Raw genomic sequence first — 125,576 nt, 5'->3', positions numbered from 1 at the left:
AAGTCCTCCCCCTCACACCACGGATGTGAGTGGACTGGGGGCTTCTGTGTAAATACTGTCCAGGGGGACAGTGCCAGCGCCCCGGTCAGGTGTGGGGTCTCATGTAGCACGAGGCCCAGGTGAGAGCAGGGAGAGCTGCTCGCTCAGGGCAGTGGACTAGGAAGAGAAACCATCTCCAGAGCGTGTCAGAACGTGCCCACGGTGCTCCAGGGAAAACTGCACATGGGGGCCTTGGATAGCATATTGTCGCTGTCAAGTACACTCTGGGAATACAATCAATAATTTTATCAAATTTCTTCATCTGTAATATTCAAATATTTTTCCACACAGCCACAGCTGATAACAGATAACCCTTTGACAAAAAAACACAAACAGAGAAAGCCAGGTCTTTCGTTTTGCTGCTGACATACAGGAGATTAGGAGGTATTAAAAGATATTAGGGACTCAGCCACACTCTTAAATATAACCACAGAACATGTAGTTCTCCCGTATCTTCTTTGTCTTTGGCTTTACAATGTTTTATTTGATGCAATGGTGATATGGGCTTGTTACACAGAGCAAAGTGCTTTGAGATGATTGTTTTGAAATGTGTTAGGAAGTTTATTGTCACTGGGCGTGCAGAGTTTTTGCCAGGACGTCTGCTCGCCACCCAGGGGGCGCTGCAGGCACGCGATGTGGAAAGGAAAAAAAAGAGACAGAGAAAGCAGGTGGCGTGAAATTGAGATCTCAAGTCTTGGGACGAGTGAAGAACATCCTCATTAATAGTCTCTGCTGGGATGGGAATCCCTTTAATTTCTCCGAGACAGAAAGAAGAACATGATGATTTTGAAGTATAGGAGACTGGGATTTGCCACAGCTTCTGAGATTTTGTGATTTATTTTTTGCTGGACTCTAACGTGTAATTAAGAATATACCTACTGGACAGTAATGCAATCAATAGTATCTCAGAAGCACCACTAGTATAAATGAAGTCCTGAAGACTATATGGAGAAACCACTTAGAGTTCTCAAGTGGACACAATGATCCCAGAGTGTGAAGATTAAAACTGTGACAGTGATCACAAAAACAAGAATTTATATTTTTATATACTGCTGGTTCCCTCAGCAGATCCTCATGCTCTTGAGTGGAGAATTTATATTCCACCTGAATCAAGGAACCCTAGTATGCAATCTATACCAGCACCCTAAGGAGTTTGCTTGTAACAATAGTCAGGAATGCATATCAAAGCATGGTGAAGTACACTGTGTATCATAAGAAACCTATCACTCTTAGCAAAGTTACACGTGTTGCTTTTAGAAGAAAGTACGCAGATTTCTGCTGTCTCGACTTTTTGATCATTCTTACTGGCTGGTCACAGCCTGCACTGAAGTGTTTACTGACCCAGCCTGGGCAGGAGTGTGTAGTGACCACAGCCTGCATTGGAGTTTGTAGTGACCACAGCCTGCGCAGGAGTGTGTACTGACCACAGCCTGTGACGGAGTGTGTGCTGACCACAGCCTGCACTGGAGTGTGTACTGACCACAGCCTGCACTGGAGTGTGAACTAACCACAGCCTGTGATGGAGTGTGTACTGACCACAGCCTGCACTGGAGTGTGTACTGACCACAGCCTGTACAGGAGTGTGTACTGACCACAGGGTTCTATTTGAAGAGAGGTTAACCTACCAGCATGGTGCTGCAATGGTCCAGCTCTGGACCTACAGCCCTCCCTCACAGTGGCCTGACCCGCAGTTTTGAGCAGCCTGATGTTTCAGAACCGGACTGAAACGTCACTCAGTGCCCAGCCTGGTCAAGCTACATGTGGGAATCGTCCATCTGTCTTGTAACAAAGCCACTCTACTTCCCCACCACAAAACCACACTGACTCACAGGTAGTGAGTTTATCCTGAGAATAATCAATATTCTTTTCCTGTTACAAAGACTGAAAGAGACGGCCATTTATGTCTGGCTGAATGTATGAGGCTACAGATTAAGAACATATTAGACAGATGAAATTATTTTTGCTCACAGCGCCATTGCAGGGTGCACAACATTTACTGTGGCATCTCTGCCTCTCTGTCTAGAAATGCTGTATCCATTTTGTGGGGTGCATATTCATGGCAGACTTGTTGCTTCTATACAGGGCTTTTAAAAACAGAACTGTGGGGACAAGGAGTTCAAACAAACTCAGTCTTGACGGTTCAGTTGCAGGGTGAGTCGCTGCAGTGGACGTTTCTCCTGGGGCTGCTGGTGCAGTCAGGCAGCAGCTCTGCTTGCACAAGCTGCAGGGACTCTGGGGTGCGGACTCCCCCTTCTTCAGGAGATGCTGAGACTGACGTTTTGCACTTGAGAACTCATCGGCATAACCATTTCCATGACAGGTTTGGCGATGAAGTATTTCGGCTCCAGCACAGACTTGCAGGCTTTTCACTGGTTTCATTCCTTGAATTATTTACTTGTCACCTGAAGCCCCTGCAGGCTGATTCCTTTCTCTCGCCGCTGCTCTTGGTGTTCTGGGAGGAGCTCCCCCTCCCTGCCCTGCCCTGCCCTCCCCTCGCCAGGACGGGATATAAGCAGCAGCTGCAGACCCTCCAGCTCCAGTCACCCTCCTCCTGCAGCAGAGCAGAGCCCAACGACAGCACCAGCCCTCAGCTTCGAGATGTCTTTCGTCAGCAGCCGCGGTTACGCGTCCTCCGGGAGCTCCTTCCGGGCCTCCTCTGGCTCGTCCCTGTCCGGGGGCGGCCGGATCAGCTCCGGCCGGGCAGCCAGCATGTATGGAGGCTCGGGAGGCTCCGGCACCCGCATCTCCAGCTCCTCGGCCTCCTTCTCCATGGCCTCCAGGGGCGGCGGCGGCGGCGGCGGCGGCGCTGGAGCAGGCGCTGGCTACGGCTGGGCCGGCCTGATGGACGGCAGTGCGGCGAGCTCCGGCGACTCGTCCACCGCGGGCCTGAACGAGAAGGCCACCATGCAGAACCTGAACGACCGCCTGGCCACCTACCTGGATAAGGTGCGCACGCTGGAGGCCGCCAACGGCGAGCTGGAGCTGAAGATCCGCCAGTTCATGGAGCAGAAGACCTCTCCCGCCGGTCGCGACTACAGCGCCTACTACGCCACCATCGAAGACCTGCAGGGCAAGGTAATGCACAGCTGGTACCACAGTCGGCACCTGCATCGGGCAGCCTGACCGCACAGCGCCAGGCTTAGAGAAAGAGAAAGACCCTTTAACATGATTTCTTGGCGTGCCTGACAGGTATCGATTTGATAAGACAACAGACAATGGTGTCGTAGTAAAAGTCTCAATATCAGTGCAGACCGGAAGCCGCCCAGATCCTGTGTGGCATCCTGGGTAACTATCCACAGGCAGCATTGAGCCCCAGATTGCCACAGGCCTCTAGGGTTGAACATGCCGAGGGTTTGGAACTGATTGTTGCAAAGAAAAAGGATTCAAAAGCACAAGAGAATTTCATTTGTAGCAGTGGTTGTCAGTAATTGCTAGGTGTGGCACTGTCCATAGTTAACAGGTCTAAGGTGTTACTGCCCTCCCTGTCCTCTCTCCCTGTCACTGACCTGCACTGAGCCACAGCAAGTGGAAGACTACACAAGGAGCAGAGAAGGTGAAATCCTAATCAGAGTAATCTGAGGCATGACACCTTACTGGGTCCATGCAAAGCACATGCCTGGTGTAGACAATGGGAAAACTACAAAACGTGTGCTACTGTAAAATTTCCAAAGGCCCGAGGCAGTCATGATCGTCTGTATCATACCACACAGCCTCCTGTGCTCGGTTTCACAGAAAGAAAAAAAGAGGCAAAGCAAATCCTTTATCTAAAGTAGTATCTAAAGATGAGTCAATGCATCTTTCTCTGAAAGAGAAATAAACCGCTCAGACCGAATGGGACTTGAGCAGAAGCAGATGTGAAATACTGTGGCCTTTGACCTGTGGTCACTGGAGATCTCCCGAGAAGGTCTTTCAGGCTGGAGGTCATTGGGCTCACCTGGACTGCAGGAGAGCGAGCTCTGGGTCAGTGTGCGACTCTCTCTTCAGTGACGGGTTGGTCCTTTATGACCCCTCCCTGCCCATGAGAATCAATGCAAGTCGTGATCGGCCTCCCCAACAGCTGGCATGGCACAATGCCAGTCCCCCAGCCCTCCTGTCTGCAAGCTGCGTTGGGTTGTGGCTCAGACTCCTGAGGTACCCCAGTATGCGCCCACGCCCTCCCAGTTGTGCCAGCTGGCGCACTGTTATCATCCTTATTTGCATGAACACAGCAGCACAGGCCGTTCCTGTTCTGTGGGCCGCAGTGGCATTGCAGCTCCCTGTCCCCTCCTGCCACCCCTTAGGGCAAACTAAACTATCCTAGAGTGAACAGCATTTCAGGGGCACAAATCTTGAGTTAGCATTGTCCCCTAAACCCCGACCAGAGACTTGCAAGACGAGACAGGCAGTCAAAGTGAACCTGATTAAAACCTGCGTGTTTTGTTAAATCATATACTTTTATTTTCACATTCTGCAGCTGTGCAATGCATACACTCACACACTGGAGCAGACCCCAGTCTGATCACTGGCTCTAGTTATGCTGCTATCACACCGACTGTATCATTCCTGCGTCAGAAGGAAGGGTTAACTGTGGTTAAAGCACAAACTCAGCAGATCTTTTAAAAAACTGTATTCAGAACCTGAGAAGAAAAATCTGTTCTGAAATGTGTCCCTGCTGCAATTTCTCCCCCCTTTGCAGATCCAGGAATCTACCCGTATCAATGGAGGCATTTACCTGAGCATCGACAACGCCAAGCTGGCAGCCGATGACTTCAAGTTGAAGTGAGTTTCACCCCTCCCTTGCCTCGCTGGGCGTTTGGGGCGCGGCGCGCTTCTCAGCACCTGTGAGAACACACGAAAAACTCAACATCAGAGGCCGGGCCTTAAAATCTGAACAAAAAGAGACAGGCAGGAAAATAGATGCCTAGGAGTTCAGTTTGTCGGGAGCTGGATTCTGCTCCAGCCTCTAATTTTCCTGTCCTCTGCATAATTCCTGGGTGTGTGTAACCTGGGGGGAACAGGGCGCGTGTCTCATCCGCCCTGACACCTCCAATTGGGAGCGTAGCCAAGCCGCCAGGCAGAGCTCGCGTTTGCAGCCGGGTTAATGGTTATCACGTTTGCTCTTAGTGAGATGACATAGTGCTTCATGAGCTAAGCAATGCTGTTTCTACACAGTATGAGCGCTTGTATGCACAGCACAGAGAGAACCATCACTGTCGGAAGGCATAACTCTTCTGTAGCAGATATTACCTGTTGATCATGCTGCATACACTAATACTAATCACACGCCAGTTAAATAACTGAGTATCTCGCTACATAAGGTGGTATTTTACAGAGGTGACACCTCTGTTAGTCACACTCAGCAATAGCCCGAAGGGTTTGGGATGCAGATCAAAACAGAACTTGAGCAAATCTTGAGTTCTTCTCCTTTGTACCAGTAGATTTACAGACAAGCTGCAGTCACTGTCCTGTGATTCATAAGCATATTGTAATGTAAACTGAGCAAGGCGGGGAGGAGAGGTGTGCACACACCCAGACAGCAGAAGAGCAATATCGTATTGTAGGAAGTATGTTTGTGTTCAAACTGATACTTCTGCTCTGCAAGAAGGAGTCCATTAGATCTGCTAGAACTGCAGGGCCAAACCCCAGTTTGCAGCCCCAGTCTGTCCTTCCTGCCCCCAAAGCTATGTCTGTGACAGTGCTGGTTTCTCCGTGTGGCCCACAGGTATGAGAACGAGCTGTCCATGCGCCAGTCCGTGGAGGCCGACATCGGCGGGCTGAGGAGAATGCTGGACGAGCTGACGCTGGCCAGAGCCGACCTGGAGCTGCAGATCGAGGGCCTGAAGGAGGAGCTGGTGTTCCTCAGGAAGAACCACGAGGAGGTGGGTCTGGGGTGTCCTGCTGATCTTAAACCAACCACACCCCGTCTGCAGCCAAGCATGGCTTTTGAAGAAAGTATCACCGTCTGTAACAGGAGTGATTACAAATGGTTTTCAAGAAGACATTAACCCCATAGCTTGAGCGTCAATGTCCTGTACTCACTGAGCATTTTAAATGATGCAGCTACTTATTGTACATCTGTACTGAAGTGCATTACTTCTGATGCAATCAGTAAGGTAAAGGCTTGGTGCTGTGTCTTGCTTCAGTTTGCCTTGGCACAGCTGCAGGAGCGCCAGTGGGCTCTGCAGAGCGTAATAATTATAATAATTGCTTACACTTATATAGCGCTTTTCTGGACACTCCACTCAAAGCGCTTTACAGGTAATGGGGACTCCCCTCCACCACCACCAATGTGCAGCATCCACCTGGATGATGCGACGGCAGCCATAGTGCGCCAGAACGCTCACCACACATCAGCTATCAGTGGGGAGGAGAGCAGAGTAATGTAGCCAATTCATAGATGGGGATTATTAGAAGGCCATGATCAGTAAGGGCCAATTGGAAATTTGGCCAGGACACCGGGGTTACACCCCTACTCTTTTCGAGAAGCGCCCTGGGATTTTTAATGACCACAGAGAGTCAGGACCTCGGTTTTACGTCTCATCCGAAGGACGGCGCCTGTTTTACAGTATAGTGTCCCCATCACTATACTGGGGCATTAGGACCCACATGGACCGCAGGGTGAGCGCCCCCCGCTGGCCCCACTAACACCTCTTCCAGCAGCAACCTTAGTTTTTCCCAGGAGGTCTCCCATCCAGGTACTGACCAGGCTCACACCTGCTTAGCTTCAGTGGGTTGCCAGTTGTGAGTTGCAGGGTGATATGACTGCTCAGCGTACACTGAGCGGAGTGCAGGAGGGGGTGAGCTCGTGGCTGATGAGGCCAGTGCACGCAGCACCAGGTGCAGGGCACTGACCGGCCCGTCCCCTGTGTTTCAGGAGCTGCAGGCCGCAAGGACGCAGATGACCGGCCAGGTGAACGTGGAGGTGGAAGCTGCGCCGCAGGAGGACCTGAACAAGGTCCTAGCTGAGATCCGGGAACAGTACGAAGGTCTGGCAGCCAAGAACCGCAGAGAGCTGGAGGCCTGGTTCCAGACCAAGGTAAGCCCAGTGGTTCTCCATCACCGCTCACCGGAAAACTTTCCTGATTACCAGCAGCTCTTCCACCTGATGTCACACAAAATCCCTGCTTTTCTTTCCACACTGGCAGGTGTGAAGATTCAGAAATACATTTGTAACAGCCAAAGCAGTGGAATCCTATTCATTTCTCAATGGCCGTGTGTTTTGCACAGAGGCGTCTCTCTCACCCCTCACTGCTGTTTCTCCCTCCTGCCCCGCAGACCGAGACGCTGACCAAGGAGGTGCAGTCGAGCACAGAGACCCTACAGACCAGCAAGTCAGAGATCTCAGAGCTGAGACGCATGCTGCAGGGGCTGGAGATCGAGCTACAGTCTCAGCTCAGTATGGTGAGTCTGCAGGACACCACACACCGCGGCTCAGCTCAGACTGAGGCCACGTCTGTGGCACGTCTATAATGCTCTGTGTAGATGTGCCAGCGTGTGTTTGTCACCACAAACTCTTACCTCCCCTCTAGCTGGAACTATGTGACAGTGTACCATAGACTGAGCATATATTTTCTCATGTTTCCACCAGATATTTATTTCTGCTTAGTTTACTCCAGTTTGTATCCTGCTCTATCATGTTTTTCCATTTCATCAGGCTTCAAGACCTAACTGTCCCTTTGTGTCCCACAGAAACAATCTCTCGAGGGCACGCTGGCAGAGACGGAGGGTCGGTACTCCGCGCAGCTCATGAGTCTACAGATGCAGGTCACCAGCTTGGAGGAACAGCTGATACAGCTGCGAGGAGACATGGAGCGCCAGGGCGGTGAATACCAGATGCTGCTGGACATCAAGACGCGGCTGGAGATGGAGATCGCGGAGTACCGGCGCCTGCTGGACGGAGAAGGGGGTGGCAGGTGAGGACCACAGGGGTGGAGGTCACAAGCAACAGGGGATGGGCCTCATCGTTCCCCCATTGTATCAGAGCATGTCAAGCCTCTGAGGAGATGACCCTCACAGTTCCGGTGTGTTGATAGAAGTAAAAAACCTCCAGTTCAGTGAGAATTCACACGTTAGACAGTGATAGGCATTCTGAATGAAGTTCGCACACACCACACCCTGAGGTACTGAGGTACTGACCGTTGGCTCGTTTGTGCTCCAGTGTCGTCCACAGCAAAGAAACCAAAAAGGTCAGCTCGTCCCAAGACAGCAGCTCGTCCACCAGCACAACGCGCAAGGTGGTGACCATCGTGGAAGAGGTGGTAGATGGGAAAGTGGTCAGCTCGTCCTCCCAGGAGGTGAAGCAGAAGCTGTGAGAGACACCCTGGAGCAGCACAGCACTGACCGCTGCCCCTCCTGGCCAGAGAACACCACCGGAAATGTCATCTGTGCGCTGAAACTACCGCAATAAAATTGTTCTTTGGGTGTTGAAAGTCGATCGGCGTGTGTTTACTCTGCTCCTTTCCTGTTCGATTTTTTGAAAGCTGGTGCCTTGTCAGGGTTTTCGCTCATGGAAAGGTACCATGGTATTCAGAGCAAACAGAGTACAAAGATCAGACTGCAGAGTACAACTGGCATGATGGGATAGCGCAGGTCCACATAATGTGTGTGGAAGAGTGCAGATCATATTTTTAGTTTGCGTTTTCAATTCAATTCAATTCAATTCAACTTTATTTGTCATTATACTTACACGGGTGCATAGTATAGTGAACAGTGTTTCTCATTAGTTACTCAGGTGCAGTATATAAATAGAACAGAAGACAAGACAATTCATTCAGATGTCCTTATATTTCCAAATTATCCCCTCTCTTTATTTTATTAAAAAAAACAGATAGATGGTACAGGCAGGTTAAAACCACAGAAAAATGCAGGAAATCCACGCAGCTCTACAAAAGTCAGCAAAGAGTGTCAGAACAGCAGCTCCACTTCAGAGCAATGACTCCTTTCTCCTCTTACAACGACATGAGCTCCTTTCTCTACAGAAGGAGAAGAAGGGGGTTTGTTCCATGTCTTTTCCCTGCTGATTTAGGGGTCCAGCTCGGCACATTGAGTATTCAGCTCAATATCAGTAGATTTATATGGAAGCTTGCAGGCCATGTTTACTAACCTATCTGCTGATACTGGTGACAGCTGGCAAGTAATATAAATGTGTTTTATACCTGTTTTGAATAAAACCTACAAACACCTCAGCTAACAGTGTTGATCTCCCAGCACCCAGCATGGGAGAAATCTATTAAAATTAACACAGTGTGCTGGCAGTGCAGCAGAATGTCATGTAAGTATATGGGCCCAGATATTTTTATTCAGATCAAATCTACTATGATTCCCATGTTAAGTAAGTGGGCTTGACAGCTACAGGCCAGTTGCTCTCACATCTCTCCCAGTGAAGAGGCTGGAAAGAACAGCGATCCCCTGCAGTTGGCACACAGAGTTGTTCAGTCTGCCCTCTCAGCAGCTTGATCAAACAAAGACATTTTTGTAAGGAGCTTACTTTGTTCTCTTTAATACAAGACAACAACCTTCGCTTGCACAGAAACTCTCAGCAAAGAACTTCAGTTTGAGCAATGACGTGACATGATTCTTAGCAAACAGGTCTCAACAGGTCAGACTGGACGAATCATTATGTGAGTAAGTATTCTCGATACTTCCACTGGGTTACTGCAGCGCTGTGTTTTGACCCCTTTCTGCACAGTTTGTACACTAACGATTGTAAGAGCGAACACACAGGGTGACCTCTCATGAAGTCTGCTGATGACTCAGACTGGTCAGCGAATGGAAGGACAGAGAAAACCATCATGGGTCATTCTAAACCATTTTATTCAATGGTACGATGAGTTCTTTTTGAAGTCAAATGCCTTGAAAACAAAGGAACCGGATATTGATTTTAGGAAAAATCCAACCTACATTAATCAACAGTCAGACTGCGGAAATTATCAATGACAGCAAGGAGGGAAGAAAAATTATGACACCGTTTACAAAAAAGGACAACTCTTTTTTCTGAAGAAACCCGGCTATTTTAGGGTTGATAGAACTATTGTAACTTTTCTGTATTTACTGGCAGCATCAGTTCTATTTATTGTAATAGGATGGGAAAATTAGTGAAAATAAATAACAAAACAGCTAGGGCAAATCAAATCATTTTAAATAAACTCTACAAACAAAGGGTTGTAAAAAAGGCCAGGGGCACTATGGAGTACGTGCCGCACCCTTCTGCTGTGAATTTATACTCCTCCCATTCTGAGTTACTTAGTCGGAATTTTGAGATAACATAGCGCGTTTTTTTTACTCCCTGGCGGAAACGGGCTTCCATAGGGAGACGATAAAGTTAGATTCAGGACATCTTTTATCCCCGGTGCAAATATCTCTCTCGAATAATGTCAAGTAATTAATTACATTGATAGTTATATTTGTCTTTGTCTTGTATTGGACTGAAACAGATATCCTCTTAGAATAAGTTTTGGTTTACAGACTTTGACTTTGTTACAGCGCCGCCGGATTTGACCTATTAATACTGCGTTAGTCCTCTAGAGGGCGGTGCAGGGCTTTGCATTTTCACGGGGTTATTAGAGCAATCGGCTCCAGCTGCCAGCGAGCTGATTTCGCTGTATAAAAGACGTTTATAAATAAGCGCGCTTTTCTATGGGTGGGTGAGGTGAGGATTAGTTTGGTAGGGAAACTATTTAAAATTAGCGGTTCAGACTTGTGTGAGACGACAGTAATGATAGACCGAGGCTGTGGCGGGAGCGGTAGTTTTGCATGTTGATTTAGTGTCCCTCGCCAAACCGGATCAGCCCGCAGGACGGGTTAATAGGGAGTATTGGGACCCAACAGAAAGGTGGGAAGGGTACGGTCCTCGCTGGGACTGTGAAAGGTTAAAAGCATCGGGGTCTGTCGGCCTCGGTTCACTTTCACGCCTCCCCGGGCTGCAGTGGGTGGGCGTGGATCTGCCACAGCACGCGACCTGGCGAGGAGATGGTGCTACTCGCCTCTCGCCGCCGACTACCGGAACGGGAAACAGGAGGCCTTTCGAGAAGACCCTGGGACGGCCCTATAGCCAAAGCATATAGCAGGCCGTTGGGCAGAAAAACGACCGTCTGGACAAACAGTGGATCTCGGGGCCAATGCAGAGTCACTATAAAGAGACTCGAGAGCCGCCACCTTCAAATATAAAGTTCTGAAGCCTTTATTACAAAACTGCATTACCATACAGAAGAGCAAGTAACAACTGAGAATTTGGCTATTGCCCTGAAAGGCATGCATCTAAAAGTAATAATCTCGATGAGGTGAGAAGCTGTATAATCTTCTGCCAGAAGGGGGCGCCCAGACGCCACTCTAGAAGCCTCAGAGCGGAAAACGCGACAGGAAGGTGGTGAGGAGGGAGGTACAGGTCTTCAGATGTGCTCGTTGTACCTCTATAGACAGACCCCCGACAGTAACTAAACATTACATGGGTAACTTAAATTGGGGAAAATGAAAATGTGCCATGAGAGACTCCACCTCAAGAGCACCAGCAGCGGTTCTGATGTTTTTCCATGTCTGTTTAGAATACACTTTAAAAAAAAAATAAAATAAAACACTATTATACTAAATCAAATGGGGGGTCCAGAGAAGGGAACTTCATGGTGATGCCCAGGTGAAAGATAGATGGGTAGTGTACTTAATCTTGTTGGGTTCTGCTCCCCCTGAAGTTATGGACCGTGCTGTTGCCCCCTGACCTTGAGTGTATATGATCAATCACTTTATTGGCCATATACAATTTCTTGCATTGGGAATTTCTTTTCACAGACCCCAGGTTGCTCTCCATGAGACACACAGACAGGGAGAGAGCTGGGGGTCAGAGCGCAAGGTCAGCCATTTGTACAGCACCCCTGGAGCAGTTGGGATTAAGGGCCTTGCTCAGGGGCCCAATGGAGTAGGATTCCTCTGCCGGCTGTAGGATTTGAACTAGTAACCTTCCAGCCACAGGTGCAGATCCTGAGCCACAGTGCCATCGCTCCGCCCCAAAGCAGCTTCCCCCTCAGTGTAGCCTAGAAAAGGGGGACCCCCTGACTGTTCAACCTCTTTGCACCACGTGCCAAGTCATGGGAGACTGTGCTCCCCCCTTTCCTCTCTGCCCGGTGAGAAAACTGCCTCTACTCTAACTCGCAGAGCAATGAGCTCTGCCTCTGTCGAACAGCAAACCTGCCTCCTGCCAGCTGTCTCTCCGCAGAGCCGGGTTTGGGTCGGCCTGCTGTGATATTTTCAGGTGTGGCAGAGGAAGCTCTGAGGTCGAGCCCGATGAACCCCCCTGCTCTGGGGCGACGTCGTTGTGCATAAGAGAGCAGAAGTGCGAGGAGATAAGATGGTGAAATCATAACATTAACAGCTCCATAATTTAAAGAGAGCTGTATGACTGTTACTTGTGGTTTAAGTGACATTTTGAGAAATCTTTTCAAACCGTTGCTCATATTCTGTGTTGACAGGCGCTGCCTCTTCTTGTTGCAGCTCACTGATTGAGACGTTTAAAGATGTTTTCCGTGATCGCAAGCATATTTCAGACTCAAGTAAATCGGTTCTAAGCTGTGGTTCAGTTTCACAGCTGTGCCCAAGGGGATAGGTGAGGTGTAGTTTTCATATCCAAATATCAAGGACTTGGAACCACCAGAAATGGCTGAACTCCTCCACAAATACACCTGTCTGTCAAATATTACCTTCTCAGTCTCTCTCTCTCTCCCTCAAATACCTTCTGCCTTTGCTGCCCTGCAAACCAAGTCAGTGGAGCTTGAGGGGCAGTCTCCCCTAGCTCCTCTGAGAGAGCGGAGACTGGAGACCTAATAAGGGAGCTGGGTGTGTGAGGTTGTATGGAGCAGAAGACTTGGAGATGGTGAATGAGTGTCTTTTAGGGAGATTGACAAAACATCGTACAAGCAAAGAAAGCCAGTCCCAGCTGTGCAGAGAGATGAGTGTCCAGCCACCAGCTTTACTCAACCACTACAAACCGATTCCCCTCCTGGCCTCTGTCTGCTGCCTTCCTGTGGGTATTGCTACATTCTGTCCTGCCAAATAGCTCAGGATTCGCTCTAACCTTAGTAGAATACAGGGCAACTTCTGTCCTTTGTTCCAGTCCACCTGCTGCTACTTTGGATTTTTATGAAGCAGACCAGTCCCTGTCCACTGCAATATTTTTGGGCAGCTGGACAATTTTGCATTCTGTTTTAAGGTTTGAATATATTTGCCCTTTCCCTAGCACAACATCCACTGTCGCAAAGGATTTTGTTCAAGCTGTGTCCAGGGTATAAAAAGCACTTTGAAATGCCTGAGTTTTACAGCTGAGGGAAGGAGAGAGCACTGGAGCTTCTCTGCTCTGCTCTCTGGATAGCCTAAGGCAATTTTCCCCTGAACTTTCATATCTGAACGTTGTACAGTTTTCTTGAATTGCTTTTAAGGTAAATGAGCAGAGACACCAGGCAGACTGAACACCAAGCAGACAGCTTGCAAAGTCTCCTCAGAGGCTTCGCAAGCACAGAAAGAACTCGATTCACTCAGCAGGGATGGGAGCAGCCAGATGTGTTTTATTAAGCAGTCCAGAAACGCGCATGTTGCCTCTCGGGGAAACAGGGGGTTCCTGACTGTGTGGCTCCTCTAGGTCACTTGGTGGGCTCAGAGACCTCCGACTCCTTCGTCACCGTCACCACCGTGGCAGTTGTGGTCACTGAAAAGAACAAGAATTGCACCCATTTTTACTTCCAATTTTTAGTGCCAGATTTATATCTTTAGAAACATACAGATTTTAAGTTGAAGATTGATTCTCAGGGAACCCCTGAATGGACACGTTTCTGACAGTGTCGCGGTTCTGATGAAGACTGTGCTGACACTTGTCCCCACAGGCTGGGAAAACACAGCAGGACTCTGACGCAGGACCATGACATGAGATTCGCCTTGTAAACCCACTCCTGCCCTGTCTTTCGAAGTGTAAGTACTGCACAGTGTGCAGTGCTCATGTCTGTATCTTCACATGCAGAGGAACCTCTAAGCTTATATCCTCATTGCTCGCCTGTAAGGCTCTGCATGGTTTGCCACCTCCATACCTGTCTAACTTATCTTTCTGCACCCCAACTCAAAGCCTTTGTTCATCTGACAGGTCTTCTCTTTGTCCCCTAGACTTGTCTACCCTATGTGGGGACAGGACGTTCTCTTGCTGCGCCCTGAAGTGCCTGAATTCTATCCCCAGGGATATCTGAGAGTCACCTTCCCTGGGCGGTGTCAAATTCAGCCTCAAAACCTTCTTCACCAGGGCTTTTATTTAGTAAGAAACCCTTGTTTTTAATTTAGTTATCTCCTCTCACCTTGTAAATTTTTCTTCTTACTGTAAAGCGCTTTGAGAAGCTACTGTTAAAGGCACTATATAAATATCCTGCATGTGACCTCAGTCACTAACTGTACTGAACTGAAAGAGAGGCTGATGCAGGCAGCGCAGTGGATGGAGACCACTTGCCTTTGGACTTGCTTGACTCCCCCCCGTCCAGCAGGTGGCGGTACTCCTCGATCTCCAGCTCCAGGCGCGTCTTGATGTCCAGCAGGCGGCGGTACTGCTCCCCGTCCTCCTCGATGTCGGACCGCAGGTGGGCGAGCTGCGCCTCCAGGGAGCTGACCACGGCCTGCAGGCTGGCGAGCTGGGCTGAGCAGCGCGCCTGTGTCTCTGCCAGGCTGGCCTCCAGCGCCTCTTTCTGTGGAGCCGAGGAAGGAGCAGCTGTCACCACCCCGATTTCCACATTTGAAATAGCCTACATGGAAGGCCTTTGTTTTTTTTAACACCTGGGGAGATGCCACACATGTGCTCTCATGGCCTTTATATGTGCATTCCTCTGAGGGCCTGCAAGAGCTTGGGGTGTCCCATGTCTAATGAGTGTGTCACAGGGGGTGCTCATGAGCGCCCCCAGTGAGCCCTTTATCTCCCTCCCCCTTTTGCAAGTCCACATCAGACCAGACTTTGCTGAAGGGTGTTACCCCAAATTCCTTGCAGAATGGTGACCTATCATAGCAAGTTGCAATGGAGAAAGAAATACTCAAGTAAATTACAGTTTTAAAACTCTCATTTAAAAACAAAAGTACATTTGACTACTTCAGATGCATATATATTCTACGGACGAAGTGTCGACCTAAAGCTATTAGCAGATTATCAATTTTCGATGAATATTTGATTACCTTATAATAATTGCTTACACTTATAGAGCGCTTTTCTGGACACTCCACTCAAAGCGCTTTACAGGGAATGGGGATCCCCTCAGACACCACCATGGATGAGTGATGTTTCCTCGGACTGTCACTACCTTTGTGCAGGGACAGGCCAAATGCCATTCAATTTCAATAAAATGTGAGCAGCGAATGGAAAAAATCTTAAAACAATTCTCTGCCGGCGTGCATTTAGCCACTGGAAAAGCAGCAGTGCGAGAGCAGCAACAACAGGAGGCTTTTTCACTGGTGAGGGTGTCCTAGTCCCCTTTTCATAACGGTACAACCTCGAATACTCACGCACCTTTAACCCACTCCTGCTTACTTCACAAACGTGTGGTCCTGGAGAAAGGGCTTAGAGCTTAGTGCTGCTTTAGGGACATGGCAAAAGTCTGCTATATCCCACCTATACATCCTAATAAAGGTGACAGCTGTCCTTGACTGCTAGGCTTGACTTTATACACGCAAGTGGAATTAGGAGCCTGTTTTGACGATTTTGCCCCATCCTCAGCGAGAAAAGGCACAATCTAATTGATTCATGGTGACTTCTTGTAGATCCCATAGCGTAGATCAGTTGTTCGGTCAAACTCTAATTCGACAGAAAAGAGGCAACATTTAAATAAAGGAGGTTTATTCGTTCCGCACCCCTTCTGAGGAGACCGACAACCTGTCTGTAAGGATGGAGATATCGGAACCCCCTATTTTCGGGAGGGACCAGCCAGCGAGCTGCCTCTAGGGCGAAGATGGTATAAAGGGAGGGGTGACAAAATGAAACGGGCAAGGAAATGAGAATAGAGTGTGATCTTCTCACGAATTCTGTTCAAATACCCCCGTGGTGTGGATTGTAAGACAGCACTGGGAGCATGTGATTGAACCACCCTTTTAAACTCTGAAGCGATACAATGTTCTGTTTTAAGAATTGTGTAACTATGACCCTGATCTTTCCCCTCTGTGCCCTTCCTTCCAGTCAGTTTAGTCTGCAGGTTGCTGTGAGGCAGACCTGGGTTATTCAGCTGAGATCTCGCCTGTTTGAATTCGCTGAAGTTCAGTCGGCTATCATTTCAACTTTGCTGGCAGCAGGATCTTTCTTTTCTTGTCTGTGTCTTTCCGCCTGGCAGGGAACTCATCTGCAGCCGAGACGTGGAAGTGAGCACAGCTCGTCCTCGTCTCGTAAGCCCTAACTTTCCTGCCGAATCCTGGTCTGTTTTCCGGCTCGCCCTGCTCCCGCCTCAGAGGGTTGTGCCTTACCATGCTCTGGCTGCTCTGCCGCTCGATCTGCAGGCTCTGGAGGGTGCTCTTCAGCTGCTTGACCTCCCCCTGGCTGATCTGCAGGCTCTCGTTCTGCTCGGTCACCTCCTGCTGCACAGTGGCCACCTGCAGGGGGAGCAGAGGGGGAGCATGGTCCTCACGTTTCAGTGGACCACAAGCATGTGGCTCTCGTAGTTACTGTAACAATCAGAACTTTTTCTTCCTTGGTGAGCACCTTCGTGAAATATGCCTTCAGTACAACACCCTTTCCCCATTAATCATCCAGCGGTTTGCCCTCATTATCTCTGAGACAGATCTTCCTTTTCTGCTTCAACACTGAGTGTTGCACTGTGGCACATGCTCCTTACCTGGCCCTGGTACCAGGCCTCCAGCTCCCTCTGGTTCTTGGCTGTCAGGGCTTCATACTGCTCTCTGATGTCGGCCATGGCACGGGCCAGGTCCATCCCAGCAGGCACGTCCACCTCCACATTGACCTGGCCACCCAGCTCGGCGCGCACCGACACCATCTCCTGGACAGATGGGAGCAGAGGTCTGGGGTTAGAGACTGCCTGGAGTTCCTCCTCTGATCTTTGCCTCCTGGCTCAGGGGCCTGGCTCTCCACCTCCTCTCAGCTCTCACCTCCTCGTGGTTCTTCTTGAGGAACACCAGCTCCTCCTTCAGGCCCTCGATCTGCAGATCCAGGTCGGCTCTGGCCAGCGTCAGCTCGTCCAGCATTCTCCTCAGCCCGGTGATGTCAGCCTCCACCACCATCCTCATGGAGGTCTCATTCTCGAACCTGTCAATGGCCACCCAGGTCAGGAACTTCGGGCTGCTCAAAATCACAGAACTAGACCTCACAGCTCATCTGAAATGTGACATTTTCAATAAAACCCATCGCTATTCCAAGCTAGAAATTAATCTTTTCAGCACTGTGCCAGTGAGAGGAGCAGGGACACAAGAGACCGAGAATTGAAGAGGCATGGGTCTGCTTTTGACTGAGGAACAGAGAGAAAGGATCCACATTTCTGCATGCTTTAAAAGAAGACAAGCAAATCAAAATAAACATTTTTCCGGGGCAGCTCTAAACTGCAAATGAACTGTTCTTTGCCACAAAGAAAAAAAAACCTACCGAGTTATCGTTAACCAATAATTCAGTCAGATGGGGATACTCACTTCATTCTGAAGTCCTCTTCTGCCAGCTTGGTGTTGTCAATATCCAGAACAGTCTTGAAATGAGCCAGGCGGGCTTCGTGGATCTGAGTGGAAAGAAGCAGTGGAAACCCAGAGATCATGAACATTTTGCATCCCAAAGAAATTAGTTTGACTTTGCCCTCCACAGCGAGGCACGTAATTTCTCTCCGGATCCATGATGTGGCCACACTCAGATGCACACCCGTACTGGAGAGGGTGAAATAGTAGTTGTATTTGATCGCTACAGCAATGAGCAATAAAATGAAGGAAAAGACTGCCAGAAGCCATATGCTTTCATATGAACAATGTTTGACAATCTGCCTGGTGTGGCTTCATTCATCTGGGAGAGGTGGAGAATACAAACTGGGCTGCTTCAGGAAGTGTTTCATCTGAGATCAATCAGCTCCTACCTTCCTGATAGCCTACATGGGCCAGTTGGTCGCTTTAATTTGGTAATCTGTGCTATGTCCCAATGAGCTGCACTGATTTAATTATTTCCTCAACTGGCCACACGTCACCATGCTCTCCCTGTTGCTGCTTAAGGGAAGGTCCATATTGATGAACACCTCTGCAGCTCCCACTACCCCAGCAGGACATGTGGCCGTCACAGGACTTTCCAGGGCAGCAGTTCCTGATCCAGCAGAGTTCAGGACACTGAGGTCCCTTCTTGGGGAGCCCCCTTGCACCGCCCCCCCCTTACCTGGTCATTCAGGTCCTTGATGGCAGCGTAGTAGGCAGAGAAGTCATGGCTGACAGCAGTGTCGCTTTCGAGCTTCTCCTTGATCTTCAGCTCCAGCTCGCCGTTGGCGGCCTCCAGCGTGCGCACCTTCTCCAGGTAGGAGGCCAGCCGGTCGTTCAGGTTCTGCATGGTGGCCTTGTCGTTGTGGCTCAGGGCCGCGTTGCCGCCGCTATCACCCAGAGACAGGCCCCCCAGTGAGGAGGACAGGGTCCGCACGCTGGCGGAGGAAACGTGGACGCCCCGGCCCCCCATTCTGCTGGAGGACAGACTGCCGCCCCCGCCACCACTGAGAAGGAGCGGGCTGGTGGCCCCCCCAGTCGAAAAGTGGGAGCTTCTGGCGGAGAAGGTGCTCATGCTGTCTGATCAGAGGCTGTGGAGGTCCAGAGGGTCAGGATGTGGCACCGGCACCTCTCTCCCCTTGCTCTCATATACGCCTCGCGCAGAGGGGTGTCATCGGGACGGGCCGTGCTCATTGGCTGGACGCCGCAACAATTTGTCCCATTTATGTGCGTTTTGTCCTTTGGCTCCAAGAATGTGCTCTGGGGGTCTAGCCCTGGAGAAACGAGCCCTTTCTGGTGATACCTGTGTGCAGGCTCTGCCCCAGGACAGTGCTCCTGTTCGTGCCATCCCTCTGAACTCGCAGATTCCGAGTGGTGACAGCTGTAGCTCAGGGTGAAACGAAACTCCCTGATCTTAATCTACAGATCTACTGCTGTTGTTTTGTTTTATTGCAAGAAAGCATGACAAAAATCAAACCCCGAGTGTCCTTCTTTCCTTTGTGCTTTCTATTCCTGTTTGTTTATTTAAACAGAGGGCCTGCCGGTTTCTCAAGATCACACATTTTCCTTTATTGCAGCTTTTCAGTGAGAGTGTGTGTAGTGAGGAGGCTCTGCGGTTTACGCTGGGGGGGGGAGGAATAAGGCAGGTTTTAATTAGGACTGAGTCACAGAGGCTGCCTCCTGTTCAGCTTAAGATAATTAGCGGTATTGGGATCCTGTGCTTGAACGTGTTTGTTCCCGCCGATGCAGAGGTGAAGGAGCTTCTCTCTAAAGCCGCGCAGGGCACACCCTGGTACCCCCACCCTCCCGTGCAGCACTGTGCCTCCCAGAGTAGTACAGCTCTGCCAGCTCCATTAATAAATCTCTCGGAGCAGTTTCTCACTCCAGTTCCTGAAGCTGTTGCCAAGAGCAGGGAAACTACAATTAGATTTACACCAAAGGGTGATCTGTGACACTTTGTTCGAAAACTTTAAAAGCTTAAAGTAAAAAGACTTCAGCTGCATAAACCTGCAGGACTACAGCAGATCACCCCTTGTTGCAAACTGAGTACTTTGAGCTACTGCTATGCCTCCAAATCTAAAGGTTCTAACCTTCTGGTCTCAATGAGTAACGAGAGGAAAGCAATATTCTGTGTTGCGGCTCAGAGGCTGTGTTGTGTTTTGTCGTTACCCAAGCAGTAATCAGGTGAGAGTGCACTCCAAGCCAGTGCGGAGTAGAGCTGGTTTCATGGCCCGAAGAAATGTAATTAGCCAAAAAAAACCTCTCCACTCAAAGAATTTGCACATTGTTGTTGTTTGGATTCTCTGGATTCTGAGGTATCAACAGCAAGCAAGACGAGGCGGGCAAAGCATCCTGGGAGTTATTAAGCAGGTGTGGTCTTGAACGGTGTGCGAGACTGCACTTCAGGTGAGACAAAAATCAATACTTTGTTCAACTTCGTTCACATAAAAAGATGGGAAAACAAAACCTGGGATCCTTAGGTGACTGGCAGGGTCATTCGGGGGCCCCGGCTGGAGAAAGAATCCCACAGAGATCAGCGGGTTGCTGCTGCGTCCGTGTGCAGAACAGGGAGTCTGCAGAATCGGCATGATCACACATGCAAAATACAGCATTGGGAACTCCAGCCGCCAAGCTGGATAGAGAATTACCAGCACTCTCTCATAAAGCAGTCCCGTCTCTCTCCTGCCACACAGGATAACTGTCTGAGCACTGCAAGATGACGAGATCACCTCAGTGTCAGCCGGCAGAAAATTCTGTCTTTATTTCATGGATCCTGGTGCTCTAAGGAGGAAAGAGTTTTGCTTACAGGCTGATATGTTCCTGTTGTTACGCAGTAGCTGTTTGCTGTTAACATAATGATCCTCCAAACACAGACTCAGCACATACATTCAGGGAGCTCGGGGAGTCTGAGCACAGTATATACTGTAATAACTAGGACGGTTTTGTCAAGGGAAGTGGATGGCACAGTTTCTCAAAAACAGTGAAAGAACAAGCATGTAGCAACAAGCATGAACAAGCATTTAAGTGAAATAACAAGCATGTAGTCTTAAATTATTCAGGTATTAATTAGTGTTTTAACATTAACATGTAGATGTATTTGGTAAGTAATGATTTGGTAAGACCAGGATTAACCCTCCATTTGAAATTCCGAAAACTATATTCACTTCAACCATATAAAGGGATCAGATCTCAGTTCTTCAACGAGTTCCTTTCTTTACTTTTAAAACGAAAGATTCATTGTTCCTTTCTGCCAGTTTCCCTTGCTAAATTCTAAATTCTAAAGTCCTGAATTCCTGTCCTCCTGTCCACACCCTAAACTAAAGTCATTTATCTTTGTCATGCAGTGAACATGCTGCTTGTTCTGATTCTGTTGAAGGACAACCTTAATTTATGACACTGTGATCACCTGTTTTTCACACACCAAACTGAGACTCCTGATGAACTGGTGGTACAGGGTTGCGAGATACTATACTGTATATTGCTGTGAAAACACTCCGGAAATGTGGCCTTCTGACACAGAATCTCAACCCCGAGTGATGAGCACAGCTGGTATAGAGTTAGAGGTATAGTCCCCAATGACAAAGTCCAGGAATCAGGACTAAGACACTGTAGGCATTGGTAAAGATATGTATTGCTAAGAAAATGCTAAGAATGTCCCCCAGGTGTGCCCATATTGTGATTGAAAATGTTACAATAGCAAAAATGCCACAGAGCCAGTCACACACACCTGTCAGGGTGTCAGGAAAGGGCTGACATTGCAAAAACGTCTCTATCAGCAGAAGGGGATGCAATCTTAAAAATATTTTCTCCATAATATTACTTTTGGACCTCAGACAAACTCTGCATGAAAGTAAATGTCTCTGTCTCAAGCCTGCTCAAGTGAATGGGTGCACTAGGTAGGGTGGACCAAGTGGCTGGTTTAATAACCCGAAAAAAGTAACTAGATTAAGGACAGCTTCCTGCTGAGTGTGGAGGCACGTCTCATTTTCCTCGATATCGCTTTTACACAAACACAGCGAGAGACAGAAATCATTCGCACAGATACAGCCGAAACTCATGATAAAACTCAATGCTTGCATTGTTTTTCAGAGCAAGAAACACAGTGTATTTTGAGATCTTGTCACATATCTGTGGAAGGGAAAGATAGTATTTTGCAGGTACAAGGTAGTTTTTCCCAAGCATTTTACCCTCCACACTGCCGTTTAACACAGCCACACCCTTCACCCCCCACAGCACAGCGGTACAAATCCCTGCAAGTCGACACGTTGTGAAGACAAAGAGATTGGCATCGGGCCGGGCCGGGGAACAGCCAGCACATGAGCGGAGCTCTTAACCGTAATCCTGTGGATCACAATTAGTGCTGGGTGCTTTGTCAGTGTTCCTCCTGCAGCTGAGGCGATTGTCTGAGATGCTGCTCATTCCTCCTAGCCTGACTCCTGACTTAAAGATGATGAGCGGTTGTAGAAGCCAACTCTGAACACAGTCATATTTGTGAAACATCAGTCACCGAGCCAGGCAGAGCTGGGCATGGGAAAGGGCTGATGACTGCAGCCTGCAAGCGAAGGCAGGACACACAGGGCTGGATGATCATGTCACACCCATCTGCCTCACGGTCTGGCCTGAGTCAGAGCCTGGCTCGAGGCCCTCCTTGCCTCCTGCTCATTTTGTCTTTTCGTTTGGCACCTGGGACCTTTGTCTTTCGGGAGTAGGAGGTGTGTGCAGGTTATTTCAGTTCAGGAGGGGAACATTGCACCTGAGAGCTAAAATCAGACTTGAAGAATTAAAAACCAACTCCCCACTCAAACCTCAGGAGGAATACAGTGTCTCACTGTGTTGTGTTCTGTGAGTTAGTCTTCCCGAGTGCAGTGTGACCTCCCTGCAGCCTGATCTGGCCAGGTTTAAGGAGCTCAGCAGGGCTGGGCCTGGCCAGCACTGGGATAGAAGACCTCCTAAGAAAACCTTGCAGCTGCAAGTACTGTTGGTGGACCAGTAGGGGGTGCTCTTTCCTCTAGAATTTCCTAGCCATTGCCTTAGTGAGGTGACAAGAGATACTGTGCTGGAAGGTCTACAATTCTTTGAATGAGACAGTTAGCAGTGGTCCGGGTTAATTGGTCATCAGAGACATCCCAAGGCACTGTTCCTGAACGCTGACATGTTAACCCCAGTGCCCTGGCTAAACTCAAACTAAACTCCCTCTTGTTTCAGCTGGTGAAATGTCTTTCACTCCTCCCCTTGATCCGCTGTGATCTGCGTCCCAGGTGGGGCAGTGGATTCTCTCCTGTGTGTAAAAGCACTGTTGTATCTTCCAGCTTGCACATTGTCCTGTCAGATACAGTATGTGCTGGTTCAGGACCCAAGGTTCTCTAGTTAATACACTTGTAGGCTATAACCAGGGTCCTGACTGCTGTACTGTATCAGGTTGGCTTCTCAGGCAAAGACCCAGTGCTGCACGTGAGGTGGGCTGGCAGCCTTTCTTTTCATTTTACACACCTGTGTACAAATGTAGGTGAATAGTATTTTATGATCCACGTTGTACATGGTCAGCACTATAAAAACCAGTAGAGTGTAGTTCGGAAATTCCTCCAAAGAACTTTGCTGCAGATAATTAGCTGCACATAGATATACTGTATTTACATTTCAAATGTTGTCAGAATAGTGTTAAACTAGTCCGTGTTTTTAGCATAGCTCACCTCACATCTCCCAGGAATGTGTGTGTTTTTATGTTACACTCTCTCTCTGCTGGGAAACAGCTCATGTTTCCATCACACAGGAGTACATTTCAGGGCGGATGCTGAGGTCACTCAGTTTGTACAGAGACACAGGGCTGATGTAGTCTCAGAAAACCGCAACCTGGATTGTGTTTCTGCTGGCTGAACAAGCACAAACACAGTCGCAGAGTTGTAGTTTAGCCCATGGGGTGGGACAAATCACAGAGGAATACTGCCGAAGCTGCATGTTGATCAAGGTTTACTTGCGCTTGTGGGGTCTTTGTAAGCTGGAGCCATGAATGAGCTCAGTTTCACGTGAATTGTTTATTTATATTAATACTATAAATAAATTTCCCATTGGCTCTTACCAATCATGGCCTCCTAATAATCCCCATCTCTGAACTGGCTTCAGTGCTCTCCTCCCCACTGAGAGCTGGTGTGTGGGGAGTGTTCTGGCGCACTATGGCTGCCGTCACATCATCCAGGTGGGGCTGCACACTGGTGGTGGTGGAGGGGATCCCCATGACCTGTAAAGCGCTTTGAGTGGAGTGTCCAGAAAAGCGCTATATAAGTGTAAGCAATTATTATAATTATAAATGACAACAGCGGGGATTTGAGTGCTTCACGATTTGTGAAAAGTTCTACGACGCTGTCAAAATCTCATGTTCTGGCGAGGAGGGCCTCCACTGCTGGTGCTCCTAAACTGCTAGTCGATCTTGACACTTCGTCGACTGCAAAACGTTTTTTGCTCTGGCCAGAGTGCTGAATGAACGTGCCGCTTACGCGACAGGAACCGGAGGTGTGCAGAAGAGTCGCAGAGTTAGGGTTGTGTCTGGGAACAGTGTCGATTTTCATGTGCTGTTTAATAATCCTAGGGGTGTCGGAGATGAGTGCCCCAGCATTGGCAAGGTGAATGGTTCTCAGGTGTTCACGTTCGCTCACTAACTCTTCTGATACATCAACGCCGTATTTCTCAACAAGTATTCTGGCCTGGCCGGGCCCCTTCAGAGACCCACGGTGTAACGGCAGCATTCTTTCTGGACTCTATGTAGACAACACAATCCGGGGATAAGTGAGGAAAACACGGGGGAAAAGGCATGCAGGAGACGGGAATGAAAACGGGGCGTGTCCATGGTGCGCTGGTGTTCGGGGGAAGGTGTGGCCGAGGCAAACAGTCCAGAGATGAGTCCAGAGAGGAGTCCAAAAGGGGAATCCAAAAGGGGGCAAAAGTCCAAAGCCGGGCAGTCCATCCAAGACAGACGAGATTAAAACAAGAACCGGGTCAGGACCGGCACGGGAATGGGAACAGGAACAGGAACCTTGACGGGACCTGGCGCTTCTAGGTCCTGGACTCGCCTGGTACGGGACCCGATGCAGAGCCCGGAACAGAGTAGGCATCTGGCTTTTAAAGGGGGCTGGAACAGGGAGCAGGTGCGGGAGATGAGTGAAAAACAAGGAAGGGCTGGAGCGCCCTTAAGAGGAGGGGTTTACGATCGTGACACAGGGGCCCCGGGTCACACACCCCCCCCTCGAATTCTGCAGCATAATCTATGTACTGGACCAGGAATCTTGTTAAATGTGAGAAATGAGGCGGAGCGGTGGCTCTGTGGCTCAGGATCTGTGCCTGTGGCTGGAAGGTTGCCGGTTCAAATCCCGCAGCTGGCAGAAGAATCCTACTCCGTTGGGCTCCTGAGCAAGGCCCTTAACCCCAGCTGCTCCAGGGTGCCGTACAATGGCTGACCCTGTGCTCTGACCCCCAGCTTCTCTCCCTGTCTGTGTGTCTCATGGAGAGCAAGCTGGGGTCTGTGAAAAGATCATTCCTAATGCAAGAAATTGTAAAGGGTTAATAAAGTGATGTTATAAACAATGAGTGGAAGAAGCAGGGACAGCTGGGCACAGTGATGTGACCTGGGCTGTGAGAGAGATGGTCAGCCCTTGAGCAGCTGACACGGGCCTGGGAAAGCTTTTATCAAGCTGTCAGCCACACGCAAGGGACCGCCACGCCTCCTGGTATTATATTTCCATGTTTCAAGGTTTCGACATCCATGACAGGTGTCACGGTTCCCTGTTTACAGAAAAAAATCTGGACTTTCTAGCTCCTGACAAAGGAGCGATTCAGAAGGAGAATTGAGACAAATTGCTCACCTGAGGAGTCTGTGTTGGGCAAGTCATGATTTGGGCTACTTCCAATTTCCAAGGCAACGCAGACAATAAATACCTCCAGCACAAGCTGAGGCAGTCCTGAGCTGGGAAAGTGCAGAAAGACGTTTCTAAACGCCCCCTAAAAGCCGACATGAATGTGAGAGCAAAGCCAGACTCTGCACTGACACAAACATCAATTACAGGATCCTTACAGCTTTGATATTCATCTACAATTTCAATTCTAGAAGGAACCTGTATAATGAATATACAGTTGCAGACTAAATTGTAATGACTGGTTGGTAACTTATATTTAAAATAAAATCAGTGGCAAATAGTCACTATAATGATCAATAGTCAAACAGTCTCTCTCCAAAGTCGATCATTCTTTCAGATAACTGAGATTGTAAAATATTTTTCCTGTTTCTTAGTTCTCTTTCTTCTTTTTTCAGGTGTTCTTGCTACAGTCTCATTTCTCCAGGTTGAGAGCATTGCTGTGTGACAGTGGGTGACTTGTTTTACTAACAGTTCTCCAAGTGAAAACTACAAATGATCAAAAACACATCCACGTTTTATAGATTATTAAAGACTCCTGGTCAGCTTTGTACTAGATCACCAAAATGCCTGAACCACCCAGCCAGTAATGTTTGGGCTTGCTTCGTTTGTCCTTGACACTGTGTACACACAGAGAAGTATGTGGAATTAGAGTTTTTAAAGCATTCAGTTCCTTCTGCATAGACATAAATACTTGGAGACCAGACTTTAGAAGCTTTGAGAAATATATGAATATGGCGAAAATGTGCTTCATGCAGAACAAAGCTTTTAGAATCAGAAGGGCAGGTTGCTTCAGTCTCAGAGGTGCTGCAGCCCAGGACAGCAAGTGCTGAGCAGGGGTGTGCCGGCTGTTCCTCAGAGGTCAGATAAGGTATGTTAGAGCCGGCTGCACCCTGCACACACCTCCCTCTGTCATCTCCCCAGGGGTCAAGGTTCAGTCCCTACAGGCAGTCAAAGCCTCCTTATCAGATGGCGTTTGATGTTTAGGATTTTGTATTTTGGGGCTGAGTAGGGGAGAAATGGGGGTTGGTGAGGAGAAACAGGAATCTGGAAATTCTGATAGATTGAAATATACAGATCGTTTTCCTGCAGCTCCCTATTCGTTTCCTGCCCTGTTCAGGAACAAGCCGGCTGGGCTCCCCTGCCCGAACAGGTCCCTGAACTTTGGGATGATGGGATTAGTAGATTAATTATCTAGTGAACAGGGCCAAGATTGCTCATTTGAAAAATTTCCGTTTCAACTACCCCATTTGGAGAAATGACTCTGCTACACTTTTGCACTACTCAGAATATTTGTTTTCTAATATTTCATTTCATTATTTGAGTTATTAAATGCACAACCACAAAAGGAAACATTTTTCTATTATTATTTTGGTAACCCGAATTGCTGGTGTGTATAATCTAACTAAAGTATACGAGTAAACAGATAAAAAGGCACAGGAAACAGAGTACATACCAAGCTGACTACACACCTGGGGAAAGACAAGCCTAGCAGCAGCAGAGATGTGCAGGTGCCCAGCAGTGAGGTATTACAGTCTAATTACAAGGCCAGTCTATGGGGGGGGGGGGGACATTTGGACACCACATGGTCAGTCACAGCGTGACTGTTTATAGATACAGTATCAGCGCAAGGGAGAAGTTCTTCCTGCGGTTTCTCACATACCTGTAGCGTGCGCATGCACTGGTCTCAACTGTTCTCCGAAGATGGACGTTGCTGGATTGGAGCACTAGGGTGGGACACGCTCCAGTGAGATGACTCGTCTCGTTAAGATGGGGCACTTCTCGAAACTTCCCAGGGCGTTTCTCGAAAAGAGTAGGGGTGTAACCCTGGTGTCCTGGCCAAATTTCCCATTGGCCCTTACCAATCATGGCCTCCTAATAATCCCCATCTATGAATTGGCTTCATTACTCTCTGCTCTCCTTCCCCCTGAGAGCTGGTGTGTGGGGAGCGTTCTGGCGCACTATGGCTGCCGTCGCATCATCCAGGTGGGGCTGCACACTGGTGGGGGTGGAGGGGATCCCCATTACCTGTAAAGTGCTTTGAGTGGAGTGTCCAGAAAAGCGCTATATAAGTGTAAGCAATTATTATTATTATTATTATTATTATTATTATTACTTCTCGTTAAGACGAGGCAGTAGAGAAAGGAATTCTGAACTTGTTTCTCTTGCTCTGTCTGTGAACAGCAGGAGAGAGCCCAGGTTAAGCCCTGTGTTGAGGTGGGGGTAGGGTGGGGTGGGGCACAGAGTCCAACACTCTCTGAGCCTCCTGTACAGTTCGCCGTGCTGCTGAATTACAAAGCTCCGAAATAATAATAATAATAATTAATAATAATTGCTTACACTTATATAGCGCTTTTCTGGACACTCCACTCAAAGCGCTTTACAGGTAATGGGGTCTCCCCTCCACCACCACCAATGTGCAGCCCCACCTGGATGATGCGATGGCAGCCATAGTGCGCCAGAACGCTCACCACACATCAGCTATTAGTGGGGAGGAGAGCAGAGAGTAATGAAGCCAATTCATAGATGGGGATTATTAGGAGGCCATGATTGGTAAGGGCCAATGGGAAATTTGGCCAGGACGCCGGGGTTACACCCCTACTCTTTTCGAGAAACGCCCTGGGATTTTTAATGACCACAGAGAGTCAGGACCTCGGTTTTACGTCTCATCCGAAGGACGGCACCTGTTTACAGTATAGTGTCCCCATCACTATACTGGGGCATTAGGACCCACATGGACCACAGGGTGAGCGCCCCCTGCTGGCCCCACTAACACCTCTTCCAGCAGCAACCTTAGTTTTTCCCAGGAGGTCTCCATCCAGGTACTGACCAGACTCACACCTGCTGAGCTTCAGTGGGTTGCCAGTTGTGAGTTGCAGGGTGACATGGCTGCTGAAATGAGGGCACAACACTTAAACTGCCCATGGTGGCCGAATCTTGGTGGTGTGCACGTGAGGGGATTGTGTTGTCTGATACAGCCCAACTGTAAATTGGAATAATTAGGTATGGCCTGTATTTAAAATGTGTTTTTCTATTGTGCATCCTGAGCAATAGCATGAACAACCTGTATCGGTCAGTACAACCAGAGACTTCCTTCCAGCCACCATGAGGTGTGGGTTGGTGGCCCCCAATGCAGAGTTTCAGAACAAATAGCAGCTCTAAACAGATGTTCATCAAAACACAAGGCTAAAGCTGAGACGGAATGGGGAAGACCACCTCCCTTTTTGGAAAAGAAATCTGTTCATGTCTGCCTGTGTCCATGTCATGTCCAGCCCCAAAAAAGGAAATCCTGTCCAGATTCTCAAATTGAAATATACAGATTGTTTTCCTGTGGCTCCCTGCTCTCTCTCTGCTCTGCCAGGGACACCTCGTTCCCAGACCGCGGTGCTCCTGGGCGTGGAGAGATTTTACAGCCTGCGGGGACGCAGCGCCGTGTTTGGATAAGGAGGGACCCACGCCCAGCGCTCGCTGGCTCGGAAGCCAGAGAGCAGGTCTTCCTGGTGTTCGCTGTTCGACAGGGTGCAATGCAGAGCAGGCGAAAAAAACAGAAGAGCTGGCAGGCAGGCACAAGCATATCTCTCCAGTTCTCTCATTGGGCAAGAAACTAATCCGGATCATTTAAGAAACATTCCAGCAGGTCGCCCCGCCTCTGCCGAGCACTCTGCAGCCCCCCCCAGGATCCGAGACGGGAGGAGGACTGTTGCCCAGCAGCCTCCCCTCCACACCCAGTGCGCACTATATCAGGGGGAGGCGGACAGGGCTGCGCTGCAGTCTCCTGAATCTCCAGGCTCAGGTGCTCCAGTAGCGGTTCAGGGATTCGGCAGCTCTTCCTCTCCTCCTCACCAGCAGCATGTCCATGTACAGAATGAGCAGTGGCCCGCGGTCCAGCACGGTGACCACCAAGCGGGTCAGCATGGTGTCCTCCGCGCCCAAGGCCCTCAGCATGTACGGAGGCCTGGGGGACAGGGCCCGCATCTCCGCCTCCTCTGCCCGCTCCGTGTCCTCGGGATTCGGAGCAGGCTACGGGAGCGCGGGAGGGGGCTTCGGTTCCGGAGGCAGCTTCGGCTTTGGAGGAGGCTTCAGTTCAGGTGGCGGCTACGGTTCTGGTGGCGGCTACGGTTCTGGTGGCGGCTACGGTTCTGGAGGCGGCTTCAGCCTGTCCAACTCCCGGGACTCCGACCCGGTGTCTCTGAACGAGAAGGCCACCATGCAGAACCTGAACGACCGCCTGGCCACCTACCTGGATAAGGTGCGCTCGCTGGAGGCCGCCAACGGCGAGCTGGAGCTGAAGATCCGGGAGTTCTACGAGAAGAAGGGACCCGCTGCCGAGCGTGACTACAGCCCCTACTGGAAGACCATCAACGACCTGAAAGACAAGGTAACTCATCTGGGCTCCCTGCCCCTCCTGGGTCGGTGCACCATCATCCCTCTGTGCTACTGCATGCTCTGATAGGTACAAGCATGCTGTGACTATGACTAACGTCTGGCTGTTGGTGTGACCTTCTTTGTGGAAGCATGGTTGTCCTGTGATGGATACATCACAGCCACACTTGTTATCATAGGATGCCCACAACTGTCTTTAGTGACCTTTAGTTCGTGGCTGACAGAGCTGTGTCGAAGGGAGGCAAGCACTGCACTGCATGGACAGGGTGAGAACAGGGACAGAGAGCAAAAGGCTCAACCTGTTTTTATTGTGAAGGAATGATATTATGCTTTAAACCAGAGTTACAATGTCATGTGTCTTACAAAACATTGCATGTTTACAAAAGGGCAAAACATTTCTATAAAAATGCCTCGGTTGAACTTAAACAAGAGAGGAAAAGCGAAGAGGAGAAAGGAAAGGTAGTAAAGTATTCTGCCTTGTGTGTATCTGAGGGATCATCAGGCTGATGCAGCAGGTGTGGCAGGTAGAGATCTCCTACTGCACCTGTCTGGTGTTTCTGATGCTCCAGGCTACAATGTTGTGGATGTGCAGTAGAGGCAGGTGTACAGTCAGGTTCTGAGTATTGACTGCTCTAGCCAGTTATCAGCACAATGTTTCTGCTTCTCTCAAGAGCATAGATTCTCACTACATGATCTTCTGAGAGCACCAGTCACTGAAACAGTCACACTTCAGATACAGCATCCGAAGAGCAAGCACCACTTCCTAAAGCAGTTTGCACAAGTAAACATCACGAGAGAAACTATTAACGTTCCTGACAGGTCTGAATAAAAGTCAAGGGCTTAATTTATTTTATAAGATATATAAACTTGCACCGCAGGCTCCTAGAACAGGAGAGGACAAAAGGAACAAACACACAGATCAGTAAATGCAGGTGTGTTTCTGTGACAGATAGGCTACGGAAAGAAAAGATCAGCCCCACCTCTGTTGACTTTGACCTGAGTGCAGGAACCTGGCCAAAACTCTGCTGGCACTGAGCTCACAGAGGCTGCAGAGCCCAGTCTGGGTGTTATCACCTGGGCGTTACCCACTGTCTGTCCTGTGTGTGCTGTCCCGAGCACCAGGAATGGGCTGTAGCTCTTCTCCATCCAACATGAAGGTTATCTTTCCTGCTTCTGTTCCAGATCGCCGATGCCACCATCGACAATGCCAAGATCCTCCTGCAGATTGACAACTCCAAGCTGGCGGCTGACGACTTCAGGACCAAGTAAGGACAGTTTGCATTTCTCTCTCGAGAGAGAGAATAAACTCATACAAGTTATTTCCCTGAAATCAATGCAAATGATTTGGATTTGTGAGAGATTTTCTTATCTGTGTGAGGCTGAAGACACCACTGGTATCCAGTTGAGCTTCCACTAGTGTTTTCTAGCAGATGTGAGTGCGAACGAGGATGAACTTCCACTAAGGGAGACAAATGTGGTGGACAACCACCTTGATTCTACATATGGTTCCATAGCTGCCTGGGTACTAGGATACAGAAGGGTTCATTTCTGTAATTATTGGAAAGTTTGAGGTAGATCTTTCCTGTTAATAATTCCGGAAGAGCAACCCATTTGGGTCCTGTAAGAGAAAGCTACTATCTACACCTTGTTGATAAAGCCAGACCAACCCAAAACCTCCTCAGATCCCCAGATTCCAGTTTCCCAACCCAGTATTGTCCCAGCATGTCCCTGCAGAATCCTAGGGCACAGATCCTATAGGTTACGCCAACCACACCACGCCCTGCCCCCCCAACCCTGTCCTCACATCTCGCCCCCCCTGTCCTGCACAGGTACGAGCACGAGCTCATGATGAGGCAGTCGGTGGAGGCTGACATCGCCAACCTGCGCCGCCTGCTGGACCAGACCACCCTCACCAAGGCTGACCTGGAGATGCAGATCGAGAGCCTGAAGGATGAGCTGGTCTACCTCAGGAAGAACCACGAGGAGGTACGCCCGGCGCCCCAACCCCACCCAGCAGTATCAAACATGCAGTAATACCAAGCTTCCACTGAGGGAGACGCCTCACCTTGACGCTGTTCAGTCTGGGAGCCTGTTTCTCCAAAGGCACAGGACTGATGCGGTTTTGCTCGTATTATTTCTTAGCTGTTTTTAAATAAGTGTGTTGTATCTGAAGGTCAGCCTCAAGAATGGACCCAGGGCTCTGTGCAAGATAAAGCAACAGGTGGCTCTGGGCTCTTGTTATCATCCTCTCTCTCTTCCCACACGCGTTTCAATGTCCCTGTGTCCCCGTGTCCCCCAGGAGCTGGCAGCGATGCGCTCTCAGCTGGGCGGCACAGTCAACGTGGAGGTGGACGCAGCGCCACAGCAGGACCTGAACAAGGTGCTGGAGGAGATCCGGGCGCAGTACGAGGGCATCGCCGAGAAGAGTCGCCGGGACGCTGAGGCCTGGTTCACCAATAAGGTACGGCTGGCCGATTTGTCTGGTTCACTGCTGCCATCCACCCCCCTGTACCAGTTAACAGAGCCGAACTGGGCTCTGAAGAAGAAGAGACTTCACGCTGGGACCTCTCTGTCTATCTCACTGTAACTGCCGGTCCAACTTTGAGCAAGAACCATGAACACTCAACAAGCTTGACGCTCTTTGTCCATCTCAGGTCCAGCCAGACTTGCACTTTGCTGCAAATGTCCTGCTTTCCTGTCTGCACCAGCCCCTGCCTTGCCTCCCCGTGTCACGCTCAACAGCAGGGGCCACCACTGACCTTCTCGTGTTTTCCATTCCAGTCGGCCGCCCTGTCCAAGGAGGTGGCGCAGAGCACAGAGGTCATCCAGACCACCAAGACAGAGATCACCGACCTGAGGCGCACTCTGCAGGGCCTGGAGGTCGAGCTGCAGTCACAGCTCAGCATGGTGAGTGAGAGAGGAGCTGCCCATGCGGTGCATGACAAAATAAGACAGTTTTGAGACAATCTTGTACTGAAACTATAAAACGTCAGTGCAATGGCTGTGTGCTTAAAGCAGTGCATAGAAAGAACAGTGGTCAGTTCATTCACAGACTTTACTTCTACAGTGACTTTGAAACACTTCTCACTTGTTATGGGACTGCTAGGAAACTTAGATGCACAACTTGGAAAACCAAGCCTGAATTTGGAGACTAGTTTTAGGTGTGGGGTCAAGTTCAAGGTTAGTGCCAGGTTTAGGGCTGGATTCCTTGACTCTCAGGGTACACACTGGTGATGACCATGACCAGTGACCCCTGCTGTCTCTCCCCCTGCAGAAACAAGCGATGGAGAACACGCTGGGAGAGACAGAGGGGCGCTACAGCAACATGCTGGCCAGCTACCAGAACACCATCAACATGCTGGAGACGGAGCTGGGGCAGGTGCGCGTGGACACCGAGCGGCAGTCCAGCGAGTACCAGCTGCTGCTGGACATCAAGTCACGGCTGGAGCAGGAGATCGCCACCTACCGCAAGCTGCTGGAGACCGAGGAGACCAGGTAAGATTAAGATAAGATCACATTATTGGCCATACAATTTCTTGCATTAGGAATTTGTCTTTTCGCAGAGCCCAACTTGCTCTCCATGAGACACACAGACAGGGAGAGAAGCTTGGGGTCAGAGCACAGGGTCAGCCATTTATTCGGCACCCCTGGAGCAGTTGGGGTTAAGGGCCTTGCTCAGGGGCCCAACAGAATAGGATTCCTCTGCTGGCTGCGGGATTTGAACCAACAGCCTTCCAGCCACAGGCACAGATCCTTAGTCACAGTGCCACTGCTCCGCCAGCAGTGCCACCCTGTGCCAACAAGCTCGACCTTCTCCTCCCTCGCTCTCCCTCCCTCTCTGTGTCTCTCTCCATCGCACTTTTCACTCTGACTCTGCAGCTTGGTGTTTTGCACCCCGACACATGACTGAATCCTACCCTGACACCTTTTTCTCCTTCTTTTTTTTTGTTTAGGACTGCTTCTGGAAAGGGTGAGTGATCTTTTCACCAATGTACTTGGTTTTTTAATTAACACAGTCAAAAAAACGTTTATGTGCATGTTCCAGCTGCTTGCCTAGATATCCCTGGAGCTGAATGCATGGCTCTGAATGTAAATTAAATCATAGAGAAGACATTCTGTGCAACTGAGCTCTTCTGGGGCTCTTCCAAAAGTCGGGGATTTATTTAAAGGTTGAAACTAAATAAATCAAGAAGTGATTTAACATTAAATCACGAGAACTGCTGCTCATGATCCACAGACTGCTGACGGGTTCCAGCATGCTTTATAAGAAATGGCACAAGGTAGCAAGATGCACAGCTGTTTGTGTGACACGAGTGTGGGGAGCAAAACGCAAAGATCTGAAAGACTTTCCTCTCCCTCCCACACAGAGGGAAGTGTAACAACAACGACTGTCACCACCCGCACCTAAAGCCTGGGACAGACGTGAGACAGATCAGCACTCAGCACTGCAGAGACAGACAGCAGCAATCCCCCAACTCTGCCCCCCTCCTTCTGCCTGACACCCATCCCTGGAAACCAACAGCGTCCCCCTCTGCTCCACGCCTGTGTCCGCACGAGAAAACACGAGTCCGGCCGGACCCTCCTCTCTCTCGGGGAGAGGTGGAGGCAAACTTCGATGACAGCTCGGGGTCGTGGTCCCGCAGTTCCAGCGCGGGGTGATCAAGACCGCGCCCCCAGTTCAGGCCACCCCGAGGCTCCCCTCCCAGCTCCTCCCTCCCTGTGTAAACTCCCTGTCTCTGAAAATAAAGTTTTGGTTGTGAAAAATAAAAAGCAGCTGCTTTGTGCTTTTTCTCTAATGTTGGGAAGGTGGTAAACTGCTGGTGAAGACCAGAGGGATAATAATAATTATAATAATTGCTTACACTTATATAGCACTTTTCTGGACACTCCACTCAAAGCGCTTTACAGGTCATGGGGATCCCCTCCACCACCCCTAGTGTGCAGACCCACCTGGATGATGCGACGGCAGCCATAGTGCGCCAGAACGCTCCCCACACACCAGCTCTCAGTGGGGAGGAGAGCAGAGTGATGAAGTCAGTTCATAGAGGGGGATTATTAGGAGGCCATGATTGGTAAGGGCCAATGGGAAATTTGGCCAGGACGCCCAACTCTTTTCTGGGATTTTTAATGACCACAGAGAGTCAGGACCTCGTTTTTACGTCTCATCCGAAGGACGGCGCCTGTTTACAGTATAGTGTCCCCGTCACTATACTGGGGCATTAGAATCCCCTGCTGGCTCCACTAACACCTCTTCCAGCAGCAACCTCAGTTTTCCCAGGAGTCTCACATCCAGGTACTGACCAGGCTCACACCTGCTGAGCTCCAGTGGGCTGCCAGCTGTGAGTTGCAGAGTGATATGGTGCAGTGGGGAGCCCTGAGAAAGCAAGAGCAATGCAGTGAACTTGCACCATGCAGGCTCACGGGCATCAGGATGCAGAGAGAACGGTCTGAGCAGGAGGTCAGCAGAGCTCAGCTGAGCCTCTCAGCTGGGAATACAGTTCCAGTTCACTTCAGTCTCTGCTTTGCCCATCCACCTTGCGTTTAGCATCCAAGAAGCTGTATCAACCCTCTGCCTCACCTTGTTTAAAGACGCTGGACTTCAGTAATAAGTCCTTGTGAGCACAGTGTTGCTCAGCGACAATATAGCTGAACCCTTTGAGCCTGGAAAGGTTTGGGCTTTGAGCCAAGACCTCACAGCACTTCTGGCTCGCTGAGTAAATATTGACAGGAGCTGAGCAAACACCTCAGCCTTTCTCTCAGTCATCCCACCTACCCACCCACTTACCCCTTTGTCCTACAGCTATCAGGCAGCTCCATTACTCTCCAAAGAACAGCAGTGAGAGTTCAGAGTTCAGGGTTCCTTGCCTGCTGGCAGGGAGCACAAAGCCACTTGTTACTACAGTAGGAGCCCACCGAGACAGCAGGGGCAGGGGGGGCAGAGCGTGGGCGTGGCCCCTGGGCTTCATCTGCACCCGTGACTCAGACAGCGGGGTCTCACCGCACCCCAGCGTGGGGGATGGGGGGTGTGCGCCGAGGTGTTGCAGCTGCACCATGTGCTGGGGTTAGAACACGTCAGAAGCAGACAGTGGCCTCGCTGTGTGGCTACTGAGGCTCCTGATGCCCCTGACGAAGAGAAAAACAACTTCTCTCTGCAAATCCAACCCCACTTTAATCATCCTGTCTCTGTCAAGGCTGCGTGTTAGGACAACAACAGCTGCCTGAATTAGCAGAACGGCCTCATATGAAAGTAGAAAAGACATTCCTGTTGGATTACTAGCACACAGAGGCCTTCTGTTGTGGGTGAGATTTTTATTCAAGCCTTCATTTACTCCAGAGCTAATGAAATCATAATTCCTGCACTAGCAAAAGCGCAAAGCCCTTTTTTGATCTCCTCTGTTGCGTTGTTAGTTTTTAAATATTACTCCATTGCAGGCTGTAGATTCTGGCTTCTAAAATTTCAGCCCTAAGCCATGTTTACCCTGTTTTGCACTGAGGTAAAAAGTGAACCAGGTGTGGTGAAGAATGAATGCACAGTCACACAGAGAGGGGCCAGCAGGGTGCTCACATGGTCCAGTCCTGGGGCTTCCTGCATGTCTCCACTGGCCTGTTCGTACAGGCGATGTCTCAGCCAGGCCCTGAGACACACACTGGGCAGGAACTGGGCAAGAACCCAGCACCTCCGTCAGAGTTTTAAGATAGAGATGAATTAAAAAGCTCACAGTGCAGCCGACAAGACCTGACTGGAACCTCCTCTTCAGAGCTGTGAGCAACACTTCCACCCCGAATTAGTTCAGTCCCAGATAGCGCAACAAGTCCTCTCTCGCGCGTGAGGTTAGGTCATGCCAAATGAGCGAACTCTTCCGATCCAGTAAAAAACCAAAAACAAGTTTGAAAAAAATCAAACTTCGCCAGGTTTGAAAATCTCAAGATTATTTCTGCTTGGAACTGATTAAATAAAAAAACAACAATATTGCTTTACAACTTCCCAGACACAGATACAGAGTTCTTGGAATCGCGGTATTGGGTGTTTCCCTGGAATCTTCTCTCACACCACAACACTGTTTACCTAACGAGGGTTTGGAAGAGATGGGTTGTTCTGCATTTCCAAACATCTGTAAGGTCAAATCACAGCATTAGTCCAAAACACAGCCAAGCCGTTAAAGCTGTAGAAATACAATGTGAATGCAGGATACAAAATAATGTAAAACCTGCAAAGGTTCAACATAATCCTGCAAATGTGGCTATTGAAACTTTATTCCAAGAGGGGAGCACATGGGCCAGCAGCCATATCACTCTGCAACTCACAACTGGCAGCCCACTGGAGCTCAGCAGGTGTGAGCCTGGTCAGTACCTGGATGGGAGACCTCCTGGGAAAAACTAAGGTTGCTGCTGGAAGAGGTGTTAGTGGGGCCAGCAGGGGGCGCTCACCCTGTGATCTATGTGGGTCCTAATGCCCCAGTATAGTGACGGGGACACTATACTGTAAACAGGCGCCGTCTTTCGGATGAGAGGTAAAACCGAGGTCCTGACTCTCTGTGCTCATTAAAAATCCCAGGGCGTTTCTCGAAAAGAGTAGGGGTGTAACCCTGGCATCCTGGCCAAATTTCCCATTGGCCCTTACCAATCATGGCCTCCTAATAATCCCCATCTCTGAACTGGCTTCATCACTCTGCTCTCCTCCCCACTAATAGCTGGTGTGTGGGGAGCGTTCTGCCGCACTATGGCTGCCGTCACATCATCCAGGTGGGGCTGCACACTGGTGGTGGTGGAGGGGAGTCCCCATGACCTATAAAGCGCTTTGAGTGGAGTGTCCAGAAAAGCGCTATATAAGTGTAAGCAATTATTATTATTATTAAGAGAGGGAGCAGAGTTGTCCAGTCTCATCAGTAGAAACAGAAACTCTTTAACTACTGGGCAGGTGAGTCGTCTCCCACCTACAGGCCCGGGGGGCTCAGTTGGCACAAGAGGGGCTGGAACAAGGATCGCCAGTGGACTAACAGAGTGGACCACACACTGTGGGCACAGACTCGTCCCAGGCACTCACTTTCACGCGGCACAGAGGGACCGGGGAGTGAAAAAGCTGCTCTCAAATAAAATTAACAGATTAGCAATAAAGGTGAACCTCAAGGCAATAAAAAAGGTGCAGCTGCCTCATTAACCTCAGCCAGGGAGCAGCTCAGAAATCCCAGCAGCCCACAGTACAAGAGCAGATAAGCAGGATGAAGCAGAATTAGCCCTGAGAAATCACTGAGAGCCATGGGCCTGGTTTCACAGGAAGGGGTGAGGCTGCTCATTCAAGGTTGAGTAGAAACAGGCTCTGGGAAGCTATCATTGGCCAGATTAAAACCCTGAGATTGAACCACGCACAGGAAGGTATTCAAAGATATTTTTTTTTCATTGGGAATAACATTTTCTGTAGATCTGGGTCTGTGTTGGTCTAGAGCTGGGGTCCCCTGTGCCGTCACTGGCACCTGTCCCCTGTGCCTGTCGTCTTCTTGTCTTGTCTGTGTAGAAACCAAGAGATTCGAGCCTGAAGTGTCCGTTCGTCAAGCCAAGCTTTATTGTATGCATACAAGGAACCACAATAAGGACCATAGTATAGTATTTATAGTAGCTCATAGGGGATATGGCTTCACACAGTTTATATATACTTTTTTCTACACCCCCCCTCCCCTCCTGTCTTTGAGGTAGCTTTCTCAAGAAACTCCAGGACTCAGAAAGCACTTAAACATTCCTCTCTTATCAGGGAGTTTAGCATAAACATTCCATCCCCATCAGGAGTTTCAGTACAGAAGATGGGGGATGGGGTTCAGTACAGGCAGGGAGAAGCATCTGTGCTCAAGCAAGCGTGAAGGTTAGAGCGTAGCATGTGAATTCAGCAGGAGTTCACAGCTCCTACCACTATATGGGTACAGAGTAACATACAGATTCTGCTAGCAGATTCCATCATCTGTAAACCAGCACTGACCTGATCGGTTGCACTGATTTAATCTCCTTAAATCCCAGCTGGACAGGGGATCTCCCTTTTGAGTTTCACTCCATACAGCTGCTGGGGTACACTTCTGCTCTCCCCTGGCCTGCGAATCTTCACTCCAGCTGCTCCTTAGGTGTTTCATGCAGAGGTCTCTACTCTACATCAGTGATAGGTCACCCTGAATGACCACATTCTAAACACGGGAGGTCAGGGTGGCACAGTGATCCACTGGTCAGCATTGCTGCCTCACAGTGCTGGGGCCCTGGCTTCAATTCCAGAGCTGGGGTGCTGTCTGGATGAAGTTTGCATGTTCTCATGGGTGTCCTCCCACAGTCCAGAGTTACCCTGGTAGGTAAATTGGCTTCTGGGAAAATTGGCACTGGTATGAGCGTGTCCATACGTGCCCTGTGATGCACTGGTGTCCTGTTCCGTCCAGGGTGTATTTTGCCTTACCATGTTAGAAAATGGAAGGATGGTGGTCAATTGAGAAAGTACAATGTTATGTGAACTATGTTGCATGAGAGATGAAGGAGTATTCAGATTATTTGTGCCAATTTGTTCTCCTAATCACGTCATGTAACAGATTGCGTCCTGATGACAAGTTGTTCCAAGTCATCTGTAATGTAATTGTTACCTTTAATGGCTACCTATAAAGCATGCAGGACTCAAGCTCTTGGACCGGAGTGCCTTTGGAGATGCCTGATTTCAGTGACTCCCAAGAGCAGAGTCAGTCTGGTCACAAGCGGCCAATTAAATGATTAAAGTTGTGGTTGGACCAAAGACCCAAAGAGCCAAGGCCGCCTGTGAAACGTTTCTAGCTTGGTCTTCAGTGTCCTCATTCTCTGCTTCAGAAAACCTCTTCAGTGCTTTGAGCTGCCTCAAAGCGAAGCTGTTGTTTCCGTGATGTTTTTGTGTGGCTGCTTTTTGGACAAGCTGCACAGAGAGAGGAGTACCATGAGCAGAAAGAGAGTAGGGGCCTCACCTGTAAAAGCTCTGTGTCTGAGGTGGGGATTAGCTTTCTGAAAGGCTGTCATCTTCTCCATTCTGCACTCAACATTCCTCAAATTCTTTTAGTTAAACGTAACATTACATATTGTCACCCATCCCACTGGAACTGTATTACATGAATCAACAGAGCAGCATCTTTCTGTTCACTTACTCTCACCCTTCAGCTTTCAGACTTGGGGTGCTCGCAACCACCCCCGAAACACACCCATTACACCCCTGAAACATGCCCAATAATCCCAAAAGAGCCCCGTCTATCTGAAAAGGTACTGCGGGCTTCTCAGCACATCTCCAGACAATTGAGGGCGTGTTGGTGAGAGAAATACTCAGATTGTTTGCTTTCAGCTCTTGAGATTCTGTTTAAACAAAACCCCTACAGCACTGGGCCCTGGAGTTTGGAAGAGTTCCAGGAAGGCGCAGCTTGGTGAAAGACAAGGGTTAATGTCGTGGGTTTTATATATATAGCTCTTTTGTTTGCTGTGGATGCGGTCCTGTCTAACAACCCTAAACTGGTGTTGTGTTCAAAAGAGCGAAAGATGCATTTCACAACACAAAGCTTGTACAGTACCTGTTCACGGCCTATTTAACACGTGAAGGACTATAAAAACACCTGAATTTCAAACAATGACTTACTCTGCAACCACCAAACCCTTCAAAACAACCGCCCGAGAAATGTCAGGAGTGCACAGTGAGTTCACTCTTCACCTTGAACTGCGAGGGTCGGTTTTGTGTTGCTTGTAAGGACCTGTCCTTGAGCCTCCCCGGGTACAGCTCGCAGCCCATTTGCTTTTAAAAGGACACGGCAACTGCCAGCAGAGGTTCAAGGCTGGGCTGGGGCAGATACAGCGCTTCACCCTGCTGAATCCCAACTCTTCCTTGTTACTAGTATCCTTCTGCAGAAACAGCACAAGCCCTGTTCCAGGAAGGCCCTGGTGAATGATCTCCCTCAGCAGTCACCCTGGCCAGGGGCAGCCACTGTAAATTAGTAAAATATTTTAGCTCACAGGTCATCTCACTCCCAGCCATACAGTTACACACCTCTCTATAATTAAGTAGTCGTCCGCCTTGCCCTGACTCTGCTTGTACCAGGCTATGTTCATGGGGATCTGGACCAAGCTGCCCAGCTGTGTCGTCGAGGGCGATATTCAGGCTCCTTTGAAGAAACAGCTGGATGAGATCCTGAGATCAATGCGCTAATAACTATGCAATCTTTGTCACATTCTTGTGTAAACTGTTATAAGGGGATTTAGCTGTTGAATGTTTATTCAGAGTCCACATTAACTCTTAATGATTTAATTGAATCAATGAATTAGTTAATTGGCCAGAATTCCCCACAGGTCTTCAACTACTGAGGATTCTAAGTTTCCACTCAATCCTGCATGACTGGGCGCTCCACCAGAAACATCACCACAGGAGACGACATGGAAACTGCAGGTGTGGGCAAACAGCGACACCAGGTGAGAGTATTCGTCTTTAAGGGAATCCGAACGTGTTTGCGGGCTTAGCCTGACCTCTAGTGGTAAAACGTAGAATTGAACAACGCCGGTGTAACGGATATCGGTTTGTGATGTGACCCAGGCGGTTGTCTACAAAACTACAAAAACAACACTCATAGAATACACATTAAAAATAAACAATAGTCCCAGACATGCAACAACATACACACACCTCACTCTGCCTGTATTGCACTACCATTTCACATAATCTGATAGTTTCCTACAGGAAACAGACACTTAACTGTGTTTAATATACTGATTGCACAGGGAACAACAGATTTCTTGTAGACATTTTTCTTGGCCTCAGGTTTTCTAAACCACCTCCAAGGTAGCAGTTGGAAATGAGAAAGAAGAGGGTGGGAGGGGTTGTCAAAGATCAGCTGAGCTTTCTTTTGAACTGCGGTATAGTACAGCTCTTTAGTCCAAGTTCGTTTATTGTCATTATACTCATATACAGGTAAGCTTTAAGCTGTTTTTGTGGTCAACCAATTATTTTACTGGCAATATAAACAATTCTGGCCAGCTTCCCTTTACTCTTAATACTCAGACTACCAGACCACACCGTGATACCAAACGGAACGATGATTTCTACTATTCTGTAAACCCTCTTTTAAATGTTTTGTCTCACTCCAAACCCTTTCAGCCTCACGAACAAAAACATACACTGACTAGCTTTCTTTAAAAATGCCATTGGCATTCTCTGTAAAGTTTAAATGATCATCTATCAATTTTCCTAGTTGTTTGAAACACTGAACAACCTCCACAGGCTGATTAATAAGAGGGAGAGGTTGAAAATCTAAAGTTTTACTATTCAATTCAGCTTTAGTGTCATTAAACTTACACAGGTGCATAGTATAATGAAAAGTGTTTCTCATTAGTCACTCAGGTGCAGTATATAAACAGGACAGAAGATAAGACAATAGACAGTAACACAATAGCAATAACAGTAACATGTAATAACATAACATAAATAACATGTAATCAAGTAATCAAAACTGTGCAAAATTCCACAAACAGAGAAAATATAACAGGACAAAAACAGTGCAAAAATAGTATGGTTAAAAATAGTATGGTTAATTAATAGATATTAAATATTATTATTATGACCGGTACAGTTTTACTGGGCTATCGAGGGGACAGTACAATTTCGGCTTACATGTGTGTGTAGTGGTGTAGGAGTACAGTCGTTGTGGGTACAGGAAGACGTTAGGTGAGATCATAATATGGTGGGAGGGAGTGGGGGCGTCACCAACTTGACAGCTCTGGGGAAGAAACTATTTTGGAGTCTAGTTGTGTGCGACTGGAGTGACCGGAACCTTCTGCCAGATGGTAGGGGAACAAACAAGTTATGACTTGGCTGAGTGGGGTCAGACATAATTTTGGTGGCTTTTTTCAGACTCCTGGTGTTGTATATTTCCTGGATGGATGGTAAGGCACTGCCAATGATGTGTGTTACTATCACACGTATCCAGTTTTTTGGCGTCATCTGCATTAATATGAAGCTCAACTCACTCCACCTTCCCAGTTTACTCATCTGGTCAAAGTGATTCTCCACCCCTTCACCATCATCCCCAGTACACAATCCTATGAGGGCCATATTGTAAGCTTATGTTCAGAATTATTGTTCTTTTATTTAGTTACGCAGTTGAAATTATAGTCTATAGAATTCTCTTATTTCGGTTTGTAGATTTACATTGTAGGTTTACGTTGATAGACCTTTGCTTTCTGTTACAGGACAGCGTGACTGGAGAAAAGGGGAGAGATTAGGCAGAGAGAGGCAGAACGCAGCAAGTGTCAATCTGACTGTTCAGAAATTAACTGCACAGAGAACATCCGTCTCCATCCAGTTCCCAGCCTCACAGGCAGTGTTTTACCCTGCAGCTACAATATCACCTGAGTTATAGATGAACAAGTCCCCTGCATTTTCATTTAATTTATATAGATGGAAAATAGTAAAGGTAACAAAACAGCCCCGGGGAACTCCAGTATTTAAAACAATGTCCTTTGAAAATGTATTGTTCAGAAGAACCCGCTGTGGGCGACCTGTTAGAAAATCCTTCATCTGTTTTATAAGCCTCCCATTAACGTCCAAACTCAACAGCCATTCCAATAGCTTGTGGCTTGGATCGTATTAAATGATTAACTAAAACCAGTAAATAAAACATGCATGTGTAGTATACCCACATGGAGAAAGCGCGTATGTCTGTATTTCCAGCTCTGTGGACGGACTGGGACCCGAGTAGAGTCATATAGTCGTAGCCAGCAGCCATATCACCCTGCAGATCACAGCTGGCAGCCCACTGGTTCTCAGCAGGTGTGAGCCTGGTCAGTACCTGGATGGGAGACCTCCTGGGAAAAACTAAAGTTGCTGCTGGAAGAGGTGTTAGTGGGGCCAGCAGGGGGTGCTCACCCTGTGGTCCATGTGGGTCCTAATGCCCCAGTGTAGTGATGGGGACACTATACTGTAAACAGGCGCCGTCCTTCGGATGAGACGTAAAACCGAGGTCCTGACTCTCTGTGGTCATTAAAAATCTCAGGGTGTTTCTCGAAAAGAGTAGGGGTGTAACAATGGCATCCTGGCCAAATTTCCCATTGGCCCTTACCAATCATGGCTTCCTAATGATCCCCATCTCTGAACTGTCTTCATCACTCTGCTCTCCTCCCCACTGAGAGCTGGTGTGTGGGGAGCGTTCTGGCGCACTATGGCTGCCGTCGCATCATCCAGGTGGGGCTGCACACTAGGGGTGGTGGAGGGGATCCCCATGACCTGTAAGTGAGTGGAGTGTCCAGAAAAGCGCTCTATAAGTGTAAGTAGCAATTATTATTATTAGAGTCGATAAGGGCGATGACGCAGAACCGCAGCCCGCACAGCAGGGGGCGGGGAGAGTCTTTTTGGCTTTCTCCCTTTGATCCTCAAGGTTTTTCTTATCTCGGTGAAGTTTGCATTCCGGGTTTTTCTCAGAGTCGGGAGCACCCTGAAGTCCTGCAGCGAGACGACAGGAGCAGCGCTCCCTGTGAGCGGGTCACTGCCGACAGCGCCTGGGAGCCGAGCTCGGGGCTCACGCCTGTGGATCGATAAACACGATATCAATACAGTTCATATGAATGATTGTTTTCTCCTCAGAGGGGAGCTCTCAGTTTCAACCAGATCTCCGTAAACACAGATCCTACAAGGTGCCTCATGTTTCCCAAGGTTAAACCAGCTCATTAAGCTCTATTATTCGCCTCTTGGCGAAAACGCGACGATTAAAAGTTAAAAGTGAACATTTATTTTTAATGAACAAAAGTAGAGGAACTTCGAAAATGTCACTTAGCATGACCTTTCGTTTTTATCGTATTTTCAATGTATATTCTTCAAGCAGAAACAAATCTTATTAAAGGAGACATAAACGTGTCAAAAATTCTCATTTCGTTCGCTACGAGATATGTGTTTGTTAATGTTCGCAATTGTATTTCAACTTTGTCTTTATCCTTTGATTCTCTTCTTTACCCCCTCTGCTCCTACTGTATTCAGAACCACCGTCTACTGTCTCCTCTGTGTAACCTCATCCTGCTCGTCTTGTGTCTTTTTTTGTTGTCATTCTGTAAGGCGCTTTGAGAAGACACCATTAAAGGCGATATATACAATAAAGTCTATTATTATTATCTTAATCGTGGGTTTTGTCCCATTAAAGATGTTCTGCAGAGATTCGCTTATGTCCCGGGGGTTCACGGTTCACGAATACACATTTCACCTCACAATCAATAACGAACAACAAACCTGGAAAGGGAAACCTATCCACAAACTGAATGTCAGTTTAAACACAACCATTTTTATTCCTCAGTTTCAAAACATAATCGCTCCGGTAGTTTGGACAGGAACTAGGCACGAAAAACAGCAAAACCTGCGTTATAATACTGTAACGCATACGGGCTCCATTGCTCGTCAGAGCCGGTTTACCAGAGCGGTGACGTCACCGCCCTTACCTGTGAAGAGCAGGGACCGCAGCCGCTAACCCGTAACCCCCGTAGCGTTACAATATAAAAGGAAACCCGTACTGAGCTCGCGCTGGGGGTGACTGGGACTGATGCGCGGCGGGTTTTTCCAGAAGCTGGGATTTGAATTCTGACCGGAGGAGTAACTGCAAAACGGCAACATCTATGTCGTCTACTACGTTGCGTCAGATATCATGAGGTGTGCGGGGAAGCGTGGTCGTGTCTGTCTTCTGCCAGCCCCTCGCCAGGGGCTGTCGTCAGTGTGGAGCAGGCGGGGCTGTACCCTGACCCTGAGGACCCCTGACCCTGAGGACCCGGGCGAGCGACCCTTCCCGTATTGCGCGCGAGGCTGGGAGCGCTGTAACCTGCTAATAAACACGCAGTCGTCCAACACCGGTCTGATTGCCTCCCTGCACATCCTTCGAAGTGTGTCATGTTAATGTAAATAGCGTACGGAAACATCGATGGGTCATTTGCATAATCGTTCTTCTCTGTTGCCGTGGGGACGCCACGTCACCCGCGCGGAGCAGCTCGCGGACAGGTGGAGAGCTCCCGGGGGACGGGGGCAGGGGTCCCCCTTCGCCTCGTGGCAAAGCCAACCACTTGTCCGTGGCCCGAGGCAACACTTCGATGAATGAAATAAGTATAATATCTTGCAAAACCCTCTGATGTTTTCGAACTCAAAGTTTTATCCCGAGATGAATGGAGACACCCCACTAAAAAAAAACACTTTGCCGTGTTTTGCGATTGATAAGCACTGATGAGATAACAGCGATGTCACCCACGGTGCTGCCCGTACTCTGGATGTGCTCACTGTCACTGTCTGTCTCACGACAATAATAATAACTTTATATAGCGCCTTTAAAAAGAACTTCAAAAAGTGCTTAACAGTAAGAAAGCAACAATGATAGGAGATAAAAAAGTTCACTAAAAATCAAGGGTTTGAGTGTGGTAAACACGGGGCAGATCTCACCATGATGAGTCTATTCTGCACCTGTTCTGCTTCAGGAAAATCAATCAAGCACTCAGTTTTACAAACCAGAAATCACACAGACACACCGGGCTCCCAGAAGCCAATCAACTCCCAGCATGTCTTTGGACACTGGAGCACCTGAAGGAAACCCCTGTGAACATGGGAAGAACATGCAAACTCCACACAGACAGCACCCCAGGAACTGAACCCAGGGCCCCAGTGCCCTGAGGCAGAAATAATAGCCTCCGTGCCCCCTGCTGTAGGTTTATTTGGTTTTTAATTTGCGGGGTGTTTCTTATAGTCACACAGGATGGGCGTCAGTAGCTCTCTAGTTGCAGTGCAGGACTGGAACAGCAGGTCAGTAGTGAGCCTGTCCTGGAGTTAGTTATTTGTTTGTTTATCAACGGCTAAGCCTTTTATCACTGGGGAGTTTATGTTTCCTGTAAAATTTGTAGGAATGTTGCTGTCGAGAACCAGCTGAGGCCGAACACCAGGCATAACTGGGAGCAGACCTCAACACCACAGCATGAGGAAGAATGCAGCTGGGTCTTGTGCAGACTTTGATGCGGGAGGTTACTATCAGTGTGGTGGGCGTGGACACTCTGAGAACTGGACCACTGTGCTGTGGCGATGAGCTCATACAGCAGCTCTTGGCCTCAGGAGGATCTCAGTCCAGCACTAAACCCACCTCATGTCCAGTCATGCAGACAAGCATTCAGAAATCCCACACAGGACACAACTGCATTGTAAATTGTAACCAAGTTCATTCATTATTAACGACGAGAATGTGAAGTGCTGTATTTCACAGCCTGGGGCTCGGCCCCTCCCTGCCGCTGAAGTGAAACTGTCAGTCCAACCTGACCTGCAGCGTCCCGCCCGGACACTCGGCGCGCGGCTGTCCCAGTCTCGCCGGCGTGCTTTTCCGGAGCGGGACGCCTCAGAAACACGAGCACGTGCTTGCGAACGCAGGCCGCCGTGGCAACAGGGGTCGGCCCGCGCGCAGGGCGCCTACAGCGCCGCGGGTCCGGGTTACAGACGGGGTCTCAGCGCCACGTCACGCCGCGCAGACCTTCCGGAGCGCAGAGAGACTCGCTCGTCCTCCATCGCTGGGTTTATAAATCTATCCACCGACCAACCTGACATCTGATTTTAAGCCGTAGTCAGTAGTTATATTTAACCAGAAAAGTCAGCAAAGGACATATTCACTCAACACCCCCGCGCAATAAGAATGATTCAATACAAGAACAAATACATGATCCCCGACTGTCTGGTAGAAACTTGAGCTTAGATCTAAAGAGGAATTTAAAATAAAAAACAGGTCAGCCAGATTGGAAGGGAGAGAATTCAGGGAAAACCTGAGACACACAGGACGAGAGTCACAACCTGCAGCCAGGAGACCCAGATACTGACTTTACGCCTGAAACGTGCTCAAAGTCAACGTGCCCCAGCACAGTCTTGTGAGATCACCGGGCATTTTGTACTAAAATGATCAAATGTTCACCCCAAAATGAAGCATGCAGTATATTGTATTTATCATTCATGCTAACCTCGTGATCACTAATGCACATTGCGTGACTGAAGCAAAAATAAATGGAGTTTATTAACGAAGGGATAACAACAGCCGAGTTCAATCAGCCTCAGCTGTCAATAATTCGTAATCGCTCCTGACGCCATTTCCTCACCTAAAGAATTAGGAGTATAGAATTATAAATCTATACAGTGGTGTGAAAAAGTGTTTGCCCCCTTCCCGATTTCTTATTTTTTTGCATATTTGTCAAACTGAAATGTTTCAGATCATCAAACAAATTGAAATATTAGACAAAGATAACACAAGTAAACACAATATGCCGTTTTTAAATGAAGGTTTTTATTATTAAGGGGGAAAAAAATCCAAACCTACATGGCCCTGTGTGAAAAAGTGATTGCCCCCTAAACCTAATAACTGGTTGGGCCACCCTTAGCAGCAACAACTGCAGCTGCCCCCTTGGTCACTCCCCACTGCCACGGGAGTTGAAGTCTCCTCGTCCTCTGACCAGGAGTTTAGCCCTCAGCTGAGCCAAGTTTTATTGTGAGTAAAACACTGCATAGACCTTTCAGTCCGCCCAAACTCTTGGGCGGTGTTTTTCCTAGTGAAATACAATGTCCCTTTGCTTGTGGAGGGTATTGCACAAACTGTTCTCAATTACCCTACTGTACGTGGCGAAATAAAAGCTTAAATGCGAAGTATAGTTGACGCTCATGGACAACTATCAACCGGTGACGATTCTTTCTTCTGCTGGTCTCCTGCGCGGCCGCGTGTCATCGCCGCGCCCTCTCACGCGCCTTCTGCCGAGACGAGTCGCTCGCTCGTCTGTGGATTCGGTCGCTTCTCCCCTCGTGCCGCTGTTCGCACGAGCCCGTGGCGGGACTGTTCCCGCAGGGGGAGGCCGGCAGGCTGGCCGTGCCGTCCCCGGGCACCGTCTCTCTCTCTCTCTCTCCAGCGCTGCCGGAATGTCGCTCAGCCCGCCTTTTCCCACGCCGTCTCCGTGTCCCGGGCGGGCAATAGGAGCGAGACAGAAGTGACGGTGACAACGGCCTATCGAGAGCCAGGCCAGGTGCTCACCCCCTCAGGGCGTATAAAATACTCTAAAAGCACGGAAACTGGTTTCTCCGCTTCTACAGGGAAAGCTAACAGTCTGCAGTTCAGCGCCTCTTCCCACCCGGTAAGATGTCTGTGTACAGCCTCCCGGAGCCGGCTTACCCGATGCCCGAGCGCTTTTCCCAGCGGATCAAACCTTCCTCTCGGCTGAGCTCGCTCACCGGCCTCGTGCGCAAGGCGAGCAGCCTGGGCGGCATCACGCCCACGACCCGCATCTCCACCTCCAGTCTCTCGATGCCCCTGACCTTGTACGGCGGCGGCGGCGGCGGCGGCTCCGCGGGCAGCTGCAGCAGCCTGATCGGCGCCGACGGCAAGGCCACCATGCAGAACCTGAACGACCGCCTGGCCGCCTACCTGGAGAAGGTGCGCTCGCTGGAGGCCGCCAACGGCGAGCTGGAGCGGAAGATCCGGGAGTGGTACGAGAAGAGAGCGCCGGTCGCCCGGGACTACAGCGCCTACGAGAAGACCATCGCCGGCCTGCGCAAGCAGGTGAGGACGGAGAGGGGGGCGGGGGACCAGGGTTTGAGAGCTCTGTCTGCGTGACCTGTGGGGCTGAGAGAGGAAAGATCAGGTTCCCCGTGTCTATGAGGAAAATTGTAACTGTACTGTACTGGGCTGCACAAGTAAGAACGCCGTCCACAACTCTGGGCTTGGCTTCTTATCGGATCATTAGAGGCTCCCAGACAAATGTTACGTGTGTTCTGAGAACAAAAATGAATGACGTGGTCAAACGAATGAAAACGACCCCCTTCGAACGGTCCCGTCTCCCTCTTTCTCAGCGGCTGCTGAACCAGAAAGACGACTTGGATCCAGATCTCATTTCAAAGTCGGCCAGCCGATTGTCTCCTCATGCCGACGGACAAAAGGCGGTGTCCCCTCAGTATAATAGCGCCGGCGTCGTGTTTGTCAGGGGGCTCAGCGGAGACCCGCTGGCTGATCTGCAGCGTCCTGCGTTTCCCACGGCCGGCACCACGCACCCTGCTCAACACGCCTGACTGCGCCCAGGCAGCCGGAGAGCTTGGGGGGATTCGGGGAGTTTGACTTGTGAAAGGTCTAATAAAGGAACAGCCCAGGCTGAAGAGAAATAGGAACAGGGCTGTGGTGATATTGTATTTCTGTCCGGTATAATATTTCTGTCTTCCTCGCTGCTGGAATGAGGTGGCCATTGTGGACCAGTCACATTCTCGCTGTTCTCCGGCTCGTTCCCAGATCGGCGCCATGACCCAGATGAACGCCAAGATCATCCTGCAGATCGACAACGCCCGATTGGCCTCCGATGACTTCAAAGTCAAGTGAGCCCTCGCCGGCTCGGAGTGGCTGTGCGGAGAGCCGGGCTGAGCCAGCTGGGGGGGGGCGAGAGAGAGGGCGAGGGTCCCAGCAGGGCGCTGTCCTGTCTGGGGGGGGGGGCGAGAGAGAGGGCGAGGGTCCCGGCAGGGCGCTGTCCTGTCTGGGGGGGGCGAGAGAGAGGGCGAGGGTCCCGGCAGGGCGCTGTCCTGTCTGGGGGGGGACAGATGAGCCTAAGGGTCCCGGCAGGGTGCTGTCCTGTCTGGGGGGGGGGGACAGATGGGCCGAGGGTCCCGGCAGGGTGCTGTCTTGTCAGGAATGAGTCCAGATGACAAGAGCGCAGCAGGAGTTTGGGCTGAAGTGCTCGGTCTTTAATTTTGGAAATAGTGAATGCGACAAATAAGAACACAAGGCCTAAGAGAAGTGTACAAAAAAGAAGGGGTAGTTTTTGGTCATATTATCATATTAAGTCATGTTAAGTGGTTATATTGGTCATATTAAGTGACCCCAGAGCTCTGTCTTGAATCTTCCCCAGTCTCTCCAGCGCTGAGGAAGGTTCAAGGCACCAGGCCTGGGCAGAGCATCTGGCTGCTGTGAGGAATCTTATACAAGCTTCCCACTTGACTGTCTTTAACGCTTTTTGTGTAATTTTCCTGGAAGAAACAGCCACAAAGTTGCCCCTGGGATACAAAAAAACACTCGGCGATCATTTCCTTAAACTATGAATACCAAATGCGATTATTCCACAGTCACAGAACCAGTTTAGAGTGGAGAAACTCTAAACTGTTGCCAAAGGAACCCTGGCAGAAAGAAAGGTGCCATTAGCTCGCCCTGTCCTGGCAGGTCTGTATTGTTGAAATTCTTCAAATCACCCAAACCGCCCGCCTCCCCTCCCGGAAGTGGCCGGAACCGCCTCCTCAGGCTTTAACCTGCCGGGCGTCTGCGGTGACGGAGCCGCTGTCGGGCAGCGCAGAGCTCCCTCCCTCACGGTGCTCTGGCTCTGCCTGCTGGCGGTACGGGGAACAGCCCGTTCCGGAAGGCAGATTCCTTCGCTTTTGTTTTGGTCTCCCGGGGATCGCAGTGCTCGGCGTCTTCTGACATCATTCTCGGAGGGAGCGCTGTTTCGTCGGCGGACTATAATTACTTTACAAAAAGTAATAACGGGACGGAGAAACAAATGGGCCCCTCTTGCCTACTGTTAATTGGATCAGAACACAGCCAAGTCGCCGAATCTGATCTGACGCGAGGCGCACGTTTTAAAATAGTGTAACGCTTACGGCCGACAGGGCGCTGTGTAAGAGCCGGCGTACCAGAGCGGGTGACGTCACCGCCCTTCCCTGTGATAGCAGGACCACAGCTACTGGGCTGTGGAGAGATCTCTCTTTAGCTCACGGGGCTAGGTCGCTGCAGAGAGACGCGGAAGTCCCGGGTTCGAGCCCCCGAGGGTGCAGGGGCCGACCAGATGCGGCAAGGGCGCCCGCCCGAGCCCCCGTTGCGTTACATTGGTGTCAGAAGTGGGATGGGATAGCCCTTCGCCGGGGACGGCGATTTAAGCGGGGGAGAGTGTAACGCTTACGGCCGACAGGGCGCTGTGTAAGAGCCGGCGTACCAGAGCGGGTGACGTCACCGCCCTTCCCTGTGATAGCAGGACCACAGCTACTGGGCTGTGGAGAGATCTCTCTTTAGCTCACGGGGCTAGGTCGCTGCAGAGAGACGCGGAAGTCCCGGGTTCGAGCCCCCGAGGGTGCAGGGGCCGACCAGATGCGGCAAGGGCGCCCGCCCGAGCCCCCGTTGCGTTACAATAGCTTACAAATAAGTCGTTCAACCCATGTAGCTCCTCCGATTAGCTAGTAGGTGACTGATCTGAGGAGCTGTGGACGGGTCTTGTAAGAAGCCAGGGTATCGGCTTCATTAATGTAACGGAACGGGGGCTCAGGCGGGCGCCCTTGTCACATTAGGTCGGCCCCCCACCGTCGGGGGCTTGAACCCGGGACTCCCGCGTCACTCAATAGGGACCGAGCCCGGTGAGCCAAAGAGAGAGTCCTGCTATCACAGGGAAGGGCGGTGACGTCACCTGCTCTGGTACGCCGGCTCTTACACAGTAGCTGTCGGCCGTAAGCGTTACACTCTCCCCCGCTTAATTCGCCGTCCCCGGCGAAGGGCTATCCCACCCCGCTCTGACACCAATGTAACGCAACGGGGGCTCAGGCGGGCGCCCTTGCCGCATTAGGTCGGCCTAATCTCTCTTTGGCTCACTGGGCTGGGTCCCTGCAGAGTGACGTGGGAGTCCCGGGTTCGAGCCCCCGACGGTAGGGGGCCGACCTAATGCGGCAAGGGCGCCCGCCAGAGCCCCTGTTGCGTTACAATAACATGGCTGGGTAACTGGTTACTGACCCTACCACTGGCTCTGGCGTACTGTCTCCTGCTCGTAGTTTTAGTTGTAAACGCTCTTCACTGGTGTCCTCTGGGGATCAGCTGGTTCCCCTTGAAGGAGTTGAATACATGAATGAGGCCCCCAGCTGTGATGACTAACCCCTACGCAGAATCGGGGTGTTATAATGAGGAAGGGCACTGGTCCCAACACAGATCCACGGCTCCTGCCCCAATACTGTCCACGCCCAGCGATCAGGCACCCCTCGTCTCCACCCGAGCCAGCTCTTCGGCTCAAGCCCCTCCTGAGCGCGCTCACTGTCCTGCTCCCCGGTCCGCAGGTACGAGGCGGAGCTGGCCCTGCGCCAGTCGGTGGAGGCCGACGTCGTCGGGCTGCGGCGCGTCCTGGACGACCTGACGCTGACCCGCTCGGCCCTGGAGGCCCAGGTGGAGGCGCTGCAGGAGGAGCTCATCTACCTGAAGAAGAACCACCAGGAGGTGAGGGACGCGGGGCCTCAACAGGTCATTCACGGTCACCTCGCCTTTCCACAGCCCCATCCACCTCTCCTCCTGATTCTCAGCGCAGATCACGGCTGTGTCGCCCTGCAGCTCCCAGGAGCTCAGCCAGTACCTGGAGGGGAGACTCCTGGGACAGCTAAGGTTGTTGCTGGAAGAGGTGTTAGTGGGGCCAGTAGGGGGCACTCACCCTGCGGTCAGTGTAGGACCTAATGCTCCTATTATAGCAATGGGGACACTGTACTGTAAAAGGGCTCCATTCTTCGGATGATGCAAAACCAAGGTCCTGACTCTCTCTGGTCACTAAAGAATCCCAGGGCCTTTCTCAAAAAGTAGGGGTGTAACCCCAGTGTCCTGGCAGATCTCCCCCTGGCCTTTACCCATCATGGCCTCCTAATAATCTCCATCTCTGAACTGTCTTCATCACTCTGCTCTCCTCCCCACTGAGAGCTGGTGTGTGGTGAGCGTTCTGGCGCACTATGGCTGCCGTCGCATCATCCAGGTGGGGCTGCACACTGGTGGTGGTGGAGGGGATCCCCATGACCTGTACAGCGCTTTGAATGGAGTGTCCAGAGAAGCGCTATATAAGCGTAAGCAATAATAATCACAGATTTTTATGGATCTTTTGGAAGGATGGAATTCTCCCACCCCCATCAAAACAAATGAGCCTTTCGTTCCTGGGGTTCTGATCTGTACAGCTCATCAACCCCATCAGGCCCTGCTACCCCGACAGCTCAGTGGCGAAGGATGCACTGAGCTCGAACCCGCGCTCTTTCGCCCTGCAGGCGCTGCTGGTGCTGCGCTCTCAGCTGGGCGGCCAGGTCAGCGTGGAGGTGGACGCGGCGCCCCAGCAGGACTTGATGGAGGTGCTGGACGAGATCCGGGCGCAGTACGAGGGCATCGCCGAGAAGAACCGCCGGGACATGGAGGGCTGGTACAAGGGCAAGGTGCGACTCCCGGCCCGCGGGGATGGGCCAGCTGCTGGCACCCTGTGCGCTTGGCCCAGAAACCTCACCACCTTCTGCAGCTCAGAATTCGCTCTTCTCTCTCTCTCTCCACAGTTTGATGTCCTAAGCCAGCAGGTGTCAGTGAGCACAGAGGCTCTGCAGTCCAGCAAGTCGGAGATCTCCGAGCTGAAGCGCGCCATCCAGGGTCTGGAGATCGAGCTGCAGTCCCTCCTCAGCCTGGTGGGTGGCCAGGACGCTGCCTTGTGACTGACCTTCCTCACAGCGGCGCTAATACCACAGCCCCAGAGCTGCAGCACGCAGAAACAGAGCTGTCTGGAGTGGTTTTAGACTAGAGACGTAAAACCGAGGTCCTGTCTCTCTGTGGTCATTAAAAATCCCAGGGCATTTCTCGAAAAGAGTAGGGGTGTTACCCTGGTGTCCTGGCCAAATTTCCCATTGGCCCTTACCAATCATGGCCTCCTAATAATCCCCATCTCTGAACTGGCTTCATCACTCTGCTCTCCTCCCCACTGAGAGCTGGTGTGTGGGGAGCATTCTGGCGCACTATGGCTGCCGTCACATCATCCAGGTGGGGCTGCACACTGGTGGTGGTGGAGGGGATCCCCATTACCTGTAAAGCGCTTTGAGTGGAGTGTCCAGAAAAGCGCTATATAAGTGTAAGCAATTATTATTAATTATAATTGTTATTAGAGCCAGACTGGTGCCTCTCGGCTGTAATCCTGCAAAGAATTGGGTTCTGGACTCGGACACGCAGGCGTGTTTCTTGTTTGTTTTAAGCGGAGCTCCAGTTGGAGCCGTGAGAGGGGAACTGGGTGATGATCGGTGTCTGGCAGCTGCAAGCAGAGCTCGGGGCCCTGGGGCTCCAGCCAGAGTGGAAGGGCAGCGCTGACCCTCTCTCTGTCCCCTCAGAAAGCCGCGCTGGAGGCGACCCTGCGGGAGACGCCCGAGGGGCGCGGCGAGGAGCTGGCGCGGCTGCAGGGCGTGGTCCACCGCCTGGAGGGGGAGCTGGCGCAGGTCCGGGGCGATGCCGCGCGGCACGGCGACGAGTACCAGGCCCTGCTGGACACCAAGACGCGCCTGGAGCGGGAGATCTCCATGTACCGCCGCCTGCTGGACGGGGAGGACAGCAGGTAACGCGCGGGGCTGGAGACGGAGGGCGGCGGGCAGGGTGGAGTTAGGCTCGGTCAGCGCGCGAGCGTGCAAACGCACTGACTTCCTCTTTCCTTCTCTGTGGTTGCAGGAGCATCGCGCAGCAGGTGAAGGGTAAGTGGCACCCCTCCCCCTGTCTGGGTGGGGCGCGGTCTCATCTCTGTGCCCATTATCAACTGGCCAGCTCCTCCCCCTTGCTGAACGTGTGCTGATTGCTGTTTCCGGCCGGCGGCCGTGTTGCAGAGACCACGGTGAGCACGACCCGGAAAGTCCAGACCATCGTGGAGGAGGTGGTGGATGGGCGGGTGGTGTCCTCCCGGGTGGAGGAGGTGGTGCAGAAGATCTAAACCAACCCCCCCTTCCCAGCTCCACTGACCAGCCCACACCTGGCGGACCTCTGACCTTCTACCAATTACACAACACCTTGTCTTCCCCAGCTCTGGCCTCTAGCGTCTCTCTCCATGTGTCAACAGCTCACGAGGTCTCCCTGTAAACCCCAGCCCTTAATTTGCAGGGTCAACTAGATGTGCTTAATGTGTAGTTCAGAGGGGCTTGTGCCTCTGCACAGGTTGTATAGTTTTAAAAGCAAGTCAGCACCTTAAAGGATAGGAAAAGCTGTTAAACCGCTCTAGTTTGGCCAATAATCAGCTCACCTGGCTCGTTAAGACCTAAATGGAAGCTTGGAGGCAGGACCGGAACTGGGCGTCTCCCAGTTAAAACAATTTAAAACACTCTCTTTAAGAACAGAACTATTAACCAGTTAGATCTTAAGAAAGGTTACACTGAACAGGGGGTATTAGACACATTTTCCTCATTGCTTAGTGATCTGAGGATCACATTCAGGTGGTTTGTGAAAGATCCCAGACGAGGTTCCTCAACACTGTGGCTGAGCAGAATATTTCAGCCTTTTTGCAATTCAGGTGCATTCCTCTCCTGTCTTGTGGATGTTCTCTGCTCCTGGTTTCCCCATCAGCTTGGCAAGAGTCCAGTCTGTTGTTCAGGACTAGAGGGACTTGTTTGTTTGTTTTTTTACTCCCCTGTGACTTTCGAGACAGAAACCAAGATCTAGAAAACCTGTTTCTTTGCCTCCCTCTAGAGCTGGTCTGTCTGCTACCACTTTTAACAAACACAAATCATCCCCTTTTCAAAGAGGCAGCTGGCTCTGGGTCTACTGGTACTGATCTATCTGAATCCCAGGATGAAAGGAAGGGGTTTGGAGGGGTTGGTAGAGTCCAGTGAGAGGACAGCTCTTCTTTCTCTTGTGTGACTATCAAAGGACAATGTGGAAATGACCTTTGTCATCTTTTCTTAAAGCAAAAGGCTTATTTGTTTCTTTACTGCTTCATTGATCATATTAAACAGTTAAGGAACAAGTTAAGGTTTATTCCATGCTGAAAAGAGAAGACAAGAAACGCAACATTTTGGCTGTGGAGCCTTCTTCCGGTGTTTCTATATTAAATTGTTACAAATCAACAGAACTGGTAAAGGTACAAATAGGCAGCAGATGGATAAATAAAGATGATTCAGGAATGAACTCCGTGTCTCTGTCTGTGGAAGTCACAGTAGCTTGCTGGCCCGGGTGCTCAGTTGGCTCTTTGACGCTGAAGTCAGCCGCCACAGGACGAGTGTGAATCCTGCTGTAAGTTAAGGGCTGCTTCCTTCAGGACTCACCAGTGGGCAAACCGTGCCAGTGCAGGGTGACTGTGTCTGGGGGTACTGCACTGCTATCTACTGGGGTGTGTGTACAGTATACTGTCCACGGGGTCCCAGCCCTGTCCCCAGACGGGTGCTGCCCTGGAAGAGCTCCTGTCCAGCAGAGGTCAGAGGTCACCTGCCCCCAAAGGTCTGGATACATGGATCCAGGTGGGGCTGCACATTGGTGGTGGTGGAGTCCCCATTACCTGTAAAGTGCTTTGAGTGGAGTGTCCAGAAAAGCACTATATAAGTGTGAGGAATTATTATTATTATTATTATTATTATCACATTTGATTAAGCAATTAGTGCACTTGGAGGAGACAACTCTGGTACGTTGCTCAAGATTATTACTTGACGACCCACATGACCAATCAGTTTCTTTAAAGAGCTTGTCTGATATGGGTGTTTGTGAAAGATTTCAGAGCTGAAAGCAAAAATAAAAAGACGACAACATCCAACTCAACGGATATTGTTCCCCGTTTCAACCAAAATTGTGTAACTGCTCCGAAAAAACAGCAGAGGGCGCTCAAATTCATGTTACTCGAAAGGCAGCAAACTTGACACCAGAGGGAGCCCATACGCCCATTAATCGATAAAAGTCAACCCTCGGCTGCGCCCACATTTCAACGTAGGCGAATGGACGCTAGAGGGCGCTTCAAGCCCGTGTCTCAATGTACGGTACGTTTGGGTGCCCTTGCTGTCAGGGGTTTGACACTTTTTAGACACCAGGTGGCAGTATACAACCTAGTACTCTACAGTATTTTGTGATGTTCTTTTCTGAGCCAATACAAAAACTGTTCTATAACGTTATATTTATATATAATAATACTTATAATATAGGAAGAAGTAATTGGTTTATTCCATGCTGAAAAGAGAAGTCTCCACACTTGAAGAAGGCTCCATGACCGAAACATTGTTTTCTTTCTTCTCTTTTCAGCATGGAATAAACCTATTACTTGTTCCTTTGCAGCCTACACATGCTGACGCAGCTACCCACCTGAACAAATTCGAATATAATTGTACGCAAATTACAAACTATTTTCCTAAACATACTGGCACTAAATAGGGTGAATAGAAATGCATTTTGTGTTCTCTGCCTGCTCACCTGCCCTATATTATCTGACATTAATTGCTGTTTTCAAGTCACCGTTCACAGATACATTTCTTGTTCTGGTTTCCTGTGCGAGTCTCGCATGTATAAATATACGGTGTATTATAGTCAGGATTTTTCAGCAGTGGTTTTGCTGTGGTGGGAGACTGTGAGGATGTTGAGAGCACAGCTGATCTCATAACAGGCGTGTGGCAGTGCTGCACCACGGCTTGCCTGACCACAATTAGAAGAGATTAGCTGAGAGAGGGAGCTCGTTAAGCAGGCCATTCGAGAGTGTAACTGGTATGTGTCTCCGAAGGAGGTACAAAACAAAGTGTTCCTCCCGCTTAAGATCTCCCTCTGACTTCCTGTGATGGGGAAGACATTCCTGTGACACCTTGTTCTGATCCACATTGATGGAGCACTGAGTCCTGAACTCCCACCCACCCTGAGCCTGCAGGGCTTTTCACAGTCTTTAGAATCCAGTACTAAGGTGAAGGAAATTCCCACTTTAAAGCAGGGAAAATTCTGCCAATGAGTAGGAAAGACCAGCAGCAGCCCAGAAGTGTGCCAGAGATTACAGCGAAGAGCTGCTACAAACACACACAGAAGGAACTTCAGCTCTTCAAGTTCGTGTAGGCTCAGAGGAATTTTGACAGGAGCTTTCGAAAATTTGAAAGACCTAAAAGGTTAGCCCCTATATTAGGAAACTGCAAGTCTGCTTTATTGTTTGTAATTACAGGTCTATCCAGTAGCCGGGAGTTCCAGGAAACAACTCCCAACTTTTCTCATCCATGAATAATCAGTTCGGGAAACTTGTCTCGGATGCAACACCCTCTGCACGAGATCCCCTCGATAAGGTTGATCATTTAGGCTCTCAAAAGTATCATCAGGCTCTCCTCATGCTACCAGCTCAGTGCAATAACTGACTTTTCCCTCACTTTAAGTTTTCCTGGTTCTAATGTTACAATCGGTTTTCAATTTCAAGACATTTCACAAACTTGATCACAGGCTTGTTTCTTCTCCTGCTGTCATGGTATCACCCCTCTGTCCCATTTTAGAAACTGACAGTCCCAGCACAGATAATTACACTTCAGCTACAGGTTGTGAACCCCTTGTAAATATCATTAAAATAATCATTTAGAGGATTCATGCAAAGACAGGCAAAATCTTTACACAATATTATATCATGACAGTAATTACCAAGCCCTGTAATTATCAAGTTATGGCTTTGCAACTTTCAAGATGTGCACATTTAAGTGGAGAGGGAGGTCACCTATTGATACAGGTATGGCTATAAGTACTGAAATAGATATAAGTATAAGTACAGATATTGAATCACAGTCACAAGTGTAAGTGTCCAGATCTCCAGTTCTCCAGTCTTATAACTGGAGCCAGCAGCCATATCACCCTGCAATTCACAACTGGCAACCCACTGAAGCTCAGCAGGTGTGAGTCTGGTCAGTACGTGGATGGGAGACCTCCTGGGAAAAACTAAGGTTGCTGCTGGAAGAGGTGTTAGTGGGGCCAGCAGGGGTTGCTCACCCTGCGGTGTCCATGTGGGTCCTAATGCCCCAGTATAGTGACGGGGACACTATACTGTAAAAACAGGCGCCGTCCTTCAGATGAGATGTAAAACTGAGGTCCTGACTCTCTGTGGTCATTAAAAATCCCAGGGCGTTTCTCGAAAAAAAGAGTAGGGGTGTAACCCCTGGCCTGTGATCAAGTAGGGGTGTCCTGGCCAAATTTCCCATTGGCCCTTACCAATCATGGTCTCCTAATAATCCCCATCTATGAATTGGCTCCATCACTCTGCTCTCCTCCCCACTGAGAGCTGGTGTGTGGGGAGCGTTCTGGCGCACTATGGCTGCCGTCGCATCATCCAGGTGGGGCTTCACACTGGTGGTGGTGGAGGGGATCCCTGATAACTGTAAAGCGCTTTGAGTGGAGTGTCCAGAAAAGCGCTATATAAGTGTAAGCAATTATTATTATTATTTAGCACGGAAAAGGATTTGCTTGTTCTACTGTAATTGCGTGACAATGGTAATGTATCTCTTTACCTATTTGCATTTTTACTCATCCTAGCAGGTACCAGCAAAGACTGCCCATAAGCCAACAGGGCCCACAGGGTTTGATGTTATTTCTGCATCTTATTTGAATTCTCTGGACTTGTAGAGACACGCAATCACAGCAGAAATCTTACGCTAGGAATAAAAGTCAAGACGCAAATTAAAAAAATAAACAAAATCAAGCTGCCCAAGTTGGAAAGAGCAGCTGTTCCTCCCTGGCTGTGCCCAGGAGCGCCCGCAGTGATCACCTGCCCAGAGGAATGTGATTAACTCTGTCCCTGTAAAAACCGAGCCCTTAAAAGACAAGTTTACTAGCTAACGTTAGTCTTCGGTTAATTAACCCTGCATGTTAATTGATCTCCCTGATGTGTGTTTTTGCGATTCTCTGCAGTTGAGAGTGCTCCACACCCTCGGGGGAGTCCTGTGGCAGAACCTCTCCCACCGCATAGACATGCACTGGGGAATAGAAAAAGTGTTGCACGGGGCTCAGAGGCTCAACCAAACCTATTTGCTTCCTTAATTACAAGCCTGAGTAACATGCCAGAAAAACACCTTTAAATCATTTCATTGCAATGTTTAATTGGTCATTGTGACAAACAGCAATCCTAAATCAATATACAAATCTCCTTTCATATGGAGCTCTCCTATGCTGGTGTTGACGAGTTACAGTCCGTCTGGTTCTAATTTAGGTACTTAATTAAGTCATTCATTGAACTGGTTGATGTTTGGATTAATTAACCCAAACACAAGGAAAGAAAGAATTTGTGATTAATCACATCTCCTCGATTCCCGACTGAGGAATAATGGGTCTCCCAGGGCTGTGGCCTCGATATCTGGGCTGGCCGTGACCTTCGGACTCTGACCGTGACAGCCAGAGGTCCGCCACTCTCCCAAGACCCTCGAAGAGAGGAGGGGCAGCACGTGTGCTGCAGCCACCGGCGTTTGATCTCGTTTCTAACTCCTTCCTCATTGACGTTTCACATGCCAGCAGCTGCAGCCCAAGCACACTTTCAGTAAGATCACCTGCATAAAACTTATATACAATCACGATTCACATTCCCACACTTCATCACACCTATGCACTCTAAGACCATCTCCGTAATCCTGAAAGGCAAAGGTCCCCAGTGTCTAAAGAAATGGAACATTTCTAGAGTGATTAATTAAACAGCAGCATATCACCCTGCAACTCACAACTGGCAGCTCAGTGAAGCTCAGCAGGTGTGAGCCTGGTCAGTACCTGGATGGGAGACTCCTGGGAAAACTGAGGTTGCTGCTGGAAGAGCTGTTAGTGGGGCCAGCAGGGGGCGCTCACCCTGCAGTCCATGTGGGTCCTAATGCCCCAGTATAGTGACAGGGACACTATACTGTGAACAGGCACTGTCCTTCGGATGAGACGTAAAACCGAGGTCCTGACTCTCTGTGGTCATTAAAAATCCCAGGGTGTTTCTCGAAAAGAGTAGGGGTGTAACCCTGGCATTCTGGCCAAATTTCCCATTGGCCCTTACCAATCATGGCCTCCTAATAATCCCCATCTCTGAACTGGCTTCATCACTCTGCTCTCCTCCCCACTGAGAGCTGGTGTGTGGTGAGCTCCCCTCATATCATCCAGGTGGGGCTGCACACTGGTGGTGGTGGAGGGGATCCCCATGACCTGTAAAGTGCTTTGAGTGGAGTGTCCAGAAAAGTGCTATATAAGTGTAAGCAATTATTATTATTATTATTATTATTATTATTATTATTATTAAACAGTAACTTAGATTAAAGTAATTCAGTCAAATATTCAGCCCTTAAAGACCAGGATTGACTAAACTGAACAGATCACATGCTCGACACGAGCACCTTCAATCACCTGTAACTGGAACCGGCTGGAGACCTATGGTCTAGTGCAAGTCTGAAGCTGTGGATGAGAAGGCAAGGTGAGAAGGTATTGCTGACGGAGGCAGGCCATCTCCTGGGAAGACTTTGAGATTGAGGGTGGAGAGCGCTTGAGAGAATTCTAAGTTGTGCAACAATAATGCAAAACAAAAATCTTTAATTGTTGCCAAACCCAGGCCCACACTTGCAGCTCTTTTCCCTTTTATCCTCAGACTGTGGAAGACACTTAAAATAATCATAATAATTAATAATAATAATAATAATAATTGCTTACACTTATAAAACGCTTTTCTGGACACTCCACTCAAAGCGCTGTACAGGTAATGGGGATCCCCTCCACCACCACCAGTGTGCAGCCCCACCTGGATGATGCAACGGCAGACATAGTGCGCCAGAATGCTCACCACACACCAGCTCTCAGTGGGGAGGAGAGCAGAGTAATGAAGCCCGTTCATAGATGGGATTGTTAGGAGACCATGATTGATAAGGGCCAATGGGAAATTTGGCCAGGATGCCAGGGTTACACCCCTACTCTTTTCGAGAAACGCCCTGGGATCCAATCCAACAGAATGGTCAGATTTGATCAAGCGAAAGCGCTGTTACTGTAAGACAGGATTCTCAAAGTCAGTTCCCTGAGGGACAATTTTGTTCCACTCTCTTACATAGTTACAGTTGCTCTAAATAAATAGCTTCATAATTATAATACACCTAATCAGGCTCTGAAGTGCTGTACTGTATAGTACTATTGAAGACTTCAGAACGTGGTTGTGAAGAACAGTACCTTTAATGAAGTATTCTTTTGAGCAATAAATAGTGAAATACCTTAGGAAGCATTCTATATATTTCTATCATTAAGAAAATAATGAGTTTAATTCTTTGAAAAGTATAGGTGGATTTATTATGTTTATGTTTGAGCTAAAACAGCCCTTTCTTTATTTAATACACAAAGTGAAAAGTCTTAGTTGTGCTGTAAAAAAAAAACAGCCACTACATTCTTTGAAAAAAATGGCCTACCCTTGAACCCTTCCAGCAATGTCCCATTGTGTTGAATTACAGATAATTTATACACATCTTTAACTTCATATTTTTAATTAAACCAGGAATGTTTAAACGGAAGGCTTTCATGGCTGGAAAGTTAGTCAGCTAAAACTGCAAAGAACATTCCCAAACTAAAATATGTTGATTGTATAGGCGTGCACCCCCTCTGCAATGTCACATCTAAATGAGTTCAGGTGCACAGAATTACTTTGACAAGACACACAATTAGTTGAGTGAAGTCTGTCTGTGTGCAGTAACAGTGGTTCACATGATTTCAGAATAGATGCACCTGTTTCTGTATGGTCCCTCAGTCAGGTAAGGAATATCAAGCAAGGACTCATGCATGAAGACTAGGGAGCTTTCTGAATAATATAGGGAAATATTCGTTTAATGGCACAGGAGAGGAAAAACATATAAAACCATTTGAAAGGCAATGAATAACCGTATGATGAATGGAGGTGTATTGTACCTCCCAGACACTGCCTGGAACAGACTGTCCCTCTGCAAAGAATCCATCTCTAATCCTGCTCAGAGTTTGTGAACAAGCATGTAAATGACTCCGTAAAAGGTCTTGTGGTGGAAGGAGGCAATATTTGTAAATATTTGGTATAAATGCAAAGCTTTATGTCTGGTACAAACCAACACTGTGTATCCCCCAGGCTTAACAACTTCCCTGCTGGTGAGCAGCAGTGTGTTACAAGAGCTCTGTCTGACAGCTGAGACTGCGGAGCTCATCCTGACTGAGGAGACCAGGATGGAGCAAAGTGCTGGCACATCTTAGAAGAAAACCTGCTCCATCCAAACTTTAAAAATGCATTAAATTAAAAATGCTCATTTTAAACACGTTTCTACATCATGCAGCACTATCACCCTGCAGCTCCCAGCTGGCAGCCCACTGGAGCTCAGCAGTGGGAGACTGGCCAGTACCTGGATGGGAGACTCCTGGGAAAGCTGAGGTTGCTGCTGGAGGAGGTGTTAGAGGGGCCAGTAGGGGGAGCTCACCCTGCAGTCTGTGTGGATACTAATGCCCCAGTATGGTGACAGGGACACTATATAAACAGGCGCCGTCCTTCGGAGGAGACGTAAAACTGAGGTCCTGACTCTCTGTGGTCATTAAAAATCCCAGAGTGTTTCTTGAAAAGAGTAGGGGTGTTACCCTGGTGTCCTGGCTAAATTTCCCCTTGGCCTTTACCAGTCATGGCCTCCTAATAATCCCCCTCTCTGAACTGTCTTCATCACTCTGCTCTCCTCCCCACTGAGAGCTGTCTGTGGGGAGAGGACTGGTGCTGGTGGAGGGGAGACCCCATTAACTCTAAATCGCTTTGAGGGGAGTGTCCAGAAAAATGCTATAAAAGTTTTAGGATATTATTATAATCATGTGTAAGGAAGGGGCATCACTGTAGGCAGTATACTTGCTTGTGTTCTTGCCTTTCTTATACATTTCCAGAATAAAGTCCACTGCACTTGACTGCTCTTTATTCTGCTTCACCATGTTTGCACTGTTCTTCTCCATGCTTGAGAGAAGACAGAAAGTGAAGGAGAGGGAGAATGTGTGGGAACCCGAATGATTCAAAAATCATTAATGAGTAATAACTGCAATATAAACTGAGCTGCATTCTGCTGAGAAATGGTCCTGAGATGTCAATATCTAATCATTTAATCTTCTGTAATTACTTTAAGCGCGGCTGTACACGGGGTTCAAAGTGATTGCTTTTATTTCGTTACTTGGAACTGTCAGGTGAGCTGCAGCCTGATGAAGTCTGTCCCACCCCTGACATGATCCTTCCTTTGGGGCATTTTTCAGCACAAAAAAGATTAAGCTGTCAAGTTGTCATCAGTCTTCCTAATGTGCAAGAAACCATTACGAAAGCTCGCTCTGATAAACATGCCAGTGTTTTTTTTTTTTCACCATTTAAAGTGTTTTTGACGTAACCTTTAATATTGTGTCCTTGGGGCTAGGCTCACCGTGAGTTCTCCGCAGGAGGTGGTACATGTACAGGTATTCCCATAGCCCAGTTCAGAAACACCTGCAGACTCCTTACTGCTTGATCAAAGCTGAGACAGTCAGGAATCATGCAGGACAGGACGTCCTGGGCTGAGTGTGAGCAGGCAGAGCATTGATTCCAAATTAAACCACAGATAAGGCCATGGTAATGGTGCCAAGGTGCCACGCTAATTCCACCTTGGACAGCTTCCTCTCCTGAGTGGGCAGACGCCCAGCGTGTTAATCCCCGAGACTCTGAGTGGGCCCTTCTGTCATCGCGTCGCTGTCAGGGCGCTGCCAGGGGGCTGGAATGAATGGCAGTGCGTAAAACAGGTTTAATGAGCGAAGCAGAACCCCGAAGCACTGTGGGACTGTGGACTGGCACTGCCCCCTCGCCCGCACAGCCAGGCCGCTCAGGAGCGCTGGAGATCGCAGGGTGGCCTGAGCTCAAAGTCCTTAGCAGACCTTCCTGGAGAGAAGCAGCTGCTCTCTGCCAGTTGGTGCTACGAGCCTGGTGACCGGTCACCCTGTGGACCTTTATCTAAGGTTGCTGCTGGAAGAGGTGTTAGTGGGGCCAGCAGGGGGCGCTCACCCTGCAGTCCATGTGGGTCCTAATGCCCCAGTATAGTGACGGGGATACTATACTGTAAACAGGCGCCGTCCTTCGGATGAGCCGTAAAACCGAGGTCCTGACTCTCTGTGGTCATTAAAAATCCCAGGGCGTTTCTCGAAAAGAGTAGGGGTGTAACCCCGGCGTCCTGGCCAAATTTCCCATTGGCCCTTACCAATCATGGCCTCCTAATAATCCCCATCTCTGAACTGGCTTAATCACTCTGCTCTCCTCCCCACTGATAGCTGATGTGTGGGGAGCGTTCTGGCGAACTATGGCTGCCGTCACATCATCCAGGTGGGGCTGCACATTGGCGGTGGTGGAGGGGAGTCCCCATTACCTGTAAAGTGCTTTGAGTGGAGTGTCCAGAAAAGCGCTTTATAAGTGTAAGCAATTATTATTATTATTATTATTATTATTATTATTATTATTATTATTATTATTATTATTATTATCATCTGGTTTGTCTGTAATTTCTGGACGAAGTCCCCGTGAGACAGCTCCTGTAATAGGCTCAGGCCGAAATGTGATTTACAAAGTTGGTGCAAAAGGCCAGAGTTCAATCACCTTTTCGAAGCTCTTCCAGATGTTAAACCAAGCCTGGCTGGGCTTAATCACTTTCTGTGTATCCGAGCTGGATAAGGAAGGGAGCAGCATTAGGACACGAGTCTACTGAGGTTAGTGTTGAGTTTGAAGTGGGTACTTCCAGCCTGAACTGTAGTAAACTGATTTCAGCTGCCTTGGGGCTGTGCCAGCCTCCCTCTCAAACCCCCCTGCGCTGTGGGAACAGGGGGTGCCTCCGCCCCCCCTCCCCAGCTGCCCTCCGGCAGCACTGGCTGCTTTGTTTGCGTTTGATGATTTTTCCAGGAGCCATCTTTCACCAGGTGTGTTGATGAAGAGGGTGGCGCGGGGGCGGGCAGAGGGGGCAGGGAAGGGCTGGCAGGGGGGAGACTGCTGCAGCAGGAACGCTGGAGCCTCAGGTCCTGCCAGGAACAACACAGATTCTCCCCTCTAACAATACCGATACATGTGTCAGCTTGCAGGGGTCTAACCAGGGCAGACAGGGAATCAAACAGCCTGCCTGACTTCAGTCCCCAGCGCTGAACTGGTTTTGAGCAGCACAGTAAAAAAAAAAACGTAATTATTATTTGAGCTGGTGCCTTTAACTTGGCACTGTTTCGGATATTTTTTGCTAGAAGAATAAACATATTTAACAGAAAAGAGTATAATACAATGGGCAACATGGTGGCACAGAGGGTTGCATTGCTGCGTCACATTCTGAGGCTCTGGGTTTAATTCCTGGGGTGCTGTCTGTGTGGAGATGTTCTCCCTGTGTGCTTGTGAGTTTCCTCTGGGTGTTCCAGTTCTCCTCCCAGTCCAAAGACATACTGGTAGATGAATTGGCTTCCTGGTGTGAATGTGTATCTGTGTGTCCGTCTGTGTGTGTGTGCTTGTCTGTGTCTGTGTGTGCCCTGCAGCAGACTGACGTCCCATCCAGGGTGTATCTCACCTTGTGTCCATTGCTTGCCAAGATAGACTCCAGCTCCCCCACCTCCCTGAATTGGATAACGTGTTTAGGAAATGGGATGGATCAATACATGGAGTATAATATAACATAGAGCTGGTGTAGGACACTTTTGGAGGAATTTGACAGTGAAGGAACCTGTACCTGTAAGGAGTTAACAATTAAGTCCTCAAGAACTGTCTTGCTGTTTTGTGCATTCCCAGCTGGCCTAAGTTCCTTCAAGGTCTCTTGAGTGGAGGTGTAATGTATCCTATGCGTGATTTATCAACATGAAAGTGAACAGGGGTCACAGCTGATTAGGGTCTTGGTTAACTGCCTGAATGTCTGACCTTGTTTACACCCTATAGGGTAACAAACTGTTACTGACCACATGTATGTTTTTGTATGGAACTTTTGCTCATATTCGAGAATAAAGGCCTGTTGCAATCCGTAGGAAAGTGAGTGAAGTGAACAAGGTCAGCCTGTTAACTTCATCTGTCCTCCGTTTTTTAGTGCAACAAAAAAAATATCTCCAGCTTGATTGACCAGAGTCATGTGGGTTTACTGAGAAGGGGTCTAACAGCAGGAAGTTGCAGGCTCTTCGTCCTGATGCTCCGTGCTTGACTGGAGCAGGCAGTCCGAACTGATCGGGGAGCAAATGTGATTCCAGCGAGCAGGGTGAGCAGGCTGGTCCTGTCCCAGCCGTGTTTCACAGTCCCCTGCCAGCCAGCCAGAACGTGCTATTAAAGCTCATTTCTAGAATTGATCGAACTCTTCTTCTTAACTCATTAGTGGCAGTATACCCCGGGGGGGCGACGCCTCTGGAAACGCACAATGCAGAAGCTGCCAGTCTAACATGTCCAGGCCAGCAGCACGTCCTGCTCTCCATTCCCAGGCACTGTGGTTTCTGTGCTGGGGGTGGATCCTGTCAGTCACTAGTCTGATTGTCACGGGTGTTGAAGGGACGAACCGTGGAGAGGCAGGAGAGCGGAAAGAGACCCATATGCGTAGCGGCGGAACGGGGAATTAGCCGTATGGAAACCTATGCACTCAGGCAGCGGATGTGGGGCGACCTGGAGGCTAGGCGGGTCTCAGGACATCCGAACGTCAATACTGAGCCAAGGTGAATGAGCCCCAGAGAGAGAGAGACTGGAAGGACAGCAAAGCACAGGAAACTAGGGACAGGACAGAGTAGGAGGTGACGCTGATGCTATACACACGTACGGTTTGCCCAATTGTCTTGCTTAATTTGTAATTTAACCCGACACAACAGGCACACACTGCAGAGACCCCCAGACAACAGGGGGCTGGTCACTGCGGGTGCTCAACTGCCCCCCACAGACTGCCCATCTCAGACCCTCATCGGGGGCTATTCCAAAACGGCACAGCAGGTCAGGGGCAGGAGGGAGAAATTGGTTCAGTTAAGGTGGGGGGGGGTCTTCTGGGTGGTGAGAGTGTACAAAACTTTGCACAGAGTGGAATTTGATCAGGACACTGCCATTAATGCCCCTACTTCTAAAAACAGCGCCAGGGAATCTTTACTGGCCATTCAGAGTCTTGGTTTAACATCACATCCAAAAGACCAATGCTCTGCCTCTTGTATCAAGGTGCCCCCAGTCACCATACTGGGACATTAGTTGGAAGTTGGGGTTCTAAGGAAAGAGCACCACCTACTGGTCCACACACCACTAACAGCACCAGCCTGCCTTTCTTTAGAGATCTCTCATCCCTTCTCCTATCATTCCTTGCTGAACGTCTGAGATCTGTCCAGACCAGTCTCCAGGGTGGTAAAACTACTTCCCAGATGGATTTTGAAATAACTTGTATCCAGTTCCTTGAGAGTCCTTGACAGTCACCTCTATTCAAAGCAAATGCATCTTCACCTGTCTGTGTGTGTCTGGCTTTCTGAGGCCGGAACTTACTCCGGTTCCTGTTGGACCTCCTTCCTGGTGACGGAAAGCATAGCCAGCTCCTGAGTACTTCCTAACTTCATCTGAACCGTTTTCACTGCAGATGGCATCCCACTGGCCTTGATGGAGCAGTAATGGAGCACCAAAGGAGTCAGTATAAAGACAATGGAGGAGCAAGCAAGCAGCTGTGTTTCAGTCTCTGGGTCCATTTCCCATAACCCAACATCTCAGGCACCTGCAGGAGGCACTGATCCTGCTGGAGCGCTCTCTGGTTCCTGGGACTTGAGGGACCAGTTCTGAGGGGCAGGTGAGCTATCAAGACTTCTGGATCTAGAAGACAGATAGGAAAAACAAGAAAAAGACAGAACAAGATCTTCATCTGAGTTCTGTTTTTTCCCACTTGGAGTTTGTGCTGAGTCAATGAGGAAAAGGAATCAAACAGCTGTGAGGGCTGGGCTCAGGATTACAACCACAGAGAAACCCATCATTAAGGACCAGCATGTCTCACTTCACTGCAGAAGCATTGTGTTTCATGGCCTGCTGTCTGCACAGGAATGCAGAGCACTAAAAGAGAAAAGATGAAACCAGCCTGAGAAAACAGATGTCGTGTCCCTGACCCTGCTGCTTGCTGCCAGGGCTTGGCGACGGGTTGCTGACCACAGCCTGTGTGAAATTACAGAGCACAGGACAGACGCGGCACCTGGGCGGAACAGCAGGGGCACCGTGCAAGTGGGGAAATTAGTGGAAAACATCAATCCTGCTGCAGGATCAGGAAAGGGAGAGGGAGCTGATCGGAGCAGGTATCAGTCCACGCTAAATGCTGCAGTGCAGTAGGTTTGCACGCTGTCCTAAAGCCCAGTTTTGAAGGAAGATCTGCAGCCACCTCTGTCCTGGAGTGAGCTTCCATCCTGCATCAAACACGAGCGAAAACAACTGAGATTTCCGTGTTCAGAGTGCCATTGAACGCCATTCTTCCTCGTCACTTGAAAGCAAATCTGTTTGACTTTTAACAGCCCAGTGATTCTTCTGCATGAGAAAACAGTAAATCTCAGCTCCCCACCCATTCTACCTGGAAAGAGACCTCAGGCAAGTTAAACTCCACAGCCCATTAAATCCAATATCTGTAAAGCAATTACGAGGGAGGGCTGAAACCGCCTTTCTTGTGCTGCCAGGGTCCAATAAGAGGATGGGTCTAGGAGACGATAGGAGAGAGAAAGCCGGCCTCCTGTCTGACGGCTATATAAAGAGGCTGAGGTCTGTGCTCCCTCACCCTGCCTGCCTGCACAGCTCTCTGCCTCTGCAAGAATGGCGACAGCATTCTCCCTGCGCAGTGTCTCCCTGCACCCCTTCCGCACTAGGGGCTCTGCCTTCGGGGTGCGCCCGGCTCCCAGCGTGCACGGGGGCGCCGGCGGCTTCGGCACCCGGGTCTCCAGCATCAGCGCCGGCGGGGGGTACAGCGCCGGCGGGGGGTACAGCTCGGCGGCGGGGGGCTTCTCCGCGGGGGGCGGCTTCTTCGGCGGCGCCGGGGGGGCCGGAGAGGCCGACCTCGGCACGTCCGGCAACGAGAAGGCCACCATGCAGAACCTGAACGACCGCCTGGCCAGCTACCTGGAGAAGGTGCGCTCGCTGGAGGCCGCCAACGGCGAGCTGGAGCTGAAGATCCGCCAGTTCCTGGAGAAGAGGGTCAAGGCAGGAGACTGGGACTACAGCCCCTACTACAAGACCATCCAGGAGCTGCAGCTCCAGGTGCGTACTGCTTTTCCAGCCTGATGTTCGCCCTGCACGCAGGGTTGTGCTCTCAGTATACGACAACTGTGTTGTAAGCTGTTGGTGTTTTATGTCGAAAATATAACAGGGTCACGAGTTTTCACACCTCAGTCTTTACTGGGAGTGCAGATTCGTGATCTCGAGCATGACTGCAGGTAGATACTATGTACAGTATTCGGCAAAATACTGCAAAACTGAAATGCACAAGCCAGCAGAAACAAATGTCATTCTTCCTGAAGTAGTACAAAAAAAATCATTTTCCATGAGCACACAAACAGCAAAGTGTTTGTAGTCAATCTCAAAAAAGCTCTACTTTTACTCATGCTTTGCCATCCCAAGAAAAATGTGCACAAAATATTGTGCTTTCAGAGCAAAAGAACTTCACGGCAATTCTGTATGATTTAAAATCCATTCTTGGTATTTGAAAGTTGACATAGAGGTAAATTCCTTTATGAGGGGGAAACTGGTATTTCTGCTCCATTCATTATGATCATCCACTTGTTTCTGCAGACATGCCAAACAATACAAAACACATGTTGCTCGGTCTTGCTCACTTTAACAACCAAAAAGCGCACATCTGTTTGCTCATCTGATCCTGGGAGCAGGAGTTGCCCGTTTCTAATAGATCAGGGGGGCTGGTAATTTGTTCATCAATTAAAACAAGTAAATAGACCATCTGGTCCTTTAGGGTCTTGCAGTCATCAGTTTTTCATTCTAAATAAATGAATCATTTTATTTAAAAAAATCATCTTCACCTGATCCTAGTTTAATTGTTCCCGGTCTTTATAAATTGGTGATTTAACACGCGTCTACAAAACCGGCTGGCTAGGGGCCCTAGAGGAGCAGAGTCAGGGGATCCTGCTGCAGTCTGATGGTGAAACCATACTAAACACTGATCAGCTGGAAAAAAAAAGCCCAGTAAAAGAGTAAAGGGAGCAAGAGACAAACACCTGGAGATTCTCTGCTTCTCCTGCCAGTAATTGGCAAAGTTTACAGCACCGGTGCAAAATTAACAGCAAGAATTTTTATTTGTTTTTGTGGCTGGAAAGCCATCCTGCCCTCTGAGTCGTGTGTAATTACAGAGCAGCGCCCATGGCCTCTGACTCCAGCTTGTTACCTCCAGGAGGCGTTTTCTCTCGCCTGAGGGAAGGAGCTCTCATGATTTCCCTTCACTGGCTGCTGTCCTCATTCACACGCCCCTGCTGTCAGGTCGATCTTACTGTCCCACACTGAGGCATTAGTGGGTTAGAGTTCGCTGCCCACGTGCTGCTTCACAATGTTACAAAAGCGATTGTGTCTTCTGAGATGTCAAAGAGCCCTTTCTTGCAAATTTGCTTGTATTCAGATTGAATCTGGCATTTTCTGTTCTTCAGGCCAGTTAATAGCTCTGCTGTGAGCCCCTCACCCCTACTCCCTGTGCTGTGTGTGCGCCCCTCACCCCTACTCCCTGTCCTGTGTGTGCGCCCCTCACCCCTACTCCCTGTCCTGTGTGTGCGCCCCACACCCCTACTCCCTGTCCTGTGTGTGAGCCCCACACCCCTACTCCCTGTCCTGTGTGTGAGCCCCTCACCCCTGCTCCCTGTGTGTGAGCCCCTCACCCCTACTCCCTGTGCTGTGTGTGAGCCCCTCACCCCTACTCACTGTCCTGTGTGTGAGCCCTTCACCCCTACTCCCTGAGCTGTGTGTGAGCCCCACACCCCTACTCCCTGTGCTGTGTGTGCGCCCTTCACCCCTACTCCCTGTGCTGTGTGTGCGCCCCTCACCCCTACTCCCTGTGTGTGCGCCCCTCACCCCTACTCCCTGTGCTGTGTGTGCGCCCCTCACCCCTACTCCCTGTGCTGTGTGTGAGCCCCTCACCCCTACTCACTGTCCTGTGTGTGAGCCCCACATTCCTACTCCCTGTACTGTGTGTGCGCCCCTAACCCCTACTCCCTGTGCTGTGTGTGCGCCCCTCACCCCTACTCCCTGTGTGTGAGCCCCTCACCCCTACTCCCTGTGCTGTGTGTGAGCCCCTCACCCCTACTCACTGTCCTGTGTGTGAGCCCCTCACCCCTACTCACTGTCCTGTGTGTGAGCCCCACATTCCTACTCCCTGTACTGTGTGTGCGCCCCTAACCCCTACTCCCTGTGCTGTGTGTGCGCCCCTCACCCCTACTCCCTGTGTGTGAGCCCCTCACCCCTACTCCCTGTGCTGTGTGTGCGCCCCACACCCCTACTCCCTGTGCTGTGTGTGAGCCCCTCACCCCTACTCCCTGTGCTGTGTGTGAGCCCCTCACCCCTACTCACTGTCCTGTGTGTGAGCCCCACACCCCTACTCCCTGTGCTGTGTGTGCGCCCCACACCCCTACTCCCTGTGCTGTGTGTGAGCCCCTCACCCCTACTCCCTGTCCTGTGTGTGCGCCCCACACCTCTACTCCCTGTGCTGTGTGTGCGCCCCACACCCCTACTCCCTGTGCTGTGTGTGAGCCCCTCACCCCTACTCCCTGTGCTGTGTGTGAGCCCCTCACCCCTACTCACTGTCCTGTGTGTGAGCCCCTCACCCCTACTCCCTGTCCTGTGTGTGCGCCCCACACCCCTACTCCCTGTGATGTGTGTGAGCCCCTCACCCCTACTCCCTGTGCTGTGTGTGCGCCCCTCACCCCTACTCCCTGTGTGTGAGCCCCACACCTCTACTCCCTGTGCTGTGTGTGCGCCCCACACCCCTACTCCCTGTCCTGTGTGTGCGCCCCACACCTCTACTCCCTGTGCTGTGTGTGAGCCCCTCACCCCTACTCCCTGTACTGTGTGTGCGCCCCTCACCCCTACTCCCTGTGTGTGAGCCCTTCACCCCTACTCCCTGTGCTGTGTGTGAGCCCCTCACCCCTACTCCCTGTGCTGTGTGTGCGCCCCACACCCCTACTCCCTGTCCTGTGTGTGCGCCCCACACCTCTACTCCCTGTGCTGTGTGTGAGCCCCTCACCCCTACTCCCTGTACTGTGTGTGCGCCCCTCACCCCTACTCCCTGTGTGTGAGCCCTTCACCCCTACTCCCTGTGCTGTGTGTGAGCCCCTCACCCCTACTCCCTGTGCTGTGTGTGCGCCCTTCACCCCTACTCCCTGTGCTGTGTGTGAGCCCCTCACCCCTACTCCCTGTGTGTGAGCCCCTCACCCCTACTCCCTGTGCTGTGTGTGAGCCCCTCACCCCTACTCCCTGTGTGTGAGCCCCTCACCCCTACTCCCTGTCCTGTGTGTGCGCCCCACACCCCTACTCCCTGTCCTGTGTGTGAGCCCCTCACCCCTACTCCCTGTGTGTGAGCCCCACACCCCTACTCCCTGTGTGTGAGCCCCACACCCCTACTCCCTGTGTGTGAGCCCCACACCCCTACTCCCTGTGCTGTGTGTGAGCCCCTCACCCCTACTCCCTGTGTGTGAGCCCCACACCCCTACTCCCTGTGTGTGAGCCCCACACCCCTACTGCCTGTCCTGTGTGTGCGCCCCACACCCCTACTCACTGTGCTGTGGGCCACTCACCCCTACTCCCTGAGCTGTGTGTGAGCCCCTCACCCCTACTCCCTGTGCTGTGTGTGAGCCCCTCACCCCTACTCCCTGTGCTGTGTGTGAGCCCCTCACCCCTACTCCCTGTACTGTGTGTGAGCCCCTCACCCCTACTCCTTGTCCTGTGTGTGAGCCCCTCACCCCTACTCCCTGTCCTGTGTGTGCGCCCCACACCCCTACTCCCTGTCCTGTGTGTGCGCCCCACACCCCTACTCCCTGTGCTGTGTGTGAGCCCCACACCTCTACTCCCTGTGTGTGAGCCCCTCACCCCTACTCCCTGTGCTGTGTGTGAGCCCCTCACCCCTACTCACTGTCCTGTGTGTGCGCCCCACACCCCTACTCCCTGTGCTGTGTGTGAGCCCCACACCTCTACTCCCTGTGCTGTGTGTGCGCCCCACACCTCTACTCCCTGTGATGTGTGTGCGCCCCTCACCCCTACTCCCTGTGCTGTGTGTGAGCCCCTCACCCCTACTCCCTGTCCTGTGTGTGAGCCCCTCACCCCTACTCCCTGTGCTGTGTGTGCGCCCCACACCCCTACTCCCTCTCCTGTGTGTGCGCCCCACACCCCTACTCCCTCTCCTGTGTGTGCTCACCCTGTCTCTTGCTCGCCCACAGATCAACGCTGCCCGCGTGGACAACACCAAGATCCTCCTGCAGATCGACAACGCCAAGCTGGCCGCTGACGACTTCAAAATGAAGTGAGTCCCTGTTGTGAGTTCCTGTTGCATTGCCTGTCCGGAGAAGCTGGAAATCTTTCAACAGCCAAATTATTTTAGAACGCTTGTGATGAATGTCTGAATCCTGAGGCTGAACCTTTTATGTCCAATAAGGGGAAGTTAATTTTAGGATTAGGTGTCAGGATGCTGCTTCAGTTACCTGGGCCCTTCAGACTAGTCTGCTGCTGTGGCCTGCAGGTATGAGAACGAGCTGTCCATGCGCCAGTCCGTGGAGGCCGACATCGCCAGGCTGAGGAGAATGCTGGACGAGCTGACGCTGGCCAGAGCCGACCTGGAGATGCAGATCGAGGGCCTGAAGGAGGAGCTGGTGTTCCTCAAGAAGAACCACGAGGAGGTGGGTGTGGGGCGCAGGGGACACTCAAACTGGGGTTATTACATTAATCCTGCTGCAGCTTGCATAAACAGCTCTAAGGGAATTCAAAAAGCAATTCCCAGACTACAAGGTGAGGTTACATCAAATTCTAAAATGTACAGAAACATTGACAGTGAAGAGATTTCCAATTACCAGAGCTTGTGAAACAAACTGAAAGAAATGCAACTAATTGGGTAAATATTTCACATTGTGGCAGACCTGTCTAGGGACAGACTGCAGTAACAACAGCTTGGCACAAGATGTCCTCCTACACCTTACATTAACTGTCAGCGCTTTGTTGTATCTACTCAGACTGCTGGAGCCACCTGAGTACATGGTGAGGTCTGTGACAGAAATATTAATAAGTTACACGAGTAGTAAATGTGGTTAGACTCCAGATTCAAACCTCAGAGCCCCCAAAATGCACACCCAAACACAGAAACCTCCTCTTGTCATGAAGAGTCTGAACACCACCAGACCCCTGACATGCGAGAACTTACTCCTGCAAACTCTCCTGGGACTTTGGAAAGGGATTTTGCAGAGCACCCTCACCGTGTTGCACTGAATGCAGGCTATATTGCACCCCTGTCTCTCAGTGAGTCTATAACCCCCCTGTCTCTCAGTGTGTCTATAACCCCCCTGTCTCTCAGTGTGTCTGTAACCCCCCTGTCTCTCAGTGTGTCTGTAACCCCCTCGTCTCTCAGTGTGTCTGTAATCCCCCTGTCTCTCAGTGTGTCTGTAACCCCCTCGTCTCTCAGTGTGTCTGTAACCCCCCTGTCTCTCAGTGTGTCTGTAACCCCCCTGTCTCTCCAGGAGTTGGCCATGCTGCGCTCCCAGATGGGTGGTGGCTCTGTGAACGTGGAGGTGGACGCACCGCCCCAGCAGGACCTGATGGAGGTGCTGGACGGGATCCGGGCGCAGTACGAGGGCATCGCCGAGAAGAGTCGCCGGGAAATGGAGGGCTGGTACAAGGGCAAGGTGAGGCATCGTGCTGGGCATCACCCTGGGCATCACCCTGGGCATAGCGAGGAGCACAGTGGACTAATGAATCAGGCACTACAGAAACATCCCTCCTTCAGCAATTCTGGCTTCCTTACAATTCATGTTTATAATTGTGGCATTTCACACAAACACAGGAAGAAATAACCTGTGAGCAGTGAAGTGATACCTTCTCCTTAATATTCACCCTGAGTAATATTCAACTACATTTTCCAGGGGTGGGGGTTGCAGTGGGAGGGTGGGGCTTGTAGCTGGCAGTGTTAACGCCCGGACTCTTCTGCCTGTGCAGTTTGACGCGCTGAACCAGCAGGTGGAGTCTAGCTCCAGTGAGATCCAGACCAGCCGGAGCGAGATCAATGAGCTGAAGAGGACCCTGCAGGGGCTGGAGATCGAGCTGCAGACCCAGCTCAGCCTGGTGAGGGACGACCGCCACTGCACAGCTCTCCAGACCATCACAAACACCACTGCAACAGTGGTTCACCGATAAACACCATTTTTAGATGAACCACAAATTACAACATTATGCATCACATATGAGCACAATTCAAGTTTCTGTCCCACCTGTAATTAATTTACATTTTGATTTAACATTTTGCATCATGCTAATAAAAAGAGTATTTGACTTTATCAAGTGTTTCTTCGCTCCACTTACACCAATGAGACTCAGCACGAGCATCCTGCATCTTAGAGTCTTAGCAAATTTCCATATCAAGACATTTTCCTGCTTCATGTGTTTCTGTTGAAGCTTCGCCTCATCATGTGCAAGAGCACACTGCAGAAGGGTTATAGACAGGCTGTAGGAGCAGGAAATGTGCTCAGTAAGGGAGAGTGGACCATGGTGTGGACTGGTACGGGACAGAGCGGCGTACTGGAGAGTCTCTGTTCTTGTTACTGGTATGTTAAGGGTTTGAGTCTCGACTGCAGACGCTGCTGTTACACCTTGAGTGAGGTGCTGTACCCCAGTGGGTCCAGTCCACCCAGGGGTATAACTGGGGACTGTTTCTGGTGGCGACCCCATGCAATGACAGATCTGGAGATGACCGGTCCCAGCAGGGAGATGCCCGCCCTGAGCTCCTGTCCCTCTGTTCCCCTGCAGAAAAGCGCCCTGGAGGACAATCTGGCCGAGACGGAATCCAGCTACAGCGCGCAGCTGACGAAGCTGCAGAGCCAGGTGACCCAGCTGGAGACGGAGCTGGGCCGGGTGCGCGTGGACACCGAGCGGCAGTCCAGCGAGTACCAGATGCTGCTGGACATCAAGACCCGGCTGGAGATGGAGATCGCCGAGTACCGCCGCCTGCTGGACGGGGAGGACGTGGGGTGAGTGGGGTCAGGTGTCACGCTGGACAGAGAGATCAATCCAGCAACACTCTCTCTGCCACGCCTGTAGCCTCTCTCAGGCTGTGCACACAGGTGGACTCCCCTGCACAGGGCGAGAGCTGTGCCGCTCGCTGGGGTAAGAGGCCCTGTGCTCTGCAGCTTCTGACACCTGACCAGCTTTACATTAAACCTCTTCTAGTCAACAGAGACAGAGACGAGCTGTACTCTGTTCACCAGACCTAAAAACAGTCAGCAAGTAGTAATAATAATAATAATAATAATAATAATAATAATAATAATAATAATAATATTTGCTTACACTTACATAGCGCTTTTCTGGACACCCCACTCAAAGCGCTTTACAGGTAATGGGGATCCCCTCCACCACCACCAGTGTGCAGCCCCACCTGGATGATGCGACGGCAGCCATAGTGCGCCAGAACACTCACCACACATCAGCTATCAGTGTTCAGTGTAATTGTTGTTTTAATCCCATGCATGTAGTGATGTTAATTCCAGGCCTGTTTATCTTTTCATTTAGCTTGAAATCCAAGGACCTCATCATGATATGTATTCCCCCACCAGGTGAGACTGTACATCGCCCGTGAATCAACAGCGATACGATCACATTCTTCTACAAATTAATAGGGAGGGCCGACATGTTGTGAACTCCCTTCCCAGTGCCTGGGTTTGCTGTGCGTTCCCTGCATCGGAGCGTCACTGAGCTTTGCAGCTCTTCCAGATAAAACAATTAGTGGGGGGTTGCGTAACTGAGGAATGTGCCTGATTTTGACGGATTACCGCCAAAGCCTGGGATCTAGAGAAACATGTCAAGAGAAAAACAATTTCATGGCTAAGAAAACAGTTGGCTTTATCTGTCATCTGTCTTCATCAGAGTTAAAATAACAAACAGTGAGGCACTTGTGTCCCAGCGTCTCGCTGCTGTGACGTGGGAGGACATGCCTGCAGCAGCCCAGGGCGGCTCCGGGAAGCTCCTGATCTCTTGTCAGGGGGCTGTGTGCAGTAACAGTGGATTGTCATGTCAATCCGGGTGGTTAAATCCTCCATTCTCTCCTTTCGGGCTCTGCACATCTGTCCAAACGCTCAGTGTCTGTCAAAGGCATTGCAGATCAGTGCTGGGCAGCGACAGGCAATACAGTAGGTGTGTCTCTCCCAGCTGTCCCAGGACAGAGACAGCTGAGCTCAGAGCAGAGCAGCACAGCTGCACACACCTGGCTTCTGAGCTGGATAAGGACATGTTTGGTAGGTCCCCTACTGACATCTTTAGTCTTTTGAATATTTCGGCTGTTTAAAGCCCGTTGTGCCGGAACAGTTTTGTAAGTGCTTCAGTCTGCGGGTGCTTGTTTGTAAGCAGTGCCTCTCTGTGCAGAGCCGCAGCCGGAGGCACCCCCGAGCCCCAACCCCGAGCGCTCGCGGAAGGTCAAGACGATCGTGGAGGAGCTGGTGGACGGGAAGGTGGTCTCCTCGGAGGTGAAGGAAGTAGAGGAGAAGCTGTAGGGCTGCCCCGGCCCGCCCTCCAGGAGGCGCTGTGGGCCTGCAGCCCCTCAGAGCCCCTCTTGCTGCGTCTGCACTTCGCCATCTGTGCCTGGACGCGGTTTTTCTGCCTGCGTAGCGGAAATTGCAAGGCCCTGAGATTTGCCGTTTTCTGCCTGTTTCTTCCCTTCGCTTGACTCCAGCCAGCCGGCCGCGATCTGTCCCGCAGGGTGTGGGTAACGTGAGCTTCCTTGCACTGTCTCCAAACGCTTCCCTGGCCATGCCAGAACACCTCCTAACGATATCATGTAATGAGTAAATAAACCCGATGCACGCCCATTGACATGAATGCTTATTGCTGTTTGCCTCTATGCCAGATGCCTGTATGCTTTGGAACTGGGCATTAGTGATTTGCTGTGTGTGAAAACCAACCCTCAGTGCCTGCTGAGTGGAGATCTGTGAAAACTGCTTCTCTGAAACAATAAACAAGAGCTCAGAGCTTGCGTTGTGAACACCTGTGACGTTTCCTGAGCCTTCCTAAAAACATTCTGCAACACAACCCTTTGACTTTTTTTTCTGGATTTTTAGTTCGACTATTTCGTACTTGAAATAAACCAAAATGATAATAATAATCGCTGACACTTATATAGCGCTTTTCTGGACACTCCACTCAAAGCGCTTTACAGGTAATGGGGATCCCCTCCACCACCACCAATGTGCAGCCCCACCTGGATGATGTGACGGCAGCCATAGTGCGCCAGAACGCTCACCACACACCAGCTCTCAGTGAGGAGGAGAGCAGAGTGATGTAGCCAATTCATAGATGGGGATTATTAGGAGGCCATGATTGGTAAGGGCCAATGGGAAATTTGGCCAGGACACCAGGGTTACACCCCTACTCTTTTCGAGAAGCAACCTGGGATTTTTAATGACCACAGAGAGTCAGGACCTCAGTTTTACGTCTCATCCAAAGGACAGGGCCTGTTTACAGTCTAGTGTCCCCGTCACTATACTGGGGCATTAGGACCCACACAGACCACAGGGTGAGCGCCCCCTGCTGGCCCCACTAACACCTCTTCCAGCAGCAACCTTAGTTTTTCCCAGGAGCCTCCCATCCAGGTACTGACCAGGCTCACACCTGCTGAGCTTCAGCGGGTTGCTAGTTGTGAGTTGCAGGGTGATATGGCTGCCGACATGGCTGTTTGGAAACAACAATTGACCATACCTGTAAAGAGCTCAGGCGGGCGTCGGTATGGTAGGTGACCTTACAGCAAGGGGAGGGAGAAATGGGTGCTGGATATCAGAAAACACTCCTCCTTCGTTGTGAAAGTCCTGGGTGGCTGGAGAATCTCTGAGGTGGGGGAAGAGCTTCTCAGCCGAGCCCCGTCACTCTCGTCTGGAGGGAATGCAGATTCCCAGTGCATATTCCACCCAGACCCACCGCCTCGCTCCTGAACTGGACTGACCGCAGGGCCGTTCCCACCTGAATCCCCGTCACCTCCCGAATTCCGGTACTACAGGTGTCGCTGCCTTCTCTTCCTGCACAGCGAGAGGCGCAGGGTCTCCAGGAGGTCAGGCAAGTTCCTCTTGTCCGCACGGGCGCAGGGTCTGATTGCAGCAACCAAACACAACAGTGCCCCCCCCGCCCCCCCCCGCGCCTGGAGCTGGCTCACCCAGCCTGTCCGGTCTGTCTGCCTCTGTGCGAGGACCGGCTGGGAGCTCCGGCGCCCTCTGCTGGGCATCCCGCCTCACTGCTAAGAGCAGTCGAGAGAAATCCTCTCAGAGCCTTTCTAGGCCTTGCGCCAGGTATCGCTCATGAGAGAGGCGAACCCCCAATAAGGTGTTTGAGGTGATTGTTTTTCTCTTTGTGTCACCTAAGGGACCTGATCGGGAATAACAAACAGGGTGATCCCGGGGATAGTCCTTCACGCACTGCTCAAGGCTGTGTCGAGCTCGCATTGTCGGATGTCGGGCGAACGGACAGTGAAGAGAAAAGCTGTAAAAACGTACACAAGCACTAGCATATAGCCTATGTGTTTATATGCGCCCTCCATTCCCGTGTTTGTCAATGAAAAAAGATTAAATCTTAGTCTCGAGCACGACAGGGACCAGGAGACACTCGTGGAAACTGAAGAGACCTTTTAAAACTGAGGACGGGAGGTGGGGGTCTTGAACAGGCACGCTGTTGAGCTCGATAACCTGTGTTTCAAGTAACATACTTAGATCACTCAGCTAACTGACAGGCAGTCGTGTTCCTGTGTTTAGTTTCACTAATTCGACTTCATTCTTTTGAATTAGCTTGTCATACAGATAACACAAAATAAAGCAGAAATGAACATGTCTTTTTCCAGACATGCTAGAGTGAGGTCCGGGTGTGGACCCCCCGGCTGCTACGCAACTGCCCGGAGCCCGGGGCGGTTCGGCAGCTCGGTCTCGGTTCTCTGCCCGGAGCCCGGGGCGGTTCGGCAGCTCGGTCTCGGTTCTCTGCCCGGAGCCCGGGGCGGTATTTCCAGACGCTGTTTTTACCCCCTTTCCTCCCTCAGCTCAGGTCGGGTCTGAAGCGCGCAACTCACCCGCGGTCATGTGGAAACAAGAGACCGGAGCGAGATCCTACACCTTACTTTCAAGTACGTGCGTGTGGGAGATCGCTCTGGTCTCGTTTCCTTTTCTGAGAAATAATCATTATTAGGTGAGTTACTCTTACTGATAACATCAGCAGCCTCAATAATATGGACATAAACAATTGCGTTTAAACTTAGAAAATGGTACAATTGAAACAAGTCAATGCCGAGAAACACGTTCTCATCCAGATATTTTGATATAAAAACCCTGCTATTCTTTATTTCCATAATAGTTGACTTATATGAAATGCAGTCATGTTCTGCTAATTATTGTGTAATAAGATAACATACAGCATGAAGCATTATTGGGTGATTATCAGGTTCTAAGAGACACAAAAGCTTTTCAAAGGGAAAACTGAATGCGCGACTTTGCCGACCGGCTACCAGATGTTGTGGAGCCCGAAAACAATAGGAGGGTAATGGGGGGGCAGCGCTCGCGGAGACACACCCGAGGGTGAGGGCTTCACGCGGAGCGCAGCCAGACTGCGGGCGGCGGCGGCTCGCGGGCAGGTGTAGGTGGGGGCTCACCTGCAGCGCGTCAGTCAGGCATTTTCAATGGACGCAGGCATGAATCACAAAAGGATACAAACGCCCATGGGCCGCCCCACCCAGTCTTTCGGCTTTATATAGATCTTCCCAAGGGCACTTTGCCACCGTGCGCTCTTAGTGTCACTCGGGGTATTTGCTCAAGCGCTCTCACCACTCGGCGACCCATCTTGCTACTTCGGAAACAGAACATGGCTCAGACACTGTCAAGCAGAGGCTACACCAGCTACTCCTCCAGGTCACTCTCCGGGGGGTACAACCCACGCATGTCCGCGGCGCGGGCGCCCAGCGTCTACGCCGGGGCTGGTGGCAGCGGTGCCAGGATCTCCTATAGCTCCGCGTCCTCCCTGTCCAGCGCCGCCGGGGGCGGCTACGGCGGCCGTTTCTCGCTGTCCAGCGCCCCCGGGGGCGGCGGCGGCGGCTTCTCCCTGTCCAGCGCCCTCGGGGGCGGCGGAGAAGTGTCTCTGAACGACAAGGCCACCATGCAGAACCTGAACGACCGCCTGGCCACCTACCTGGAGAAGGTGCGCTCGCTGGAGGCCGCCAACGGCGAGCTGGAGCGGAAGATCCGGGAGTGGTACGAGAAGAAAGCGCCGGTCGCCCGGGACTACAGCGCCTACGAGAAGACCATCGCCGACCTGCGCCAAAAGGTACAGTACCTGTCCGCAAGCTTTGTGAATTCACACACTTCCACAGGGTGTTGAAGGGCACACTCATTCTTCTCACTGTGATAAATATGATATGAAATAGTGTTTTCGCAGTATTACGAGCTGTGGGGTAAATAAACGCCCGGTGCAGCGGAATTCGGTGAGACCGCAGGTGCGAAATCGCGTTCACACCCGCTCCGCGCAGAAAGTGTGACTGCAGGGCAGTTAGTGAAAATAATTCACAGAAACTGGCAGGAGCGGTTAGACAGTGAAAACGTCGCCAAAGCCGACTGTTGGGAAGTCGGAAATGCGTGACTGACGCTCGCTCCTATTAAAGCTAACAGCGCTTTCAAACAAAACTGTTTCATTTTTACCCGTGAGAGGCAATTTTCGAAATGGTTTTGTTTTTCACTGCAAGAAAAAAAACGTTGCGCTGTCCAGGAGAATGAGTTGGTTAATAATGCAGACCGAGCCGTTCGGCTAAACGCCTAATGAGAGTTCAATCCGCACCGAGCTCCGCGTCTCATTGTCTTTCAGGACACGCGTCACCAGAAAACAAAGGAGGGCATCGGGTTCCGTTATCAACCCGCTGAGGATTTTAAAACTACCACACGCGTTGCTAATTATCTCTAGTGGGAAAAAAGCCCGCGGCTAGACAACGGTGTAGGTCGAGTGAAGTACTAAAATAGATTTATCGTTCTGGTTTTTATCCCTATAGGCAACGATGAGAAACTTGAATTGTAAGTGCCCATTTTCGGATTTGAACCCGTTTCCCCTTCTAAAGCTGTCTGCTGTAACCGAGTTCATTCCTCTCATGTCCCCGCAGATCCACTTTGCCACCATGGACAACGCCAGGACCGTCCTGCAGATCGACAACGCCAAGCTGGCCGCGGACGACTTCAAAGTCAAGTGAGTCCGACAGCCCACATACCCACGATGCATTTGCGGTGCTGCGTCACCAGAGGGGCTAAAAAAGACCCCAGAGGAGGCAGACAAAGCCGTGCGGAGGGAGACTAGAGCAGTCCTGAAGCAGACATCCCATGCGTGTGGCACAATGCCAAGCACAAACCCGAGCAGACACAAACACCACAGCACCTGGTCTAGAACACCTGATACAGACACTCGTGCACATAAGGGGTCTGGATGTGTTTCAGGACATTCTGGTATGTTCTGGGGGGGATCCGCGCTCCGCAGGCCAGTGAGAACCGTCCCCTCCCGCCTCTCCCCGCAGGTATGAGAACGAGCTGTCCATGCGCCAGTCCGTGGAGGCCGACATCGCCGGGCTGAGGAGGGTGCTGGACGAGCTGACGCTGGCCAGAGCCGACCTGGAGCTGCAGATCGAGGGCCTGAAGGAGGAGCTGGTGTTCCTCAGGAAGAACCACGAGGAGGTGGGTCTAGGGCGCAGGGGCGCAGGACCCTCAAAAGAGGAGCAGATCAGTCCTGAACCTTAGAGCACTGATCCAGAACGTCATCATCACTTCATACAATACTGTTTGTTAAAATAAGAATACATGCAAATCCTCGCAGGATGAGACTGAAAGGAGGTTTGAATACTTCACCCTGTCTCCAGCGGACTGCTTTTTGCCCAGACCCCACAGAGAGGTCACTGTAGCTCCGAGCGCAGGGCGAATGTGTGCCATTCCTGCTCCTCTCCCGCCCCCTGACTCTCGCCCTGTGGGCGCTCTTGCAGGAGCTGGCGGCTGTGCGCGCCCAGATGTCCTCAGGCTCTGTGAACGTGGAGGTGGACGCGGCGCCCCAGCAGGACCTCACCAGGGTGCTGGAGGAGATGCGGGCGCAGTACGAGGGCATCGCCGAGAAGAACCGCCGGGACATGGAGGGCTGGTACAAGGACAAGGTGAGGCATCGCGCTGGGCATCACCCTGGGCATAGCGAGGAGCACAGTGGACTAATGAACCAGGCACTACAGAAACATCCCTCCTTCAGCAATTCTGGCTGTTGCTCTTCAGTTCAGTTACCCAACTGGCAAAATCTGCAGCTAAGATTAAAACTCGTGATTGATCATTATACTATGTTGCGTGTTAAGATGTTGATAGATTTGAGCCTCCCTGCCTCATGAGAGTCAAAATTAGGGTACGGAACCAGAGGGCACCTCCAGGGGCCAGCACATTCAGTTTGCCAATGCGCAGCAGCCTGGTGTAGGAGCAGGCTGGGGGGGAGGGGAGTCTGCCACAGAGATGCTGACCTCCTGCTGCGTTTCCCTCCCGCAGTTTGACGAGCTCAACAAGCAGGTCAGCACCAGCACGGAGGCCATCCAGACCAGCCGGAGCGAGATCAACGAGCTGAAGAGGACCCTGCAGGGGCTGGAGATCGAGCTGCAGACCCAGCTCAGCATGGTGAGCAAGAGGGCGGTTCTGGATCCATACTGCAGCCAGGGAACTGGGGGCCTTTAAATGCCTGGGATTAATAATAATTATTAATAATTGATTGCCTGTGAAACCTCAGTCCTGCATTATCGCACAGCTGGGGTTCGGCCCCTGTGACAGTCAGACGGGCCCCCACCCTGTGAGCTGACCCCCCTGTGGTTCTGTCTCCCGCAGAAAGCCGCGCTGGAGGGCACCCTGTCGGACACGGATGGCCGCTACAGCAGGCAGCTGACCCAGCTGCAGGGCGCCATCAACATGCTGGAGACGGAGCTGGGCCGGGTGCGCGCGGACACCGAGCGGCAGTCCAGCGAGTACCAGATGCTGCTGGACATCAAGACCCGGCTGGAGATGGAGATCGCCGAGTACCGCCGCCTGCTGGACGGGGAGGACGTGGGGTGAGTGGGGTCAGCCGCAGCACAGGGGGGGGCTCGGCTGGGGGCTGGGCTCTGGGGTCTTGGCTTGCAGAGCCCTTCAACGGTACTACAGCCCTTTTTTATTCCTCTTTGCAGGAGAGGGTCTGTGAAAACGACAAAGGTGGAAGTCGTGAAACAAGAGCTGCCCAAGCCGCCCAAGCCAGGTAAAACTGCTCGCTCTCCCGGTAGCTTCGGGCTGACCCCCGTGCGAAACGCGCGGCCGCTCGCTGCGCCCCCCCGTGTTTAACAGCCGCTCCCGTCCCGCCCCGCAGAGCCCGTGGTGACCAGGAAAGTGAGGACGGTGATCGAGGAGGTGGTGGACGGGAAGGTGGTGTCGCGCACGGAGGACGTGGAGGTGCTGAAGAAGTAGGGCCCCTGTTGCCATGACTCCCGGGGAGCCGGCAGGAGAGAGGGAAGGGCGCGGATCTCCCAGAACCGGCGGCGCGCACCCTGACCTATGACATCATTCAGCACCCCTGTTTTTCTCTGCTCCTGCTTGTCCTCTCCCGTAAAAAAGAAAGAAATAAAAAAGGAGTCGCGCAGTTCAAGATCTTGTGTGCCAATTCTTTTTAGAAAAGCTGAATCCTGTCTCATTTGACCGCATCAAATTGTCTTGATAAGATAACGAATTTGCTGTTAGGGGGGTTTATACTATTTTTAATAAGGTGACATTTCAACCATTATATACTGTAGCTCGGACGACAATCAGAGGCTTTGTAAGATATTTAAAGGGCATTATCTATGCTTTCAAAACAGTATTTATTATTATACTACATCTAAGGGTTATAAGGGCTGTTATCATGAGTAACAGAAGGAGGACAAGGGGTCCTGTACATTCAGGTTTTTCCAAGAACCAGAGCACTCTCACTGCTCACTAAGCGCTGTTACAGACACTGGAACGTCTGTTTGGTCCAAACAACATTCAAACACGCTGTCCCCAGGATAGAAACCACACCTGTTCTAAACTTGTTTAAACTCTGTATACAGCCAAGGGAGGGCAAAGACTTCTTAAAGTGACAGTGTAATAAACATTAAGTAGTCTCGTTACCGCCCAGGTCTTCGCGCACCTGTGTTCAATTTCCGTGCTGTATTTATGCACCGCCGGCCGCCCTTACCATCCTGCCGCTGCTGCAGGCGGCCCCTCCCTGTCTCTACAAGCTGCGCTCCGGCTCCGGCGGCGCCTCCGCGCCTCCGCCCCAGGGCCGTCTGCTCCGGCTGGGTCCCTGCTTCTCACTGGCTCTTGCAGGAGCGGAGTGGATCCGCACCGGCTGGGAGAAATCTTATGTGTTCGCTTTCTATCCGTGCCTCTTTATCTTAGACGCATGGAAACCTAAACGGGCGAAAGCACATTTGAAGACGACCACAGGCGTTCGTCGTCAACGGGCTTTATCCTCGTTTTGTCTTCGCTGCTTGTTAGCTTTTTTTTTTTAAACTCTCGGCTAAAGCAACACGAATCAAGCAAACAAAGGCATTAAAAATGAGTGCAGAGGGCGCCACACCCTGTCAGTGCGGGTTTGGGAACCGTGGTCAGACTTTGGGATGGCAAGGAAGTTCTTTGTGTTCCAGTGCTATAGGGAGAGGGTATGTCCATTCCCTGTGTGCTGTACCTGTGGAGGTGGCAGCCCTGTGCTCTTCATCAACATTCACTTTCAGGAGGGTTATTCTAGGACTTCATTTCTGAAGACATTGGGGATGGTTGATTTTGACACTCGGTTCAGAAGTCTTTACTGCTGCACTTTACTATAAGGCTCCCCGATCAAGAATGGCAACCAGGATTCAAAAGTGTCTTTATCGATATGGATCAGATTAGTCAAAAAAACATTCTGTACTGATCGTCTAATGGTATGCTACAGGCCACCAAATGCAGGTATCGATTCTATCGATCATGAAATTAAGAACTTAAGTACAAAAGAAGTAGTTTTAATGGGCAGCTTTGACTTTCCCAACGCAGACTGGAGAAGACCTACAGCAACACTCGGCAGCAGGAAATGAAATGGTACATGTGACTGCTTTCTCACCGGTATGTGAGCTGCTACAACAGGACGTGCTTGTATAGATCTCTTCTAATCGAACAATCGGGGCAGAGTGAGGCACGGAGAGGTGAGAGGATCATCGGTCATCTGTGATCCTAATGGGGTGTTTTACAGTGTATTTTGAAAGTGTACAGACAGGTGATGCCAAAAGGGGTGTAAACCCAGAAAAGCTCACTTGGAAGGAAGGGGGGTTTAAGAGAAGTAGAACTGGATAAGATGGATAGGGAAACAATAAAGATGAGACGGAAACGGTTTAAAGAGACACTTCATTACAAAACACATTCTCTGGGCTGATTCCAGAGCAGCAGAAAAACAACCAGGTGCAGTCTGGGAGTTACAGGAAGGTTCTGCACTGGCGCACTGAAAGAACGAAACCTTTTTAAAAAAGACCCAGAGAAGACCACCACAGCACCTGTGGCAAGTATTCATGATCCTCAAAAGAGTTGCCAAGGGCAACCCAGTGGGTTTTATCAGAATGAAAGTGAACAGAACGGGGGAAAACTATGCGGAAGTGCCTTTAAAAGGGAGATCAATGAGAAAAGAAGAAACATTTTTACCCAGAGGGTGGTGGGAGTGTGGAACAAGTTACCCAGCCATGTGGTTGAAGCTGAAACCCTGGTTTCTTTCACATAATGTCTGGATTAGATTCAAGGTACTAACTACCAAACAGGCCGACTGGCCTCCTCTCATTTGTTACTGTTTTTCTGGTCTTAGTGCCTTAATCCTGTGAGAACAGGATGTATTTGTAGCTCGGGGCCTTGTCTTAGCTTTTTTGTTTTCTAGCGTTCAATGTATTGAACTGTAGCGGAGTCTTGACCTGCAGTGAGCAGGTGGCTTCTCTGCGATTCACGGAGGGAGAGAGGAAGAGACATCCCACACATTCTTCAGGCAGGGGCCTGTCACGCTGAGATCATCTCCCTGAATGAAATCAAAGCTTCTGGAATCTGCACGTAGATTAGGCCTCATGCCTTTTGTCATTCATCATCTCTCACAGCTCCTCGGTGTTCCAGACAGCTGAGCAGGAGATTACAGGAGAGATTATGAGTGTCACCCTCATGGGCAGGCGGAGTGTGAAAATGATTGATGGGCCCTCTGTCGTGTGCGAACAGAAGACCCAGCGCTGAGAAAGCTGCAGGAAATAAACCCATTAGGAGGAGCAGCAGCTAATGTGATCTCCTGTGAGCGAAGAGGCCAAAGAGGAAATGTCATTAACGTGCTGAGTGTCTGTCAGCTTGGGGCCTTTCGGAATGGCCAATTTAAACTCAACTGTGCACTGCTGTCGCGGGTGAAAGCTCAGCTCACTTTGGCCCTGGGGAGCCCTCGTCCATGTGGTTTTAAAGGTGTCAATCAATGACCGATCTAGATCAATCAGTCAATCTGGTATTATGTGTCCTGAAGCCATTCATGTGTCCCCCTGCATTCAAGTTGGAGCCCCCGATATGGATCACACAGCACATTAATTCATTAATTACACTTGTATAGCGATTTTCTGCTCCACCTGGATGCTACTCCAGTACACTCCCCATACACCAGCTATTAGTGGGGAGGAGAGCAGAGTGATGAAGCCAGTTCAGAGATGGGGATTATTAGGAGGCCATGATTGGTAAGGGCCAGGAGGAAATTTGGCTGGGACACCAGGGTAACACCCCTACTCTTTTTGAGAAATACCTGGGGATTTTTAACTACCTCAGAGAGTTAAGACCTTGGTCTTACAACCCATCCAAAGGAAGGCACCTTTTTACAGTATGGTGTCACTATACTGGGGCATTAGGACCCACACAGACTGCAGGGTGAGCACCCCCTGCTGGTCCCACTACCACCCCTCCCAGCATTAACCTCAGCTTCCCAAGAGTCTCCCATCCAGGTACTGACCAGGCTCACACCTGCTGAGAACCAGTGGGCTGCCAGCTGTGATCTGCGGGGTGATATGGCTGCTGGCTATGACTATATGACTCTACTCGGATCCCAGTCCGTCCGCAGAGCTGGAAATACAGACGTACGTGCTTTCTCCATGTGGGTATACTACACATGCATGTATTTTATTAACTGGTTTTAGTTAATCATTTAATACGATCCAAGCCACAAGCTATTGGAACGGCTGTTGAGTTTGGACGTCAGAATCACCCTGTCACTAACTGCTGTAAACCTTCCCCCGATCTTCACCTGAACCGCTCTCTAAGCTTCAAAGAGTTTCGGCTTTCACTTCGGTCCTAAAGCAAGCCTGTAAGGAGTGTTGTGAGGAGCCACAGCAGGGCCTTTCTTCAAAGTAAATCTCTTCTTAGTGTACGGGGATTATCCAACAAGCACTTTGCTAATCTGAGATAAGTTGCTGGCTTTGTGCAGGCACGTCAGATATTCACACTCGGTTTCCAGCGAGGAATCCAACCCCCATTTCATCCATCCATCCATTTTCTAACTGCTTCATCCAACACAGTGTGAGGGGGCAGCTGGAGCCTATCCCAGCAAGCAGCTGGCACAAGGCAGGATCCATTGCAGGCCACACAAGAGACACACTCATACCAGGGCCAGTTTTCCCAGAAGCCAATTAGCCTGTCGGCATATCTTTTGACCGTGGGAGGACACCAGACCACCTGGAGGAAACCCATGTAAACACAGGGAGAACATACACACTCCCCCCAGACAGCACCCATGGTCCGGACTTGAACTCGGAGCCCCACTGAACTCACCCCTGCACTTCTGTGCTGCACATCCCTGTGTCGTTTTGTTTTTATTTCTGTTTCTGGTTTTGTTTAGCTGTCTTTCACTTGGGGTAACCAGATCATATCATTTGCATGGCAAACAAAGTGAAATAAACAAAACATGCTGCCGGCCTCTGTTCCACTGTCATTACTTGCAGAATCAATTTTTTTTACTGTTGAGTCGAAACACAAAAATGCCACAATAAATCCACCAAGGAGTTCATTCGTGTAAAAAATGCCTTTAAAAACCTAAAAGCAGCTCGTAATTTTAAATAAAATCCTAGAATAACAGCAGAATGCTATCAGAGAGCTGGCAGGGGCAGATTTGCATGTTTGTCTGGAGTAATTATGTGACAGAGGACTGTAATTATCAGGTTTTACAGAATGTCAAGTTTTAGTCTTTGAATTCCAGGGTGGTGTACCTCAGCCCTAGGCGCCCCCCTCCCCCAGTGTCTCGCCAGCGGCTCTGCCCCCCCTCCACAGAGCCTGTGGTGGCCAGTCAGGTGGGTCCAGTGGTTTCTGCCTGTCCTACAGCAGTGGCCAGCTGATTCTGGCTGGAAACCATGACTTTCAGTTTTGCTCTGTGACTGGTACTGTAACATTTTTCCTGCTATTATGAAGAGGATTAGAGACCTTGTAACAGCTGCTTTGAGTGCAATAGACAGGGCTTGTCTGCGAGTCGCCTCTTTCGTTCCCAGCCCAAGAGCTGGTATCTTCTCTTTCGCCGTGCAGTGTGCCGGACAGGCTCCCTGGATCTCCTGCCGCAGGTCCAGTTCAGGCCGAGCAGCGGTTCAGAACTCGCTGCTGCGCCGTGCTGCTCCTTTCTCAGGAGAGCGTGCGGGAGGTGAGTAAACATGGTGTGGTTGTGTGAGGCAAGGGCTTGGCTGCACTGCTCTGTGTGTGTGACAACCATGACACGGCTCATTTTACACGGCAAACACATTCCCCAGCCCGGGTCCTTCCTGTGGGCTCCTGGCGCTGGTGTGGGGGGGTGCTTTCTGGGCAAGGGCAGCGGGCCCGCCGTGGGGCAGATCGCTGTCTCCCAGGCGCGGAGGTCAGCTTTCACATGCGCTGGGTGAGCAGGTTGTGCTCTGATGCGGGCTGTTTTTGTTTTAACGCCAAACGAAAAGGCCAACAGTTTTTTTTCCAGCCCCCGATCCAGCCTCAGCCCGTGTCTGAGCTCTTCTTCCTCCAGGGTCTTGAAGATAGCTTAGTGATCATTCTCGTGCTGATTTCAGATTACCACCCTAGTGTGCACCTATATCTGATTTTAAATAGGTGGCATTAGCAGGTCTTATAGGGCTTTAAGAGCTCGTCCTTTCTGAAGGCTTACTACCAGAGATCTCCTCCTGCCTTCTGCCTAGACCCTGTGTCACCTGTAAGGGATTAATCGCTTGCACAGTAGTAATTTGAAGGTATTTGAGAACTGAAGATTGGTAAGAGTTTTATTGCAAATTATCACAATGTGACTCAATTGTCATAATTAACAATTGCAGATCATCCCTGCCGAAACTGATCTAACAGTTGATTGATTATTAATTATTAATGATGTAACGTCTGTCTACAGAACCTGTATGACCTCCAGTGTCTCCAGGAAATGCTGGAATAATATAAACCTACATGATACAACTTGAGATGATGTGTCATGAAAGGCGCTATATAGAATAAAGACTAAAAGGTTTCTGTATTGGATTGTGAAATAAGGTGGTTGTTTTTTTTTTTCTCTGAGTCCCTGTTTACAGGGACTGGTGAGCAGGAGTTACCTGCCATGCTCCCTCCTGCCCCGCCTTCTCTGGGTGTGGGTGGTATTGTCTGCTGGCAGGGGTGGAAAAACCCGACGGTCCACATTCCCAGTCTAACTGGTGCGTTAATCACATAATCAGTCAAGATACCACGCAAACTGTAAATACAATTAAACTTAACTAAAAACGAAAGTCACTGCAGTGAGAAAGTCCAGATTACTGGCTGGGTTTTCAGTTTTTGGAGTGAAATTGAATTCCCCAGTGAGAGACAGTGTCTCGGCCGGCAGAGATGTTGGTTTTGAGGGTGCGTCTGGGACAGGGCGTTGTATTACAAACAAGGAGCATTTACTGGTTTACTGGTCATTTACTTACATTTACTGGTCATTTGTTCTTCCTGCACGTCTGTACAAGGCAGTTTGCATTCAAAACAAACTGCGAACAGAGGAAATAAACTGTGCAGAAATCATCCTGAGCAGAGAGAAATGATTAAATGTACAATTCAGCTTGACTCTGAGTGCCCAATAGGAGATGGGGAGCAATGCCATCAAAATGGGGGTGAATATTATGATCTTGGGGTGCAGGCTAATCGGTGGGTTTCCAGGAGGTACCAGGAGAGGGTCAGAAATGCCACAGTCCACACGGGTTCGAGATCTGTGTCCATCTGCTCCGCAGGGTTGGGTAGGAGGGCAGGGATTGGGCAAGACACAGGAATTAGAAGGAACAGTCTTCTCTGCAGGTCTGCTGGCAGCACAACTTCTAGGGTGTGTGCTGAAAAATGTACAAAGTCCCTGACAAACAAGGAGCTGCTGACTTCCTGATCCTAAATCTTAGATCCACACGCAGTTGTGTGCAGCCAGAGCACATGTCTGGGAGGAATGGCCAATCACCCTTTTTTTCTGTTTGCGGAAACAAGAAAACATGATTTTTGCTCTGTTTCGGTGTTTTGGGGGTCCTGGCCATATCTGCAACATGCGAGTGATCACTGCTGCTGGACCCTGCACGTGTTTCACTGGCTAAGGCATCGCAGGTGCCAGAGGTGACAAGACTTTAAAAAAAAATAGCCAAAACATACAGTCGTGCTAGTCCACAGCTGTAGTGGTCCAGAGCCCTGATGCAGGTGACGTGGTGAAGCACGGCACAGCTGCAAGCACAGCTCTGGTCTGATTTGGCCCGTGAGCAAATCAAATCAAATCAGAGTTTATTTATCAAATGCACAACAATACGGCGTGCAGCAGTAGTTGCTGGCAATGCAGTGTCTTTTTTGCGAGCTCACAAAAATCAGTAGAATCGCAAAATTCACAAAAACACAAAAATCACAAAATTGAGGTTACGTTTTTTGAAATTGAAATTGAAATTGAAGAAAACTCAATATGAGTAGAGCTGTTTAGTGTCTATGTGCTATGTGTCTATGGTTCATGCAATATATACAATATATATATATGCAATATATAATATATACAAGTAGTGCGGTTATGCTGAATACAAGGAAAACTGTTTGTCCATGTAGCAAGCAGTATGTGCAGTTAGCAGTACGAGAAACAACAAAAAGAAAGAAATAGACAAGGACGAATCGGAGCTCGCAGGACGGCAGCCTTCCCTGTCGGCGCCATCTTATATAGACTTGAGTGTTCCGCTGGGTTCACACTGAGGAGTTCCTGCATGAACTGGGGCGGTTGTGTTTGGAGGTGGCTGCTGGAAACCCAGATTTAATCCGGCCTACTGTATGGCTTCGGCCAAGCTAGGAAGCCAAGAGATTCCCGCAGGAATGCTGGGATGGATGGATTTGATCAAAAGCCAGGGGTGAGGTCCGTTAAAAACCAGCCTTATTTGCTCTCACTCACCCTGTGCTCTATGATACCCCCACAAAAGCTTTCTGAACAGTGAAACCTATTCTGGTGTCTTCCCTCACCAGCAGTGTAAGCTCCTGCCGACGTGGACGAGCTCGTTATTGTGTTTCTCTCGGTCCTGTCCAGTGTTATTACAGGGAATAGTTTACAAACGGCAGAGGAAGGTACCCTTCCTGTTGCCCCCACTCTCCCCCTGTGCCTCCCCACCCAGAATCAAAGAATCTCAGCTGCAAGCTGCTTCATGCTGCTTCGTCTCGGGCTGTTGATTTGCTAATCGGTAATTGCTGTCCTCGGGACGAGCGCTGGGAGTCCCGGGAGAACCGGAAGGGTGGTGAACGAGGAGCACCAGACCCGCAGAGGGACGGTGGGATAGGCAGCCGCTCGGATAAATCGCCGCAGCAGCTGGAGAATCCGCCGGGTCTGTCTGGACCTGTGCAGTGGGGGTAAAGGTAGGGGTGAGGGGATCGTTCTCCCTTTGACTTGTTTTTGCCTGTGGTGGTGTCGGCGTAGGCGTTTTCGAGGTGCCACCACGGACTGTCCTGGCGGGGGAAGGCTTTGCTGCCAGCCTGTGCCATGCCTCTCTGAGTCTGTGCCCTCTTCCTGCCAGCTGCCTGGGCATTGCTGCTGCTTTTGCCTTTGGAGTCGCAGGGCTTCTCCAGAAAGCTGATTATGCTGAAGCACCACTGTCATGGGTTATGAAATATTTGCAGGTGTAACCGGGAGCTCTGCCCTCAGCCTGTGGTAATAACATCAGGTGACTCTGTTGGCATCTGGACTGACAGCATAGTCCAGCTTCTTACCACATCACCAGTGTTCCCAGAAGACTTCAGGGACATAAACACGCGCAAGCGAGCTGGGTGATGATGTAAGTTTTAGATGGACACTTGTTTTTTTCTGTGCAGTTAGCTCCTTCCAGCTGGTAATAAGAATTTTTTTGTGTGTGGCCGGTCGCTCAGGTCTGGTGCCGGTGGGTTGTGGGTCTGTCCTGTCCTGTCCTGTTGCCTCCCCCTCCCTTCCAAATTTTCCTTTCATGTTTGTTATCTGATCCTTTATTTTTTTTCCTTTTCGTGCTCTATCTGACACTTAGTGAAGTATCTCTCCAGGCCTGTTCAGTATACGGTATCTGGAGCTCCTTCACAGGAAAGCCCTGTCGATCGTCTTAGTTTTGCAGCAAGGAACCCTTGAGGCCACAAGGTGCACCTGCAGGGTCAGAAGACAGGGGGCGCTGCTTGGCAGCAGGGATAGGCAGTGCAGGGTGGGCGCTGCTGGTGCGCTGGGCAGGAGGGTGTGTGTGTTTCCGAGATGCTGCCGTGCCCTGCACTGTGTGCACACACACGGGCACAACTTCCACAGTCCCTGGGACTTCTGCCAGTCTTGTTAGTAAACTGGCAACGATTACAGCCATGCAACAGTGCAACAGGTGATTGAGGATTTGTCATGCTGTATTAACTTGCTGGGATTACCAAGGATAACCACACTTACTCCAAAAGGCATACTCCAAAAGTGAATTTTCTGGCGTATCTGATACCTGTTATGCCATCAACAAGGTGTTGAAAAAGGCTTGGCAAAAATTAGAGTCAACGAGCCAGATATGGGGCGGTCAAGATAATTTATTCAATGACAGCACTGAAGAGGACAAACAGAGCTGAGACAGTAGCTGCACAGCTGAAGCAGGCAGAGCAGAGGCTGAGGTCTGAGGTGATGAAGAGATGATTAGTGGCAATGATAACTGAGGATTAAGAGAGCCTGAGCCTGAGCCTGAGCAGGGGTAGTTTCGTTAAATACTTAAATACTGTGCGAGGTTCCCTAATTGGCCTGATAGGCCCGGCCTGATCTCGTTGAGGATGGCCCCAATGAGTCTCCAGCATGTGTGGAATGCGCATTGGTAATTGGTGGAACTAATTCGGCGGTGCTGGAGCTCGTCGGGGCGTAACAATACCACAGTGATCCCATCAGATTCGATTCCTACACGCATCTCCTGTCCTGCAGACGATGACGGGTTAGGTCCCAGACAAAACTGTGTGGGGAACAGAAAGACCAGAGCAGAGAGCACGAGGGTAGATGATTCTAGACAGTGTGCTGGTGTGCAGCTCAGACAGACTCCTCCCTGGGCAGGTGCTCCCTCTTCTACCTCTTCTCCTACTCTCTAGAAGTCACTGTTGTTTCGCACACGGCGTCCACTTATGTTTATGAGGCTGTTGTGCTCTTGTTTTGGGTTTCTGCGTTATGGCACTTGGGTGCCCTGGCGGGGTTTAGCCAATCTCCGTCAGCTCTAAGACACGCACTATAGAGACCAGACGTCTTTATCCCATTGATAACGTCATTGATGTTATCAATGGGATAAAGCCTTTGAGGATTGTGAGTATGAAGACCAAGTATTTGGAGCGCAAGTCCGGTCACAGTCTCTGCTGTTCAAGATTGGAGAGCTGCAGGACCAGGAGGTGTAAGGAGACTCAGTGGGTCTCTTTGAGGTGTCTGTGCTCACGTTGTTTACCTTGCCCAGCCATGTCACGTGTTGGTTACAGAAAGGGAAAGGCGGAACAGAGGGATTATTTCAGTGCCATGGCTCTCCGAGTGCGCTCTCCCTGTCTCTCACTGCTCTTGAATTTCCTGTTCTGGCCCGGGAATCACAAAAGACCTTATTTCCTGGAACAGTTCACAAGACAACTTTCAAAACCTTGCTCAAGGTTACATGCTTGTTTTGATCACCTTTCCACTGCCACTCCAACAGGCCCAATGCATCACCTTAAATCAATAAAGACCCTCTGCAATCCTTAGGACTCTCTCAAGAATTCTGCCAGTCTTCGCGTTGAGACCCGTGGTGCTCACCACAGCGCTGGCGTCAGGGGGAGGTCAGATCCAGCTCTCTCTGAGCCCCGTGCGAGTGCCAGCTGCCCACCAAGCCAAGGCTGCCCTGGCAGGGCGTGGCCAGTAGTGCGCCTCCTGTAGGGGAGACACGATTACAGTCGGCTAATGACTGAACCCAGGCTGCTGCTCTGTAAGTCTGTGGTACCTAGAGCAGGAATGGGCAACCCTGATCTCAGGGGCCAGTGTCCTGCTGGTCTTGCGTGTTTAAAGCCACGTGGTGCAGGACAGGAGAGCTCCTGGAGAGCCCCAGTCCCACAATTCAACCAGCCTGCGTCTGAAGATGGTAAACTTGTTGATTCTATCTCAGCCCAGTTAAAAGAGTAGATTTCTGTTCTAATGGTTTCTAAAGTCCTTATTTGGGCTTATCACCTGCTGTTGGACCACAGATTGTTTCAGGACTCCTGCTGGCACTCTCCAGGACTGGGCTGGAGATGCCCAGTTTAGAAGGGCTTGGTCTGGGCAGGAAATATGCAGCTGTACTGGTTTTAGTGGTGATACTGACTGGCGTTCTCTGTGTTTGAAAGTGCCTGCCCAGCGCTCACCCCAGGCCCTGCAAACACCCTGTCTGAGGCAGGTTGGCCCAGTCCTCCTCCACTGTGTTTTCCAGGTGAGCTCCCAGGTATGTGACTGAGCCCTTCATTTGTTTAATTGGTCCTATTCATTGTTTTCAGCTCCAGAGCATTTGGAGAGATGAAAACAAACAGACTCACGTTGGCAGTGCAGTTCTGTCAGTGATGTGAAAAGACATACTTTCCCGACACTGAAAACACAGAGCTGTAGTGAAGCACTTTGTACAGTACCTGGGAGCTCAGCTTGAACAAACCCCTGGGATTTGGAAAGCCTGACTGTAGAGTTTAGTGACCAAAAGTGCTGCTGTTTCATTTTGTAAAGTAATTGTAATAATTTGTTATGTTCATGAGGAAAACATGTACATCTGGATGAGACAAAAATAGGACTGTGGTGTCATTCACAGTGTGGAAATGCAGAGAAGCAGTGCCAAGCTCTCTGAAAATAATCATGTTAAAATAAAAAAGCTCCACCAAGCGTACACCCCCCCCCCCCCCTGCTCCTGTGCGGCGGGGGTGTGTCAGGGGGCTCTGCCTCCCTGCTCCAGCCAGCTGCTTGATTTGAAAGCAGCTCGGTAATCCGGGATCATCCCCCACAATGCGCAGAGTGGCACCAGTGATGTCAGCGCTGGGATGCTTCTGCCAAAGCTGTGGCTCCGGCCCTCGCTCCTGTGTCAGCGAACTGCAGAGACCGGCAGGTTCTCTGTGGACGCAGGGAGGGGCCCCGCGGAGAGCAAACTGCACCCTCCTGCGCTGTATTCTGGGGAACCGGGTCTCGGAATTCTCCGGTCTGGCCCAGGAGCTCCCGGTGGAACCACACAGCCGGTACGTCTGCTGGGTCTGCCTGCAAGCACACACACACACAGGGCCATGTCAGCCTCACCCGCTGGCCCACACACACGCCACTGTTTCCAAACAGGGATCCATTCAAGACCTGTATCAGATTGGTTGGCGGGTTTTTTTAACCTCATGAATCCGTATTTCTACAGGAGTGTTGCGCAGACTTTTTCGGGAATGAAAAATCAAAAGTGACCCGACTCGGCATCTAAACACCGACGTGCCAACCACAGCAATTGCAATGTTTGCAAATGCACTGCAGGAATTACTTTTTGCTGCTTTAACGTAACATACAAGTTGTTTTATTCCGTAAGGAGGATAGGTGTTGATGACTGCACTCCCGTAAGCAGTGCAGAGCTCAGACAGAAGGGGTCGCGGGACTCGGGGGGGGTCGCTGAGGCCAGGTGGACTAGCACTGCGCAGACACTGGAGGTCCCCGCCCCCCTCCCTCAGCAGCCAGGCAGAAGGTCATGTGTGTGTGGAGTAAATACTGACTTGGCGGAGCAAGTGCTGAGCAGAGTCCTGCGCACTGGGCTGTGGATTTCTCCTGCCTGCGGTTTCCCCCTGACGCGGTCTGTCGGTGTGTGTGTGTCTCCTGCTACAGCGCTGGTCCGCGGAGATGCAGGGGAACGGGGAGTTGGCCCCTCCGCTGGGCCCTCAGGAGGCCATGAGGGACCTGAACGGCAGGCTGGCGGGCTTCCTGTCTCGAGTGCAGAGGCTGCAGGAGACCAACGAGCAGCTGGAGGGGCAGATCCGGGAGTGGCTTTGGAGGAGAGCCCCCCGAGAGAGGGACTGGAGCCAGCAGGAGAGGATCCTGGACGAGCTCAAGGGCACGGTAGGGCTCCGTCTTTCTGCTGTCACATGCTGTCGGGGGGCGTGAGGGCTGTGTGTCTGGGGGCGCTGCTGAAGAGGCCGGGACGCTCTTCTGCAGGGGTAGCTCCAGCCAGCGGAAGAGAAGAGGGCCGAAAAGCTTTGCAGAGTTTCGCAGATTTTGTTTTTCAAGCGATACCCTCCTACTAAATCATTCGTCTACATTCGTCATACTAAATAAATCGTCTAAAAGTAATGAAAAGACCGAAGCTCGATAAAACATATTTGCGTGTTTCTGACTGGTAGAATGCAAAATGAAAACCCGAGACGAGCTGCTCTGAATCTTTGAGCCCCTGTGATGTTTCTACTTGCTGGAAAGTCTTTAACGCTCGGCCTCAGTCAGGAGGGCTGGTTGTGTCAGGCAGGTGGCGCAGTGCTCCGTTGGCTTTGAAGGTCCTAACAGTTTCTCAGATCAGGCAGTGGCTCTGAAGAGTAACAAGCTCCCATTGATGTGCTTCTCAGTGCCTGTGCTTTTTCAGGCTGTTCTGGTTAGGTGATCCCAGAGCCTTTAGAGTTGACCGCTTCCTCAACACTGCCCTGTACTCAGTACGAGGTACAAGTACACTTCTTTCCTACCCGTCTCAGTCTTCCGGCCCCACCCACACAGGCTCAGATCCTCCAGGATCAGATGGGAGCTGCTCAGCATTCCTGGGTTTAATCATTGCTGTCAGTAGGTTTGGGTGGTTCAGCACTTTTTCTCTGATCTTCAGAAAAAAAAACTGTGTCTTTGCTTGTTCAAAGAATGAAAGAAAGAGGGTGAACTCTTGTTCTCTAGAAGGCCTTTGATTTCACCGTCAGCCTGGACTCAGATCAAAAGTACCGAGCAGGTGGGAGCCCATTGTGTGCTTTGACAATCGTTAACTGCTCTTACAGGGGTGTGCTGTGTGGGCATGTCAGCAGGCATTGCCACATCAGTGAGGACAGTGCCTGAGAGCAGCACTGTGTTGTCCTTACCAGAAAACAATCATCGCAACACACAGACATGCAATTACATATTCTGCCTTTGTCTTTTTGTTTCCAATTTGCTTCTTCAAGCTGTGCATTGGTCTGACACAAACAGAGAGCACGCCTGGAGTATATCCACTGCTGCAAAACACAAGCACAAAACAGAGCAATCCCTAACACTTCAGACAGAATGACACCAGACTGCTGGGCAGGGAGGAGGCTGATCTGTGTCCTGTGGGCCAGACATGTTGTGGGAACTTGGCCAATTCTATACCCCTGAGTTGTGCTCATTTTAAACTGCAAAATAGTTGGGTAAAAATATCCTCCTTTTTTCCTGAAGTCTGCTGCTCGATGATGTACACAGAGTGTAGTTGACTTGATTCTTTTGGATGTTAACTTTTCTAAAACTCTTGTGTCGTGTGCTTATTCTAAAACCATCTGTGTGGACGTCAGCACATGTAAGAAACGTCCTTTCTCATAATGTGCTATGGTGTGATTTCCGACCAGGATTAGAGTTGGGATTACATTGTTTGTTGGAGTCAGATTTGTGTTGAGGACTAGAAGGATGGCTTAGGGATAAACCTGGAGCCTGCGTCCGGGTCAGGGCCAGGATACAGTAAGTGTTCATGTTGCTCCTTGTTAACATTTGTCGCTAAAGTTATGGTGTGTTACAGACGATGGGAGCTGGCCAGTCTAGGGCAGCAAAAAAGGACAACCTGTCTGCAGAAAGTAGCAACATATTCACAGGAGAAAGATGAGGAAGGAACAAGAGCTGCATAACGAGAACAACAGTAATAAGACTTTTCCAGGTGAAAAGCCTTTGGAGCTCAGTGGGGACACAGTGCAGTCATGTTTTGGCAGAGGGAGGGCCAGTGGTGTAATAACATGGGTTTCCAGGAAAGTGTGTCCATCCCTGGCTCCTCAGCAGTGGCCGGATGCCCATGAGAGGAATGCTGGGAAGAGCAGTGGAGAACTGCCAAGAGCACGGATGTTCCCAACCATCTGACCTGTCGGATTTCAGGACTCATGAGAAAGATGTAATGGCAATTCCTGATTGGGCACCAGAAATCAGATACTTCGACCTGGCAGCTTCGTTTCCGCTGTAGCATCACGGCCCTGTGGCGTTGTGGACTCTGTGTGCTGTTTTCGAGTCGCACTGGGCCAGACGAACACGTACAGGCAACCGGACCCCCTCCCACTCCTTCTGAAGTGTGTGCTGAAACTGTAGACAGTATGGCTACGGGGGCTTTATTTTCAGGGACCCCATGTCATGGCAGGCTGGGCGCGCAGGGCGTATCCTTCCAGCACTGCTGGAATAATCAGTGCCCGGCGCTCCGTCTGGACACACCTCTTCAGCCCCCATGTTCCAGGGAAAACACACACTGCTGTGCTTTTACTTGACTGGCACTTTTATCAGCTCTTTTGTGTAGAGCTGGGCATTTGCTGGAGCGCAGCACCTTTCTCACAGGCAGAGCAGACACACCCTCACCCAGAGCCCCCATCTTCAGTCCCCTGCTTCCCCGGGATTTTCAGGGGGTTCAGGGCAGGATTTTATTCCCCACTTTCCAAAAGTAAAGGCAAGATAGATAGATACTTTATTGATCCCGTGAGGGAAATTGCAGTGCAACAGCAGCTTCACAGAGACAACACAGCCACAGTGTAACGAATGATACAATAATAATAATATAAACGGGAAAAGAAAAAGAACAGATGTAGCAGTAGATGTGTAGATGTGTTCAGTCCAGAAACAGGTCACTGTCAATGTTGCCTCTGCCCAGACGCAAGGTGGATGCGTTGTACAGTCTAATGGCAGAAGGCAAGAATGACCTCCTGTAGCGCTTCCTGTCGCACCGTGGATGAATCAGTCTATTGCTGAACGTGCTCTTCATTTCTACAAGCCTGTCATAGAGGGGATGGGAGACGTTGTCCATGATGGCCTCTAGTTTGGACACCATTCTCCTCTCAGCCACTACCTCCAGGGGGTCCAGACCCAATGACGGAGCTTGCTCTCCTGATGAGCTTGTTCAGCCTGTTAGCATCACCTGCTCTAATCCCAGAGCCCCAGCATACCACTGCGTAGAAAATAGCACTCTCTACCACTGACTGATAGAACATATGTAGCATCTTACTACACACATTGAAGGACCTGAGCCTCCTCAAGAAGTAAAGTCGGCTCTGTCCCTTCTTGTAGATGGCCTCGATGTTCTTAGACCATTCCAGTCTATCGTCGATGTGCACTCCCAGGTACTCGTACGAGTCCACCATCTCCATGCCACTCCCATGGATGTAGACAGGAGTAGGTTTGACCTTTTTCCTCCTGAAATCTACCACCAACTCCTTTGTCTTTGTTACATTCAGTTCCAAGTGGTTCTCCCCACACCACTCCACAAAGTTGCCGACCAGTCCTCTGTACTCCTCCTCCTGCCCACCCTTGATACATCCCACAATTGCAGAGTCATCTGAGAACTTCTGCAGGTGGCATGACTTTGAGTTGTACCAAAAGTCCGAAGTATAGAGGGTGAAAAGGGTGAAAAGCATCTTACTACATACATTGAAGGACCTGAGCCTCCTCAAGAAGTAAAGTGTTGAATGTGAAATTGAAAGCTGATGTCTTTATTGTAATTGATTATTTAATAAATGGCGTGAAGACAGTCGTGGAGAAGGTTCCGTCCCGTAGGTAGGACAGAACAGCCGGGCTGTGCGCTCGCAGGCCCCCTGGTGACTGACTTGTCTCCGGCAGATCCGGAGCCTGCTTGTGGACAACGCCAGCCTGGCCCTGCAGACTGACAGCGCGCACAGCGAGGCAGCCCGCCTCAGAGCCAGGTGGGTCTCCTTGCTCTCGTCCCGTCTGTCCTCCTGCCTTGGGGGGGGGGTTACCTCGGCCACAGCAGAGCCTCTGGAGTCGGCAAACCTTCAGTGTGGTTACTCCTTCACAACAGGGAACCTGCCATTTCTCCTTCACCAGCGCCAGATCTGCAGGTGGAAGTGATGGGCCCACAGAAAGTTGTTGTTTTAACTAGGAGAGGGAGGAGAAACAAGTCATTGTGAACAGAGACAGGATCAGCCCAGCAGAAAGTCTCCATCCCAGCACAGGGTTGTCCAGATGTACAAGGAAAGCCTTGCAACTTGAGAACTCTGACAAGCCTTTTCGGGATTTTCCAATGGCCTTCTGCAGAGAACACGCTCCTGTATCGCTGTGAAAATAGTCACAGTTTAAAAAAAAAACAGTTTTGCTATAAAGTAAGACGTTGGGACATATATGGGGGACAGACTGAAACGTTGCTCAAAGCAGGAACAGACTCATCAGCTCCTGTTCTCTCCTGGAGTCGAGGAGCTGTTGGTGCAGACAGACAGGCTGGGGAGTATGTGAGCACTGGGGTCTCAGTACCAAAGAGACGCACCGCGCCACTCGGGGGCAGCTGTCCCACTAAAGACACACTTGTTGCTGCTGGAAGCCAGTGCCTGCCTTGTAGCAGAGCAAAGGACTGTTCCAGACCGTTCTGCGAGGAGCTCTTTTCTGCAACTTGCCTGCACATTTATTCCTTTTGGTTACTTGAATAGTTAAATGGTATTCATGAATGAATGTGACCTGCTAGGGGCTTCACAAAGTGTCAAACTGGCTCCTCTCCACCTGGAGACAGCTGTTCAAAGCGGTCAGACACGCTGGTACCCGTTCATGCAATTCGACAGTTCACCCTTCTTCAGGGTAGAAAAGTGAGTTGAAGGAAATGCTCATGGCAGCATTTGCAGTTATAACAGCCTTAGTGCAGCCAGATAACAGGAGACAAGCACCTGCAATCGCTATATAGTCTGGCCTTTCCTATTCCCAGCACAGCTCTTGAGCACATGCTGCTGTGACAACATGCAGAGCGCGGGTGTCGAGGACTGGGGGGTGAAGAGGCTGCAGGTTTGATGGCGGTGAACAAGCCTGTGTCTCCTGCGGGAATACAGGTGTGCCGCGGAGGAGAGCAGGACCAGGCATCTGGAGAACCGCGTGGCGTGGCTGAAGGGGGTGTGGCAGGAGGCGGAGCTCCAGAAGGCGGGGCTAGAAGAGGAAGTGCAGGGGCGCCTGGCTGACCTGGATCATCTGCATCACAGCCACCAGCAGGTCCGTGTGTCTCTGCGGAGGGTGTCTGTGAGTGTGTCTCTGCGGTGTGTCACTGCAGAGTGTGTCTCTGCGGAGTGCATCACTGCAGAGTGTGTCTGTGAGTGTTTGTCTGTGGAGTGTGTCTGTGAGTGTCTCTGTGTGTCTCTGTGTGTCTGTGAGTGTTTGTCTGTGGAGTGTGTCTGTGAGTGTTTGTCTGTGGATTGTGTCTGTGAGTGTCTCTGTGTGTCTGTGAGTGTGTCTGTGGAGTGTCTGTGAGTGTTTGTCTGTGGATTGTGTCTGTGAGTGTCTCTGTGTGTCTGTGGAGTGCGCCTGTGAGTGTTTGTCTGTGGATTGTGTCTGTGAGTCTGTCTCTGTGTCTCTGTGGAGTGTCACTGTGGAATGTGTCACTGTGGACTGTGTGAGTGTTTGTCTGTGGATTGTGTCTGTGTGTCTGTGGAATGTGTCTGTGAATGTGTCACTGTGGAGTGTGTCTCTGTGGAGTGTGTCTCTGTGGAGTGTGTCTGTGAGTGTTTGTCTGCGGATTGTGTCTGTGTGTCTGTGGAGTGTGTCTGTGAATGTGTCACTGGAGTGTGTCTCTGTGGAGTTTGTCTATACAGATATTAGCCCCTAGATCTCACAGCATACTTTTTGTTGATAAACAAAGAAAGGCTCATTTTTTCTTAAAGGATGTGGAATGATTTGTCCGGAAAAAAAAAGGAATAATAATTTTCAACAGCCTTCCATGAGCGGAATAATCCATTTATATAATGGTCTGCTGAAATAATACCCGCAGATACAGAGGGATGTAGAGCACTACAGCCGCCTAATGTGGACTCCATGATCTCCCTGGCTGAGTGCTCTTACAGTACGTCCAGTGCTCTCTGCACACAGGCCGCGCGCTCATGCACAGTCCTGACATGGCACTGGAGTAGAACACACTTCACCGCGACTGGTCTGGCTGCTCCGCTGGTCTGCCTCTATCACTCGCTCGCTGGCTGGCCTGCTGTCTTCCTGCGCCTCTGTCCTCTGGCTCACTGCCCTCCCCCCTCTCCCAGAGCGCGTCTGCCTCGCTCTCTCTCTGATTCTCTCTCTCCATTCAAATCAATTCAATTCAAGGTGCTTTATTAGCATGACTGATGGGTACAATCAGTGTTGCCAAAGCAAATAAAAATAATAAAATTAACATGAAACAAAACACAAAATAAAAGTAAAATAAAATCTACAGACATATTACAGACATTTACAACAGAGACATGTCATAAAATATTTACATGTACAGGCTCACTGTTCCTCAGGCTGTGACAGGAGATCACATACTGGGCTGCCAGTTCAATGGAGTTCCCTCCTCCCTCTCCCAGTAGGATTGGGACCTGTTGTGATTCTGGCAGGTGTGGGAGCTCTGGGACTAGATTTCTGTATTTAGGGAAGAATGTGTCTCTAATCCCAGAGTGTCTGTCACAGTGCAGTAGGAAGTGCACCTCTGTCTCTATTCTCTGTCTGTCTCTCTCTGACTCTCTCTCTCTCTGCTCGCTCTCTCTCTCTGACTCTCTTGCTCTCTCTGCTCGCTCTCTCTCAATTCAATTCAATTCAATTCACTTCAAGGTGCTTTATTAGCATGACTGATGGGTACAATCAGTGTTGCCAAAGCAAATAAAAATAATAAAATTAACATGGAACAAAACAAAAAATTGAAGTAAAATAAAATCTACAGACATATTACAGACATTTACAACAAAGACATATTATAAAATATTGACATATACTGTAGGAGGCTGGAGCATTATAGGGAGACAGACTCACTGTTCCTCAGGCTGTGACAGGAGATCACATACTGGGCTCACTCTCTCTCTGCCTCTCTCGCTCTCTCTTTCTCTGCTCGCTCTCTCTCTCTGACTCTCTCGCTCTCTCTCTCGCTCTCTGACTCTCTCTCTCGATCTCTCTCGCTCTCTCTCTCGCTCTCTCTCTCTCTCTCTGACTCTCTCGATCTCTCTCGCTCTCTCTCTCTCTCGCTCTCTCCCTGCTCACTGCAGGCAGCGCTGGCTCTGCAGCAGTCTGCGAGGCCGGTGTGCGATGCTGTGCTGCTAGGTGCGGAGAGGGAGGATGGCAGCGGGATGGAGCTCTCCCAGCTCCTCGATGAGATCAGGACGCACTACGACCGTCTCATCGCCCTCGGTGGCGCGGGCCGCGGCGCGGCGGCGGACATGCCAGGGGGCCCCCTCACCCAGGTAGGCAGAGCGCCCTGCCCTGTCCCAGGCCCCCTCCCCACCACTGCAGAGGTTCTCCGAGGGGCAGGCAGGCGCTGCGATCGGTGATGGTCACCTCCCTGTTCGTGCATGCAGTGCAGAATCCGTTCCTAAATCTCCCATAAATCACTGAACGAGCCTGACATCGCGCGAGAGAGGAGGTCTTTAAGGATCCGGTGCTGCGGTATTGTTTGATGAGCTCGTCGGCGGAAATTGAAAGCGCTGCCCGACAGCGTCCCCTCAGAGGACTCCTTCCACGGAGGAGCAACAGGGAGAGCAGGACAGGCGGGCAGGACAGACGCAGGCCTGGCGCACAGGCCTGGGGCCAGCCAGCTGCTGTGTGAGGGGCTTCCACCTGCTGGAGCTGGAGCTGTGGTCCGAGTGAGCGGCTGGCTGCTTCTCCGGAGCTGAGCTGCTGCTCCGAACGGCGTCGGCATTCCCCATCCAGGCCGGCCCTCGCCTCCGGCCACGTTCTGTAGCTCGGTGCTGTCACGGAGGAGTCCTTTCCGGACCCTGTGCGGACGACACAATCCGGGGTAGAGTGAGGAAACACTAGGAAAAGGTCCTGCAGGATTCGGGAATGAAAACAGGGGGGCGTGTCCAAGGAGTGCTGGTGGGGGGGGGAGGTGTAGCGAGGGGAACGAGTCCAGAGAGATATCCCAAAACAGGCGTAAGTCCATGGCCAGGCGATCCATCCAAAACAGGAGATTAAAAACAGGAACCGGGTCGGAACCGGGAACAGGAACAGAAAGTTAAAAACAGAACGGAGCCAGACGCATCAGGACTTGGGCTCGCATGATGCCGCCACCAACGCAGAGCCCTGGTTAGTGTCAGCGTCTGGCTTTTAAGGGGGAACTGAAAAGGGGCTGGAATAAGGAACAGGTGCGGGGAATGAGGCAAAACAAGGAAGAGCCGGAGCGCCCTTAAGGGGGAGGGAGTACAATCGTGACTGCCGGGGCGAGAATCTGCGGAGAGCCCTGCCAGAATAAAATGAGCAGCCGTGACCTGCTGACACAACACCAGGCACAACACGGAAACTCTGCAGCAGCTCAGAGCCAGGCCTCGTGCAGCAGGCAGGGCCTGATGACACACTGTTTCATCAGCTGCTTGTCCTTTGCCTCCCGGAATCTGTTTCCACCGAAATTGCCCCCCTAAGGTTTAGCGCTGTGTGTATTGACAACGTCAGCCCTTCAGCCAAGAGGGTGTGACGTACGGCCTGTATCCCGGCCTGTGTCCCGGCCCGTGTCTGTCTGTGTCCCCCCCGTGTGTGACGAGGGTGGTTCCTGCAGCTGGAGGAGGAAGCCGCCCGGGAGAGGATGACCGAGGAGGAGGAGGCCATGAAGGCGGCCCGGGCCGAGCTGACTGAGGCGCGGCGCCAGTGGCAGAGCCTGCAGGTGGAGATCGAGTCGCTGCACGCCCTGGTAAGCACAGCGCCCCACATGGCTTACACCAGGTTACCCGCTTCGATGCAAGGGGTGATGTGTGCCAAGCACAATGCCAAGCTCAAAACGGAGCACGCACAAACCCGGCACGTAACAGCTTGGCCTGGTGCCGTCAGGGAGGCTGATATCTACACCGGATCTGCACAGATGTGCAGAAGGGTGTTCAGCTGGGGTTCCACACGGGCGCGTGACTGTCTGCCTCGCTCCCTGGGCTGCAGGAGAAGGGCCTGGCGAACTCCCTGCAGGAGACAGAGCTGCAGTACCGCTCCGAGCTCCGGGACCTGGCCGCCGTCATCCGCAGGCTGGAGGCCGAGCTGAGCCACGTTCGGCAGGGCCTCGACAGCCAGCGGCAGAGGCACGAGGAGCTCCTCAACACCAAGGTGCGGCTGGAGAGGGAGATCGCCACCTACCGCCACCTGCTGGACAAGGAGGAGAACAGGTAGGAGGTTGCACAGGTGCACGTTCTAATAATAATAATAATAATAATGTTTCTTTATTAGCCCTATACAATTTCTTGCATTAGGAATTTGTCTTTTCACATACCCCAGCTTTTCTCCATGGAGACACAGACAGGGAGAGAAGCTGGGGGTCAGAGCGCAGGGTCAGCCATTGTACGGCACCCCTGGAGCAGCTGCAGTTAAGGGCCTTGCTCAGGGGCCCAATGGAGTAGGATTCCTCTGCCGGCCGCGGGATGTTTCTAACTGAGGTATCTTTTACCCAGGAAACCCACATTCCCTAACAAGCTCTCTCTAACAAGGTTCAAATACTGAGCTCCAGTCAGGTTTGGTTTGGATGATCATGAAGTAGGGGCTCTCGCCTGGTGCAAGCTTCAAGTCCCGACGCCCCTCTTCTCTGCTGCTTTTTCTTCTCTGTGCTTTGAATGTGATCTTATTTTGTGCGTGTCTGTACTGCTCCTTGACAATCATTAACCCACAACTTACCTAGTTATACTAACATAAACTTTACAATTATTTTTGCTGAAGAGACCCCCCCCAGACCTCAGCAAACATCCTCTCTGCTTTGAAGCTAGAAGTCTTTACTCTTCCAAGTGTCACAGACTTTATCTCACATCTAAGAGACACTTCTCAGTCACCTAAAGCCGTAACAATACCGTTCTTCACCTCTGAAAGAAAATGTCAGTTCAGTCAGTGCTACCACTTAAACATCAATCCTTCTGACAAACACAGTTCTAAACACACCATTTGCATTTCACCCTATGGCCAGTGTGCCTCTGGACAAAGCTGTGGCGCCCAGCAGACCAGGGTCATTGAAGGAGAGAGGTCTGTGCAGAGGGGTCTCTCTGGCTCGTGTAGTGACCCGAGGGGGGCAGGGGCAGCAGACACAGAGGTATAACTGATCTCCCAGACAGTGAGACTGGCAGCAGCGCCAGGAGGGTCAGGCAGGGCAGACGTTTCTGCTCGCTGGCAGAGACCGGTCACCTTCTGTCAGAACGGTGGAATTACTGAGCAGGCCAGGAGCGGAAATCCAACTTTTCAGGAGCAACAGGATTCTTCTGCCAGATAAAAGGTGCAGAGTCACATCATTTATCTTCAGAGTAAGTGTGTGATGGATGTGAGCCGTCCAGAAGCAAGGTGTTGAAGCAGGAGGCATCAGATGAAGACCAGAGAGTGGAGCTCAGCAGTCTGATCAATTCCGCCTTAGGCCAGCTGAATGCTCTCACACATGCGCTGAGCACGATGAATTTGTTGCTTTGTTTTTGAGTGGGTTTGCCGCAGCCTACTTGTGGAATAAAAAGGATTTTAAATTTGCTTTAACTGCAGCTTTGCCTGTGCAACTTGTCCGACAGCTGATAAGATCTGAAATGGATCAAAGTGCAGCTCACTGGGAGTCTGGTCTGTTGCCTCCCTGGTGTGTCTCTGCAAATCTGACTCAGGCGTGTGGTCAGGGCAGGTCCCACAGAGGAATGCCTCCATCATTAGCATCAGGAGGAAGTCATTAATTAGTGAACGTGAGAACCCTGATGAAGGTTTCAAAGAAAGTTAACAGAGGGGAAAAGAATGCAGACAGGGCTGAAAAAACACAGCAAAATCCGACTCCCAGGCAGTGACAGACAGGAGGTGTTAAATCGGTAATGTCCCTCACAGGTGTGATGAGCGTAACAATGATTGATGAGCTCTGTCATCTGGAATGGCTTTCAGGGCAGCCCAGCCTGATAACTGCAAAGCTGCGCAAGAAACAGCCCCTGGTGAACTGTGTTGCCAGGGTGTGTCTATCTGGAATCTGAGGACCGAAGTCCGGGGTGGAGTGGAATGTACAGGAAGAGTGTGGAAAAGGGCTCTCGACTCGGAATGTGGGCGATAGGTCGACTGGCTCTGTCCCCTGCAGTTTCCCGCAGTCTGGGAACAGCAGGGGTCACAGACAGGAATTACACAATCTCCAGGCCTTGAGGGCGTAGGCACTGCCTGTGTATGAAGGGTTAGGGTTATGGCAAACGGGGTTAAAGATGGGGAAAGTGGGGTTAGGGTTAGGAGAAGTGGGGTTAGGGGACAAGGTTATGGTGAATGTTGGGTTTTTCAGAGAAGTTCTTTTTCCCCTTTTTTATTCATGCTTAGAACAATCAGTATCTTTTATCCAATGAGGTTGCGGTTTCAGTTGCAGTTACCTTGCTAAATGAGGCACCGGTGGAGGATTGCTGGAGCAGTTTGTGGGGTCCGGCAGCCCGGTCCCCTCCTGCCTTTTGTACCCACACATGTACAATCAGGGGTGCAGGGCGGTGACCCCCGTGCCACACTGCCCAGCGCCCCCCCAGCGGAGTCCTGTACTCAGACGCCTCTCCTCTGTCGTTGGGCACCAGGCTTCACGGGCCGAACCCCCCCAGGAAGGAGGCGAGACCTGTCCTGGCCGGGAGCCCCAGGAAGGCCGTGGCCAAGGCGGGGCGCGAGATCGACACCAGCCCTGCCTGGACAGCCGGGGGGGCTCCCGCCCCCCAGCATGGCGCCAAGAAGACCCCACAGCTGCAGAGACAGGGGAGCCTGGTCACCCTGTCAGGTGAGACCCCCTCGGCGTGGCCACACCAGTCCCCTGCCGAGCTCAGACTCCCGCTGTGGAGCTCTCGGAGCCATGCCAGGTGTTACCGGTGCAAGTCCTCGCACGAGCTCGTGCCAGACGGGCCTTTCACGCTGGTTACCTTTAAAGTTCGCCAGCAGCCATATCACCCTGCAACTCACAGCTGGCAGCCCACTGGAGCTCAGCAGGTGTGAGCCTGGTCAGTACCTGGATGGGAGACTCCTGGGAACCTGGAGTCCTGGCCAAATTTCCCATTGGCCCTTACCAGTCATGGCCTCCTAATAATCCCCATCTATGAATTGGCTTCATCACTCTGCTCTCCTCCCCACTGAGAGCTGGTGTGTGGGGAGCGGACTGGAGCATCATCCAGGTGGGGCTGCACACTGGTGGTGGTGGAGGGGATCCCCATTACCTGTAAAGCGCTTTGAGTGGAGTGTCCAGAAAAGTGTAAGCAATTATTATTATTATTGTTGTTGTGAAATTCCGCACTTTGATTTGTGCGCTAGCCTGCTTCCTCGGAGGGAGTCTGGCTGCCAGGTGGTGAAAGGCCCTCAGAGACGTCGCTCCCACAGCTGCGTGTGTTAGGCCATTCGATTAAAACCCTTCCGGTTTCACAGGGAAGGGTTTCCACAAGCGGGGCTGTTTCTGATGACTCTCCCCCCCTTCCTCCCGTCACAGCGCCGGAGACGCAGCACAGCCCGGAGAAGAGGATGGAGACGGTGACGACACAGGAGATCCTGCAGGGCAACGTGATGCGCGAGAGCGCGGAGGCCCGCGGCACGGTGGAGTAAGTGGGGCGCAGGGCCTGCACGGGGAGAGGCGGGCGGACAGGGCAAACTGGGTGATCTGGGTGAACTGGGCACTGGTTTCTGCACCAGACACCAAACTAGACAGGTAAGACGCAGAACGAGCTTGATGCAGGGAGAATCTCGCTGGCTGTATGGAGCTTGGAAAGCCTGCTGGCTCGTTCGAACACACGGATGTCAAAATGTGGGCACTGTGGGGCGAAGCCATGGGACAACCATTGAAGTGCACCCTTGGGGTAACATGTTCCCACTATCACCCCGTGACATCACAGTGACATCACACACCGTCACGTCAGCAGTGACATCACACACCGTCACGTCTGCAGAGACAACCGCAGAGTCAATGGGGCTGTCCATGGAATTGGGGTGCCCATGTTTCACTCTGTGTACACCACACTGCACTGCGCCTCCGGACAGCAGCTTCGAGAGGGAGAAGCACCTCGACATCCGTAGATTTTGCTCCGATTGACCAACTGATCGGCCGTGAAAAGGAGTTCGGTTCTGAGTTTCGTGGCGGCGAAAGTGGGCTTCTGGAGCGTCTCTCTCTGCGCAGCGTCTTAAGTGTGGTGGGGGTGGTGGCCGTGAGAGCTGTAGATGTGTGAGAACACCTTCAGTCAGCCATTACTCACTTCGGAACATGTTGGCAGGAGGGAAGACAAATGTTAAAACAAAAACTGCTCAAACGCGCTGGCAGACTGCCCCGTGTTTTATGGTTGTATCTTCAGATACTATGTAGCATAAGTGATTTATAGTTCGCCTCTTTAATTTTTTGTTCTGTTCGGCGAAGAGTAATAAGGGCTAGCCCCAGCACGCTGGAGAATGTCTCTGACACAATGTCTGCCGTCTGTGACATCAAGCGAGCAGGTGTCCGTGGCTGGGCTGCTCGGGTGAATCACCAGGGAGTCGCCTGCTGGCGCTGCGCCCTCACGCCACCTGCTGACGGCCTTGAGTCCACAGAGAGCCCAGGGCGGCACAGCGCGGGCAGCGAACCGGGAAGCCTTCCTCTCGTATCCCTTAAAACTGGGAGAGCTGGGAAGAAATAATCGCTGGAAGAGCATGGAAAATGGAGAGAGGCAGAGAGAAAAGCCCGCTCACTGGAAACATCACGGAAATTCACCAAATCATATTGTCAATCACATGGGCAATTAAGGTGCGCGGTGCATTCGCCACCTCTGTCCTAACCAGGGCTGCTAAGCCTGTCCTCACGTGGGACAGCCGGCAGTCTTATGCCATGATTTGTAGATGTTGAGGGCTGCTGACTGAGCAGAGGTTCACAGAAAGATGACAATGGGCCTGGAAAAGCCCATTGAGAGATCGACTTGATCTTCTCCACATGTAGCATTGATGGGTCAGAGTCTGAAAGTTGGATTGTCCTGAGAAAGGGTGGCAGCCGACATCGGCTTGGTAATAATAATGGTGGAATAGTGTTTCAGAAAAATCGGGGCCCATTCCTGCTGGCTGAACGTCCTGGCTCTCACAATCCACTGCCAGGGGATCCCGAAGCCTCCCCTCCCCAGTGCGGCTCTGACAGGGGAGCGTGGGCTGCTCGCACCCTGATTTCCAGGCGCTGGGGCTCTGCTCGGCCAGTCTCCTCCCGGGGGCTGACCGGTCCTGCTGTCGCCCCCTGCAGGACGGAGAAGATCGACGAGGTGATCAAGGAGTGGGAGGGGTCCTTCTTCAAGGGGAACCCGCGGCTGCGGAAGAAGTCGGTGTCGCTGCGCTTCGACCTGCACCTGGCGGCGGCGGACGAGGGCTGCGCTCAGACCCGCCAGGACAGCCTCCCCGACGTGGAGGTGCGGCTCATCATGAAGAGGTCTCGGAGCATCCCCACTATCGCCCAGTGACATCACACCCTGTCCCGTCACACACAACCCGCCCCCATGTGTGACGTCACAGTGACATCATAGCCCCCCCCATCTGACATCACACCATGACTTACATCCTGTTTCTGACATCACACACAGGGAGGTTCTGTGCATATTAACAGTGCAGATCAACTGATCGCACGCTTCTGAAGCCCTGTGTTTCCAAGGCAGAGGGGGCCTGCGAGCCAGGCAGTTTGCAGTAATGGAGTAGAGAGGCGCTGTGTGCTGGATGAGTGACAGCTCGTGTGTCGCATTGCGCTGCGTCCCTGCGTGCACACCAGCCCGAGACTCAGCCAGCCCGGCAGGGAGGAGCAGACGGTGGCTGTGGGCCGAGAAATTAAGAAATCCATGCCATTCCTGCACCTGCTGCCCTTTACCTTTATCCAGTACGACCGGCATTTCCCCTGGCATGTCTGAGCAAAGCCTAGAATTTCTCTTGTGGTTGTATATAGCTGCATCACACAGAATATGTATTTCTCTGGGACTGCGGGGTCTTGCGCAGTATAATCTATATCATGCTATTGTAAATTGATTGTATTTAAAGATACCATAGCACTGTTAAGCTCCTGTTTGTTGGCACCAAAAAAATGCAGAGTCCAGCCCCAGGGACAGAGGGAGGGAAACCTGCCCTGGAACAGCCCGTGGCCAGGCAGAGCGGGGGGCGGCTGGGTGTTCCAGTCCATTACCTATTACCTATGCATTTCTCAGTGTGCTTCATCTGCGCTACTAGTGGAATACTTGAATTAGAATATTTCCAATTTTGAACTCTAACCAATTGTATTTTAAGAAGGACAAAGATGTTCCGCTTTTTATCCAAAGGCAAAGTTATTTCAATAAAACGGTTTAAAAGACTCAGGCAGCTGTCTCCGGAGTGGTTTGTTTCCTCTGACTGTACTGGTAAGGATCCAAACAGGCAGGACGTTCTGTGTGGTTCTGGCGTTCTGTCAGGCACCCCTTAAAAAACGGGGACGATTGGTCTTTAGTCAATCAGCAGGTTGATCCCACCACCCAGGGTGAGCATTAGGAGACAGACCCAGCGGCCAGGGCGAGCATTAGGAGACAGACCCAGGACAGACCCTGGGGCCAGGGCGAGAATTAGGAGACAGACCCAGCGTCTGTCTGCCTAAGGGCGAGCATTAGGAGACAGACCCAGGATAGACCCAGCCAGGGCGAGCATTAGGAGACAGACCCAGGACAGACCCAGCCAGGGGGAGCATTAGGAGACAGACCCAGGACAGACCCTGAGGCCAGGGCGAGCAGTAGGAGACAGACCCAGGACAGACCCACCGGCCAGGGCGAGCATTAGGAGACAGACCCAGGACAGACCCAGCGGCCAGGGCGAGCATTAGGAGACAGACCCAGGACAGACCCACCGGCCAGGGCGAGCATTAGGAGACAGACCCAGGATAGACCCAGCCAGGGCGAGCATTAGGAGACAGACCCAGGACAGACCCAGCCAGGGCGAGCATTAGGAGACAGACCCAGGACAGACCCAGCCAGGGCGAGCATTAGGAGACAGACCCAGGACAGACCCACCGGCCAGGGCGAGCATTAGGAGACAGACCCAGGACAGACCCAGCCGCGGTGAGCATTAGGAGACAGACCCAGGACAGACCCACCGGCCAGGGCAAGCATTAGGAGACAGACCCAGGACAGACCCACCGGCCAGGGCGAGCATTAGGAGACAGACCCAGGACAGACCCAGCCAGGGTGAGCATTAGGAGACAGACCCAGGACAGACCCAGCGGCCAGGGTGAGCATTAGGAGACAGACCCAGAACAGACCCACCGGCCAGGGCGAGCATTAGGAGACAGACCCAGGATAGACCCAGCCAGGGCGAGCATTAGGAGACAGACCCAGGACAGACCCTGGGGCCAGGGCAAGAATTAGGAGACAGACCCAGCGTCTGTCTGCCTAAGGGCGAGCATTAGGAGACAGACCCAGGATAGACCCAGCCAGGGCGAGCATTAGGAGACAGACCCAGGACAGACCCAGCCAGGGCGAGCATTAGGAGACAGACCCAGGACAGACCCTGAGGCCAGGGCGAGCATTAGGAGACAGACCCAGCATCTGTCTGCCTAAGGGCGAGCATTAGGAGACAGACCCAGGACAGACCCAGCCGCGGTGAGCATTAGGAGACAGACCCAGGACAGACCCACCGGCCAGGGCAAGCATTAGGAGACAGACCCAGGACAGACCCAGCCAGGGCGAGCATTAGGAGACAGACCCAGGACAGACCCAGCCAGGGCGAGCATTAGGAGACAGACCCAGGACAGACCCACCGGCCAGGGCGAGCATTAGGAGACAGACCCAGGACAGACCCAGCCAGGGCGAGCATTAGGAGACAGACCCAGGACAGACCCAGCCAGGGCGAGCATTAGGAGACAGACCCAGGACAGACCCAGCCAGGGCGAGCATTAGGAGACAGACCCAGGACAGACCCAGCCAGGGCGAGCATTAGGAGACAGACCCAGCATCTGTCTGCCTAAGGGCAAGCATTAGGAGACAGACCCAGGATAGACCCAGCCAGGGTGAGCATTAGGAGACAGACCCAGGACAGACCCAGCGGCCAGGGTGAGCATTAGGAGACAGACCCAGGACAGACCCAGCGGCCAGGGCGAGCATTAGGAGACAGACCCAGGACAGACCCAGCGGCCAGGGCGAGCATTAGGAGACAGACCCAGGACAGACCCACCGGCCAGGGCGAGCATTAGGAGACAGACCCAGGACAGACCCACCGGCCAGGGCAAGCATTAGGAGACAGACCCAGGACAGACCCACCGGCCAGGGCGAGCATTAGGAGACAGACCCAGGACAGACCCAGCCAGGGTGAGCATTAGGAGACAGACCCAGGACAGACCCAGCCAGGGCGAGCATTAGGAGACAGACCCAGGACAGACCCAGCCAGGGCGAGCATTAGGAGACAGACCCAGGACAGACCCACCGGCCAGGGCGAGCATTAGGAGACAGACCCAGGACAGACCCAGCCAGGGCGAGCATTAGGAGACAGACCCAGGACAGACCCACCGGCCAGGGCGAGCATTAGGAGACAGACCCAGGACAGACCCAGCCGCGGTGAGCATTAGGAGACAGACCCAGGACAGACCCAGCGGCCAGGGCGAGCATTAGGAGACAGACCCAGGACAGACCCACTGGCCAGGGCGAGCATTAGGAGACAGACCCAGGATAGACCCGGCCAGGGCGAGCATTAGGAGACAGACCCAGGACAGACCCAGCCAGGGTGAGCATTAGGAGACAGACCCAGGACAGACCCAGCGGCCAGGGCAAGCATTAGGAGACAGACCCAGGACAGACCCATCGGCCAAGGCGAGCATTAGGAGACAGACCCAGGACAGACCCACCGGCCAGGGCAAGCATTAGGAGACAGACCCAGGACAGACCCACCGGCCAGGGCGAGCATTAGGAGACAGACCCAGGACAGACCCAGCCAGGGCGAGCATTAGGAGACAGACCCAGGACAGACCCACCGGCCAGGGCGAGCATTAAGAGACAGACCCAGGACAGACCCAGCCGCGGTGAGCATTAGGAGACAGACCCAGGACAGACCCAGCGGCCAGGGCGAGCATTAGGAGACAGACCCAGGACAGACCCACTGGCCAGGGCGAGCATTAGGAGACAGACCCAGGATAGACCCAGCCAGGGCGAGCATTAGGAGACAGACCCAGGACAGACCCAGCCAGGGCGAGCATTAGGAGACAGACCCAGGACAGACCCAGCCAGGGCGAGCATTAGGAGACAGACCCAGGACAGACCCTGAGGCCAGGGCGAGCATTAGGAGACAGACCCAGCATCTGTCTGCCTAAGGGCAAGCATTAGGAGACAGACCCAGGATAGACCCAGCCAGGGTGAGCATTAGGAGACAGACCCAGGACAGACCCAGCGGCCAGGGTGAGCATTAGGAGACAGACCCAGAACAGACCCAGCGGCCGGGGCGAGCATTAGGAGACAGACCCAGGACAGACCCACCGGCCAGGGCGAGCATTAGGAGACAGACCCAGGACAGACCCTGGGGCCAGGACGAGAATTAGGAGACAGACCCAGGACAGACCCAGCCAGGGCGAGCATTAGGAGACAGACCCAGGACAGACCCACCGGCCAGGGCGAGCATTAGGAGACAGACCCAGGACAGACCCACCGGCCAAGGCGAGCATTAGGAGACAGACCCAGGACAGACCCACCGGCCAAGGCGAGCATTAGGAGACAGACCCAGGACAGACCCACCGGCCAGGGCGAGCATTAGGAGACAGACCCAGGACAGACCCACCGGCCAAGGCGAGCATTAGGAGACAGACCCAGGACAGACCCACCGGCCAGGGCGAGCATTAGGAGACAGACCCAGGACAGACCCACCGGCCAAGGCGAGCATTAGGAGACAGACCCAGGACAGACCCACCGGCCAAGGCAAGCATTAGGAGACAGACCCAGGACAGACCCACCGGCCAGGGCGAGCATTAGGAGACAGACCCAGGACAGACCCACCGGCCAGGGCGAGCATTAGGAGACAGACCCAGGACAGACCCAGCCAGGGCGAGCATTAGGAGACAGACCCAGGACAGACCCACCGGCCAGGGCGAGCATTAGGAGACAGACCCAGGACAGATCCACCGGCCAAGGCGAGCATTAGGAGACAGACCCAGGACAGACCCACCGGCCAAGGCGAGCATTAGGAGACAGACCCAGGACAGACCCACCGGCCAGGGCGAGCATTAGGAGACAGACCCAGGACAGACCCAGCGGCCAGGGCGAGCATTAGGAGACAGACCCAGGACAGACCCACCGGCCAGGGCGAGCATTAGGAGACAGACCCAGGCTCAGGCCAGCGACCGCTGTAGGCTGTAGGGATTGAGGTCCTGCGTTCAGACCTCAGCACATGAAGCCCATCCACACCGATGCTGACCCGGCGACATGCGATGCTTTTCATTCTGATGACACCACGGTTTAATCAGATTAATTCAATTAACTGACTTTGCCAATTAAAGAACGTAAAGAATTCATCAGGACGGATCCCGTGGCGTGACTGCCACTTTCCAGTAGAGCTCCCGGAAGCGGAGGTGAGCCGGGTTACGGGAAGCAGAGCCACGCCTGCACAGACACAGCGCCAGGCAGCTGCAGGAATTCCCTCCTCCCTGCTGGAGCATGGTAGGGATATCGGGATACTGAGCAGAGTGAACGGAATACCGGGGTTTCAGAGTATAGCATTGGGGTCTCCTCTGAAAACACCCCACTGATCCACACAGCTCCAATTAATCCTTAGCTGCATTAGAGAACCCATATTTTTCCTAAGAAGTTTGAACATTTTGGGCCTGGGCATGTTTTGTGCACCATAAACTGTACGGTACAGTTTCAAATATTTTTCACGCTGTGTTTTGGCAGGGGTGCATTTGAGATCCCAGGAAGTCCAAGACAGCGTCATGAGCATCTCTGGGCTTTCTAGGCTGTAGACAGGGCGACCACTGGGGCAGGAGACCAGGCAGGTGTCCTCTTGCAGAAGAGAGGTCCTGCCGTTTCCCGCTGGCCCAGCACGGGAGAGCTGTGACAGCCCAGGGCACCAGCTCGCTCTGGAAGACGGCTCCTGGACTAGTAGCAGGAAGGGGATCATTGTGACACACCAGAGGTGCAGGCGCTGTCAGCCCACCTGGGGTATATACTGTAGCACACACAGCAGGTATGGCTGTGAGGAGCTCTTCCATGGCTTTTTCCCAGGAGCTGAGAGGCAGACACCCTCTGGAGAGGGCTGTCCAAGCCAGTTAGTCAATTCAATTCAAATCAATTCAAGGTGCTTTATGAGCATGACTGATGGGTACAATCAGTGTTGCCAAAGCAGATAAAAATAATAAAATTAACATGGAACAAAACATCAAATAAATGTAAAATAAAATCTACCGACATGTTACAGACATTTACAACAGAGACATGTCATAAAATATTTATATATACTGTAAACATATTGAGCATTATTGGGAGACAGGCTCACTGTTCCTCAGGCTGTGACAGGAGATCACATACTGGGCTGCCAGTTAAACTTAGTTCCCTCCCCCCTCTCCCAGTAGGATTGGGACCCATTGTGATTCTGGCAGGCGTGGGAACTCTGGGACTAGATTTCTGAATTTAGGGAAGAATGTTTCTTTAATCCCAGAGTATCTGTCACAGTGCAGTAGGAAGTGCACCTCTGTCTCTATTTCTCCCCGCTGGCAGTGGGAGCACAGCCTGTCCTCTCTGGGCAGCCAGTTCTGCCTGTGTCGCCCAGTTTCTATGGCCAGGCTGTGGTCACTGAGCCTGTACATGCCAGGCTCTGTTTCTTTTTGCTGTTTCTTATCTTGGTTAAATATTCAGCTAGTGTGTATTGTCTGTTTAGGGTTCTGTAGCATTCCAGTTTATGTTGTGTTTGTGTGTGTGTGTCCCAGTGTGTGAGATATTGCTGTTTGATCCGTGCTGTGATGTGGTGGAGTCTGAGTTGTGGTGCTCTAGCAGTGCTGTCCTGATGCTGGTTAGTGTCGGTGTGGCTTGTGTCAGTGAGCCTCAGGACCAGCTAGACTCTCCCTGCTCCTGTGTTTTACTGCTGCCCTTTGCACAGCAGAGCTGCTGCCAGACACACCTCAGAGTATGACGTTATCTGTGTCGTAAACACAGACTGCATAGACCTGGTAAAGGTGGAGTTTTATCAGCTATTCCTTTTGGGGGGAGGGGCAGTATTATTGAGATGTGGTTGGAGATTTAAAATGATTGCTGCGGGCTGTGGGTTCAAAGACCCAGGGAAGAGGATGTTTTATTCTTGGGTTAAAAGCCATTTTTCCCCTTTACTCCTGGATTGTTTCTACAGTAACTCCCGTTTCCTCCCGGCTGTCACCTGTAGTGCTGTAGCTGCATTCTCTCGGGGAGAGCGTACAGCAGGGAGGTCCATTTGGTACTGCAAGCTCCAAGACAGGCTGTGAAGGGCTTTGATCTAACATGCACAACTCTTCTTCCCTGGTCAGGGACAGGTTGCGTGCACTGTGGCCCAGGGATCACATGTTAGAACAGAGTCAGTGTTACACCCAGTGTACTCAAACACCCATGTCTGTTTCTCCATAGAGCCAATACAGATCCATCCGTGTCCAAACAGGGCTCTTCTTATCACCCTGTAATCTGTCGGATCCCATAGCAGATCTTTACAGCCCAATTCCCAATTCTTCATACACCAAGCCAAGCCTAAAAGAATCCTTCTCTCCTGTTCCCGAAAAGGTCCTAGATGGGACTGGTATCCATTCATTATACCATCAGCTGACAGGAAGCTGTCTGACTTACCTGACACTGGCTCGGTGTGTGTGTGTGTGTGTGTGTGTGTGTGTGTGTGTGTGTGTGTGTGTGTGTGTGTGTGTGTGTGTGTGTGTGTGTGTGTCGACACCCCTCCCCACTCAGGCACAGGTGTCCCCCTTGCTCTCAGACTCTCCTCTCCCAGTCGGTGCTCAGCTGAAATGGGGTGTGGGGGGAAAAAAGGCAGACTGCACCCCACTGTCCAAATCTCTTTTCCCTGGGCCTCAGGATTCCACTATATAGGAAGTCAGAGACAGATCAGTGGCTCTGTGGCTCAGGATCTGAGCCTGTGGCCAGAGGGTTGCTGGTTCAAATCCTGTAGCTGGCAGAGGAATCCTATTCTGTTGCGCCCCTGAGCAACTGCTCCACAGGTGCTGTACAACGGCTGACCCTGAGGTGACCCCAAGCTGACCCCAGGCTTGTCTCTCTGTGTCTGTGTCTCATGGAGAGCAAGCTGGGGTGTGCGAAAAGATGAATTCCTGATGCAAGTAATTGCACAGGGCTAATAAAGTTATGTTATGAAGTCAGAAAAAAATAAAAGGCTGTTTAATAATGAGAGCTTTGTTAATATGGGAGTCGGCTGCCAAGGCCAACAAACTTAATTTCTTTAATAACTCATTGCAATTTTCGGGGAGTGGGCCGTCCTAGTCCTCCAGCGCCTCTGCTCTTGTTCCTCGCAGTTACCAAGGCAACCAACATCTGTGACGAACACTGGAGCTGGGTAACAAGCTGCAATAAAAAACTTCAAATTAAAGATGCGGATTTAACTTTCCTGTGAGCTGTCGATGATATTTCCTGAGGACACACGGCTTCTTAATTTATTGCCTCTTACCCAACTTGGGCCAACACCTGCAGGTTTTGTTAAATCGGCTCTAAGATAGACAATTTCTAGAAACTAATTTCACGCAATTAAGAAGATAAATCACTCCGAGGAGCAGTGGGAGTGTGACGCCCTGTGTCACAAAGTAGTTGAACCAGCAGCTCAAAAGTATAGCTCATAGAGTAAACTGCAGTTACCTTAGTGAGGATTACTGAAGCCTGCACCTCACTCCAGAGATCAGTGGCCCTCTGGCGCCCCCTCTCAGCTAGGTTGAAGACGTACAGGTGCACCAGCTCTCCAGGGACAGCCCAGGTCTTATCAAAGGCAAGGACAGTCCACAGTAAGGGCACACAGTCAATACAGCCTGAACTGTAGTTTGAGAACTGGTAGTGTGGATCTGTTTAAGGGATTATAAGGCTCTACATTTAACATTTATTCTTTATCTACCTTAGGCAGGGAGTGGTGACCCTGTGGCTAAGGAACTGCGCCTGTGGCTGGAGGGTTGTAGGTTCAAATCCTGTAGTTGGCAGGGGAATCCTACTCTGTTGGGCCCCTGAGCAAGGCCCTTAACCCCAGCTGCTCCAGGGGTGCTGTATAGACGGCTGACCCTGCACTCTGACCCCAAACTTCTCTCTCCCCATCTGTGTGTCTCATGGAGAGCAAGCTGGGGTTTGCGAAAAGATAAATTCCTAATGCAATAAATTGTATACGGCCAATAAAGTGATCTGATCTAATCTCATGTTGCTGCAGAGAGAGAATGCTGTCGCATGTGGTGGTTAATTCTATGTTTTGTGCTTTTTGTGTCCCTCGGTGGCCTTGCTCAAGTCCTGTGTGTGTGTCTGTGTGCGTGTGTGTGCCTGTGTGCGTTGTAGGCAATACCGAAACCACAGAGAAGGTTCGCTGGCATGGCTCCAGAGGGAAAAATGATTAAAAACAATGTGTAGGAGAAACCCAAGACTGTACCTGTGGCAATTATTTCCACTGAGCAGTGCCAAACAATGTAGCCTAGACATCAGCATGCAGCCAGTATCGAGGGTGTGATCAGAGCACAGCCGTCTGTAAACAGACACCCGATTGAGCGAGCAGCCCTGTTCCCTCTCCCCTGGGGACACTGGGTGCTCCCCACTGGGGGTCACACACGCTCTCTGCTGCAGCTGGCATGAGCTCAGGCGGAGCAATCAGGCGGAGCTCAGGACTGTCCAGCATTGTGTGGACAGTGCAGCCCACAGACGAGAGGCTGGCTTGTTTTTTTGGTTTGGTTTTTCAATTGTTCTTAATATACAAACAAATGAGTTAGACCCTTATCAACAGTATGAGGTTGTGTGGTGTTAGGGGTCACATTAAATACTATGTTTATATGCTGAAAGATTTCTGTAAACCAATTAATTGAGCATATTTTTGATATGGAATAAGGAACCTGAGTATAGCTTAAAAGAATTAGAAAATTCTTTAAATCCCATAAGAGTTTTTTTTAGTCCACGCGTATGTATGTACAATTTTGCCAACATGAGAATGTCATTTAACACTATACAAACTTCTTTGTTTGAATTCAAAACACTAAGAACAATGTCCTTAAAAGTTAGATTTACACAAATATTACTATTATTTAACCAAGAACACACAGAGTACCAGAAAGCTGCAGAATGCTGACACGAGAAAAAAAATGTGATTAGTTGTTTCAAGATGGAATTCACCAAATGTACAGTACAGGTGTTACAGTCAAAGTGAAACCTTTTTTTTAGAAGTTCCTTAGAGGGATATACGTTGTTCAGTAATATACGTTGTTCAGCCTCTAGAGACAAGCCAGCGTCTGGGTTTTGAAAGCATGGCTGAGTAGCCTGTTCCAGTCTCCCCCACAAGCACTTCACTGCAGTTCAGCTCCTTAGGTTTGTGTTTCACTGCTGTTTCCAGGCAGGCCCACAGGGTGGAAGGCCTCTGTGTATTTTGAAAGCTCGTATCAGGTTCCCTTATAGTCTTCTTTGTTCCAGACTTGAATGAACAGTGTTAAGGGTTGTGGCACAGAACAATGGGTTACGGCATTGGATTTGTAACTGGAAGGCAGTGGGGCTGAGCCCCTGGTGCAGACGTTCCTCTTGGGCCCTTCTGCACGGCTCCTTGTACCTGTGCCTGCAGACCACAAGGCTGTGTAATGATGTAACGTGTAATGTAATGTAAATAATGGTGTAACAACCAATGGTGATGCAACGATCAATAATCATGTAATGACCAATGATGATGTAATGCTCAATAATGATGTCATGACCGTTGATGGCATATGCTCTTCATCAGCTTAGTGCTGCTGAAAGTGGGAAGAGTTCTGGCCTGATGAACTTCTAAGCTGGAGGAATGGACATAACCAGTAATTACACTGCTGTTCAGGACTGTAGGGAGGCAGGCAGCGTGGGGATGTGGGCAGGTGGTTAAGGGCAAATCCAGTCAAATGTTCACTGAAACTCAGTGTGATTGTGCAGTGTGTGGCGCGGGGGTGCAATGTTCTTATTGATCAGCACCGGTACAACCCAGGCCACCATTCAGGATCTTGGCACTCCCATTGAGCTGCAGGTGCACAGTCTCTCTGAAGCGAGATTTCAGTCTGGGACAACCTGTCCTTTCTGGAAAGAAAAGGGAAGAAAAATGGGAAAAACCTGTTCCTTAGTGCTCCCACGGATAAGCGGACAATCAGCGTCAGAGCCGGAACAGGCTTCAGCGATGACTCATCAGGGGAGATCCTCAAACAGGAGGCAGTGAACAGACTACAGCACGTGGTAACATCTGGCAGGCTTGGAGACTCTGGTGTGCGAATCCAGCCTTAATGACCACTAGCCAAACAAAGGATCGATAATGGCCAATCACCAGTTTAAGAAATTTTAAATTTTGAAGCATGTTAGAATTTAATTGCTTAAAAGAACTGTATACAGTGTTGTAATAAAGTTAATTAAAAAAAACTTGTTTCAGGTCTTTCCTCTGACCCTCTTATCTAATGTAAAGGTTCTTTTGAGGGACAAGAGACATTATTATTCATAATAATAATTGCTTACTCATATAGCGCTTTTCTGGACACTCCACTCAAAGCGCTTTACAGGTAATGGGGATCCCCTCCACCACCCCCAGTGTGCAGCCCCACCTGGATGATGCACCAGTACTCTCCCCACACACCAGCTCTCAGTGGGGAGGAGAGCAGAGTGATGAAGCCAGTTCAGAGATGGAGATTATTAGGAGGCCATGATTGGTAAGGGCCAATGGGAAATTTGGCCAGGACACTGAGGTAACACCCTACTCTTTTTAAGAAATGCCCTGGGATTTTTAATGACCACAGAAAGTTGGGAGCTCGGTTTTACGTCTCGTCCGAAGGACATTATTGTTCATGATGGCCCCTAATTCCCTTCAGGAGTTTGATATATTTATCGTATATACTGACAGTGACGGTGGCTTTCACTGGGTAGGGCTTAGCAAATGAAAGGAAAAAACAACAGCACCTGAATTGTAATAATAAACATTAGGACTCAACTGAATTTCTCTCTATATATACATCCTTTCATGTTTAAAGAAATCAAAATAGGAATGAAGACAGGACAATTTTTAAGATCACATTTTAACAAATGATTTCTAAAGGCAAAGACAGAAAATGATTTAAATGTTGTAGTGTTGACACACTCAGTCCCCTCT

The 125,576-nt window shown here is 50.8% G+C and overlaps 7 protein-coding genes and 1 long non-coding RNA gene across 12 annotated transcripts; 7 read left to right on the top strand and 1 right to left on the bottom strand.

The window, feature by feature from the left end:
- Nucleotides 1-2,568: 2,568 nt before the first annotated feature.
- On the top strand, nt 2,569-8,447 carry LOC148638863 (keratin, type I cytoskeletal 50 kDa-like). The gene is made up of 7 exons (XM_088623314.1): nt 2,569-3,114; nt 4,715-4,797; nt 5,741-5,897; nt 6,893-7,054; nt 7,294-7,419; nt 7,708-7,931; nt 8,177-8,447. The coding sequence occupies exons 1-7, from the start codon at nt 2,638-2,640 to the stop codon at nt 8,328-8,330; spliced, it is 1,383 nt and encodes a 460-aa protein (XP_088479440.1). The 5' UTR covers nt 2,569-2,637; the 3' UTR covers nt 8,331-8,447.
- A 5,098-nt stretch (nt 8,448-13,545) lies between these two features.
- On the bottom strand, nt 13,546-18,883 carry LOC148638862 (keratin, type I cytoskeletal 13-like). Its single transcript, XM_088623321.1, has 7 exons — nt 18,365-18,883; nt 17,647-17,729; nt 17,113-17,269; nt 16,842-17,003; nt 16,474-16,599; nt 14,489-14,720; nt 13,546-13,705 (listed from the first exon to the last, which is right to left on the bottom strand). The coding sequence occupies exons 1-7, from the start codon at nt 18,755-18,757 to the stop codon at nt 13,641-13,643; spliced, it is 1,218 nt and encodes a 405-aa protein (XP_088479447.1). The 5' UTR covers nt 18,758-18,883; the 3' UTR covers nt 13,546-13,640.
- Nucleotides 18,884-19,070: 187 nt separating this feature from the next.
- LOC148638861 (uncharacterized) lies at nt 19,071-27,160 on the top strand. The gene is made up of 2 exons (XR_015931024.1): nt 19,071-20,088; nt 25,982-27,160. It is a non-coding gene; the product is annotated as an uncharacterized LOC148638861 (long non-coding RNA).
- Nucleotides 27,161-29,304: 2,144 nt separating this feature from the next.
- On the top strand, nt 29,305-34,736 carry krt94 (keratin 94). The gene is made up of 8 exons (XM_088623320.1): nt 29,305-29,961; nt 31,149-31,231; nt 31,796-31,952; nt 32,266-32,427; nt 32,748-32,873; nt 33,241-33,461; nt 33,920-33,936; nt 34,334-34,736. The coding sequence occupies exons 1-8, from the start codon at nt 29,434-29,436 to the stop codon at nt 34,372-34,374; spliced, it is 1,335 nt and encodes a 444-aa protein (XP_088479446.1). The 5' UTR covers nt 29,305-29,433; the 3' UTR covers nt 34,375-34,736.
- Nucleotides 34,737-48,759: 14,023 nt separating this feature from the next.
- On the top strand, nt 48,760-56,848 carry LOC148638859 (keratin, type I cytoskeletal 42-like). Of its 2 annotated transcripts, none has more exons than XM_088623318.1 (8): nt 48,760-49,516; nt 50,186-50,319; nt 53,023-53,179; nt 53,983-54,144; nt 54,259-54,384; nt 55,075-55,295; nt 55,406-55,428; nt 55,558-56,848. In XM_088623318.1, the coding sequence occupies exons 1-8, from the start codon at nt 49,097-49,099 to the stop codon at nt 55,659-55,661; spliced, it is 1,347 nt and encodes a 448-aa protein (XP_088479444.1). In that variant the 5' UTR covers nt 48,760-49,096; the 3' UTR covers nt 55,662-56,848. The 2 variants fall into 2 exon arrangements, with proteins under 2 accessions (XP_088479444.1, XP_088479445.1); XM_088623319.1 differs by having other exon boundaries at nt 48,764-49,516; nt 50,237-50,319.
- A 13,494-nt stretch (nt 56,849-70,342) lies between these two features.
- Nucleotides 70,343-79,804, top strand: LOC148638858 (keratin, type I cytoskeletal 19-like). The gene is made up of 8 exons (XM_088623316.1): nt 70,343-70,835; nt 75,005-75,087; nt 75,304-75,460; nt 76,292-76,456; nt 76,767-76,892; nt 77,574-77,794; nt 78,336-78,379; nt 79,185-79,804. The coding sequence occupies exons 1-8, from the start codon at nt 70,395-70,397 to the stop codon at nt 79,310-79,312; spliced, it is 1,365 nt and encodes a 454-aa protein (XP_088479442.1). The 5' UTR covers nt 70,343-70,394; the 3' UTR covers nt 79,313-79,804.
- Nucleotides 79,805-82,543: 2,739 nt separating this feature from the next.
- LOC148638857 (keratin, type I cytoskeletal 19-like) lies at nt 82,544-86,441 on the top strand. Its single transcript, XM_088623315.1, has 8 exons — nt 82,544-83,105; nt 83,929-84,011; nt 84,334-84,490; nt 84,793-84,957; nt 85,331-85,456; nt 85,661-85,881; nt 85,996-86,063; nt 86,172-86,441. Exons 1-8 carry the CDS (start codon nt 82,647-82,649, stop codon nt 86,267-86,269), a joined length of 1,377 nt encoding a protein of 458 aa, XP_088479441.1. The 5' UTR covers nt 82,544-82,646; the 3' UTR covers nt 86,270-86,441.
- A 4,809-nt stretch (nt 86,442-91,250) lies between these two features.
- Nucleotides 91,251-114,632, top strand: krt222 (keratin 222). 4 transcript variants are annotated; one of them, XM_088623309.1, is made up of 10 exons: nt 91,251-91,475; nt 99,096-99,326; nt 103,047-103,129; nt 104,258-104,414; nt 106,424-106,618; nt 107,926-108,057; nt 108,297-108,517; nt 110,894-111,087; nt 111,784-111,892; nt 113,542-114,632. In XM_088623309.1, the coding sequence occupies exons 2-10, from the start codon at nt 99,111-99,113 to the stop codon at nt 113,753-113,755; spliced, it is 1,521 nt and encodes a 506-aa protein (XP_088479435.1). In that variant the 5' UTR covers nt 91,251-91,475; nt 99,096-99,110; the 3' UTR covers nt 113,756-114,632. The 4 variants fall into 4 exon arrangements, with proteins under 4 accessions (XP_088479435.1, XP_088479437.1, XP_088479436.1 ...); XM_088623311.1 differs by lacking the exon at nt 91,251-91,475 and adding an exon at nt 94,537-94,669; XM_088623310.1 differs by lacking the exon at nt 91,251-91,475 and adding an exon at nt 94,935-95,085.
- The last annotated feature ends 10,944 nt before the right edge of the window (nt 114,633-125,576 follow it).

This window comes from Lepisosteus platostomus, chromosome 28 (genome assembly GCF_059453375.1).
Source record: "Lepisosteus platostomus isolate fLepPlt1 chromosome 28, fLepPlt1.hap1, whole genome shotgun sequence".
Taxonomy (NCBI): Eukaryota; Metazoa; Chordata; class Actinopteri; order Semionotiformes; family Lepisosteidae; genus Lepisosteus; species Lepisosteus platostomus.
Note: the sequence above shows the minus strand (reverse complement) of the source record. Positions and strands in the feature narration are given on the sequence as shown.

Coding starts and splice junctions, on each gene's coding strand:
- LOC148638862 (XM_088623321.1), bottom strand. CDS start 18,757: ATGAGCACCTTCTCCGCCAGAAGCTCCCACTTTTCGACTGGGGGGGCC. Junction 17,730..18,364: donor TCAAGGACCTGAATGACCAG/GTAAGGGGGGGG, acceptor CTTTCCACTCAG/ATCCACGAAGCCCGCCTGGC. Junction 13,706..14,488: donor GGAGTCAAGCAAGTCCAAAG/GCAAGTGGTCTC, acceptor TGTTCTTTTCAG/TGACCACAACTGCCACGGTG.
- LOC148638859 (XM_088623318.1), top strand. CDS start 49,097: ATGTCTGTGTACAGCCTCCCGGAGCCGGCTTACCCGATGCCCGAGCGC. Junction 54,145..54,258: donor AGGGCTGGTACAAGGGCAAG/GTGCGACTCCCG, acceptor CTCTCTCCACAG/TTTGATGTCCTAAGCCAGCA. Junction 55,429..55,557: donor CATCGCGCAGCAGGTGAAGG/GTAAGTGGCACC, acceptor GCCGTGTTGCAG/AGACCACGGTGAGCACGACC.
- krt94 (XM_088623320.1), top strand. CDS start 29,434: ATGTCCATGTACAGAATGAGCAGTGGCCCGCGGTCCAGCACGGTGACC. Junction 31,232..31,795: donor GCTGACGACTTCAGGACCAA/GTAAGGACAGTT, acceptor TGTCCTGCACAG/GTACGAGCACGAGCTCATGA. Junction 32,874..33,240: donor TGCAGTCACAGCTCAGCATG/GTGAGTGAGAGA, acceptor CTCCCCCTGCAG/AAACAAGCGATGGAGAACAC.
- LOC148638858 (XM_088623316.1), top strand. CDS start 70,395: ATGGCGACAGCATTCTCCCTGCGCAGTGTCTCCCTGCACCCCTTCCGC. Junction 70,836..75,004: donor TCCAGGAGCTGCAGCTCCAG/GTGCGTACTGCT, acceptor GCTCGCCCACAG/ATCAACGCTGCCCGCGTGGA. Junction 78,380..79,184: donor GATATGTATTCCCCCACCAG/GTGAGACTGTAC, acceptor CTCTCTGTGCAG/AGCCGCAGCCGGAGGCACCC.
- krt222 (XM_088623307.1), top strand. CDS start 98,288: ATGCTTCTGCCAAAGCTGTGGCTCCGGCCCTCGCTCCTGTGTCAGCGA. Junction 103,130..104,257: donor GCAGCCCGCCTCAGAGCCAG/GTGGGTCTCCTT, acceptor GCGGGAATACAG/GTGTGCCGCGGAGGAGAGCA. Junction 111,893..113,541: donor GAGGCCCGCGGCACGGTGGA/GTAAGTGGGGCG, acceptor CGCCCCCTGCAG/GACGGAGAAGATCGACGAGG.
- LOC148638863 (XM_088623314.1), top strand. CDS start 2,638: ATGTCTTTCGTCAGCAGCCGCGGTTACGCGTCCTCCGGGAGCTCCTTC. Junction 7,420..7,707: donor TACAGTCTCAGCTCAGTATG/GTGAGTCTGCAG, acceptor TGTGTCCCACAG/AAACAATCTCTCGAGGGCAC. Junction 7,932..8,176: donor GACGGAGAAGGGGGTGGCAG/GTGAGGACCACA, acceptor TTTGTGCTCCAG/TGTCGTCCACAGCAAAGAAA.
- LOC148638857 (XM_088623315.1), top strand. CDS start 82,647: ATGGCTCAGACACTGTCAAGCAGAGGCTACACCAGCTACTCCTCCAGG. Junction 84,012..84,333: donor GCGGACGACTTCAAAGTCAA/GTGAGTCCGACA, acceptor CTCTCCCCGCAG/GTATGAGAACGAGCTGTCCA. Junction 85,882..85,995: donor CTGGACGGGGAGGACGTGGG/GTGAGTGGGGTC, acceptor TCCTCTTTGCAG/GAGAGGGTCTGTGAAAACGA.